Here is a 105,978-nt window from a genome sequence, read left to right on the forward strand (position 1 = left end):
TCTTGCCCTTAGAAAGAAACAAAACTACATAATGTATTATATTTTGGCCCATTATATTAACTTACATATCATACAGTCTTGGATCAGATTTTACTGCTTCTTTGTTCACGTTTTTTTTGTGTATGGTGTTGCTAGACGTTGGAGAGTAGTTATGTTATACAGATATGTTGTCGACTCTATTTCCAAAGGTTGGAATAGCTTATTTGTCATCAATTCTTTCCATGTACTTTCAGACATCGCCACTTTTTCAGCTATATACCCAACTAGTACAAAACATATATTGCAGTATGACCACGTATCTCTGAATGGTGTCGCAGTATCTGAATACTTCAAATTACTGAAATTGAAACGGATTGGTCTCTACGGAAGCTCTACGGAAGCTCTGGAATGCCAAAGTTACAAATCGTGCATGCATTCGAGTTGCTTACTTGAGTGTATTAATAACCTTGTTTACATAATCTGTCAAGTTTACTACTCATTTGTTTGAAGTGAATTTTACAGGCGGAATCTTGTGTGCTAAAAATGAAACTTGTGGGTCGAAGTATCCAAGCTGAAAAGCAATTTTTTCACACATATATATATTGCACTCAAGGGCTTTAGTAGTTCTGATTAGATATTAAATTTTTTTTCATAAAAGTATGCTGGCTTGATGCAGATCGATTTCTTATGGAAACCCTTTAGTGCCAGGTGCTGTTTTATTTTTAAGTCATTATAACAACTTCACAATGTCAAAACCTAGTATAATTAAGCGAATAATTCATTTCCTAATAGCCCCGTGCAGGTCTGGGTGTTAAAAGAATAGGCATGCAGCAGCGCTAAGCTTGTCGTATAAGGCGACTTAATAGTGCTCAGAAACCTAGCTGGGGGCTAGGCGCTCTGCCCACAGAGCAACTGGGATGTGTGCCCCAGACGGTGGAATGGGGTATCCCTGGCGTGTTGCATGCTGGGGTTGTCAGGCTATAATACGGAAAACCTGACCGCAAACCATAGTGGTGCACCGTGTTGGGAAAGATGCCACGTTCCTCGCACGTTAAAGAACCCTGCTGTGGTATTCGATAGGAGTAGGAACCTTTGCGCTCCGCCACAGAAGGCTAAATTGCCCGACCTTACCCATCCCCCCTTTTTCCAGTGGCAATCAAAATTTGTCGACCCTATTATCCTTGTGACCCATCCTTTTTTTTTTCATTTCATATTCATTTTATCATCCATTTCATGTTCATTGTCTGAATATAGCTGAAATATTGCTGCTCGGACGTTAAACCCCAACAAACAAACAAACAAACATTTCTTAATATTAGAAAAATAACTTGCTTAATGTTAGATATTCCTTTCCTTACATTAAAAATCAATTTCTTACAAAAACAAATAAATTATAAAAAGATATTTAAAATACATATTTTAATGATTAATTTTAGTTTTAAAAAATACCTTTAAAAATCACATTTTTGTATTTAAAAATCAGTCAGGAGCTGATTCCTGCATGTAAAAAAAACACGGAATTTACTTATGTTTCTTTTTCAGATTCAGAATCGTTTTCTTGGCATGCTTTAGGCAAAGAAATTGTTTTTGCTCCAAAAACGTCATATTCAGTGCATAGTTCCATTATTTAACAATTCTCATACGTTACAGTCATACAGTCATTTTCTTAATATTTATTTAATTCAATTTTCTATTTTTTCTTTCGTCATTATTTGTTAATATTATTATTTTTCATTGTTCGTCTACCGTGCGTTTAAACGCACGCTGTGAGCGTTCGTTTACCGTGCGTTTAAACGCACTCGGGGAGCGTTCGTTTACCGTGCGTTTAAACGCACTCGGGGAGCGTTCGTTTATCGTGCGTTTAAAAGCACGATATGAGCGTTCGTTTAAACGCACGATAGAAGCGTTCGTTTATCGTGCGTTTGGTGAGCGTTTAGCGTGTGTTTAGGTATCGTGCGTGCTGGAAACCTAAACGTCTCAAGGAGTGTATTAGTTGCTATTATTTAAATATTTATGATTGTTACTGAGCATTTTATGTAATGTTTTAGTTAAGTGTTCCTAGTTTGCATGCGGATATTAGTTCACTTTAGATCACCAGGCTTTAATAGCTGCTGCATATTTGTATGTCTTTGTATTTTTTTTATTTGTGAAACTGTATGTCATGTCTTTACTTGGCATATGCTCATTAATATTAACTAGATAAGATCTTTTGCATATGTGTATGTCATTTCCTGTATGTTGTTATGTGTATAACTACTTCATGTATGTTGTTCATCTGTATATATAGCATTTTGTCGGTTCGAAAGCTCTTCATTTTTTAATTTGAATATAAGAACGTATAAAAATATGTAACAAAACACGTCATATCCGCTCAACTAATCAAAAGACAGAAGACGTCACTGGTGGCCCTTATGGAACATAAATGATTCCCGGGTTGCCAGGTTAACAATATGGAGTGTCTTGTTTACCTTTAACATTACAATTCCGTACGAGATAGGTCTTGTTGTAGACAAAGTAAACTGTCGAAAAACTCGATCACTTCTTACACAATATATACTTAAGTGATAACTGTAAAATAGTCGAGGAGCATGCACGTAGCATTCTCAATATACACTTCTCAGAGGAAAATTCGATGAGCATGCTCATTAGTTAACCTCAAAAGGATCTATGTAACTTGGTCAATAATAGCCAAAACTGTCACACTAGGTATGGCATGAGGATACAACCTTACAATTAGCAGTCAATACCATAAAAGTCGCTAGTGTTATGTTTTAAGGGCCTGGTAGTCCGAAAAAAAAGTTATTTTTTGAAACGAAAGTTACCAACTGGATAAGTACACGTTATCCGCTGGATTAGTCTGATACAATATATACAAGTTTTCCACTGGATAAATCTAGTACTCTCTATACAAGTTTCCACTGGATATCCAGCTTTCTAGTAAACAATGTTTTGAACATTTGTGCTTAGGTCTACGTGCCTCAAAAAATCTCAAATGGAGATGTTCCTCAAATCCTTGTATTTTTTCAAATTTTCAATTTTAAGTAATTTGATTGGTCAAAAAAATGTTGAGGAAGGATTCATATTGAGGAAAATCTCAATTTGAGATTCTTTAATAACCGGGTCCAGTACAATTTAATAGCTTTTTAAACCTACTTTACTACGTCCTGTCGGGTTATATGATCAGGTACGCCTGCAATGAAAAACAGGTCGGCAGAAGTGAGTCCAGTTCGATGAGACAGGAGGTCCTCTAATGCAGTCATTGATGATAGGCACTCGTCATTTAATAGATAGCCCTCTTCTACGATGTCCTTTACTTTCGTCTTCCAATCTATGCTATAAATAATAATTAATATTGTTCAAAGAACTTTATTTTTCTCAATCAGTGAATCTTGAATAAATGATGTGAAGTCTTTAAGAACCAGTTCTTGACTTGAATTCAGCCGAAGACAAACCCAAATGATATTACTATTATAAGGTCAGCTTATTAGACATCTTTACCACTTCACAATTATTTGTTTTCTTTTTTTAAGATTACATATAATGAGGAAAGTGCAAAATAATTAATTTTTTTTAATTTCAATTTGCAAATGAAACTTTCTGGGATGAAGTTGTGAAAACTCTTTCGGTAATTCATTTTTGTTTAATGGAGTAATTTTAGTCCAGTTTGTAGTTAAGTAGCACTCCAGCTAGGAATCATGCAAAATGTGATACATGGTTGGAAAGCCTACATATTTTTATTTTTGATATCTTGTTTAAAATGCTTTAGTAAACAGAAATTAACATTTGGTTTTTCATATAAACCGTGCTCATAGGAGATAAACATTGTATACAATGCACTGTAGAATTCGAACGTAAGGGAGATAACTCTGTAAATGACACTCAAATACAATAGGATCTATTGGATTTTCAATGTTGATTGTCTCCTAAGAACAGGCAGATTTGAATGAATAATTACAGATTAAATAATATAGACCCATAAAACAACTTAATTACAAAAATAAAAATATGTAGCCTTTTTTGGGTGTAACACATTTTTCAGATTTTGCATGATTCTTACTAAGACAGCTACTTAAATAACTAACATAACACCATTCCTTTTCACAGACAACAATAGATAAAAGTCAATTGCAAAAGACTATATAAGTCAATACCTTTATTATGTTTTCAGGTTCAAACAACCAAAAGTCAGAAAGCCGTAACCAAATAAACAGGAAAACACGAAACAAATTAGTTGGTGATGAAACAGCGATTTTTTAAAAAAGATTTGAAAAACCTGTACCCAAGATACCGAACCACAACAACTGAAGAATATTCCAGATACATCACGCCCCCCCCCCCCAAATAAAAAGGGAAAAGAGAATAATTAACCAAATATAGACAAAAGAATAAAATACAATTACACAAAAGTGAAGGTAAGACGACACAATTTAAATAATGGAAACACTCGCAATATATGCTCCGGAAGTGTATATGTGAGCATGCCATGTTTCGGCTACGCCACACGCCACATTACAAGTGAGTAAAATCCAACAAGCACCAGGTCCGTTACTTTATTAATATGGTAAGGTCTCATATGTGAGATAGAAATTTCATATCGGTCAACAAATTTGTGATTGTAGGGGTTTAACGTCCGAGCAGCAACATTTCAGCTATATTCGACGATGAACATGAAATGCATGACAAAATGAACATGAAATGATTATATGAAAAAAATAAGGATGGGGCACACGGATAATAGGGTCGCCACACTTTGTTTGCCACAAGATAAAAGGGAGGGATGGGCAGGGTCGGGCAATTAAGCTTCCTGTGGCGAAGCGCAAAGGTTCCTACTCCAATCGAATACCACAGCAGGGTTCTTTAACGTGCGAGGAACGTGGCATCTTTCCCAACACGGTGCACCACTATGGTTTGCGGTCAGGTTTTCCGTATTATAGCCTGACAACCCCAGCATGCAACACGCCAGGGATACCCCATTCCACCATCTGGGGCACACATCCCAGTTGCTATGGCCAGAGCCCCTAGCCTCCGGCTAGGTTTCTGAGCACTATTAAGTCGCCTTTTACGACAAGCTTAGCGCTGCTGCAGGCCTATTCTTTTGACACACGGACCTGCACGAGGCTTTGTGATGACGAAATAGATTGTTCGTACCCTAGTTATAGAAGTTTTATTTGACATTCTCGTTCTATTACTTCTAAAGAGAACACAAGCTCCGAAATAACGTCTGACGTTCGAAATCCCCTTTAGACGCTGAGGCTATCCCTCTCAGAAAAAGCAATAGTTTTGCAAAGTCGGGAAAATTGAATGATTTACGGGACATTTTCCGATTGTCAAACGACTTATGATTTGAATTACGCCTGAGAATTTCTAAGGGCCTGTCTACAGCGATTAGTAAGAGAGGAAACAAACGACTGCCGCTGTGTTGAGCTTGGAAAGAACAGTGTACAAAACAAGTACGAGATCGACAGTTTTGGATCAACTGTGATTATTTATATATATATATATATATATATATATATATATATATATATATATATATATATATATATATATATATATATATATATATATATATATATATAGAGTGCAATATGGACAAATTCTAAAGTGATGAATGCTGTGGTTCTCTAAGTGTACTATGTAACTAACGTGCGTACAGAATATCCGAAAGTCAGTCTTGCTAGTAGTATTGATGTTTTAGAGATCGAAGCAATGTTCATTAAGGTCGACTTGGTGACATTTGTACGACTTTCGAGATCAGAGTATCCAAATCCTGTTGCGTATCTTTCGTCATTCTTAGAAACTGCTACAGTTAAGCCTGTTAATTAAAACATCACAAAAAAAAAATATTTTATTCTAATTGATAATACCAAGTCACAGTACTGACTAATCTTGTTCAAAATTAATGTAAACAGAAAATATACAAAATCTATAGGTTCTGGTACGGAACAGGAAAACGACATAATTTCATGTCTTGATGACACTTCTTACAGCAAGCAACAGTGTAGGTAGTTAATTTCAAAAAAATAGATTTGGTCTTCTTTTGACAGAACGGCCACTTCTTGGTAATTTCTTTCGGTTGTCCACTTGATAAGTGACAAGGCGATAAAAACGTTATTTAATCTGTGTTTGATAGTAAGTTTAAATCTTCTTGTTTATTATTGTATATTCGACTGCATGTCGACACATATATTTGCACAAAAAATCTTTAACTATCATCTCACCTATAACGTTTCTACAATCTACGGCTGTTCGTATAAAAGATTCGACCTTTTGGGTTTCCTCTGACCCATACCATCCTTCCAAACACAAAACAAATGATAAAAAAGTTGATTCCTAGAAACATCTTGAGAGTCAAGTCTAGTTAACTTATTGTAAGCTGAAAGTTCTGTTTACAATTCTCAAGGTTACGTTTTATTATGATAAAAATACCTTAAATGCACATTTAAGGTGTCAATACACATCCTGTTTAAAATAATGAACTTATAGGCGGAAACTAATAACGTTAAACGGAGAGGCTAAACGTGTTAAATAGAAAATATTGTGTAATATGCTAATCCGCGGTTTTTTGTCTGATTTCAAATTCTTTTAAAATTAATTGAAATACGCACAACCTGTAATCCAGAGAGTCTAGCGAAATCACGCTTGCACAGACTGCGTAATGTAATCATTAATTTCTATCACCGTCGAATCGTCATCGAAAATTTAAGATTGGTCCTTAATTGTTTACTTTTATTCCAAGCGAGTGACTTTAAAGGTCACGACTGCATGCAATATTAATGTAACCCCAAATTTCAGATTCAGCTTATCTTATTCACCCTAATAACCAAAGTTTTGATTTATGGCGATACAAATGGATTGATGTGGCAACAGACAACATGTAATTTCAGATATTAGTAAGAACAACTGCAAGTGCAATACGAATAATTAACGCAAGGTTTACGATAACCAAACGAATTACGTCGAGTGTTTTACAGGTTTTTTTTTAATGGGATTGCATTTTGTCATATAGATTCAAGCCATACAGTCTCATGCTATCTTCGACCACAGACACAACAACCTAACTCCTGGGCAAAGTATTCGTATATATTGACGAAGAGAATGCTCGCTTCGATCAGTGTTCACCCGTTTATCTATCAAAAACTCGCAATGAATCATAACACAATCGTAGATAATAGCAAACCAATCAGGTCTTACGATTGCTTTACGAGTTTTTGCGATCGGTTAACAAGATCTTAATCACAATGTCACGATTCGACGTGCAGTTTTTATTACGTTTATAAATGCTATGTTTTTTTTTTTGTCATTTTTTACGGTCTTTACGTTTTACTAAGTTTATGTCACATTTTGGTACGGTCTTCTACGTATTGATGGTTTGTTAGATTTTCGATACATAAACGGGCCACGTTCTACTAGGTTTTAATACGTCTCCTTACGTGTGAACTATGTGTCATTATGTATTACAAGTGTTCAGTACGTTTCCAATTCCGTTTACTACCGTAACGGTTGAAGTACTTTTTCGCACGTTTCGCTATGTCTTTGCACATTTATTCAATACAGAATCACGTTGTTCTACGATGTGAATATTGGCCTATGAAACAGCGTCATTGATTGATAAAATTAAGGGAGAAAACAGAGATGCAGTGAAGGATCAATGTAACTAAAAAAAAGGGCTTCAACAGAGGTACACTTTATTAATATTTTAAAAATAAGAGACCAATTGAGAGCTTCTACGACTGAAACAATCCACAAGTAGATCACGGTACAACACATAAGACACCTATAACACAATATCAACAAAACGCAAAACTTTAGTCGAAAATTAGTCAATTACCCTGAATTTAAAAAGTAAATACCTTACAAGAAAAGCGCTTGACCGCCATAACGTGGCTGATTGTTTACTTCAGATCTAGACGAACCATCCACTGAAAAATCCAAAAGTACCTATTTGAGTTAATTGTCAGCTCTATATATAAAGTAAATACAAAAAGGATCGGATCACGTTCGAATAATTTTAGAGAGAACTGTGTCCTTGATCAATGCCATTTACTGTCTTTTTTATAATACATAAGGGAATCAAACGGAAAAATGGAAAAAGGTTCCCGTACGCTGACTCGTCCACTCCAATTAAAAAAAAACAACTCCTCCAGAAAACTCTAGTTGACTTAGATACATGAAATGACAAAATGGAAAGATTGTATGATCAAGTCTGAATTTATTCAAGCTCAGGGTAACAAACACAAAAATTAGTTGAAAAAATATTACTAGAATAAAATATCCCTGAATTACTCAGTTTCGTACGCAAGATTGACAATATCAAAAACTTCCGAACAAGAAGAAACTAACGAAAAAGATAGTTGTTGGCAACAAGTTAAACAGTCTAGCTCATAACAATTGCCTTACATACGTAATACTAGTCAAACACACCAGCACAGTGACCACAACAATAACTGTAGTGTTGATAAGACAGACATTCATAGTCTTGAACACTCTATGCGTCAATCAGTCATTCAGGTTGATAAAAGCTGTACAAACAACACCGACAAAATGATTGATACAAAAATGTACCATTCAGGTTGTAGATACCGAAATACAATGCCTCAGTGCCATAACTTCAACAGAAAAGACCAACACAGTAACTAAGGGTACTATTCGAAATATCGGGAATAACAAAATACCGAAGCGTCGAAATTTGGACAATTCAAATATATCAAAATCCCAAAGCATGCCGTGAAGGAGGGAACAGGAAACCAAGACGATATATATACCCAATGGACCGAACTAAATAAAACAAAATACACATTAAACTGAATACAACACACACATAAAACACATAAAAAATGAAGCACTTGCAATATGAACTCTTACAAAAACAAAACAAAACAAAACCTAACAAAAACAAACAAAAACAAAAAAAAGAATGGGAGTGATATCAGGTGCTCCGGAAGGATAAGCATGTCCTGTTCCGCCAATATGGCACGCCATAATACAACTGAAGATGATCATGTAATAGTCTAGCAACAGTAATGTAGATGCTCGAAATTAATTACAAAGAGGTATCGTCAAATATAATCACATTTGGGCGATATTTACATAATGATTGAAATAAAGTAAATTATTTGGAAATAGTACAAATGTAGCAGATATCCAAAATAGACATATCAGCAACAAAAATAAATATACGATTTGAAACGCGTGACATTATTAGCTCGATATCTGAGAACCCGAGGATTTGCATTAAAAACTATGATTTTTCAACACTGTACACTTCTATTCCCCATACTCAGTTAAAACCCTAACTTAAATACATTATACATCGTTGTTTTTCCTAAAAAGATAGTACACATAGATACAAATATATAGTTCTTGGTAGAGATCCCCCATAAGTACACACTAGTAAAGCTGTTCAAAGTAATGCGTAGTTAGTACGCATCGATACGTAATAATGCCTAGAATAAAGTAATAAAACCTAGTAAGTACAAAAATCTAATGAAACATGGCAGATACGTACCAAACGTAATAACACCTAGTGATTAGAATCAAATACGTTAAACATGACAGGATAGAAATTATAACCCAAGCACTGCCTTTATAGAAATCATATTGTAGTCCCCGTATTGATTTCTTTCGCTTGAGAGTAATATTGAGTCCATCCCATCAGAAAACAATATATAATTTTGAATTCAAATTTAAAAACAAATCAGTGCGTTATAACTGCATTTATGCTGTTAAATAAGAAGTAGAAAGGAATGAGTGTAGTTTTCTTTATTACTTTTCACTTTTCGCCATTCATAAATACTTTCTATTGTTAGCCTCTAATTCAACCATCCATTCCTCAAATTATGTTTGTGAAAAAGTTTTTTCTATAAAAGATGTTATAAAATCATAAGTATTTCATGGAATGATAATGCCACTATACAGAGTACATGCATCTTCAGCTTTACATTGCTTATTTTTAATGTCTTTGTAATGATTTAAAATTAAATTGAAGATTTTCTAATATCTTCGCATGTTCTAAAAACAGTGAAATGGCTGTGAACAAAAAGTGGTGATTATATTATCAATAATATATTGCTTCTCTGTTACAACAATGAAATTGAATTTTAATTAGTATACTCAAACAAAACAAGATTACAGATTGTTATTTCTTTTATGAGGAATACCATTTCCATATTTTCCTTTGGTGACTGATTTTAATGTCCTATTCTCATCATCCGTAGTACTACCACAATTTGAACTGTACTTGATGTAAAAGAATAATGATAAAAAAAATTGAATTCTGTAATTCTGAATCAATTGTAAATTTTGTGTACGTGGAGTTTAAGTTGAAAGGAAATCAATTTCAGTCTTATAAAAATCTTATACCTAAAATCAACTATGATTAAATAACACTATTACAATAAAGTTTAAAAAGAAAGCACTTTCTGTATATCCGTTACACCCTTCATTCCATGCATTATAAAGCTAGGTCATCGTTGCTTCTAGCAGATAGTTTAACTGTTTTGTGGATATAAACCACTAAAATCCCGAACAACCTAACACAGTGTTAGCGAATCAGTTGCATGATATGAGTGTCGCTGACCATCAGCTGACTGTTTTACCGGTTTAATTGTCGTTTTCGTGCGAACACATATACTCGATACTGATAGACCCAGTTTGCACTCGTAAAAGCGGTTCTGTAATCGAATATTTTTAATTGTTATTTTTGCTCACAAAGTTGTCCAGGATGTAGGTACTGTAGATTCTCCAAACTGCGTTTTATTAAAAACGCAATTCAATATGGTCCATATTTCTTCACGATTTGCTGGAGGAAAAAGTTTGGGTCCAAGGTTAAATAGGACCTTCCCTTTACATATCTTTTAACGATTTATAGTTCAGCTATATATACATATATCAAACTGCATGTACTAACAACTCTTTATATGGTTTTTAATTTAAACGCTTTTTTGTTGATACCTTTGTGCCAATATAGTAAAGTTTGTGCATGTACATAAAAATATAACTTTAGCCACCTTCATACTTATACATCGTACGTGTTTTTTTATTGTAAAATAATATTAAGATTGCCAAACCTCTGGGGTTCTGTAAGTATGTTTTTATATCAGCAGTCCATTCGTTAAAGCCCAGAAACAAATTTCTTATGATCAGACACTTAGACAATAAGATAGTGATAACAATAATTAACAATTTATGTTGGACCCTGTAATACGATTAATGGTGTCTTTTAATGAAAGATAAATCAATAGACTTTGATGACAACTCCTGGCAATCTTGAACAAAAAAAATTATAAATACAAGTGTAGTATTTCAAATCTTCAAGAAACATTCTTAGACCATTTTTTTTCACACAACTTAAATTTCTCTTGAAAGTTACTTGTATTGATGTTTTCAATGTATTAACATAAGCAATTGATAACTACCAGATAATAGTTCAGCTAACTTCTAGATCATAAGCAGGGTTTAAAATAGCAGGGGTCCATTCGCCAGTGACCCTTGAAATTTGATGTGAGCTACAAAACTTTCTACTATAATTGAAAAGAAATATAAATATATTGGATATCAAAATTTAAGCTAGGGTCTACTAAGCGAAAATTTTATGTTGAAATCCTGCAAATACGTGTACTAGTCATGAGCTAATATTTAGAGACCCACATAACAACATTATGTGAAATCTATGAGAGTGATTAAGAAATTGTCAAATAAAATAGTTAAAATAGTTTGGTTTGAAAGTGAAATGATTTTTTTTCGATTTTTAAATTGATCAGTTTAAAAGAAAAAAAATCAATTGCAATGTGATTTTGTAAATGGTGCCACCTTTGAAACCCTTATGAAGATTAAGACAAATACTGATATGTAATCTACATGTGGTACTAGGCATTTATTGTACAGTGTTTCATGTAGACATGATGACATAATTCTTTTTATGTATAGTTGTATGATATTATATTTTTTATGTTGTATATATTCTCTCTAGCAGCATCTGGTTTATGCAATTAAAGTGGAACTTTTGTTTATTTATGTCTTTAAAGACATAATTTGAAAAGTAACTAATTATATTTTCAAAAAGTATTTGAAAAAAAACTCAAATACATTTTAAACATAATAGTAATTTCAAAAGGGAACGGTGGCTAAAGGGGCGAGGTGAAAAATACGGGAAGCGAGGATTATGGTTGGAAACAATAACCCATGGTAAAATGCAAAGCGTCGGAAACTTGTTTAGGAGGGTATATAGGAGGCAAAGAAGCATGGGTGAAATACCCCAGGTCTACCCTCTCATACTTGTCATGAGATGTATTTGTTTATTTGCAAACAATTTGACACTCAATCAAATAAAGTAATGATATGTGACAAATATTTACGAATGTATGTATGAAATCCTTATAGATGAATTTGGCTACTCACTTTAATTATATTACAGTAACGTAAGTTACCCGCACTTGTTGACTACATTATGGATACATTTGCCTGATCATATACAACATCATATTGATTGATTGATCGGTGGTGTTTAACGCCTAAGCAGCAATGTCTCAGCTTTATCCGGGCGATGAACATGAAAGAGTAATCAAGGGAACCAAGGTTATAGCGGTAATCAAAAGAATGCAATCCAGGGACAAAGACCAGACATGGAAAACAGACATACACAACAGAGAACATAAAGTCACTAAAATCATACATACAAGGTAACAAAAGCAAATGAGCAACTCGGACTCCACTAAAAACTGGGAGCATGGACCAGGTGCACCGGTAGTGTAAGCGTCCTCTGCTTTTTTAGAAACACCCGCCGAGTTGCTCATAAAAAGTCAAATCTGGGGTAGACAAACGAGGAAAGGAAAACTATGACCCGTTGAATAAAACAGTTTTCATGGTGCAGATGGATACACCATAACGATCCACGAGTTCATGATGACGACCATAAAACTTCTGTTGTGATGACTTCAATCATGTAATAACGTAACACTGTTCCAGAAGCCTATTTGTTAGAGTTCTAGCGCGATACAGAAAGTCTGCGTAGTTTCGGCCAGCTCTGGCATGACGTATGAGTTGTGATATGAACACTCCATACGCAGGTGCTGAAGGGATGTTGCCACAGATGAAAGGAAAGTTGACAATCCTGAATGAGAAGTCATCACGTTTGTCGTAAAGTTTGATAAATAGATTTTTTTTTACCGTCGATTTCTAAGTGTAGGTCAAGATATGAGGCTGACTTCACAGTGCCTGTAGTATCCTTTACCTCAAGTTCTTTGGGGTAGATGCGATATATCAAATCCCCGAAATCAGGATTGTTTAAAGATAATACGTCATCTATATAGCGGAAACTGAGATTGAAGGATCTAGCCAAGCGATATTCTTTCTTTCGGATCAAATCAACTATAAAGTCAGCCTCATAAGAGTGAAGGAATAGGTCAGCAAGTAAAGGAGCCCATTTTGCTCAGAATTTGAAATGGATGACAAAAGAAAACATGTGATGAGTCACAAGAAAAAAAGAATCGAGGATTTTCGATTGCCCCTAGAAATTAGGAGAGGTGGGTGGGATCGAGCAATATAACTTCCTGTGGCGAAGCTGGGGCTTGCTATCTTGTAGAATACTACAGCAGGGTTCTTTAATGTACAAAGAACGTAGCATTTCCCAACACGGTGCACCCCTGCGGTTTGTGGTCAGGTTTTCCTTATTATGGTCTGACGACCCAAGCACGTAGCATGCCAAGATTGCCCCAATCCACCACCTGGGGCACACAACCCAGTTGAAGAGCGCCCTAGCCCCGTTCAGGGTTCTGAGCACTATTTAGTCGCCTTAGACATGCTTAATAATACTGCGGGTCTCCTCTTTTGACACTTGGACCTGCACGGGGTCCAGCACATTAAAGGTTTAACTGGATTTCCACTATTTTGATGGAACTCTCGTAAACGAACGTAATTCATCGAATCTCGCCAGAACCTAATGCATCATACCGTACAGAAAGGGAGAAATGATTTATGATTTATATTTGTTTGTTTATTGGGGTTTAACGTGCAAGCAGCAATATTTCAGCTATAATCAGACGATGAACTTGAAATTGATGATAAAATTAACATGATATGATGATGAAATGAAAAATGGATGGGAAACGAGGACAATGGGGTCGACAAATTTTGATTGCCACTGGAAATAGGGAGGGAGGGGTAGGGTCGGGCAATTTAGCCTCCTGTGGCGGAGCCCTATGGTTCCTATTCCGGGAGAATACCACAGTAGGATTCTTTAACGTGCGAGGAACGTGGCATCTTTCCCAACACGGTGCACCACTATGGTTTGCGGTCAGGTTTTCCGTATTATAGCCTGACAACCCCAGCATGTAACACGCCAGGGGTACCCTATACCACCACCTGGGAAACACATCCCAGTTGCTCTGTGGGCAGAGCACCCTAGCCCCCGGCTAGGGTTCTGAGCACTATTTAGTCGCCTTTTACGACAAGCTTAGCGCTGCTGCATGCCTATTCTTTTAACACCCGAACCTGCACGGGGCTTATGATTTATAATTTGGGCAGATGAAAATCATGGAATATAGTTCACGGGTCATAATTATCTTCACTGGATATCAGCTTTATTTACACAACATTTCTACCATGTCTTGGATATTAAATACAAACATTATATTTTGCTCAGTACTTACGACAAAAAGGGCGGATCCAAAGATTGTAGGAGAAAATTGGACCGGGAAAAATGGGGAATCTGAGGCTACTTTTAACTCGTTTTTGACTTAATTATGCATTGAATCAACCAACTTTTCCATGAAAAGGGATTTCAAAATCCGGTAATTCCCGGGTCCGCCATCCCGTTTTAAATTAATGATACATTGATAAGTCAAACTTTGATACAATGATTGTCCAGAGTGATAGAATTATCACCGGAAGTTCGTTCGCATGCCTTTAGGCTTCTATGCGTTTAATATCAATATAGTTTTCTAATTTTTTCCAGTATTCAAGAGAACAGTTGGATAGGTTTCATACTTTGAAAGGATGTGTAGTTTTTGTTTTTGTTTTTTTCATGAAGCACGGGACATTTTCCCCATTTAGTGACCACCTGCAGAATCTACAATACCACTAAAAAGTCGAATAAATGACAGGGCGATGGCCGCCCGACAGTATATCTCGCGACTTGAAATATTGTATTGAAAATAAATGTCACTCCGGTATGCCCCTGTACATCTTATGATGATCTTGGAATATATTTGAAGTCACATGTAAATATGGTCTAGTGTTTATATCTATGCAAAATAACTGGATCATTTTCCTGTATGTTAAAAAAAATAGAAAATTACAATTTGAAGTACAACCAAGTAATATGATTGATTGATGGTGTTCAACACACAAACAGCAATATTTCAGCAGTATCCGGGCGGTGAACATAAAATGGACGATAAAGTGAACATGAAACGATGATGAAATGACAAAATAGGATGCTATAAAAAGATAATAGGGTCGACATTTTTTTATGGCCACTGGAAAAGGGAGAGGGGTATGATAGGCCATTTCGCCTCCTGTGGCGGAGCGCAAAGGTTCCAATTCCTATCGAATACCACAGCGGAGGAATGTGGTATCTTTCCCAATACTTTGCACCACTACGGTTTGCTGTCAGTTGGATACACCGTAACGATCCAAAAATTAATTATCACCACCAATTTTCAATTTTGTAGCAACATAACCCTGTTCCAGAAGTCTAGCGTGGTGCAAAAAATTTGCGTAGTTACGCAAAGCTCTGGCATAACATGTGAGTTGTGATACAAAAACTCTATGCAAAAGTGCTGAAGGGATGTTGTCACAGATGAAAGCAAAATTGACAAGACTGAATGAAAAGTAATTGTGTTTGTCGTTTCTTTTACCATCGATTTCAAAGTATAGGTCATAATATGAGACGGACGTCACAATATTTTCATCTCAAGTCCTTTGCTATGTATAAAATCCCCGAAACTAGGAATGTCATCTATATAGCGGAAACTGAGAATAAAGGATCCGGCTTAACGATTTTCTTTCCTTTGGATCAGATCAGCTATATATAAAATCAGCCTCATAAGAGTGAAGGAATAACAAGTAGAGGAGCACAATTTGTTCCCATTGTAATGCCGACCTTTTTAAAGCGTCTTCCACACTGGATAATTATGTCGTCGATAACGGATTTCAACATCTTAAAAACATCTTCGGTGTAAGAAACTAAGCATTTACTAAATAACCATTGATTCTCATATATTTTTTTGAACAAATTTCCTTCTTTATCGTCCTGGTTTTGGACAAGTAATTTTGGTGGTTAAAATGTCTCACTTGGTTCTATGTACTATTGTTTAAACGTTTTTCGTTTAAAAAACTAATAATGGTCAGAAATTTAATTTAATTTATGAAATGTCCAAACAAACGATAAAACGTATAGTCAATCGTTTATGCATCTGCCTGTTAAAGGCACATAATTAAAGGCATTTGTTTTCAACGAATTCATGGCTTATTTTAAACTAAAAGTAATTGAGGATATACATTGGTTTTTAATTATATTAATGTACACATTGTCATAGATTTCCATCATGGTAAAAACAATTATATGCTTGAACAATTTCTAATTATATACCAAGAGCATTATAATAAGAAATAATTATGACCAGAAGTACATAGAAAAACAAAATAATATGAAATTTGACGCTTTAAAGGCCAACAAAACGCTCGTACTATAAATTCAACTATGAGAAATAAATCAATGAAATATATTCAAACTGAGAACCACTGTTTTTAAATTCAGTATTTATTATTCAATTCTTTATCGAAAATCATTAAACCTTTGCTTTTGGGTATTGAAACTTTATATGTATACCAATTTGTCATTTGACGAGTGCGATAATTTAAATTTATTGTTTAAGGGAAGTCTTTAAAGAAATTCTGTTTAGACATATGTATCAAGATTGCTACTGTACAAAAATCATTGTCAAGTTTTAAAGGAGAATGACTTGAGTATTTTAGGTTTGTTTTGGTTTTATACCAAAGTTTACTCCGTCTACCGTTTTCTCGGTCGTAAGAGATTAGACTTGATCGTACATCGGTAAGTACAAATTTCTGTTACATGTCTGTATTTTTTTTTAATATAATTTGGTTTTTGTCTCGTGTATACTGTTTATTTGGTTACACTACGATTTGTTTTTGTGTTTTTTTTTAAATATGATTTATCATTTTATTCTTTAGCATTTTTGCATTACAAATGTACAAATTTCAAAAAGACAATTACTTTACATTATATTTGTATAATACATTATTTTTAAAATTATACATAATGACGAGTAGTGTTTTTTTACTGATAATAAAACATTGGTATGTGGATTTGTTGAGCAGATCAGTTTGTCTCTTTTAAACAGCTCAATTATATGATTTACTAAAATATCTCCTGAATGCATTGTTCACAAATATTAGCTACCAATGTGTCAAGTTTGATAACGAAAAATTAAATGTATGACTCACAAATGCAAAATTTCGTAAACACAAACCCTCTTACTTAAGATAGTCAATACTGAAAAAAGATAAATAAAACTTATTAAAATTATCATACATAAAAGCTGTTATAGATAACACCATTACGTAAATTGTACCGATGTGAAGCATGCAATATTTTTTGTTAATTGAAATGATTAACATTTTCAAGTGTCAAATCTACTTTGATAGCAAATATTTTTTTATCCTCTCAGAATCGCCAAACTAAACATATCCATTTTACTGTTTTATTTTATTTTCACAAATCAAAAATATGTCAAAGTAAAAAGGCAGTACACATGCATTAATTGTTTATATCAGTCACTGATAAGACACCATGTGAATGGTTTACTTCATGGGTCACAAGTTGGACATTTAAAAGTTAAAATTCTTTTGAAATCCTACACCTAATGCATTTGTGTGGCGAACCAACGTTGTTTTAGAGATAACCGATATGGAACACGTCAATCAATAAAGAAATGTGGTAATGGTTTGTTATGAATATTCATAAATTCATTACGATATGGATTATAAATATGCTTGTTCATACTTATTATACTTCTTTCTTTATTTTTTTTTGCAAGGATTTACTTATGACAAGTAGAATGTGGGTCTCCTCAAGCCTTTTCAATAAAATAAATTTGGATGCGCGTTTTCCTGCATTTTGTTTTCTGTCAACTTCAAAAAAGTTAAAACTTATGCAAATTTTAACAATTTGCGAATTCATTTGCGAATCTCTTGTTCTACACCAATGCCGTTATTCACGGTAAAAGGGCAAATTAATATGAAAGGGACTTATTAACAACTTCATTTCTATGTAAGTGAGTATATACATAAGTGTTAACAGTTTGTAAATGGAATTGTTTTAATTTCAAAGCACGAATGGTATGTTGTTTACACAAACAAAATATATGACACGCATAGTCTTTTGATTGTTTTTGTATTCGTATATGTCGAACACTCCCTGATTTAATCAATAACTATACACTAAACAATAGTGTCTACAGGGGGTCTACAAGTTAAAGGTATTGAATTTATACATTTGTATCTTCACTTCCATATATGTATATGTACATTGTATATAAATTAAAATTGTATGCATTTGTCCTCATCCTCCATAGAGTGAACGGAAATAAGTTTGAACAGAATGGATGTTGTTTGCCCAGGATCTACACTTTTAGTTATAGACGTATCATGTAAGAAGTTGTGTATACTTGTATATTCTCTTGAACACTTGCAGACTAAACGGTAAGTTCAATGAATATTATGGAGTTTACAAATGTGACTTAATATTCGTTTTATTTTTAGAGATGCATGAACGGCCAACATCTACACCGTTTGGTTTCACTATCAACAAAGGTATGACAGGGAATCATTTACCTCTTGGACGATACCATTTTTTGAGTAGGTAAAAGTCTACTTCAAGACTTCTAGATCAGCGAATGTACTTTAATGATTTGACAGATAATAATGAATACACTTTTTGATGATTTTTCAATCCACTTCTTTTACTGACATATTTTCTACTGATTTTATCCATACACCCATTCTGCCCAGTGTTAAAAATTTCAGCAATCGGAGCTGAGGCCGCACAAGTAACTTGAGTTTTGTGAGTTTGATTTAACTTTCATGTTTTATCTAAGTTGCTTTTCTTATCACTGAGTGGTTTGAAAATTTGATTTTGAACTCTGAAATTCACTAATTCACGACTGTTCCTTGCTGTAACGCTCAAATTATTTTTCTAATTAGTTTCGATTGCGTTAAATAATTATATTTGAATTAATATAGAAACAGCGGAGATACGTCAAGCATGGATGAAGTCATTTTCCAATGAAAGGGTTGGGAAAAGGCTTTCAGTACGACAACTGCCAATATGTTGCCTAAGGTCACAGTTGAGCGATAGAAACCAGAAATGTAAGAGCGCAGAACCATACTACTGGATGTCGGAAGATGACAAAAAGAAATTAGTTGAAAGAAAGCGCTGTTTTGATCGGCAATGGAGTGCGGAAATAACAAAGAGGTACGTAACTACGCCTTATGTATCCCAAAATTAAACAAAAAATACCTTTCATATTAACAAGATGGTTAAATACCTGTCATATATACTCAATGAATAAAGTAAAATAAATATTAAAATTGACAACAAAACATAATTTATCGATTTATCTTGATTTTATGTAATTTCGCTTGCTATGTAAATGTTATTATTGTTTGTTTGTGTGTTGAGCTGTTGATTCGAGATTAAGGGTGTTTCATTGAATTTATATTTGTATTGTTTCATTGCTGTTTTTAGAACAATCTATTTAAGGTAATAATGAATTGTATTCCGCACAAAGATCTATCTACGGGTGATTACCATTTAGGATACCTTTTGTTTTTAAACGTTGCCATGTTTCCTGTTTTCTAGAAATAAGACCTCAAGACCAGCTTATACAGTGCAGTGCCGACCACCAACTCCGCCTATGAAGAAGTACATGACAGCTCCATATGTTCGGACCGATTCATTTTTTCGACAAGCCGATACACATCGTCCATTGACTCATGAGGAAAGGGCTAAATCTTCAAGACATTTCGTTTCACCAGAATGGAACTCCGAGGTAATTTCGTGGAAAAGGTTCAATAAAACATCGCTAGATATACACAGATATAGTTTGTTTTAACACAACACCAACAGTTCAAGTTTTGTAGGAAAGTAAGATGGTTGCAACAATTGAATTATTATGAACCTAGGATAAAAAAAAATACATAACGACCACTACATAGATTATTCCGTTAGATATCACCTGTTTAATTAATTATACTAAGTTCATGTCGTGAGTGTTATATTGGTCATTGATCGCCGCGTCGTTTCTTGACTATGTAAGAAAGTTTTTGTTAACTGGTGCTGTTAACAGAAAACCGACGTCAATACTAATTACGACATCTTTTAACAAAGTTCGCATTTCTGGAGTGACTTATTTTACCAAACTGGATTGGACGATAGCGATAAAACGTTTATGTGATATTTATGAACACACAGACACAGTCTAGATATATGGTAAAATGGGCATATAAACGATTGTGAAAGTATTTGAAAGCTGGTAAAGTGTTTGTTTCTTATATAATTACACTAATTTTACTTTAATAAACATCAAATAATGCTGCATTGTTAGATTTTATTTGCGAATCAAGATGATTGTCATATTGAATATAAACAGGAATTTATGAGTTCAAGCATCATAGAAATAATAGAGTGAAAAATGGAGAAAAAAAAATTATACAAGATACACGTTATAAAATTACCTCTCGAGTATAGACATATGCATACATTAGATAACACTTAGGCATTGAACTAATATCAAGACATGCAAAACAATCAATCACACACTCAAATACGATTATGTAAGTGTAAGACCACAAGTACGTATAAAAACAAATAAAAAGGCTGGTTTCGTCGTCCACTGCTAACATTAGATGATAATCGTTCAAATGATGGATTTTTGTTTAAACGAACTTTCAAAAACTGATTATCAATGAAATTTTCAAAGCTGACAGTAAAACTGTCTGGGTCGAAAACCTCAGATAATGGTTCAAATAAAGTTAAATTAAAGGTAAAATCTGAGAAATGTGAAAGTTTACCATGCATTAACTTTCCGAACTTCACGTTCAGTGTTCCATTTTCCTCCGACACATTGAACCTTCCATACAAAAGGTCACTGTAATTTCCGATAAATCGGTCCATGTTGTCAATATTAATTTGAGTATCATTTTGTGTTGTTTCTGAAGTTTCCCCTTTTTGTTTCCATGGAGATGGGAATGAACATATAGTTGTTTCATTCAGCCAAGGTTCGTCTCCATTTAAGGTGTCGAAAATATTATACATAATTGGTCCAAGGATTTCGGCTGCACTTGTTTCTCCGTTTGAATTAAGAAAAACGCTTACATTTTTGCTTGGTATGTATCCTAATAAGGCAGTAAAACCATAAAGACCTCCAGAGTGAAAGAAATAGTCAATACCTAAAATCCAAACGTTAAATGTTGATATTAGAAACACGGGGAACATTTGTTGAATAGAAATATTGTGAAAATGAATCGAAACACACATGGTAACATCTATTAGTTAAACTTTCACATCAAATCATTTTGTGTATTTAGGGTAAATTGCAGATACTAAATTAATGTATGCAATCTAACATTCAAAGGCTGGTGATATGCCTACAATTACTAGTTTCAAGAAGTTTCATTCAAATTCATTCAAGAAATGTTACTCACACATAAAATTTACTACTAGTGGGTGAAGTTAGTAATACCTGAAATAATATTCAAGGTAAGAGTTGCATATACTTACTAAAATGATCTTCGTCTTTGGTGTAAGATAATTCATCTATTGCCATTGAATACATGACAGAAAAAAATTATATATATCAATATACCTACTTTAAAGCACTCACCACGATATCTCGAAACAAACCAAGCCATTCCGTATCCGTAACTATCTAACGTAACCGGAAACGGTGGCGATCGCATGCTATACACGTCTGCTGTTTTCTTTGACAACATGCTTTTCGGTTTGAGCATCGCTGTAAATATATCTTCGTCAATGTTAAGTTCCTCTTGGTAGTTATTTGATGTCATGATCTGTAGCAGTTTCGACATATCATCAGCAGTGGAACAGACACTACCAGCTGGTCCAAATGCATCTAATCTGTATAGATAATTTGCTTACTTTAGGTTGAAACGTTAAAGGCTCTGTTCAAACACTAAATACAAAAATGACAAGGGTAAGTTCGAAAGAGAGATTAACTCTTAAATGGACAATCTCTCCAGTATTTCCCTTTTTTCATCCAAACTTTACAAGCCCCCTCCCCACCTTTCTCATGGGTATAACTATGATGTAACAAGTCTTTCGACGGGGTGCTACGTGACGTCACGTATGTTGTGCAGCCATACGATAATTTTCATTCTCACCCGACTGGTGTGAGATTGAAAATTATCATATAGCAAGATCAAAAGGGTTTCTAAAACAAAACAGCGATAAAAAATGTTCTGAACAGAAAGTAGAATAAAGTGCAGGGACTAAATCTAGAAGTGGTGCATGTGCATTTTAAATACTGTGAAAGTACTTATATTCGTGGGTTATCGAGTTCGTGGATTCCGTGGTTGACTCAAACTACGAAATTAAATTTCAAACGAAATTCATATTTTCCCTTGATTACTCTTCCATTTATTTGTACTGTGGAAAATATCAAAATTACGAGTTTATGAATCCGCGAACCGACGATTAGTCTGCAGTTCACGAAAATTGATATACTTGAATAAAAGTACTTTCACATTATTGTGTTAGAAAAGGAAAAAAAAGGAAAAATACGGAAAAAAGAAGAACGCAAAAACTCTGTTAAATTGAGAGTTCTTTTGGTGCCATTATAGAAGTATTGGAACCGCTTTGCTTACTGTTTCAGGTATAGTAATTATACAAAATTGTAAATTGTGATTATTACCAAACGTAAGGTATTTACATAAAAAGAAAGGTAACTCTGATGTGAAAGAAAAACGTCCAGTAAGGTATTTGAGTTTCTAAAACTTACATGTCGTACAATCTTAAATCTGACTTGATTGTTTCTTTCTTCTTGTTTTTAGTGTATGGAGTGGCTACCTCTAGTAGAGTCTGGTCATTTAAAAATGTTGTTGATGTCATATTTAATGGTAAAAATACTTCATCTCTCATGAGCTCCTCCCATGTTCGTTTGCCCCATTTTTCAGCTATGTATCCGGCCAGGACGTAACATATATTGCAATATGACCACATGTCTCTGAATGGGATGACACTTTCTAGATACTTTAAATTACTAAAAACAAAGACGATTGTTTAAATAATTTTCGATTTGATTTTACACTCTTTTCATTATTGTTCATGATATTGCTTGCATGTAAATACATATTTCTTACATGGTTTAATGCGTATTTATGAAATATATCTCCCCTCCCCCGAAGTTAAACGTTTGGGTATACAGTATAGATTTGATTTGAAACAAATCTTAACTGTTATGTTTAATAAATCATTAAACAAATGTGCAATACTTTTATGTTCATGGTTATACAATAAAGAGAAATGTCTTTTTGGTTAAGTACAGTGTACACTATGTACTTGCAGAAATATACTTCGTGACATTCAACGAGACACTGCAAATATAATTTTTACTTTTCATCTATGAATAGCACTTTAAATTATATTGAAACTACAGTACTTTAGCTGCATTCCTTGTATGTTCCTTTTTTAAATGTTAATTAATGCATAGTGAAATAGTGAAAAAATGAAATTTATCAACAACAAACAAAAAAAAAAACAAAAAACAAAAAAAAAGAAAAGAAAAATTTGCGAAACTGTTCAGGTGTTTTTTTTTCATTGTCTGAGACTAATAAAACGAAATTGCTATGACTGCAGATAATGTTTTTTTTTCTTGTACCAAAAGGACCTAACTCTACTATATCGTGTCGAGTGATATGCTTGGGGACCCCAGCCTGGAGGAACAAGTCAGCAGAACCCAGACCGGTTCTATGGGACATGATATCCTCTAACGTTGTCATGGATGACATGCATTCACCATTTAGTTGGTACTTGTGTCCAAATATATCTTGCAGGTTCGACTTCCAGTCCATGCTATGAAAAATAACATTAATAGACATTAGTACGGACGGAACGTCAGCAACGGCCAATATACAGACATTCTGACGGAAGTGACGAAATTTATCGACACGGAAGTAGACGATTGCGCAAGTGCAGAGGCGCAAACTCCGTCCATCATAGGCATAGCTAGGCTAAACTCATATTATTTTATCAATATTGTAAATCGTTATTACAATTCATTGCAAGCCTTTGTAAGGATAAGACAATATTCTCGAAATGGCAAACTTTCGTTAGAAACATTACACACAAACCAAATCATTCAAACCAGATTTTATCATTGCATTGTTTATTTAACTGTTATATCACTAGCTAAACGCGTGAAAAAAATTCTAAGACCCTCTCATAAAAGCTTAATTAATGCATAATCATTATCATTTTCCGGGAGAAAGAATAGTGACGAAAGTTACCTAGTGTCGTTTCTACTTTTGGCTTTTGATATAAGTTTAGCTAGAAGAATTGCCGTTAGAGTCTTCGATACTGAACCAATATTCATCAGAGTCGACTTTGTGACTTTTATATTGTTTTCTAAATCCGAGTAACCAAATCCTGCTGTATATGTCTCACCATTCTTCGAGACTGCTACAGTTAAACCTGTTTAACATTTTATATCATATTACTATTGGAAAGTTTCGAGGAATCAAAATACTTAATCCATGATTTAAAAAAAATAAATATATACACTGTCAATTGAAAAGACAAACATTTTGCATGTCCAGGTTAAGATGTTCGTTTTCCATAGTCTCCCTGAAGAACATACTAGATTTATTATGCTGTATTAAATTATTTAATCAAAACAAGCCCCAAAAGGAATTAAACAGCAACACTCACCTAACAGAAACCAAATAAAAATGATACAGAAAGCTTAATTTAAGGAGGTAGACCTAGGGTAAGGAACATAACTCTTGAAATCAGTTGAATGTTTGTACAGCTACTGTATCGTATTCAATTTTACCAAAGTCCTTCAAGCTTTCCTTTGAAACAGAATGAAATCTGTCCAAGTTACTTTGATGCTTATATGAGCTTGATGTAAAATGGTAAAAATAAACGTTCCAATGTTACCCTAGGTCTACCTCCTTAAATGAGTTATCTTTATTCTACCATATACTAAAGCAAACAAGATACAAACTTTATAAAGAATCAAGCAATCAACAAACGTTCAAGTAATATAATAAAACGTACAAAACAAAACAAGAAAACAAAGCTTAGAAGGATTCGCTAAATATAAAGGTTTATCATCTTTTCTCATCATCCGAATACATTGCGTAATTTACTCAACATAAACTTCTAAATGTTTCTTTAATCGAATAATCAGAATAAGCCTTTTTGACATATTCAAATAATTTATTTGTAGAGGTAACACTCTTTCTGATTTGTTAAAAAAATGACAAATCTTTAGCATGTTGCTGTGACGTCATCAACCTTTTAATATACTAAAATATAGTGAATGACTGTTATACGTTTTCGGTCTATGAAGAAATAACCTCAACGCCCGTGGTGCACACTTAGAAAAATAACTATTCAGTATGTACCACTTGATTGCGGATATTTCGCAAAAACCGAAAAAAAAAATAATACAGTCATTCATTAAATTGAATTGTATAATATTCCTTATTTTGTTCAAGGCAAACAAGGGGAAGTTTTTTTTACAGCACACCAATCTGAATGCATTCGTTCATCATACTAAGTTAAATTATTCTCCCAAAATGATTTTTTTATTCAAACCCTAATTAAATAACACTATAACAAAAAAGTTGAAAATGATAGCACTTTCCGTATATCCGTTACTCCCTTCATTTCGTGCAATATAAAGCTAGGACATCGTTGGTTCTAGCAGATAATTGAGTTGACAATTCCACTGTCTTATCAACCACTAAAATCCACTAAAATCACCAAAAATCTTTCGTAATACAGTTTTAGTCAATCATTTGCACGATCTGAGAGACGCTGACCATCAGCTATACTTTGTTGAATTTTTCTGTTTGTGCTAACATATATACTCAATACCGTTAGACCCGGTTTGCCCTCATATGTGGTATTTGTAATTCATGCCGGACTGAGGGGTTTCTTATTAAACACCCTAGCTATCATTCGAGGTCTCTTACGGACGGTGAAAAGCATCGAATCGTTTACACAATCCCCGAGCATAGTCATACCCGTGAATGTGGGTCATGTTGTATTCGGGGAAATTATAGTAGTCATGTGACCACGTTCATTCATTCAATTCATTAAAGACTTGATCCGTGACCTAGTAATCCAATTTGTGATCTGCACGCTTATATTGTACAGCTTACAGCATTTGCTGACCCAGCAAAATACTTTTCGGGATAAAATCAACAGTTTCAAGTGCATGTAAGACAGATAGGTAAGTCAACTTATTGGTGCATGCCAGTCAAATGATGAGAAATCTCGAAGGCCGAAAAAAAAATAAAGCTATGCTTCCCGATCACCATTCTGAGATTTTGTAGGGTCGGTAGGTAGGGATTTATTTTTATTTAAACCTTTTGAAATGAAATAAGTCATTATAGTGACATCGAAAACCTAATATGCAAAGACTTAACAACTACATTGTAATAATTTTAGACTTCATCCACGGCCAAATCTCTTTTGGGATTCGGCGCTTGAGATATTTTCTGTTTTGATGGCGGTGGTCTGACCGCATTTTATTATGACATTGTACACATATGTGCATGCAAGATAAAATACATTGCACATGCAATGTTCTTTAAAAATGTTTTATAGCCATAGTGATGTCAGATTATGTTTTTCTTAGAATATTCAATAGACATTTATTTTGAATCGCACAGTTAGATTTACTGGATATGATTATAGATGTAGAGTAACACCATCCACTCAATCAACAAATGCAGGCATTGATATATGCAACTACATTTATGTTAAAAAAACATTTTTGATGTTTTTGTTAAGTATCAAAAATAAATGTCTACTCTTTTTTCTTTTTTTATTTGCAGATAGACAAATATAGATCAATGGCTTGTCTGTTTAAAGGGTGAGGGTTTTGTTTAGTAGCAAGACATTAATACTACACACCTAAAAATAACTAAGTTTTATTAAATTGTGAAGATTTACAGGATTTAATGAAATAGAGATTCTAAAGAAAAGTCTATGACAGTATTTTGAAATGTTGAATGTACATACATGTTACGTTGCTTTTGAAACCACACGATACTAGCATTGCCTCTGGATATATTGTATACAGCTTCAAAACAAGTACTATAGTATACAGTTTTTGTCCAAGGAAACATTCTTCAGGCTACAAATGTATATAACTATTTAGAAGTTGATTAAAATTGTTTGATACAAAATTTACTTGGAATTTTGGTTTTAAAGTGTTAACTGTGAGCCAGTACCGATGGATTTAGTCTTAAAGTCCTTCATATAACGGTATTGTAATTTTGTTTCATAAGAATTTCGATTGTTATACAGTTAATATAATAGTGTCACCACAAAACATTGTATATTGGTATGGTGCTGACAGCGGCGTCCGTGTCGTCGTCCATATTCTTTTGGTTTTCGTGCGATGACTTTATACTTATGGTTGATCAATTGTTATGAAATTTTGATATGATTTTACTAACTACTAAAGAAATGCTCGTATTTGATTTTGAGTTTATGGCCCCTACCATTTTAAATGTACCACACTGTAGGTTTCTGTTAATCTAAAAAAATGAGAGTCCAGAATTTTATCAAGCTAACCTGTATAAAGTGAAATGGCCAATCCTTAACATGACATAGCAAGTTCAACACATCCATGCAAGTACATGTTCAAGGAAGAAGCATTGTAATATGTATATGACTTGTCTTATGACAATCCATAGTGGATTTGTTCCCCATTTTAATGTTTAGTAACACATTTAAATGAATATTTATCAACATGTATATCATTCAATTGTTGATATCAATAAATGGAGAAGTTTTCTAGACAATGCAAATGCATTCAAGACATACAAATCTTATGTATGTTCAAATTTGCTTTTCGGGCAATACCAGTCTGCGTCCATACTTGCCCCTCGGGCAGTGCCAGTCTGTGTCCACACTTGTATATATATGAACAATATATCTGAAAAAGACTTATTTACCACGAATCATCAATTCAAGCTGTAAAATCCATCTTTAACTGAAAGGGAAAAAAAAACGCCTTTCTGTAATTAGAGAAAATTCAACCAAAAAAATGTACGGATACCTTTGATAACGTATATTACTGTATCGTAAAATATTCACGTGTAACTTGCACAGAAACAACATGAGATTACGCCCTCCTATATATTGTATTTCTTACCTGTAACGTTTTTACAATCCACGGTTGTTTGAATGAATGATTCTATATTTTGTCTTTCTTGTTCATTAAAAACAGCCGAATCACCATACTTCACCATCCATCCAAAGACAAGAAAAAACAAGATTCCTGAGAGCATCATAGAATTCAATAACTAACTAAATTTCGTCCGAGTTGTTTTAAAACTACACTCTCACAATTCAAGGCGAAAATTAACATAACGCTGGTTAAATGAGACTATCGAAGTCCATTATCTGCTAACCTTTAATACTAAGATGTGTAAATCATAGCCGTTACACTTTGAGTTGTCGGCCTTGCTGAGATAGTCTCGACTATCAATTTTATAAAAATCATATTTGAATGTGCCTTGCTGAAAGTACCGACTATTAATTTCATAAAAATCATATTTGAAGGTCATTTTGAAAGCATCACGTGGATAAGAATTTTAGCTTTCACTGATTATTTTATTCATAATTTAAAAGGTTAATATGAATTTTCTAGCTGGGTCTTTTTACATTGAGTATTTGCTGGTTGTATTTGAACATACATGTATTCATGATACCGGAAAACAACACGTAAACCAAGGTATTATTGAACTCCGAGTTTTTACTTTTTAATAATGAGTTAGAGTGTAAAATTTATAGCAGAGTTTCCTATTTAGAGGGGTATCAGTACTGCTTGAGGCATTATCAACGTTTCAGTCAATACTATAGTATTATTGCGTAAAGTTTTCCATATTGGCTTAATTATTGGTCCGAAGCTAGCCATATTGGACTAAGGCGTAGCCGAAGTTCAATATTTCTAGCCGATGACCAATAACTCAGTCAATATGGAAAACCTTACGCAATTATACCTTTATTGACTTACTAGTGCAATACGCCAGGCCAATATGGATTTTAACCAGTCCAGTATGACGTATTGGACGGGTAAAAGCGGTATTTGACGGCTAAATCCCGTAGTGGAGGCCATATCCCGTCATAACAAGAGATTTAATCATCATAGAAAACATATCTGTCAGTAAGGTCCTTTTTAAAGGTCCCAAGTACCGTGAACCACGCTCCATAAATTGGAATTCTTATGGATGTTGTGGAGGACTATACAAGAAAATGGAATACAACGAGAACAAGAAGACATTGATTCATTGTCAGAGTGGGTAGAGGCTGTTAGGTTTTTAATTTTGAAATTTATGGAAGTTTTGAATTGGTCATTGAGTGTCAATGCTACATTAGTTTTCAAAAAGACCCCGATGTGACGAAAACATGACAATTATGAAGTCGTACCAGCAGACAAAGCCAAAAACAGCTTTGTTTTTGTCTGCAAAACGCATCACTAGACCTCTTTCAAAACGTTTAACTTCGATACTCACAACTGTCAAAGAGGGTCTCCAGTCCTACCACGACACCTGTTACTCCCGTAGTGGTATTAATTCAATGTGGGCCCTGAAAAATTCGAAAGATCCTCTGGAAACCCTCATTTTAAGATTATTATCAGAATATAACAACATTAAAACCTATGATTTTTCAACCTTCTGTTCCCATATTCAATTAAAATTCCGACTCAAAATTTAATGTACATCATTGTTAATCAAGGAAAGACGGTACACCTTGATACAGATACGTAGTACTTGGTATTTGTAAAAAAAAACGATTCCAAATCATGCACCTTTCATACCAAATGAACACATATTCAAAATGCATTGTTAATCAAGGTAAGACGGTATACCTTGATACAGATACGTAGTACTTGGTATTTGTAAAAAAAAAAAAAAAACGATTCCAAATCATGCACCTTTCATACCAAATGAACACATATTCAAAATGTTTGAAATTGTGATCGACAACATATTTGTCCATTGTGGTGGACGCGTCTGTTAACAAACGGTCAGCATTCCAATGCACGGGAACAAATAGTGCTCCTCTGCTCGCACGCTTATGAGGTAACAACTTTATAGCTGATCTGATCCAAATAAAGGCACATCGTTTTGCCAGATCCTTTGATATCAGTGTATGCTATATAGATCTTCCATACCAAATAAACACATATATTCAAAATGTTTGAAATTTCAATTGATCGACGACCTATTTGTCCAGTGTGGTCGACGCGTCTTTTAACAAACAGTCAGCATTCCAATGCATGGGAACAAATAGTGCTCCTCTGCTTGCATGCTTGTGAGGTTAACTTTATAGCTGATCTGATCCAAAGAAAGGCACATCGTTTAGCCAGATCATTTATTCTCAGTGTCTGCTCTATTGATGAAGTCATCACTGCAGAAGTTTAATGGTCATTATCAATATCTCGTGGATCGTTACGGTCATCCATCTGCACCATAAGAATGGATTTAATTAACGCGTCATAGTTTTCCCCTCCACTTTCATCTACCCGGGGCTTGAATTTTTTATGAACAACTCGGCGGGTGTTTCTAGAACAGCAGAGGACGCTTACTCGACAGGTGCACCTGGTTCATGTTCCCAGATTTTACTGGAGTCCGAGTTGCTCATTTCCACAAGTTTCTTTGTATGTATTATTTTGGTTATTGTGTTGAATTCTTTGTTGTGTGTGTCTGTTTTCCTTGTCCGTTCTTTGTCCTTGGATTATATTCTTTCAGTTTTGTTATCAAGTCGGTTTTCTTAACTTAATTGATACATACTGGTTTATATTGGAATTCACCTTCAAGAACATGCAGTCAGTTAACTTCAAGTCAAGAAGGCCATATTTTATGTAAAACTAACTTAAAATGTTCTGTAATAGGATGATTATGAGGACACTTCAAGTAATCAAACAAAAAGAAATGCAATAAATGGTAATAGAACAGTCTAATATAAATTATGCGTGATTTAGATGTTTGTAGATGTATTGAGAGAAGGTATAGGGTGTACATGTACTAGTAAAATTGCATATACATAGATTATACAAATACAAAAGAGAGAAAATTAAAACAACAACGCTTAAGGAGGTAGACCTAGGGTAAGGGACACAACTCTTAAAAATCATTGGAACGTTTGTATTCAGAATTTTACATCAATCTTATAGAAGCATCTAATTAACTTGGATTCATTTTATTCTGCTTCAAACGAAAGCTTGGGAGGCTTTGGTGAAATTGAATGCATGTATATCACTGATTTCATGAGTTATGTCACTTACTCCAGGTCTACCTCCTTAAGTACCAACCGTATGAAATTCAGATTCCGCCTATATAGTAGAGGTGATCATGACTCATGGTGTAAAAAAAAAAACGCAGACAAAATGATGTCTTTCTACACATGCTACAATATATTTGCCATGTAACATTCTATATTTATCTCCTCGAGTTAATTATAACCATATAGGCCTGTAATTTAATTTATTAATAGGCCTCTGATTTTACACATGAAAATGACAAATTTCCAATAAAAAAAGGGTGCCAACCCCATGCACCCCAACCCACCCCTCCTGGATCCCTAAGTGGTACTTGATGATTATGATGTATAGCGGGAATAGCCGAGTAGTTCCGATTGTATCCTCAGACCGGAACATCACTCGGCCTTTTCCGATAGAAAATGTTCTTTGTTTTATCGATTTAGATCGAAGATCAGAATTGATATAGCATTCGCCAGAGCCTTTAGATTTGTAAAGCCTGTTAGCATCTACGATTACCTTACACTACCGCAGGAAATTAGTCCCATTGGCATACCCCATTAAGGATCAAAATGTAGATAGTTAGGTCCACTTTATATGTATGTCTAATATATCATACTTCATTCTATGCCAATAAACACCCCCCCCCACAAAAAAACAAAACAAAAAACAAACAAACAAAATTAAAAACAACTTTGTTGATTTGATTTGTATGAATAACATTCCATTAAAATAGTTTAACTCTAACCTCTTATCAGTACCTGATTATTTCTATGCACTTACCCGTATAAACCTATCGTTCGCTTTATAATATTCAATAAGTCGAAATATTCAAGTTGCCTTCATATGCTTTATTCTTAGATGCACAATAAAGCATTTGATGTTTATCTAGAAATGAAAACCCTGCGAGATTATAAATAGGTAGTCATCGTTCATGGAAATGAAATATTAAGAGGAATGCTGATGAGTATCAATTGGAAAAGCTGTTTTCAGATATTTCATACAGGCCGTGGCGGATCCATGTATTTATGAAAAGGGGAAGTGGTTTCGATCATGAAACTGATATAAAGAAAGAGGTTTCAGACTGGGACTATACTCTCTAATCCATGCTATTGTTTGTCGCTCATGTTTGCCAAACTTTTATCAAAAGGGTAACATAACTCCAAAACCATTCTGATACAATATATCATTTTTTTACGTTTACCGCATAGCGACATCGGAAGCCCAGATTGATAAATAATATTGAAAGTTTGCTTATATGCGATGAAATAGGAATTTCGAAAATGCATTTCTCGGGATCAGTTGTCAGTCTGTGATCTCGTGATACTTTTTGTAATACCAGTTATTATTCTATTTGGTTATTTGACCATCTGTTACATGTATTACCATAGAGCTTTCCAGGGCCTTAAAAGTGTATGGCTAGCGTTTCCTTCACTAGACATAATTGTTGAAATTTTATTCCAAGACTTTGGCGTTCATGTTAATGTATATGTCTGGAACTAGGTGCCCAGAAACTAAGCGCTTTTACATGTCACATAGGTGTCTAAGCGATAACTTGTAGGATATATTTGAGCTCTGTAGCTTATCAACTGAGAAATGTAACTATTTAAGAGGGACATTTATAGCAGGATATGCTTTTTCAATAAAAGTGACTTCGGTTTGAATGATTTTACCGACAGTTTTGAGCTTGAGATCTTTAAATTGAATTTCGACTTAAAAATTTAGAAACAAGATTAGGCCAACTAGTACTTTGTAGTTCAATTATGCAGCATATTGGAGTTTTGTGTTCATTCAATTAGGTGTTCCATGTAAAGCAACATCAAACCTGAATATTATGCAACTGGCGCATCATGAATTTTGTTGTGTGTATATGAAATGTCCTTCATAATCAGAATGGTGAATTTAGGAAATAAATCAAAGATTTCAAAATTAACCATTCACAAAAATAAGCTTGTGTTAAGATACGTTTGAATTCGGTCCCGTACTTTTCTTTTCTCCAATATTTTTGCAATTTGACGATTATTCGAGACGTAAAAATTCAAACGATCGATATAAATTGATACAGCACATGCGAGCTTTGATTATCGTTATAGATCGAAGATCAGGATTGATATAGCAGTCACCAGAACTTTCAGGTCTGTAAAAACTGTTAGCTTCGGAAATTATTTTTCACTACCGCTGGAAAATAGTCCCACTGACATACCCCATTAAAATTTAAATGCAGAGAGTTAGGTCTAATTCATACGTGTTTAATATATCATATTTAATTCTATGCCATTTACGCCGATAAACAAATCCATTAAACAACTTTTAATATACTAATTAATTTGGTTTGTATTGACAACGATCCAATTAAAAATAGTTGACTTCTACTCTCTTATCAGTACCTGTTTATTTCTATGCATTTACTCGAATAAACCAATCGTTCATTATATTATATTCAATATGTCGATATAATTAAGATGCCTACAAATGCAACATTCTTAGACGCATAATAAATCATTTGATGTTTAGTTAGAAATGAAAAGCCTTATAGATTATAAATAGCCATCGTTCATAGAAACGACAAAGAGCAATGCTGACTGCCAATTGGAAGAGTTGTCTTCAGATATTTCATGGAGGGCCTGGTGAATCCATATATTTACAAAAATTAAAGGGGCAGTGTCAGTCTGTGGTCTGGTAATATTGCTTTTTGTAATAATAATTATATTTGGCTATTTTGGCTATTTAGCCATGTGCTATATAATGATAGAGCTGTAGGTGTTTAATGGCCTTAAAATACATTGCCAGTGTTCGCTGCACCAGTCATAATTGTAGAAATTTTATTCTAAGACTTTGGCGTTTATTTAAATGTACGCGTCTCTGGAACTAGGTGCCCTGAAACTAAACGATTTTACATGACCGGCTGTGCAGCGTGATAACATGTAGGACTTGAGCTACATAGCCTTTAAACTGAAAGATGTAGCTTGTTGAGATTGACGTGTATGTAAGGGCATGCTTTATTTCAATGATTGAGGCTAAAATTTGAATGATTTCACAGACAGTTTTGACCTGGAGATCTTTAAATGGAATTCCGACTAGAAAATTTAGAAACTGGGAAAGGTCGACCAGTAGTTTGTAGTTCAATTATGCAGTATGTTGGATGTTTTGTCACGATTAATTCAGCTAGTTGCTCCATTTAAACTAATATCGAACCTGAATATTTCACACTGGCGCACTGCCTGCTTCGATGCATCGCGAATTTTGTTGTGCGTTTATTAAATGCCTTTCATATTCAGAACAAGGATTTATCTATATTTAACTTCTTGATCAGAATGATGAATTTAAAAATAAAACCAGAGTTCAATATTAACCATTTACAACAATAAGTTTGTGTTTAGATGTGTTTAAACTCGATCCCCATTCTTTCCTTTTATCCCATATTTTTGCAATTTAACGATTATTTAAGGCGTAAAAATTCAAACGTTGGCTATAAATTGATTCAGTACATGAGTACTACTTTGATTTCTTTGTGTAGCGGAAATAGTCGAGTAGTTCCGAGTTTATTGAATTGCTACACACCGAAACCGAAAGTAGGTCGTACTGGTTTACGAGCTGGTCCTGTTTGGAAAAAATAGGGGAATTCCAAAACAGTTGGAAAAGGTGTAACTTTACATATTTCTGTGACTTTCTAGACAAGTGCTAGAGTAACAGACGATATCCTTGTTTTGATTGTAATATTTTAACAGGTAATATTGATTCATTTCTGCAAACAATTTATACATGTTGGTGCGCATGGCCATAATTTCCTGTCGCCTAACTTAGAGTCTCAGTCCTTGTATCCCATTATAAATCATTATACTCAAGTATAGTCTGCATTTCTCGAAACTGTGCAACCTTTTTGTTTTTGTTTGGATACTGACATGTTTTTGTTATCAGAATACACATAGACGACAATCGGTTGGTCATTGGAAATTGTGAGGTTAGCTTTGACCAGGAAGAAAAACATTGTCTATTGATCACAGGTCTGAAGAAAAAATATTTGTAGTTTTTTAGGTCAATATACAAATCACTAGACCATGAAAATAAACAAACTAGCTGCAGTCACTCCTGTTTACCTGGAAAAAGTAACAGTAAGAAAATTATTTTTTTACTCAAGGGGCTAATTGTCACTAATTACCTGTTGTGGACCTGATAAATTTGAAGTAATAATTTTAATTTCTTTATTATTACTTTGTGTTATTATTACTCAATTTTTTTTTAAATTTTCAAACCATGTAAGTGAAAGACTAATAGATTAAAAATGAATGTCATGGAATGAGAAAATAAACACTCGATTATAAAGTGTTCTGTCCATAAATGAAACTAGTTTTGGTTGTGTTTCTAAAAGGAATGGAGGAATACAAAGCACCCACATAATAGAATGCCTTAATAGAACTTGCTTTCTTCTTTTTTCTTTGTTAGTCGTTTTAAAAAAGGCAGTATACTCTTCATCATGTGTGGCATATTTGCCAGTCACTGTGGTCTGCCCCCTTTGGTCTATCCCTTCATACCATTTTAGGCAGAAATTTAGTTAATACATCAGGAATGAGAGGTATTTCATCTGAAGAAAATCTATTTTCTTTATCTCTACAACGATTGACAGTAACAACAATACGTAAGTTTATTACAAAAAAAAACTTCCACAATTGTGTATATAGCAATATAATTTCAGAAGGAAACAACCCTGCTCTGCCTGCTGCATCCCTCCAAACTATCAATGAGAGTTGTACATGTATTTCGTATGTATGTTGTTGTCACATTCACATTTACTCAATATGCCTTTGTTTTCTATAACTGTGAGCATGATATGGTCAATCCGAGCTTATCTGAGGTGCATTTTCCTTTATTCATTTATAATATTCAGTATCAATAAATAAATGAAGAATAACAGATATGAATTGTTTCTATACAATGTCAAATAACAATACAGCCATGAAACAACAAGAAAATTAATTATTTTTACTTCGATTAAAACGTGTCCGTAACCAGTAACCGGTCTGAATATCAGACTCTAATAGTCTCTCAAGTAACAGTAATTTTTTTTTATTGTTACTTTGCCGACAAACAATTTATTGTGCATTGATCAACATCAAGTGTATGAAAGCCATTACCAATCTCCTTTAGGAATACGGTGCTGGGATACGTACAGTCTCAAAGGCTATACATATTTTCTGATTTAGTTTTGCCTTAGTGGTGGCCAGATTAGAAAATAAAGCTTTTGACACTGATTCTCAAAACAGATTAGCCAGAACCTTTAAATTTTGGCATAATTAAGCAAACATAAATTTGAGAATTTACATGTGAATACACATACATGTACCTCAAGCCCTCGACATGGTAAATTGATAGCTCTAGGTAGTCACTAGTGGTCAGATTTATTCAGCCCCCTTTTCTTACATTAATTTTAGAAATGTTTAACTTTTTATATGCAAAAGAATTGTGTAAAACAATCAAGTAATGATGTTATTGGCCTTTGAATCAAATTTTTACTTATTAGCAGTAAATTAAAAATGCCTTCTTTGATGGTCCAGATGATTTTGTCATTGGTGTTGATATTCATGACAAGTAAGATATAATAGGTGTCAATCCCTGTAAGAATCAGGCAGTGGGTGAAACATGATCTGAAAAAATCCCATCATTTTGATAGTTTAATTTGACAATTTGCACCATTAGAATCAAGAAAAACAGACAAGAGTTCCCATATCATGCTGGACCATTGAGTTATAATTTCATTGAAATGCACTGAAAATGCACATTTCAAGGGCAGATAACTTTGTCAAAAATCTAATTTTTGAAGTAAAACCACTATTAAAAGTCCCATTACTTTCTATGTTGAATTCAGCAATTTTCAAGGTCCCAATCTTTTTAAAGTTTGTTAAAATGAACTTTAACAGGTTTTATCATAGAGGGGACCCTTTAAAGACTCTCTCATAAAATTTGCAGCATACCTTTAATGGCTTTTTAGAAAGAACAGTGAAGTGAAAGTAGACAGGTACTAAAAATACTACTTTCCTTTTGGAAATTTGACAAATCAGTGGGCTGAAGATCTACACTCTAACAAATTATTCTCTATATCAGAGTCCAAAACTGTTGTATTCAGCGTGTACCTGACACGATAAGCTTTCAGATGATACCAAGTTTGCATATACTGGCTAAATCACAAAAAATATACAATGCATCCTAGGAACTACTTGTTTTTTTACAGACTACTTTCTGGTATGTGCAAGCGACTGGTTCCCCTTAATAGTGTATTATACCTTTTCTAAGATTCTGTTGATAAATTTCTGAGCAAAGCCAGTGATGCACATATCAAACAATGGTCTTTTCAAATAGAGAAAGTATTCTTGAGTGATATTACATTGTCAGGTCGATGGGGTTTTGACATGCATGTTTCTGATTTTTCCCGTTTTGCTTAATTCTTACAAATACTTGCATTTAGGACCTGAGAAAAAGTCTCATTTCGCTGATTATTTTCCACATCCTATTCCTGAGTAGACGTACAATGAACTCAATTTTCTTTCACCAAAAACCTACAAAGCGAATTACTGTACATAATTAACACTGGATAAAAAATCCATTTTTTATACTTTTTATCTCCTTCGACCCAAAATCTGCATGATTCTTTGGATAAACCAACTATCAAAATTTTGTTTCAAAAACAAGAAACTTATTATTGAAAATACATAGAAATTGATTTGAATATCCAAACAACGTTGTTAAAAAAATTAATGACTTTACTGAATTTGGCTATGAAGAATAGTATTATCCTTTAAAACTTGTGGTTATATTGAGGTGCAGAAGTGTGAGTGTCCTGTTATTTCAAAGCAGATGACCATCCAAGAAAGGCTTAAAACATATTATTTTATCAATTGATTCATTTGAAGACTTTAGTGCCCATGAAAAATCAAAGTTACTTCATTTTGTCAAAAACTGTTTCAGTAACAATTATGTTGATGATGGCACCACCTTCTTGCTGTGGGTGATGACTTGACCAGTCAGGTTTGAATACCAGTAGTCCATTTCACAAAATGTTGTAAGTGTATAATGATGTCACATTGCTTTTTTTCTATTATGACGTCATACATGTAACTTACAACCAATTTTACATTTACTATATTTTGTGAAATTGATTTCAAAATAAAATGCTTTCATGTACAATATATCCTATCTTCTAACACACTCTTGAATTCTGCTGTTATTTTTACATGCGCATGTGTGATGTAATATTGTTATTTCATATCTATCTTTAAACATATGGTTTACAGTTATAAAAATATTTTTTTCTGTGTACTGTACTTTTTTACTTTTTGTCTTTTCTGTCATATTTGATAATTTTGCAACTGCTGATTTTGTACTTAACATTAGTATGTAAATTGCTCTTGGTGACACCACTTAATTGACGAAACATGCCAATCTGATTGAAGATTCAACTTGCGGCATGTGTAGGAGTTGTTTTCTTTTTTAAAATTAAAAAAAATAAAAAAGATTTGGAATTTGTGATATACTGATCCAAAGTATGTATTTAGATTTTAGAATTACCATGAGAGGTAAAAAGTTAAAGGAGAATAGGCATTGAGGGCTGTTTAAATGGCATGAGATACAACCAAAATTAATCTGCAAATGTTGAAAGTGTTAATTGTGAATTAGGAGAATTGAATTCATAATAACTATTAAAACTTAAGAATTCCTAAAAATTCTTTCATTAAAAAGACAAAAGAATTTCCTTGGAAATAATCAAAATTAAAAAATTATATTAATCCTGTGTTATTTTGGTCATTTCCTGTCATCTTTCAGGTGAGGAATTAGCACACCACAGTGACTTCATATTTACATGATTTAGTGCATACATTTGTAGTTTATCATATGTGAAAAATATAAAGTAGTTTCTTGGGTGTTGGACATAGTCTTCTAGATGTTAATGTTCCCTAATTTTTCAAGGTTTTGTTTAGACAGGTTCCCTTTTATTCAGGGTTTTGGTTTACATTCATGGCTTGGGATAGACATATTTCAATACATATTCTATTTTTGTGGAAACTAAATACTGATATAATGGATCAGAAACATAGAAGCTTCAGACTAGTTATGTTTTTTCTGAGACAGGTTCTCATTTATCAAAGGTTTGGTTTAGAAAAGTTCTCATTTACCGAAGGTTTGGTTTAGAAAGGTTCTCATTTATCAAAGGTTTGGTTTAGAAATGTTCTCATTTATCAAAGGTTTGGTTTAGAAAAGTTCTCATTTACCGAATGTTTGGTTTAGAAAGGTTCTCATTTATCAAAGATTTCACTACACATCCTAATCTTTGCAGAAACCTGATATAATGGATGAGAAACATAGACACATACTTCAGACTAGTTATGTTTTTTCTGAGACAGGTTCTCATTTATCAAAGGTTTGGTTTAGAAAAGTTCTCATTTACCGAAGGTTTGGTTTAGAAAGGTTCTCATTTATCAATGATTTCACTACACATCCTAATCTTTGCAGAAACCTGATATAATGGATGAGAAACATAGACACATACTTCAGACTAGTTATGTTTTTTCTGAGACAGGTTCTCATTTATCAAAAGTTTGGTTTAGAAAGGTTCTCATTTACCAAAGGTTTGGTTTAGAAAGGTTCTCATTTATCAAAGGTTTGGTTTAGAAAGGTTCTCATTTATCAAAAGTTTGGTTTAGAAAAGTTCTCTTTACCGAAGGTTTGGTTTAGAAAGGTTCTCATTTATCAAAGGTTTGGTTTAGAAAGGTTCTCATTTATCAAAGGTTTGGTTTAGAAAAGTTCTCATTTACCGAAGATTTGGTTTAGAAAGGTTCTCATTTATCAAAGGTTTGGTTTAGAAAGGTTCTCATTTATCAAAGGTTTGGTTTAGAAAAGTTCTCATTTACCGAAGGTTTGGTTTAGAAAGGTTCTCATTTATCAAAGATTTCACTACACATCCTAATCTTTGCAGAAACCTGATATAATGGATGAGAAACATAGACACATACTTCAGAAAAGTTATGTTTTTTTGAAGAAGAACATCCATAATATTGATGACGTGTGTGATCACTTGGAAGTAGATGGGATACTGACATCAGGCATGGTTGACTCAATTAAGGTACTGTAAATGCTGTAGTTGTAAAATTTTAATGCTTTTTAATTCTTCTAATTAATACTGAATAAACATTGGCGTAGCAGCAGATATGGCCATACCAATAATTTTTGTTGGTACAGCATGCCGTATCTAAAATTCTTGTCAAAAATTAAAAAATGGCTAATTTTACTACAGGTACATTTGTAACTATTTAAAATTATGATATTAAAATGAGTTTAAACATATGTGCTTGTAGTTTCTTCCATATTTACAGAATAGTTAATGATTGTTGTGTATAGGGCAATATAAAAAAATGCAGACTGCCCAAGGGTAGTGATATGGTCCAAGAAAACTGATGTTGCCCAAGCCGTATAAGTAGCAGTCCGAACTTTTGGTATTGTCTTTCAATTCTATGGATTTTTAAACATCAACTGATCAATGTTTAACTGATAGAATGTTAGAATTTATTACTGATGTGCAATAACAATGATGATAAAAGTTGTTTGAGTTCTTTCCTAGGCTTGCCAAAAGTCTCTCTCTTGAAATATTCAATTTTCACAATAAACGTTTTGAAATCTTCAAATTATGACATTCTTCTCTATATATACATTCTGTTATTGGTTTTATTGCACCACCATAGCTTGGAAAAATTCACAAGCCTTTTACTTGCCTGAGCTACCAGGCTTGAGGCTTTATTTAAAGACTTCAGTATTTAGAATTGAAAATCAATCTCAAATATTTTATGCAAAGGCCTCGAATAACATTTCTACTTAATACAGTTGCAGAATACATGTAGTTGTAATATTGTTACAGTAATCAGTCTCAACTCTGTTAGAGAGTTGACTAATTACATGTTGCATCTGTACATCTGTCATTCATATTTGTATCAATAACTCAACAATGCTGATCCTGATTTTTCGATTTTGAGTTATGGGACTTAAATATTGGCACAAAAGATGGGTGTATCTAACTGTGCTCAGTGAAGCATTTTGTTTATGGAAAAATTCAAATAAGATAAGTACATGTATCACAATTAAGAATTACGTAAATGTCACAACAATGTTGAGGAAATTTCTATAAAACAACGAAATGAGTGGTTTAAGGAGGTAGTCCTAGGGTAAGGGGCATAACTCTTACAAATCAATTGTATGTTTGTATAAACCATTTAACATAGATATCTATGTAACTTGGAGTGATTTCATTCTGTTTCAATGAAAGCTTGATAGGCTTTGGATAAATTGAATATAATTCAAAAGTATCACTGATTTCAAGAGTTATGTCTCTTACCCTAGGTCTACCTCCTTAAGACGTTGGAACTAAACAGATTGCAGTAAACCAATATGTCTCAGAAATATAATGTGTCTGTTTAATAAACTTTTTCAATGTATTAAACAGGTAAAAACTCCAAAACCAACAGCTCAGGTTGGAGAACTATTGAATATTTTACCAAGAAGAGGAAAGAAAGCATACAATAGTTTCAAAGAAGCATTACTTGAGACAGAGAACAAAGACACTGCTGATTATCTTTCAAAGAAAGATGGAAGCCTCAAGGATCAAGAGGAGGACCCAAATTCTGAGGGAATGGGAAAAGAAAAGCAAGAGAAAACTAAGGAGTCAACAATAAAGTATTCTGAAAACAAAGAAAAAGACAGAGAATTACAGGCATCTCAACCTAATGAGAATGAAGGTAAGGTTGATAAATACATGTATGGGCTTTGTTTAGCTTTATACATACAGATCACCTGGACTAAATGATATGTCAGTAAATTCTGTCAAGTAGTACATACAGAATTTGTAGTTGAAAGAAAGTTTCTTAGCAAGCAGAGCAAAGAAAACAAATTGGAGAGGAATCCTTGATCATTTGTCTGACAAAGTAAAAAATTGATTGTAATTATTAATCCTACAGATTTAAGGAGGTAGACCTAAGGTAAGGGACACAACTCTCACAAATCATTAGAACGTTTGTATTTTGCATTTTATATCAGCATCTTGTAAGCATCAAAGTAACTCAAATGAAAGCTTGATAGGCTTTAGTGATATTGAGTATGATACAAATATATCACTGATTTCATGAGTTTTGTCCCTTACCCTAGGTCTACCTCCTTAAGGTCATTTTTTGGTTTAATATATGCAGGTAGATCAAGGCACTGAATCAGTCACTGTCTAATTCAAAAGTAACATTGTTTTTTAGTCTAATTTGTTTTAAGTCATCAAGGGAACCAAGGTTCTAGCAGAAATCAAAAGAATGTAATCCAGGAACAAGGATCACACAGGGAAAACAGACATACGCAACAGAGAACATAAGCATCCTCTGCTTTTCTAGGTTACAGACCACCAATTCAACCAATGAGCATTTGGAACGTACGCAAAAATAGTCCTACGCAGAAATTACCCCTGTTCCTCATAGTGCTGAGAAAAAAGTTCTCATCTTATTTAAAAAATTTAAACAGTTTCTGAAAGGAAAAACATTTCTGTACATTTTATAGGTGCATTTTGCTTCTCCATAATGATTTTTAAATGTACCCCTATCTTGTGAAAACACTGGGATTTCCCATGCTATTTATAGACACTTCACTTCTGGCGACCAGTACTGCACTGCAAGTCTGCTAACCCCACATGCCATTCTGAGGATTGTGAGCTGACATATGTAGAATCATGCTGATATATAGTCATCTGCAGGTTAAAGTTAAGGTAAAGTCCAGAGAAGCCATTGAATATTGTGAAATTAGCATAGAAGCCTATGGGAAGTGGAATTAGTGGTTTTTAGCCTTCTAGAAACACCCACCTAGTTGTTCATAAAAAATCAAGTCCAGGGTAGACGAAAAAGGAAAGGAAAACTATGACACGTTGAACAAATCAGTTTTCATGTTGCAGATTGATAAACCCTAACGATCTACGAGTTCATGATGACGACCATAAATTATGAATTATTTTTGACTTGTTATAATATAACACAAATGGATATGGTGAATAAGTCAAAAGGCAAAAACCCCATTGGGATAAAAAATGTCAGTTCAAGGGCATTCATAGGTCTTCAATGAAAAGCGAGGAAACCCTCACACCTCATGGCAGGCTGCAGCTGGTCCTAAAATAACACCATACATAGGTACAGCAAAATAGAAGCCCTATATACTCCAGCAACATTAAAGTTAACTGAAAGTGAAAACAAATTTATACAAACAGAGGCCAGAAATTCCTGAATAGGGACAGGTGCAAAAAATGTGACAGGGTTAAAGTACTTGGGCACCCCCTTTTAAATCTGGCCGCTGTGGTAAAAATATTACACAATAAAACACACCTGTAAATCAGTTCAAAAAGGTCTAAGTCCCTTGTTCAAACAGAAATGAAGAAACTGAGTATGAGTTACACAAAAGCACAAACAAAGGACACCTAGCAGTTGACTGACGTACCAGCTCCAGACCAGTTTTAACCTACAAAAATTTATGTCCATATTGTATGTAATATAAATCCCAATTCCTTCCATGTGGGGTTGAGAACCACGGTACATCATAGGTCATACCATAAAGACACCACTCATGTCATGCCGAAAATTGCTTTTATAGAGTGTGTTAGTTTCTATGAAAAGACTAATAGTGAATCAGTATAATTACATTTGATGATGACATAACGTTTTGTAGGTTTAAACTGGTCTGGAGCTGGCATGTCAGTTAACTGCTAGTAGTCCTGTGTTTGTACATTTGTGTAATTTTTATTCAGTTTCTTTTTTTTTTCCATTGTTACACTGTAACAAGGGACCCAGACCTTTTAGAACTGATTTTTAGGTTTGTTTAATTGTGTAATATTTTTTTTTATGATTTTAAAAGGGGGAGGGTTGTAATCACACCAATGTACTTAACCCATCACATTTTTGTGCCTTTCCCAAGTCTAGTAATTTCTTGCCACTGTATGTTTTGTTTCGTTTTCATCTATAGTTTATTTTTATGTTACTTGAGTATATAGGGGCAACTATTTGGTCGTACCTGTTTATAATGATGTTTTGGGGCCGGCTACAGCCTGTCCTATGGTATGAGGATTTCCTGGCCATTCATTGATGACCTGAATGCATGGCCTTGGGCTGACATTTTCATCCAGGTGTGGTTGTTGTCTCTTGGACGTATACATGATACCTATTCTCTGATTATTATAAAACAAAAAAATGCCATCTCTAACGATTTGACAATAATATCATTACTATATCCGTTACAACCTAGCCTTTTGATTGGTGAGTTTCTTTTGGGTAAGATAGATTATTTTGTATAGTCGAACTTGGTAGTGTGACATAATTAACTTTGATTGGTCCACAGTTCTTTATTCAAATAATTCCAAAATAGATAAGGCTTTGATGAAGAAGCCAATCACTGGAATTGATTAGAAATTAAGCTATAATAATCATTATAATTTTCGACCATGTTATGCTTGCAGTAAACCAACTTTGGGATAGTTTATGCTTGTTCATAAACTGCTTTACAGTTTAAAAAGGGTGAACTGCCCCAAAGTTAGTTATTTTGCATAACTTGTTCTAAAATTTAAAAGAAATAGTCTTTAAGTAATAACATTTAATTTCATTTTCTTTTTGTTAGATCACAGGAAATGGCCGAATTTGAACAAGAATTTAGCAACTTTGCAAAAAAGAGAAATAGTAATGAGCACAAAGGAGACTGCTTTGCAAATATGTGAAAAAAGAGGGGTAATTTAGTTAGAACTTACTGACAATTAATTGTTATAACATATTTTGTACAGTTATTTTTATACAACCACAGACGATTTTGTTCAGTCCTATAATGGTATCACGTAGTTGGCGTCTTTGTTATCGTCGTCATCATCGGTGTTTGTTAACTTTACTTTATTTACAAAAACTTGAGTAAAGCTTTTCCAATAATATTTAAAATTTAACCGCATTGTTCATAGAAACATGTTGGAGGGCCCTATAGTTCTGGAGGTTTTCATCCCACCTGTTTTGGAAATAAGGGCTAAAAGGGGGAAAATAGGTATCACCACTTATAATCATCAGAATTGATAAATGAAAGCTTATTGTTGATCTGATTTTTATGATTCAGATGTCAATCATCTCCGTTTAAAATTTATTGGATTCCTTTTGCATGCCTTTTTCAATCAGATTTCAGATATCTCTTAAGGTTTTTGAGTTCTAAGGGGCCAAGGGAGGTCTACACCTCAAAATATCAACTTTTTTATTTTAGGTCCAATATTTAAATTTTTAATTACTCGGTTATTTTCAAATTTTTATGCTATACTATGTCCAAACCAGTTGTTGTGTCTATAATGAACTATTAGTCCCTGTGCTAAATAATATTGAGTCCACACTTGCTCCAACTGTTCAGGGTTCAACCCATTGCAAAACTTGCAAATGTTGCACTCTACGATTAGCTCTTTATTTATTAATCGTCCTAATTTTTTTAGAAAATAACTGCTCTTGAAAGGTAAAAAATGGCCATTTTTGCAGCTTGTGGCATATATTTTAGGAACTAGCTGTACATAGTAAATAGAGAATAAATTTTGATTGGTAGAATAGTTTTTTTTATATTTCTGACATCAAATATATACACACTGCAAAGAAATTAATTTCGAGGTTAGCCAATCAAGTCCCCTAAGACCCTGGTTTATAATTTTTACATCCAGTCGAATTAAAAAGAACTCCGCACTTAATGGCTGTAGTATTTATATTGATGGTTTACACATATCACTAGTAAACTGGAACTACATGTACCATTTGATATCAATGCTATAATGATATTTGAAATAAATATTAAAGTAGGATCAATTTTCCTGAAATATTTTGGCAGGACAGACCATAAGGGAAAAATACAGCAGGAACTCTTCTTGCCCCAGTGCTTAAGTACCAGTCTATATAAAATTCAGGCACTAGGTATGGTATAGGTGATTTATTTTGTCACTCCACGGAACAAAAGTTTTTTCCAATCCTCTGAATTGCTATATTTTTAGGAAATATAAGTCCTTTTAAGTTGCTAATAGTGCTAGCAACTTCTTGCACTTGTGATTTGCGTAGTTATACCCCACATAATCCTGCAGATCTACGCTGTGCTACCACAACAGTATCATAGTTCTAGCTTCATATTAGATAAAAATGTACCTCTTTAAAAATATCATACACATGTGTTCTATGTGTGCTTCATGCTTATAAGAGAACTGGAACTTTATATGAAATGATCGGTTTGCTTTGAAAATTACCCAGTTTCTGATTCAGGCAATGAGGCTCGTTACAAAACTATATAGGTCATATACATTAGCAGGCCCCGATATTTATGAATATTCATTGCCTCCTGCATAATCAGGTTCTTTGTAGTGTCGTAGTACTTAAGTATCAGTCTATATATAATTTAGGCACTAGCTATGGTATAGGTGATTTTATTTTGTCACACCACGGAACAAACGTTTTTTTTCGATCCTCAGCTGCTATATTTTTAGGAAATATAAGTCCTTTTAAGTCGCTAGTAGTGTTAGCAGGCCACCTGCTTCATCGTAATCTGGATCACTGGTCAGTATCATAAACAACCCAAAGATCACCACAATGCATCTTTTCAAACATATCATACATATATGTCTATGCATGTTTTTTTTTTTTTTTAGCTTGTATTAGAACGGGAAGTTTACATTAAAAGATAATGATAGATTAGCATTGAATTTATGCAATATTACCCAGTTTCCTATTCAAACACAAGCATTCGTTACAATTGATTATGTAAAGATCATATATGTTATCAGGACACCGATAGCTATATATAGCCATTCAGGTCATAATGGTTACGAAAAAGTTTGCAATAATATCAAGGGTACCAAGATTTTAGTGGAAGTCACCCGATTTTAGAGCATATTGCATTTGTACCATTTTGGATGTTGGAAGAATGCCAAAATCAGTGAGACTGAACATTTGACAATTAGTGATTTTGAAGACTTCAGTCTTTGATTTTGTTTTCTACTTTTGTGGAAATCATACATTTATCTCCCACTGAAACCAACAAAATAAAAGCAGATCAGAAATGATAACTCTTGCAAAGTGCTAATTTCATGTACAATCTGTATAAATTTTATCTCAAAAGCACAACACCCAAATGTAAAACTAAGACTCAGGTTATGTGGTATGTATCTAATTCTGAACAATAATTAAAAGTGAATTTGGTGGGTTTTTGACATGAAGGAGTCACCTCCTGTCTGATTTTTGTAAAGACTGATACTTAATTGTGTATATATTTTAAAGGAGTATTTCAACCTATTTTTATAAGATGGAAAAATATTAGCAATCGTAAAATGGTATGGTGCTATCATTTGTGTGAAGTCCTTGAAATCATCTGTTTCTGTAGACACATGGTTTTCATTAAAAAATTCAAATATTAATTTATCTTTTATAAATTTTATAACAAGGTCCCAAACCACAAAAGAAAGGTTGGTAAAGTTGTTTTTGGGGATTTTGACCCAAACTGCTTTGAAATTAGAGATTAAAAGGGGCCAGCCTGCCGAAATAAGCATTTCATAAAATTTAAATGTATAACTTCGGTAAAATGATATTTTTCTTTGATATCCTAATTGTGTTGGTTGACTTTAACTGATGGGGAATGAGGAACCAAAAAAGTGGCAAGAAACAAATATTTCGTTATGTCAAGATAGTAACTTTACTATTAGTACATGGATCTCGTTGAAATTTTACAAGGCACCATACTACAAAAAGAAGCCTGGTATTGATTTGGGGTGTTACGACTTTAATCAATTAGGAGTAATGGGTAAAAAATGTGGCTCAAAACAGGCATTTTCCTGTTGTCTGGACAGTTACTTGTGTAAAAGTGAATGATCTCTTTTGAATTCTTTTATAAGGTGCCATTCCACAAAAGGAAAACTGATTGATTTAGTTGGTTTTGACTAGATCCGAATAAGAAATTAAGACCAGAAACAAGCATTTTTCTTATTTCTACTTTGAAGTTCAGTATAGGAAATGGATAACTGTGAATTGTATCTCAAGGTGGCATTTCGCCTATTGGCAGGTTAATTTGTTTGCTGTAGATTTTTTTTCTCATCTTTATTTTATTTAATAAATTTATCTGGATAAAATAATAAAACAAAGTCCTGAAAATTATTATGATAAGTTGAGTTGATCCAAGCTATAAAATTTCAATATTTTATGACAAAGTTTTCCTGACTTTTTAAAACAAGAGCTTTTCTTGTGCATGCCAATGAATGCTTATATTGTGAATTAAAGAAAGAATGCAATCAATGTATATAGGCACAAAAAATGCTCACAAACACACACGAAAATATGCATATATTTAAAATGTACACTTAAAATGGAAACATGAACATTTCAAAGTGTTTATTATCATTTGTGTGAGATGCCAATTCACATTCAACCCCTCTGAAAAAGAACTGTTGGGCTTATTTCTTTGCAAACAGGTAAAGTTTTCCTATATAGAGAATGAGAAGATCTTTACTTGATGCCTATGGTCTATGAAATATAAAATACTTCTTCGGTTTTCAAAAGGCAAAATGGAATTCAAAAAGAAGAAGAACTGTTGAGGATAGGTCTCTGCAATTTATTGAATTTCTTATTTCAGGTCTATGATTTGAGTGGAAAGAAAAAAGGCTGTTTTGTCAAATTTTCCAATCTTGTGAGATCAAACAAAGATGAGTCTTCTCAAAGTTCAAATAAAGAAAGGGATGATGTACAGGATCTGAATCGGAAACGTGTAGACTTTGACTTGACTTCAACAGATCAGTTATTTAATTACATGAAATTTGATCGTAAAATAAAATCTGATTTCAAAAAAGAGGTATGTTATGAATGTATACGTCTCATAATGTAAAATTTTAAAGAGGGTTCATTTAAAAATTACAAATACAATTTAGATAGTTAATATGAGACAGGGGAAACCTGAAACACTCTCAGAGAAATATACGTTTATATCACCTTTAGCTGCTTCATCTAATAAAATCTTGGTTTGACTTTCACATGTTCTGATTGTGATGTCATGATATTACAGAGTTTTTTAAGGAACCTAATTATTTTGATTTTATCATTTTTGTATTTCTCTCCTATTTAACTCCATATAATTTATTTTCTACTTTTAAGACCAATATATTGTAATATTAACACAGCAGCATTTTGAAGAATCATGGTATGTTTCATCTGTCAATGGTTCATAAAAACTTCACTTCCTTCTGTCTATTACTTTTAATCAAAATCGTATTGATGACATACAAAGTCTGGACCAGTGCCAATTTGTTATGCCTCAACTCTGAAGGAGGGGATGTACTATTTTACTCTGGTCCTTCCATATGTTCTTCAGTGTGTCCCTCTGTTCCTCAGCAGGTTTCTGTTAGCATAACTTGATTTCCATATACTGTGGAAGTACTATTATTCGTGGGGTACCAATTGTTGTGGTTTTCGTGGGTTGACCAAACCACGAAATTTGGTTCCCAGCAAATGCGAGATTCTCATTAAGGAGTATACTGAAAACATTCAAACCATGAATTTAAGAATCCAGGAACTTGTGTTTCTTCCCTGATCCACGAAAATTTGTATCCACGAATAAAAGTACTTTCACAGTAAATCAGATAGATGATAGGGGATGCTCATGTATACACTGCTGCTCCTTAATCACAGGTCTGGTTTAAATTGATCTGGAGTGACAGTTTTAGCTTTGAAACCACTTCTTATTGTTTTCAATGTACATTTGATATGTGTAGACTACTTTATGTTTGAAGTTGATCAATTTAAGTCATTGTCAGCATCATAAAATGAGTTTTCATATCTGTACCCCTATACATGGTCTAAAAGTGCATTGACCATGGCCGCATGTATAAAAACCCAATTTTTGGCCTTAAAGCAGCTGGAACTTGAGTAAACTGAACTTCATTGCATCAAATACACATAATATGATGCAACCAATGTAAAAAATCACAAAAATATTGCATTTTGTAAACTTTTGGGAAATGACAATTCAGTAATAACATTATGCTTCATTGTGACTTTAACCCTGAATAAAAGTCTTGCATTTAGCACTTATTTCCCCTTCACCATGACTAAAATATCATGAATTTGTGGAACCAGTTCTGAGTCTCGCAAAATATGATGCTATTGATTGTGTATCTCAATTAAATCTTTTGATTTGAATAAGTTTTTTTATTTTCAATTTTTTTTTGTCACATTAATGATTTGATAAAACCCTACAATCAGCATTTGATCAGGATGTAATGTGGTATCTTCAAAGTTTACAAAGTGGAGATTAATACTGATTATTTGACACAATTTTAAATACTAAAAAATGTCTCAATATAATTTGAAAACATTATGGGTTTTATATCAAAACTTTCAATCAGCTTTACACTGGTATGTTCATAAAGAGATACCCATTAATGATTTAGTTATCTATCCTGAACTTCTGAACTTTTGTTGGGGTGATTTGATTGGATAATTTTAAGGGTGTCATCATTAATAAGATCCTGGTAGGTTAGAGTTCAGTGTTCTAATTTAAGCAGACATACATGTATTAATGTTTCAATATACATGTACAATGCAGTGTTCATTCAATAAACAAAAATGTGATCAATCCAATCAAGATTGTTTAACCAGTAAACTCTGTGATATGGACAGATTGTCATGCCTGTCTGTTTATCCATCACACTATCATTAATTCTTGCCCAAGCCCCGTAAACGTGATAAAACTTGAAAAATTTCTTAAGTCTGAGATAATTCTCAACTGTTTGTGATGTCATCTATTTCAATGCTTTGATTAGAGTTACCATAGAAGTTAAGAATATTCTCAGTCTTACATGTACATGTAAATATTTTTGAACATTTTGTGGCACTGAAGCCTGAACTTTAAATATAAATTTGAATTAATTGTTAATTGTTTGTTTTCTTTAACTGCAGGATATAGCCAAAACATTTTCTGATGTGACAGATGACTATGGTTGTCTTTTTGTTCTTTTCTCTTCTGGTGGTAATGGCTTTGAATCTGATGAAATTTATGATGTAAACAGTGAAAAAATTGATAGAGGTGAAATAGTCAAATTGATTGGAGACTTAAAACAATTTAGAGGAAAACCTAAAGTTGTCATCATCAGGTCATATAATTTAGCTGATACAGCAGGTAACTCTGGAGGTAAGTAAATAATTCAAAGTACAATGAAAATTATCAAAACCAAACCCTGATTAATCCTAAATCCCATCTAAACCTAAACCAAACCCTGATTAATCCTAAATCCCATCTACACCTAAACCAAACCCTGATTAATCCTAAATCCCATCTAAACCTAAACCAAACCCTGATTAATCCTAAATCCCATCTAAACCTAAACCAAACCCTGATTAATTCTAAATCCCATCTAGACCTAAACCAAACCCTGATTAATTCTAAATCCCATCTAAACCTAAACCAAACCCTGATTAATCCTAAATCCCATCTAAACCTAAACCAAACCCTGATTAATCCTAAATCCCATCTAAACCTAAACCAAATCCTGATTAATCCTAAATCCCATCTAAACCTAAACTAAACCCTGATTAATCCTAAATCCCATCTAAACCTAAACTAAACCCTGATTAATCCTAAAACTGTCTAAACTTAAACCAAATCGTAATTTTTTTTAAGTCTTGTTTTATCAATTCAAATGTATTTTGAACCTTAGTAAGCTGAACATTTGAATTGATAAAGCAAGACTTAAAAAAATTCGGGTTTAATCTTAACTCATATAAGAACCTATTAATCTTGCAATCATGCAGGTGTTAGATTCTTTATACACTCCTTGAAATGTTTACAAATTTTTCATTTTAGCATTTTTGTATCATTTATCATGTGTTTACACAACATTTTGCTTACAAGTCTTTAAACTCACAATACAAGCTTTCATTTCAACACACACTGGGAGCATTTGTTTAAACACTCGAGTAGAGCATTCATTTATTTTTGTACATTCATTATGTTCTTTATTCAACTGGTATTTTTATAACTTTTGCCATTGTTGTTTTTTGTATTTTCATTAATTATTTTTTCCGACACACTCAGTATAGTTTCGCTTTTTACCCTTTGACCTTAATGACGCTCTTCCATGGAAACGCAAGTCATCCGATCGCAATTCTTTTTCTGATTGGCAAAATACTGATAACTTAGTGGCACTTGAAAAAACTGTACCAAAAATTTTAATTGCGTGCCATTTATTATTTCCTGAAAAAATGTAGAAAATTGTAACTAAAAATACCAAAATTATACTGCAGTGGCTATATTTTTTTAAGATAGATTTTGTTTTCTGTCTCATTTATATTTGTCAATATTATTATTTTTCATTTTTCATCTATCATGCATTTAAACGCACACCATGAGCATTTGTCTCATCATGTGTTTAAATGCATGCTAACAGCATTTGCTTATAGTGCACTTAAACACACCCTAGGAGCATTTGTTTATTGTGTGTTTAAAGGCATGATAGGAGTGTAATCCTTTAAATGCATGATAGAAGCATTGGTTTTATCGAGTGAGCGTTTTATGTGTGTCTAGGTATTGTGTGTTGGAAACCTAAATATCTCAAGGTTTATTTTTTCTGGAGTTGATCCTGGAATAGACATGGATACTGGAGTGGTGCTGCTTTGCTCACATTTTTTTTCTAGTGATGTTTGGAATCAAAACATATAGAAAAAACAACCCTTGCATGTGAAGTATTATCAAATGCCAATGTCCATGTAATTACAATCCATATGTACATGTATAGTTTGGATCTTTGAGTACTCACTATGCATCTTTGGAATGACAATGTATTTCTTTCTTCATGGAACAACTTAAAATTTAAACATGTAAGAAAATTCTTATTTTATGCCCAAAAACTGAATATTTGACACACTGATGACTTACTTTTATCTATAGTCCAAGACAGTTTAGATGCTGCTGTTGAGCCAGATCTTACATACACTGAGAAAGAGTCAAACCAGGATGACTTGTTTGTAATATCCTCAAGACCTAGATTAGGTAAGACAGTATTGTTACAGCAGTTACAATAGTAATGTTCACATAAAAGTATTAAAGTGATAGCAATCATCTATTTGATATACCACTAGTTTAATGTGTTTTACACATTATATTTGCAGTGCTTTCTTTGTAGATACATATGAATTATTTCCCTTTGGAACATTTTCTCTAGTGGTTTATAAAAAAAATGTTGAAAGATCAGCAGAGTGTTAGTCTGAATATCAAAGCATTTAATCAATTCGAACTAAACCAAAATCTGCAATACTTGATGTTTGTTTTGCAAAGGCTTTTCCCCTAGAATGAAAGTATTCACAAATTATTGTTCTGACACAAGTTGTCTCCTCAATTATTCAATATGCTTTTTAAGTAAAAAAAATATCTCCAAATGGAAAATGCCAAAATAAGAATAAATACAAAAACAGACAATAATAGTGAATCAATCCTATCATGTGTCACTTTGTTTGATTACCACATGCGGAGGCTTCCCTGCTCAAGCAGCCAACTGTTGGGCTACCGCAGGGGAGGCTTGCCTGCCTGAGCAGTTGAAAATTTGGATGGCACTTAAATATTATAAAACAGCTCAAGACCACTAGAACTATAACATACTAAAGAATGTCACGCCTCTTAGACAATGATATGGAACAAAACAATAGATTCTGTTTCACATGTTACCAAACAACCTGTCGTTATACCCCCACCACATGCAAAGTTGGGGTACATATATATAGTGATATGGTTGTCCTCCTGTCCTTCCTTCAGTCCATCCGTCCGTACTTCCTGCCTTCATTCTGAATCACAGGGGGACCCATCTCTTATCTATTACTCTTCCTACACCACTGAATGGAATTGAGTGAAACTTTCACAAAATCTTTATTAAATGTTCCCAATAATTATTGATTTTAAATCCAAATTGATACGGAAGTCAAAAGGTATATGTTATCAAATTAGGAAGTGGGGAGTATCAAGATCTTTAGTGAGAATTGCTCATAGTTTTTCTAGTTTCAATATTACTTTTGTTTACTACTACAACTGTATTGACAGTTACACTCCTTGAACTGATCCGCACAAGGATTTGATGGATCCATGACTGTTGACTGATTGATTGTGACGGATTGATGACTGATAACCGGTGACCGATTTGATTGCAGTTTTGTTATGTAAAATGATGTAAGATCTGTTTTAGATAAAAAGAAATGTAAAATAAAATAAAATAAATTGATGTTTAAATCTATTACATTATGTAAATATTTGTATAAAATTGACAAAGAAAACAACAAAAACTGTAAAATACATTGACCGCTCTGTGGTCACGTGATGCGATCACCAGTTAAATGGATCGGTTTAAAGGATCGATGACTGACTGGAAACTGATCGGTGATCCATGACCGTTCACATTTTTTGTTGCACGGTTCAGTTCAGGTACTGTAACCATATTTTTAAAAATTTTTATTGTTTTAGTTCAAATCCACTTTATTTAAAAAAATATTGGGTACATGATTTTCAATTGATTCCATACTCACATAAGAAAAACATTTAGATTGTTCTCACCATATTAAAGGATTTAATGACCTCATTTATATTTTTCCCCTTATCCTGCAGCATCTATTGAGTTTAACCAAGCAGTTTACACTTTATGAACTCTAAAGTATCAATGCCCAAAATTTTGTTATACTGCATGACTTGCTAAAACAGTTTGAAACATCCTTATGATTTAATTTCCAATCACTTTCTATCCAAATTAAGATGTGATCCTTTACCTTATTGGAATTTAGTTAGGGTTTTTTTTTTTAGTTGTGGACTGCAGATCTATTGATTTACACACCCATGTTTTCTAAAGAGAACCAACCTGTCAGAAAGCTGATTACAAATAATATCAATTTAATAAAAATGATTGTGAAAATGGAAAATGAGTCATTCAGTCCCTAGTTTTGTTATGTCTTAGTACAAAACATGAGATAAAGATGTATATTTTGCAATTAAAATAGATCATTCTTTCAATTCTATGATATGTGATGCAGTCATGCAATTTGTAAATAGAAAAAAATAATTCAACCTTTACAACTTTCTAGAAAAGCAGATGATGCTTATTTACTTTTGTTACCTTGTATGTATGTATTTTGGTTATTTCATGTTCTTTGTTGTGTTTATCTGTTTTCCATGACTGGTCTCTGTCCCTGGATTACATTCTTTTGATATCTACTAGAATCTTGGTCCCCTTGATTACTCTTACACTTAGTATGTGAGGACAACTGCACTTAAACTTTAAATTGCAAAATAATAAGTCATCACAAATTCGTGTAGTACCTTAAAGGCACAACAATAATCAACAAAATAAATACTTTGTGTTAATTTTATTTTTTAGAGAAAGGTCCGTGGATTCAGGGTGACAACATGAATGGCTCTTACTTCATCCAAGCATTAATACATGTTTTCAAAAACCATGCACATGAGAAATCTTTCCTTGAAATGTTACATGAGGTAATCTTACTGATGGAAATTTGTTATATGAATAAAGTGGCTCCTAAAAGGCGGGAATAGGTATTTGGTAAATATAATTGGAAGTATTAATATTGCATCATGATTAAAATGGGCCAATTTAAGGTCATGTGAGCAATGTCAATTCCAGAGATTTGCGATTGTTTGTTTGGTCATACTACTGGCCAAACATTTTTCACATAACCAAATATACCTAATTTGACTTCTCTATCATATTTTTCTGCTTCTCTGGCTAATCATATTTTGAAATGCTTTTAAACACCCGTCTAAGATAGGACGTATTATGGTGTACTGTTGTCTGTTTGTCTGTCCATCCGTCGTCCACACTTCGGACAAATACTCAAAAACACTTTCACTAACTTTTATGAAACTTTGGTGAATTGTTCATATCCATTGATGTAAGCTCCCTTTTGATTTGTATAAATATCAAATTTTACTTTTCAGTGTTATGAAGTGTTACTCTTTAAAAAAGGGGGGAAATGGCTAAGGAAATTTTATTCCTTGAAAAATCATTGAAAACGGACCATTTGTTATAATGATAATAAATATAAAAGGTACTTGGTAACCTTGTCAGAAAAGTGTGTTTTGAACAAGATAGAAATGTATGGGTGAAAAATCAAGACTACAAACTTAGTTAAACTTGAGGTAGCCTTGATAGTGCCAAATTTTTTGTGCATTTTTATTTACTTTTTATTTATTTTTTTTTTGGGTGGAGGGAGGTAGTTGACGGGGCTCACAGTATTTCTAGTTGATTATATAAATTCCTTAAAAGCATTAGAACTATTTAAAAGGACACAGGCATATCATGTGCATTAAGTGCAGCACTTTATTAATATGTAAGTTTCTGTAAAACACTTAGGTTTGGCATTTATCAATTAGAATGTATATTGATTGATGTCACATAAAATTTTTCAATTCCAATATGAGCCCTGTGCAGATTTGAGTGTCAAAAGTATAAGCCCGCGCGCTAGCCTTAGCTTGTCGTAAAAGTCAACTTAATAGTATTCAAAGTGTTCTGCCCACAGAGCAACTTGGTTGTGAGCCCCAGGTGGTGAAATGGGGTTCATTGAAATCATTTTTTACTTATGATAGACAGTTATGCCCGTGTCATGATTTGTTTGAATTAATTTTTCAGTTTACTGAAATGTCAACATTTTGTAGGTTAACAAGTGTTTAGCCAATGCTTTAGTACCTATGGAGGATGGGAAGAAAACCATTAGGAAAGCTGTGGCAGAAGTCCTGATCTACAAATTCTGTAACAGAAAAGAACTTTTTATATTTCCTGGCTTACAAGAAGTACCAACTCCTGGCTTACAAGAAGTACCAAAAATGCAATCTAAATGTACTGTGCTTAAGACAGGTTTGTGCAATTAAATATTAATGGGATGCTAAGGTGGATCAAGGCCCAGCACCAGGGAGAAAACCCTACTGTTTTTCAGAAAAAAATGTTGGCGGTGCCATCCTTTCTTTGGTCAGTCAGCATGCCCTTCTGTTCTTCATTTCCGATATCCCTTGGTGTTCTTTTCGGACACTTCTTTTCTATGCATTAACTTGAGTTGTGATTGACCAATTGTTCTGAAATTTTTATTTGATTTTACTTATCACTGAAGGAAGGTTACTTTTAATTTTATTTTGACATTGTGGTCACAACCGTTTCAGAAAAAGGGGCCAAAAAGGTGTTTTATTAAAACCGAAGTAGAATTTTATTTCAATTTGAATTATTCCTCTTTTATTGTATTTCTTTATTTAGTTCTGGTTAAGGAATGTATGGCAGATTTGATTTTTTTGGACTGTTTTCAAGCTACTGGAGATCAAAGTTGGGCATACCCAAATAATTCCACTTTACAATTTCTGGTAATAATTGGAAAATTATTTTTTTATGGTAATTTGATTCATCATAAAAATTCTTGCCTGTGTGTTTCAATCAGATTTCAGATATATCTCTTAATGTTTTAGAATAATAAGGAGTCAAAAGGCCACACTGGAAAAAATCTACTTTTTAAATTTTTTGTCCGATTTAATTTTTTTTTATTGGTTTCCTTATAAAAATCATGTTTTGAATTTCAATCAGTTATAAGATATCTCTTATGGTTTTCAAGTTATAAGGGGTCAAAGGGGCTGCACTGGAAAAAATTTACCTTTTAATTTTTGGTCCAATTTAAAACAAAAAATTAGATTCTCGGCAGGTGTTTCTGTTCGGGATTTGAACTGGTTCCACTTTATCGACTCTATCAGTGTAAATCTTAGTTTAGGAAGGCGCAATTTGTGTCCATCTGCAAGCAGTGTGACTGTGCTTTAAGATGAGGCTATCTGATATAGAGTTTGTTAATAAATAATGACTTGAAAGCTAAAGGAAGAGATCACAAGTTTCCGCTGTCGACAAAATGAGATTTTTTTGTGGGTTAGGGTTCATTTCTCAGGCCCTCACTAGAGCAGATTTAATCTGTAGTACTCTATTTTGTCTGGAAACTAAATAAGAATGATTTTTGTCACCGCCATTTCAATGTCAACCCATTGTATTGACTACTTCTTGTTTTAGGGGAAACAGGGGAAACCTGACCCCCCACTTGTGACTGTAACACACTTTATTTTGGCTTCAGTAGCCTTCACTGTGTACAGGTTGTAGGATGAATGTGCTTTGGTTCCTAATTTGTTCTCGTAGTACCCCGCATGTGGCAAATAATGACAAGAAATGGACAAAAATGTCCATTTTCGAGTGACAGACCCATTTTTACTCATTGGCCCACCCAGCCTCCCACCATCTCCACACCCCATCCACCCCACGGCACCCCACCCTGTGATCACCCATCTTTAATTTATATATAACAAGCAGCATCACTACCATTGTGCAACTAATTTGAATATACTTTGCATAAGTTTGCAAAATATCGAAATCTAGACTTTCATTCAGAAATGCTCAGCACGACAAGGGTTAATAAAATTTTACAACTTGATTTAAAATCATTATACAAAGTTTTGCATTGATCTTGAGGGTTATGGTCCCAACTATTTTGAAATTAGATGCCAAAAAAGGTCCGAAAGCTAGCATTTTATAAATACCCAACTCTAGTAAAAAAAGATATGGATTAAATTAATTGCACAATGGTACTGATGCTGAGATATTAATTAAATGAAAGATGAAAAACATTTGTCACTCTAATTAAGCAATTGAACAATAATAATTAAAAGAGAGTAACTTTAAGCCATCTGTGACATTTGACATATTAATCTCAGGTCTAATTCCTTAATTGCTTACCAAAATAATATAGACAAGAGGAATGAGAATTGTTTCATAAAATTTCTACAAAAATGTTAAAAATTTGTGCAATGAGTTTTGCATCTATGACAGATCTCTAAGAAACTGTACTGCTAGATCCATATTACAAAAGAAATGTTTTGATGAATTAAGAAGTAATGACCATTTACTTTATAAGTAATGTCAGGCTCCAAAATAATTAGTTTCTTCAACTTTGTATAAACCAATTATTTCTAATGTTTAATGTTGTGACCTAAGATGTTTGATCTGACTTTTCAGTGTTCAACCTTTGCGTTTTGTCAATTAGCTTTGGTATGCAATGTATTTTATAATAAAATATATTGTCAAAAATTCATTTGACCAAAAGTACATTTAATGTAAGTAAATGTACATTTTTGCACACCTGTAAATAGATACAATAACATATTCATTTACTTACATGAAATTTAAATGTTTACCTTAAAATCTTATCACTCTACACCCATTCTCCATTAAAAGAAATACATATATTATGCATTTTCCATACCACCTTTCTCAGGTAACATCTATTGAATTACTGTATGACTTTAAGTACTCTCCAAGGGTGACTGCTCAGTACCAAAGGACAAATGTTCTGGTCTATTGCATCCATCCCATTTAATAACTGTTTTATTACCTAATTTGTCAATGAGATATAATAAAGAATGGAAATGGGGAATATGTCAAAGAGACAACCATTCGACCAGGAATAGGAAATTGACCGCTCCATGTTTACGAATTGGCAGACGAGAGTCACATCTACTTTTACACACAAGATTTTTGTGTGTAAATTCCAATTCAATGAAGCGCTTAAAAAAAGTTCAACCAATCAAAAGGCTTAGATAAAGGTCATTATGGGGTCAGTGCAATAGACTCCTCAAGGAGACTACTGCACCGTGCAATATTACATCGACAGTGCAATAGATGGCCCTGTCCTGAATAAATTTTGAAAATAGAGGAAAGTATGTGTATATTTAATAAACAAGATAAAACCTTATGATTAGGTAATAACATGTTTTACAGTACACTAAAAAGAGGTATTGATCAAGGCCCCATAGCCAAGGTCAACATCTCTTTAGAGTGCTTCATAAAACAAAAAGTTGCATACACTGAGCTGCCTTTATTGTTTTATTACATTTCTTTGTAGAAATGTTCAGAAATTTCCACTCATTTAATGAATTAAGTAGCAATCCAGCTAAGGATCATGCAAAATGTGATTCATGGGTAAAAAGCCTACATAATTTTATTTTTGATATTTTGTTTGAAATGTTATAGTAAACACAAATAAACGTGGTTTTCCATATAACCTGTGCTCTTAGGAGATAAATATTATATAGAATGCACTGTAGATTTCAAAATTAAGGGAGCTAACTCTGTAAATGGCGCTCAAATACAATAGAATCTACTGTATTTTCAATGTCGATTATCTCTTAAGGGCAGGCAGATTTGAATGAATAAGTACACATTTCATAGTATAGACCCATAAAACAACTTAATTACAAAAATAAAAATATGTGGCCTTTTTTGGGGTGTATCACATTGTTTCAGATTTTGCATGATTCTTACAAAGACAGCTACTTTATTACTCTTCATGTTGATTTTTAAAACAAATATTTTGGTATACTTAATGTGGTTGAGTCAGGTATACAAGATTTTATATATATTATTAATGTCTTTTTTAAAAGGTGAACAAATTATGGTAAATATCTAATAGATATATGACCAATTAATATCTACTGTGTTTGATTATTTTGCCACAGAAAAGAATATTATAGCAAATATAAACAGCAGAAGTCAGCAGTGCAATATTGCTTTTAATTAAAATGCCAAGCATGTAGTATTATACAGTTATTAAATGGGTTGGATGCAATAGACCAGAATATTTGTCCTGAGGTACTGAGAACACTTGGTCATTCTCAGTACCAAAGGACAAATGTTCTGGTCTATTGCATCCAACCCATTTAATAACTGTTTTATTACCTAATTTGTCTATGAGATATAATAAAGAATGGAAATGGGGAATATGTCAAAGAGACAACCATTCGACCAGGAATAGGAAATTGACCGCTCCATGTTTACGAATTGGCAGATGAGAGTCACATCTACTTTTACACACAAGATTTTTGTGTGTAAATTCCAATTCAATGAAGCGCTTAAAAAAAGTTCAACCAATCAAAAGGCTTAGATAAAGGTCATTATGGGGTCAGTACAATAGACTCCTCAAGGAGACTATTGCACTGTGCAATAGTACATCGACAGTGCAATAGATGATGTCCTGAATAAATTTTGAAAATAGAGAAAAATATGTGTATATTTAATAAACAAGATAAAACTGTATTATTAGGTAGTAAAAAAAAATATCATGAATATGGATGTGTCAGAGATACAATATGTAAATTGTTTTTTAAAAATGGAATTTTTTATGATAAATTATGAAAATAGAATAATATAATGTCATCAACAGCTTCAGTGGAAGAAAAATGGCCAGATGTAGTTAATGGTACATCCAATGTAAAGAGAGCAGATATTAAACCAGCCGAAGAAAGTTTCTATCAAGAATTAGTCGAAAATGGAAAGGTTTGATATCAATGTATACTATTTCCATCTCTTTAAATGGAGAGGGCAAGAAAATGAAAAAGAAAGGTTGCTAATTCTTGACAAAGAAAACACAACCAATATTGACATTGTATGGCTTTCTATATTGCTGCTTTGAATCATCTAAAGTTTTGTTTCATATTTAGCTATGACTATTCTGTAATAGTCATAGTTTACCTTTCCTCGTTTGTCTACCCCGGACTTGACTTTTTATGAGCAACTTGACGGGTGTGTGTAGAAAAGCAGAGGACGCTTACCCTACCGGTGCACCTGGTCCATGCTCCCAGTTTTTAGTGGAGTCCGAGTTGCTCATTTACTTTTGTTACTTTGTATGTATGATTTTAGTTACTTTATGTTCTTTGTTATGTGTGTCTGTTTTCCATGTCTGGTCTTTGTCCCTGGATTATATTCTTTTGATTACCGCTATAACCTTGGTTCCCTTGATTACTCTGTAACAAAAACAATATCTTTGCAATGTAGTTAAGAGTATGATCTGGTTTCATTTTATATCACCGCAAAAAATTTACAGACATATCTTGGTATGTTGTTTTTGTTGTTTGTTTTCATGTATTAATTTGAGTATTAGTTGGTTGGTCTTTATATAATTTTATAACAAGATTTTCAAACCACAAAAGAAAGGTTTGTATTGATTATGGGGGTTATGGCCCCAAATGTTTAAGAATTTGGGGTCAAAAATGAGGCACAAAACAAGCATTTCATGGAATTTAACTATACAACTCTAGTAAAAGTATAGGAATGTCTATGATATTGTTCCTTAATAGTCAGACTTGGATTGATTTTTGGGGTAAAGAATTTAATATTTCAGAATTTAATGGCAAAAAAGGGGGCTAGAAACATGCATTTTCCTGATGTCCAGAAGATAACTTGACTATTAGTAAATGAATCTTTTTGAAGTTGTATTACAAGGTGCCATACTACAAAAAAGATTGATATTTGGGGTTGTGACTAGAACCAAGTTATAATAAGGGGCCACAAAGAGGCTAAAAACAAGTTTTTTTTCTAATTTCTTGACCATAGCTTGTTTATCTCTGGTCTTATTTTGATATTTTTCTTTTTTAAACCTCCTTGTCTACGTTTTTGATCTGATTTCAGAATCTTTTACAGTTTTCAAATCATTAGGGCCAAAGTGGGTCTCCCCCAAAATATCGTCTTTTCTATTTTTTGTGTGATTTTGAAGATTTTTGTTTATTAGATTCCCTATGAAGATCCCCCTCCCTGAATTACTCAGTCAGATTTCAGATATTTTTTTCTTTTTTTGAGGTTCAAAGGGGACCATGCCCAAAAAATTAGACTGTTTTAAATTTTGATATGATATTGCAATTTTTCTTTTATTGGATTTCATATGAAATCTCAACCTGAATACAAGAGCTTTAAGAAGTACACTTACCAAATTAACCCTATCATTTACTAATTTTAGATAATGAGGTACAAAGTGATTCATGAACCCACCTAGATGGGCACCTTTATACTTGAATTGAATTTCAAAACATTGTGCAATATTTTGTCCAAATGAGTTGTCGTGTTCATAATGAACTGTAAGTCCCTGTGTTTTGTGTGTCAAAAATTGATGATGTGTTCACCCTTGCCTCAAGTAATTATAGTTTAACTGGCTGCTTTCATATCATACTGCGCTCGACAAAGCTTTTAATACTATTGAGTATTTCCTGAAAAATTCATTTCAATTAAGGAATATTAAATAATGTGAGGTCTGGAAATTGAATTATTTTATGCAACTGCAAAATTTTTGGATGTATATTTGTATCATGCTGTCGTTATTGGCTGCACCATCTTGATAGTCTGTAGACACTTCATGTGTGGACAATAACTTGAGCATAAGTTTAAAGATCTCTTTGAAGTTATACCACAAGGTGCCATAAAAAAGAAGGTTGTATGGGATTGATTTTAGTATTTTTACTTGCCCAGTTTAGGAATTGGGGCAAAAAAAGGGACCAGAAACAAGCATTTTTATGATGTCCAGACTATGAATTGAGTAAAATTCAATGGATTTCTTTGAAATTGTATCACAGAGTGTTGATCATAACACCAAAGGAAGACTGTAATTGATTTTGGAGGTTATGACCTGCACCATTTAAGAGTGAGGAGTCAAAAACTATGGCAATTCTTGTCAAATTCTTTTCCTGTGTCAAGTATTTAATTGCAATCGAATTTCAGAGCTTCATCAAGCTTGAATGGTGTGTCCGTACTTGACCACAGTGTTCAACCTCTGTGGTTGATTAAGCTGTACACTGTGAAGCATTTTATTAATTTTTTTATGAAGACCAAGGAGACATTCCAAGTATCAGATATACATGTAGCACTGAATGTGTATACAATACCAGGTTTTTAAATGTCTTTAAACTTGTAAAACAAGAATTTGTTATTTTTTTTTTGTCAATTTAAAATGAAGATTCACTATAAAAAACAAAATCAAGACGATCACCATATAAAGGGGCTAGCAAACTTCAACTTATTTTTTACACATGCAGATATTGTCATTAAACACTTGGCCAATTGAAAAGAAACGCCCTTTAATTCTAGAGGAGTGTCATTCATACATTAATGCAGTAATACCCAGTTTGCACATATGTTGCCAATTTCTCAATTCACACATTGTTCTGCTTAAAAAACCCATGGCAACTTCCATGAGTTGATAGGCCATGCCTATGAAGTGATAGAAATTTCTTTAAAAATCTTTGTTTCTTGTTCAGTTTGCTATTGATCAGACTTCAGCAGTTTTTTTTATACTCTGGAAAAGAATTCCATAAAGGTATAGTATAATTTCATCTTATATATTTCAGCCATTTTATCAAATGAAAGGTGCAAAGAAGGGAAAGTTAATTGTTATATTAAATGTACATTGCCCATGTAACCAGAACCTGGAAACCGAGAACAAAAGACGTGAGAAGTGCAGGGAGCATGTAGATTTTGATAGCGCAAATATTACCAACTTTTTTAAAGTTGTAAAGTTTGAATTCAAAGGGAATGACTTATTGAAAAATGAATCAAAACAGGTATGCTATTCATTTAGAAACACTTGTAAGCAATTACTCTTACCCGTATTCTTGATTTATATGTGAATGGATTGACTTGATTAGATGTCTGAAAAATATTTTTTGCTTCTATTTTGACTTGAATAATGAATTTAATTAGGTCTATAAAGCTTTTTTAGTCTACTATAATGATTTTTAGGATTTTTATAATTTCTATTAAAGGGAATTAGTGATTGTTTTGCCATCCATGTTAGAGTTATTGCCCTTGAAAGGCAAAAAATGATGGTTTTTGCAGTTTTCAGCCAATGTCTTGAAAACTTTAATAGATAGAAAAAAAATTTCAGTTGATGAAATGATCCTTATGATAAGGCCTACAAACGTCTTTTTTTGTATTGGACCAATCCTTGTTAGAGATATTGCCATTGAAAGCCGAAAAAATGACAGTTGAATACTAAAATTGTAATGTAATGCAACTAATAATAATGGGCCATTAATATTAAAGTTTTATTTACTTAATTAGAGTAGTAAGTTACATGTTTTGTTCTATCAAATTTTATGTATTTTTTAGCTCAGGTGGCTGAAAGGCAATGTGAGCTATTGCCATCACCATGTGTCTGTCATCCATCTACGTTGTCGATATCTCTTGATGTTGTTTTCGATTATTTTTTTCAAATATCTTTTCCTCAGAAACTACTTGATAGAATGTAACCAAACTTTACATGAATATTCCGAAGGGAATTTTAACATCACTATGTGTCTATTGTCGTTGTCAATGTCTGTTGTCCTCTTTGTCTATTAGCTTTTTCGAATATTTTCTCCTTTAAAACTACTTGATACAATGTAACCAAACTTTGCATGAATATTCCTTAGAGAATTTTAAGAATCCATGTGTGGGGATTTTTGATCTGGCAAAAACATGGCTGCTGTTACTAAAAATAGACTATAGGGTTTAACATGCAGAATTTTAGAAATAACAATAAGAGTTGCGTTATGCTAAAATCTGGCCAAGGAAAATTGTTCAGCATGATTGGATTACCTAAGCCAAAATTTTCAGAAAGATCTGTTGATGAATAAATGAGTTAGGGGTCCTGAAATGGATTTTTTTCCCCCCAATTTTACATTTCTAAATTTGAAAATCTTCTACTCTAAAATTACTGGATGGATTGAAACAAAACTTAGCATAAAAGTTTCATAGAAAAACATGGCCAACATTACTAAAAATAGACCATAGGGGTCAAATTGCATAATTTTGCATATAACTCCAATACAGTTGGTTTAGCTAAAACTGTCAGGGTGTAAAATATTGTTCAACATGATGAGTTGGACCATGTCAAAATTTTCAGAAAGAACCATTGATGGATGAATGAGTTATGGGTCTTGAAATGGATTTTTTTCCAGAATTTTTGTTTCCAACTTTGAAAATTTTTTTCTCCTAAACTTCACAATGGATTGTAACCAAACTTGGCATGAATAAACTTTACAATATCCTGATTAGTATATGTGTGGGGATTACTGATATGGCAAAAAACATGGTTAATGATATTAAAAATAGACCATAGGGGGTCAAATTGAAGAGTTTTGGAAATAACTTATAAACAAATTCGTACAAGGTAAAATTGATCAGCATTGTGAGACCCACCTTTGCCAAAATTTTCCTAAAGGTCTGTTGTGACCAATGTCGGAGTCATTGCCCTTGAAGAGTAAAAAAATGATAATGAATGATTTTTGTTATGATATGAAAACCAGGAAGACAACTAAGTTGCTCTCTATTGATTAAATGACTCTTGTGACAATAGTACAGTAAGGTCAAGAGTCCAGCTTTAGAAAGCTAAAGACTTTTTTGACTAGGTGAGCCATTCAGGCTCTCTAGAGCCTCTAGTTTTATGCTGGCAACTCTTTTTTTTTTAAATCTCTTCTGAGTAAGGATTAGGCATTAAAACTGCTCAAACATTGGTAATGTGCATATGTCCAGGACCTGAAATGAATATATGGATAAAATAGAAATGTCTGCATTATTTTATGCGGGCTCCTTGAAACGTAACATGCTGATTAAAAAATTAAAACAATGTGTAACAATCTTTATCAAGGTGATTCTTTAATCAGATAAATAATCATTTGTTAATTACTTTTATAGTAAATTAAATTGAATTCAAATCTAATTAACGGTAGTTGAATTATACTTAAAAAAGTCATTAATTTATTCATAACATTTACTTCATTTAAACTGGTTTGAAAGATGGGCAGATTGTGTCCTTTTGAAAATTCTTGAAGTATCAAGTTTTACTCTATTACAGTCCCTGAACCGATCCGTGCAACGGTTTGATGGATCGAGGACCGTTGACTGATTGAACGCTGACTGATCGATGACTGATGACCAGTGACCGATCTGATCGCAGTTTTGTTATGTAAAATGACAAATGATTTGTTAAAATAAAACAATAAAACAAATGTAAAATAAAAGTATAGATTGGTGTTCAAATTTATTGCATAATATTTTGTATTTGCTTATAATGATCATGACTTCTTAATGTTTGTAGAAGGTCCTGCAGTATTTAAAGGATAAAATGTCTGCCATTGATGGTGATACAGCTAATAGCTATGACAGTTTAGCAGTGATGGTGCTCTCTGGGAAGTTTGACAGTGAAGCAATGAAAATATATGATAAGGATGGAGTAGAGGTGCCAAGGGAGGAAATTCAGGAAATTATCTGTAGCTCAAATCAATTGAAAGGAAAACCAAAAATGTTGATAATTCAGACCTATAATTTTAAAGGTATAATCAGTGCATGTTGTCTTAATAAATTGGTCAATACACTGGTGCAACTATGACAAATCAGTCTTGATTATGATGTTCAGTCTGTATGCTCATTCTGTAGGTGTTAACCTTGCCAATTCTAAAGAGAAAAATATTCTGTTTGAAATTTTTCCAAGGCAGGAGATTTCTTGTTGCATGTTTTTTTTTTTTTTTTTTTAACTTTTTTAGCTCAAAATTCATATAAGACAGGATGCAAATGTTTTAGGTAAGGTTTAGAGAAAATTGAAGATATTTCCACTAAAAATTGTGCATAATAGAGGTGCAGTTCTGCGAGATCCTCAAGGATAGTCAAGTTTATAAAAACCTAAATTATTATATCTAAATTCTAAAGTATGTGGGTGTCAGGGACATTAATTTTTGTTAGATGTTGATATACATTTTTATACATGTAAATAATTGAAGCTTCTATTTCCTGTTTAAGCCATAGTTTTATATATTTTTTTTTTTTTTTTATAAAAACCATAGATAGAGAGATGAAAGAAAAATCAACTGCAGTTGCTTTATTGATTTATTTTCAAGACCACCCTTGACAAGAACAAAAAATATTGTTTTTTTTTTTTTTTTTTTTATTTTAATAGGATGTCTAACAATTGACATATGTAACCATTGTAACAAATCAGGTTTTTTTTTTACCAGTTTTGAATTTGGAAAACAATGTATAACAATTTACCATATCAGAAATATCATAAGCCCAGATTATTTAATGCAGTTAGAAACTATAAATACCAATTTTTTTTTCTACAAATGCACTGGGTTGGGGAAAAAATCAATTTCATTTTTTTTGTTCAATGAGGCAAAATTTAGGGTAGGAGGGTTTGTGAAAAAAAAACATTTAAAAATGCCATACTATACATCTATTTGTTTCTATTGTATAGCCTTGGTAGAAATAATTTTGAGTCAGCATGCTGATGATACTGTATGTGTCACTTTATTTTCCATCAGGAATTAACTTTCTGTTTACTGACAATTTCATTTGAATGTCAGGAAAAGGTTGGACATTGGAGAAGATTTTTTTTATGGATATCTTAAAATTTCTAAATTTATCTGAATGATTAAAAATAAGACTTGAAATTTGTGAAAATTTACAGAGGTCAATGATTAATAATTAGTACTTGTATTAGAGGACATTTTAAATCTTAGTAATGGAATTATCATACAATTAAGGAATGTCTCTAATTTATGAACAGGTTATAGGAAAAAAAAAACCTGGTTTGCCGCAGTTTACATTTATAAACAGTGAAACAGTTTATAAAAAGTGTAAACTGGCCCGTGCCAGGATATCAAGTATTACTTGTTCAAAATTTAAAAACATTCCTTACAATTTAAATTCTACTGAATTAAAATCAAAATATTGAGATTTAGTAGGTTATTAAAATGTTTTCTTTTGCTTTGGGATTATTTTAATTGCAGAGTGCAGACCAATCGTTTTAAATAATGCCACAGTACCAAAGCAAGTTATACAAAATAACTTGCATTGCACAGAGATGAAGAATAACCAATCAGGAAGCTTGTTACAGATCAAATTAAATTTTATGATTATAATATATGAGTTTAGGCTTTGCCTTTCAGGCGCAGAGCTATTTATAGCATGTGTCAAGAACAGCTGTAATTGGTTGAGGTCATCACCAAGGTCCACAACAAATATTTGAGGTCCAAATTGGCTTGTCTGAGGATATAATACAGAGCCAATATAAAAAACAACCTCATTCAACTAAACCCTTAGAAACCAGTTTTAAACAAAGAAAAAAACAAAATTAATATGTTATTCCATGTTAAAACTGCTAGAATTTCCAATTCCTTACATAAAACTCTAGCAATTATACATCTCTATATATAATTCCTAGGTAAATCAAAATTGTCAAAATAGTCAAATTTTGTAGTTAAACAACAGAATCAAAAGTCACTGGCAGTGAAAAATCTTTGTTGAACCTTGTCTTATTGGGTCTGTTTTTCTGTATTGATACTAGCTGTAGTAGGCCTTTTTTCTGTATGGGTCCTGTTTTTCTGTAGTAGGCCTTTTTTCTGTATGGGTCCTGTTTTTCTGTATTAAACCTAATCTGTATTTGTCCAGTTATATATATATATATAACTCTTCTCGACCACATTCCATTGACTGGTTTATTAATTTTGAACATGCTCTATTGTCCACTTATTTAATATTTTACTGCATAATGCACCAATATGTACCCTTCCAGTATACCATGCAGTTCACAGGTCCAAGATGTTGGTCAAGTCATAGTTGCTTTTTTAAAAATACCTTTTCATCTCCGGTATTCAAAATTTAAGGCAGGGCTGCCACTAAATTAGTCAGCATCTGAAAAGTAAGCAGAAGGTTATTTCTTCCTGCACTATATTTTTGCCCTTTTCCATTGTCTGTCACATGTTGTAAGTGCAACTTCTAAAAAGCTACTGTACCAAATTTCATGCAACTTTGTAAGTGATTAGGTGGTGATAGGTAGATGTGAATATTACTGGATATTTATGATCCACATAATGTTTTAGGAGTTACACCCTTTTGAACTTTGGAAAAAGGAGGAGGAGGAAACATTTGGTTTTTTTAGGCTAAAATAAACTTTAATTTTTTCTTATATGATTAGTTTCGAATGATGTGTTGTAACAATTTCAGTATTCTTAGCAATGCACTTTATGCAACCTTTATATTCTAATGCTATTGATTTTACAGAAAAAGTAGTTGTTGACAGTGTGGATTCCAGAGATGCAAATGACACAATTCAAATAAGAGGAGAATCCAATTCTAAGGATCTCTTTGTGGTCTCAAGTTTTCTAACAAATGGTTTGTATTTTGTATTGGTAGAATAAAGTGATACATTTTAGTTGAAATCGTATCATTAAAGAAAAATGAATTAAAAATATATCAACCGTTATATCACTATCTTCCATTGTTGCAATGAAGATATTCAGGTCGCCTTATAAAATTCGTAAAATTGTTTTTCACTTAAGTTTGCATTGTTCGAATTAATTTACATAGTCATAATTTTTTTGTCGTCAAATCTACGATTGCTTCTATTCAAACCTATATATCATCTTTGGTATTCATTATTCCTTCCCCACCTGCCCTTGGAACATAGAAATTTTTTTACCCAATGTTTTTATCTTGAATTTCCGAGGAAAAAACGTGATTACCACTTAACAAAAAAAAAATAGTTTAATGAGATTTTGTGAAATATATGATGCTATGAAATCGTGATGGAGGGATTAGTATAGGATTTTTCCTGTAGGAATAAAAAAAATAAATTTTCAGTCTTTTGAATATTTGCTTTGATCAACTTCAGACATATCACAAGAAAGACAACTCTTCTTTGAAAATTTAAATACTAAAATAACCACTGTGATCCCTTCTACCCTTATGTTTGAAAAGTTAGGTTGTTTATGTAGAAAAAAATAAAAATCATTTGAGTGCTTTACAAAAGTTAGAGGCCCTTTTTTGGAATATCTTGATCCACCACTAACATTTTTATCAACATTTGGATCATGCATTCATTGTGAAAAGTATGCCTGCTGACAGTGAAAACAAGGGTACATGATTGTACTTCAGTACAGCTCTGCCTTAAACCGGGCAGATGCTTATAATGGTAAATTCATGCATTTCTTAATCCCAAATATTTTTTTATTGAAAATCCTTCTGTAGGCCCCATAGAAACTGTATTAGGAAATATAAGTGCAAATTAAAGTAGTCCACTGGAGATATTAAAACTTAAAAATTTAGTTATGTTCTACTACAGATAAACTACGGGAAATTTTCCCGCCAGAATTTTCTCCACTTTGACCAGTCAAAAAATATTTCAAGATAAATAGGAAATCCCAAATATTTATGATTGGAAATCTTTCAGCAGGCCTTATAGAAATTGTATTGAAAATAAAAGTTGCCCACAGAAGATATTAACAGTTAAATTGTGGTTGTGTTGTACTACAGTAAAACTACGGGAATGCTTCCTGTCAGAATTTTTGCACTATAATCAGTCAAAAAATATTTCACGAGAAGTAGCAGATCCAAGGGAATGACCATACGAGAGGTTGTTTTTTCGACATAACAAATGAATTTATACAGTTATATTGATTTTCTCAAGATGTTATAAATCACCCCTTGCCTGGTTTTTAGGCAGAACCATACTTAAATCATATTAAAGCAGAGTCCAAAATTGAATATTCAAATACAAACACTAAGCCTAGACACACAGACAGAAAAGCAGTTATTTTACTTAAGTAAAATGAAAGCACAAAAAGAGTGAGAGTAATTGAATTATTTGGAATGGACTTGTACTATCTTTATGTCAAGATAATCCATGTAACATTCCAGATGTCAACATAATTCTATTCTCATTTTCTGTGTGATGTCATAGTTCAATAAGATTGGATAGTAAAGAAATTTAAATGGCACAGAAGTGGAACTACCAAGTCCATCTGTTGAGATGGAAAAATCATTATTTAGAATGCTCTGGATTATCTACTCTAAAGACCATTAAAAAGGGGATTTTTTTTTATTACCTATAATATGTCACCTCGCTACACCTTCTAGACCTTCGGATGTTCGGAAAGGAGAATTCTTTTATTATGTAAAATGACTACCAATAAGGTATTTTGTGGAGCAAAAGTGTAGTATCGAGTTAAATTTATATTGTTTAAAAACTTTATTTGTAGAGGATGGTCCTTGGATGGTTGGAAAGAATACTCATGGATCATATTTCATTCAAGGCCTTATACATATTATGAAGAAGTCAGCATGTAAAGCCTCCTTTATTGAACTCATGAGAGAGGTAGGTTATATTTGTAATCCATCTATCCTTAATTTGTAAGTAAGATTTTCATTTCCTGCTAGAGTTGAGGGCAAAGGTGAATATATATTGATATTTTAAAACTAAACACTACCATTACAGTTATACTTCAAGTAGGATTTTTTTTCATCATAATTTAACAAAACTTTAATGTGAGTTATTAATAAATAAACATTTCTTGTCAAACTGGTAAAAATCAATTCTAGATATTACAGGTTATTATAAACTTATTGTCAGACTGAATTTGGGCTCTCAGGGTTACTACATGTACTAAGGTCAAAGGTTAAACTTGTATTGATTACTATTATGAGGACTTTGTCCTCTATAATTTGCCTACTTCTTGATTCATGGACTTATGTTCTGTATCTTTGATTATCCACCCGTCTGTTAGCACATTCATCATCAATTTTTAAAAACTTCAAAGGGATTGTAAATTTTTGTAGAACGTTTTTGTTAGGAGAGATACTGGCTTTCATTTTGGTCATATATAGATACTGGATTATTTAATTTTACCAAAAAGGGGGAAGAGATGTATTACATTCTTTAGTTCATGTTTTAACAGACTAAAATAATGAACTTCCTCATTTATTTTTATGTTGTCAAGTAGGCAAGACCCTGAACTGTTAAAAGTCAATTAGTCCACTTATAAAAATAGTGATTTAAGGAAATTCAAAATTTAAGATTCAAAATTTAACAGTTAAGTACATTGTATTTTTCTAGTAAAGGTAAACTGATAGCCAATAATGTAATGTTTACAAACACAATGTTATCATGATATCGCTTTGGCACAAATCAGTTATAGCTTGGTTGTTAATTGCTCATGCTTACAAGACGTCATTCGATTTGAAAGTTTTTTTCTACATTGAAATATTTTTAAACAATGCATTAATATACATAGTTTTGTCAGCAGCCATTTCTTCTGCAGTAAATCAGATGTCTTTGATTATCATTACAGCTGAACAACCTTCTTGCAAAAGTATGTCTTGTAAACAAACAAGGAGAAGAAACAAGGCAAAAGGTGGCTGAAGTTGCCATTTTAGAACATTCTGAGAAGGAGCTGTATTTGTTTCCATTACTAGAGTCAACAAAGACTACAGAAATAGAACTGCCTGGGGGCAAGGCACTAGAATTGCCAAGCAATATGTCATTCTCATCTTCCTTAACAGGCAAACCAGTCAGCCAACCATCCATAGACAATTGATATTCAACCTGTACAAGTAGATTGTGTTCCATACATTGATTTTGAAAGATTGACTGTAAAGTTGTAATAGTAGACAAATTACAGAAAAAATATGAAATTCCTTATATTAGGACAAGATTTCACATTCAATGGAAGTTTTTTCTTTCAGAAGAATTGTTATTTATTGTTAAATGTATTGAGCAAAGCTATAAAATGTAAATATTCATAGTAGATCTTCTGAAATTAGCAATAATCATATACCTGTTTGTTTTTCTCTGTTGTCATATTTAATACACCTGTAAACTCTGTGTATTAAACTAGTATACAGGGGAGCAATAAAACTTATTGTTGACACATATTTATGATTGAGATTGAGAGTCTGTGATTTCAATGTACATTGTATTTGTATGCTTGTGAAATGTTTACTCATTTACTTTTTAATTTCTTTTATATGTATTTACTAGTAAAATGAGTAAGTTAGAACTAGGTTCATTGACATGACATAAATTTAATTTCCACTAGAATCTTGGTTCCTTACATTACTCTTTAGAAGACCACATACTGTTCCTTCAAATGATTTAATGAAGTTGTTATTGTTGTCTTTAGACATTGCCTGAGTATAAGTAAATTGATCTCTTAGAAATTGTACTTCCTGGTTTCGAAAAACACTGGAAAGTCATGTTTAATTTAATGACTAATGTTCTAAACCATTTAGGAAATACAGGGCCAGAAAAGTAGCCCCTAATACATTTACAGTTTTCAGGCAGTAAGATATTTATCAGTGAATAGATGTTTTGGAATGTTGCCACAAAATTTCACTCCTGAAGAAAGGATGGAATGGCCCTTTAGAGGGAGCGCTTTAGAGGGGTTTTTAAATATGGTGGTTTTGACATACAATTTTGATTTTTGACCGGTTTATAAATAATTATCGTTCACCTGTTGTTTTTTAAAAGAAAAGATGTTGGTATTTATACAGAATTTACTCGTCTTAATGTGGCTTTTAATTGGTCTTTGTACAGAATATCAACTTCCAGTAGAACAAAAGCCATACTAAGATCAGTAACTTCTGTATAAAGACCAGTATCTTTTGAAAGATGATTCTCTATACAGTATTTAAACACATAAGTTACATTTATAAAGGAGTCATAAAATGGATACATTCATATTTATCCTGTATAAAGTCCTCTGACAGTCAAATTATCGATTTGTTAGTAAAGTTTCTGGTTCTCTTGTCTTAATTTACAATACACTATGTTCTGTAAGCTTCTGTACTTCTTTAGTATTCTGTACTAATTAAGTATTAAGTAAGAATTGCGATCAATTGTCTTGACATTATTGTTTTTCAATAATACATTTTTTTCTGATTGGCTTCTGACAATAATTGATTCCGTTTGTGGATAAATGTTGATGTCTTTTTGTTCACAAGAAACCATATTTGAATCACTTTTCGCGTATTTGAGTAATGCAAACTTAGATGAAGTCAGCGAAGAGTAGAATTGCAGATAATCCATGTCGTTGTTCCGAAGTGGGACGTACGGGCTTAAGTATGTTTTATATTTTGGGGTCTTACCAAAGGCTATTCTTGAACCGTTTTCTAGCGTTCTGTTGGCTTGCAACAAATTCACGTCGTCTTTGCATCGTTGTTTCGGTTGACAAAATGTTTTCTTTTCACCCTCCGTTAACCACGCCCTTGTAGAGTAACACAGTCCATCTTCGTCATACCTTTTTGGATGAACTTTAGATACATGTTGCTGATCTTCTTCGCTGTTTGAAATACTTGGTATTGTGACTGTTTTATTACTACATTTTTTTTTACGCGACCGATCAGCGGTCATTGATGTATTGGATTATGTGATGTAACATTCCCTTTAATTAAATGGCGAACTATTGTTTCTGGAGCTAGGTTTTCTGTATCATTTTCACTTGCATAGTCATTATGTATCATTTCTGTTTCGTCTATTAAGTCATTGGACATTTATTACTAAGTGTTATTTAAGAAAGCCACGCCAATTTTTATTTACTCATTACTGCATATAATATCCTCAAGCATTCCCGTCGTTCTCATATCATAGTGCTGTTATATTTTCTGATTACGTGGAAAACTAAATTCAAATAAAAGATCAGACCCACTTAAGCGAAAGGTATCTGGCTGGAGATGCCTGCATATTCAATGGAAATTGCACGTCTGTTGAAGCAAGCTCACGAGCTAACTTACATAGACCACGTCAACTCCATTGAAATAAGTAAGCAATAAATCACTCTCTTACTCTATGAAGTTGCATCATTTGATATATTTTGCATCTAGAAGATGTATACAAATATAGAAAAGAAACAAATCAAAATTGTTAGCCGCTAATTTGCTTTGTAAATGTAATCAAGGCATATGTAGACTTTTAGGCCTCGTGAGAAGAGTTGTGTTACTACAAGATGAAAGTCATCACTACAACAGCTTTATTGTCGTCTTTAAGAACATGTGGATCATTATGGTGTATTCATATGGACAATGGGAAGCGGTTTGTTCACCTTGTCATAGATATCCTTTCCTCTTTCATCTTCCGAAAAGGTAATATTTTATGATCTTCTCGGCAGGTATTTCTAAAAAAGTAGAGGACGCTTACACTACTGATATACTGGTCAATGCTCCCAATTATCAATGGAGTCTCAGGGGCTTTTTTCCTTTGTTCTTTCTTAGTAAGTCGCTAATATTGTTAGCGACTACCTGCACTCATAATTCGTAATTTCAGTACTTGATATTCGCATATGAGTTGCATAATTATATATTTATACTCCACTTAATGCAGCAGATCTATGCCGCATTTATCGCCATAGCGTCATAGTTCTTGCTTCAAACGAGATAAAAATGTACCTCTTAAATATCATACCCGTGTGTTCTGCGTGTGTTTCTTGCTTGTATGAGAACGGGAAGTTAACATGAAATGGTCGGTTAGCGTTGAACATTACCCAGTTTCTGATTGAAGCACAGGGGTTCGTTACAAACTATTATAAGTCATATACATTAGCACGACCTCGATATCTATGAATATTCATTATCAGTTATTTAATTTGGTTCTTAATCTGAATCCCTGGTCAATATCAGAAGCGACCCAAAGGTCGATACAACGTACCTCTTTTAAAACAATATCGTACACATGTTTGTGTGCGTGTTTTTGCTTGTGAACGGGAACGGGAAATTTACATTAAAAGATGAAATGATCAGTTAGCATTGATTTTATGTAGTATTACACAGGTTCTGATTCAAAGAGTAATCAAGGGATGCAAGATTCTAGCGGACATTGAAAACAGGCAAACACAACAAAGAACATAACGTAACTAAAATAATACTAGTACATACATATACAAATTGGCTCGTTACAATTGACTATATATATGTCATATACATATTACCAGGACCCGGTATCTGTAAAATTCATTGCTTGTTGTTTAATCTTGTCCTAGGTAATAGAAAACATTTGGGCCGTAACGGTTACGAAAGAGAACGCAATCATATCAAGGGAACCAAGATCTATGTCCGCTGGACTATATTCTTTTGAACAACGCTCAAATCATGGAACCGTTTATTACTCTTTTAAGAACTACATTGTGGACTTGAAGCAACGCAATAAATTAACTTAATCATACGGCTGTTTGATTGAAAATCTTATTTATTTTCATATTTGAGCACTGACCATTCAAATGTACATTTTTCGTATTTTAAATTTAAGTAATTTCTACTACAATATGATTAGTACATGTATGTCACTTGGGGTCTATACAAAGCTAAATAACAATATGGATACGCACCGTTATTGTCTGCTTTGTCACCTGGACTTTTATCATCTGAAAATATAGCACAAAGTAATGCATAAGGATACAAAACAAATTCTTGATTGTAAGTTGGCTTATTTAAATCCATAATTGATATGTACAGCATATTCTTCTTATACACTATCTTCTGAATTAATTCCGATTGCTAAAATAAAAAAAAAAAAGAATGACTGTATCTGCCACTGTTTTCATCCTTTCTCCTATTGTATTTTGTGACATTAATCGAAGTTTGTGAAAACAAATTGTTTGTATGAATGAACATTAAAACTACTAGTATATGAATTATACTAATATTTAAAGAAGATTATGTAAGAAATTAAATCACCATTTCAGTGTACTCAAAATGCACAAAAGTATGTAAATTATTTTTTAGAATAAAACGTAAGTTTGCTTTACTGTATGTTGTTGTGCTGATTTTACCCAGTGTTGATTGTGTGGATTCTGTTTTCAGTATATTTGTATCATCTGTCAAATCTGTTAAATCTACAAACCAATCTATTCAATGATAAGGCCATAATGATTGAATATAGAAACTTTATAGATCAAACGGAGATATGCTAACGTCAGTATGACAGTAAATTGTTGAAATCAAAAGTTACTATCTATTTGATCCAGGTAACAAGAACCGTATGCAGTCTTACACATTGTCCCTACAATCATTGCACAAGGGCTTTTAACGGGTAATTTTCCCATTTAAAGCATCTGATAACCAACTGATATCCTACAAATCTATATATGACAACTATACATAATCATCAAAGTACATTGACCGCTTTACAACGCATTGCGTTTGTTTGTAATACTAGTTAACACACACATATATATAAACAGACAGCAATTATAAACATTTCAACATTTCCTCCTAAAAGTTGTTTGTTTTACCCTTAATGAGATTCTAAGAGAAAATACATAGTTTAGGTCTAACAGAACTGGAAGAAAATTCAGAAGCAATGGTGTTGAGTTAAAACACTTAGCTTTTATTGAGACTGAGGTGTATTTTTAATCCAACAAGACAAACATTGGATTTCACATTCAAACATAATTGAATGTAATGACGCGATAATCTTTTATAAAATAAATATTTAAGTACAACGTAAAATATAACTTTCATAACACTAATTTGAATTTACTAACTTTGTTTCAGAACATGAAACGGTATGTCATATATAATATGCAGGTTTGCTGAACGGACTTTCTATCGTAGGTCATCATAAATCAGTTGAAGGTTTGCTCGTGTTATTGTGTGATATATCCTATACCATTATATATACAGTGTATGCAAGTACAATTCATTTCAGTTTAGTTTGTGCTGAAATCGTTTAGAATTGAAATAAATGACATAATAACTGATTACTTTTTACTGAATTACTCACACGAACTCATCCATTTACGAATCTTTGTACTCATGCTCGTGGTTTGCATTATGGACAAAATCCCTAGGATAAATAAAAAATTATTATTTGTCCCATGTCACATTCAATAGTCACATAGGTATAAGCATAATAAGCATAACCTGTCATATATCACACGTTACCTAGTTTTGTTGTTTGCATTTCAACAGAACCATTAACCTGCATGTCACAAATGAAAGTAACATTGTCCGTTGCCATCGCATTGGAAATCAAAAGATGTATATACATCTATTACATTTTTCAAATCACTCAGAATGCGTATGATTGTGGTTAAAAAAAGTAAAAGCATGTTATTAGTGCCACAATAAAATTACCATACTTTTACTGCTTGAAAACAAAATAAATATCGGCTTGTCAACAAATTGTTTGGAAAAATTTAACAATTAGAGCTTCAATCATTACAATTTGAAATGTCGGTACGTTTTTGGTCAGCCAATTGCCCTTGAAAAAACATAGACGCACTTTTACTTTACATTTACACAAGTCATACGATACAGATTTTTTATCACGATATTGCTTTTAAATAGTACAGTCTTTTACATATAAAATGTAAATAAAATAAACTAAACTATCTTTTAAATGCAATATATTTGAGAAAAAAATCACTCCATTTTGTCTTCATTCTGAATAGAGAATTTGACATTCAAAGTGACAGTGCCTCCATTGGAAGATATTAAGAAAGGTAGGAATTTAAAAAAAAGTATTGTTATAGTTATACTCTTACTTATTCCAAAAAGTACCATTTTATTAAGTATACATTGAAGCAACTTGATTTCAACTTTGTGAATAAAAGGATTGTTAGTGTAGTGATACCAACAGTTACATGGAAATTTAAGGATTATTTTTATTGATAAAATGATATAAGAGTATACATACTAGTACATAAAGTGTACATTGTTTTAATTTTCATTCAGGATTGTGTATACTTTTTGTCTTAATACAGTTCACTAAAATATGAATATACATTAACGCCATTTATAGCTGGAAGAGAATTTGCGAAAGTATTTTCTGTTTTAGATGATGAAAAATTGAAAGAAGCAGAGAAAGGTAAGAAAAACATTGCTTTGATTTACCTCTTGCTCAAACGACTTTAGTGCATATTGTTTTATAATTTCGATTATAATGAATCATTAGAGCCATGGAAAGGTTAACAACTGAAGCATGCCGTCAACAAAAAGATCATATATAAATATTATACATTTGTACGGGGTATCTGAATCATAGTAAGAACTTTATTCTAAGCTGCTTAACAGAAAACATATCCATTCACCCTTTTTCGCAAAAATCACAGGTTCTTCGGAATGTACGACACACCATAATCGTATAGCCACCGACAAGTTTTACTTTATTCACTTCAGTATTGCCCTTAAAATCGGGAAGTCCAACTGGTGAAATGACTAGGTGCACAAGTAGGGTAAAAAGTATCTGCTTATCTAGGAACTCCCGTTGATTCCCTGTTACGATTTCAAGTTCGGGTTATAACTTAAGAGATTGCGAAAACTTAAATAAATACGTTATTTTGGTGCGGATGACCATATACGATTAAACTAACGGTAATCCTTTTATACTTTGGTTTAGTTTATTAACTGTTTCGTCAACCTCTTATGGTGGAACAAGATACAAGGCAGATCGTTTGATATCTGTTCCATAATTTAGAGTCATATTTTTGTGCAAAATGAAAGGTAAGAACAATCAACAAATAAGGTATATGCAATGTTAAAACATCATTTATGTAGTATATAGATGAAAACTATGCATAGTATAAATAGCAATAAATAGCAAGTGGACATGTTAGAGAACACGCATAATAACTCCAATATGGAAACAATATGATTTAATGATATTTTTGAGGGAAATTAAAGAAAAAAAACCTGGTCCCAAGTGTCTGTGATTCGTATCCGTAGAGAACAATTCGTCTATGAAAGATGCACAATTATAGTCATATATCATTTGACTTTCGAATCTTTATTTGTTATTTTTTTTAGTATATTACAGTTTATACAATGATATGGTCACTGCAATTTTCTTCTACACTTAATCACAAAAAGTACAATCTTTCCAAGTTTAAATAATGCATCAAAGCTAGGTGGATATAAAAATTAATGGACAATCCAGTGTTTTCTGTGTCAAGTGTACGCATGATTCTTTTTGACGTTTTAAATTTAAGAAAAAGCCTTCGGTTTGTTTTAATAATCATAGGGTAGACAGTACTTTAAATGAGTTGGAGTCAAATTCTATTAAGTTTTATAATGGAAGTTGGTGTCATGTATCTAAAAGTACAGGATTATTCGGCTGCATCTGCAGTATATATGTACCCATCTATATAAAATATATGTATCTGAAAAATAAACAAATAAGTGATTTGCTCTGTAACATTGTCGATTAAAATGGAAATGCCGACTATTTCTCAAGACAATCAAACCTTGATGTCAGATTCAGATTAATAGGTACTTAGGAATACAGTTTATCTTAATATATTCAGATGGCAAAGAGTAATCAAGGGAACCAAGGTTATAGCGGTAATCAAAAGAATGCAATCCAGGGACAAAGACCAGACATGGAAAACAGACATACACAACAAAGAACATAAAGTAACTAAAATCATAATGGAAAGTAATACAGGAATATATGATAAATAATGGAAAACAAGTACTATCTTTTAAATTTTGTTCCATTTACTTATATTTTTCTACATTTCATACAAGGATATGGCACTTGTCAGTTTCAATTTTCTGTACAGTTTTTTCGAACGCCATTGAGTAATCAGTATTTGGCCAATCGGAAAACAGAATTGCGATTAGGTGACTTGCGTCTCCACAGCGGAGCGTCTTTAAGGTCAAAGGGTAAAAAGCGAAACTATACCGATTTCGTCGGAAAATACAAAGTGTCCATCATAAGACAAATAAAATGTGGCTTAATTCAAGTCTACCACCGTAACCTGAAAAATGGAAACAGGAAACAGAGATCTATATACCCAATTTAAAACCAAAGATAAGGAAAACAAAACAGCAAACAAAAAATTAGACCACTAGCAATATCAATTGTCACCCAAACCGGGAGAGAAACAAGGTGCTCCGGAAATGTAATAATGTTCTGCGACCCCTATCTCATAGTGAGTAAAATTCGGTCAGTGTCTATATACAGTGTAGTTTCTAAACCCGCTATCAGGGCGGAGTCACCACGAGGTCCTGCTAGTTACAATGGAGCAACTACACATGCCACTCGCACGTGGGCAATTTTATTCAGGTGATCTATTGCTTGGCAATTTTTCCTCTACCTTTGACAAACATTTTGCTAACACGAATAAACCATAATGTTACAATAAATTATATTAATACTGCAAATACATATTGATGTATTATAAAAGTGATCGAAGAACGAAAGTAATTGGCAAGAAAAAGGTTATCAAAGATCTTTGAAAAGAAAAAAGTTATTCAAAACATAATGTGCTGCAGTCAACTCTATACATTTCTTAGTTTACACAGTCAAGCTAGTAACATATGCTTACCCAGCACATATAATAGTTATTTAGAGAAAGTAGCAGGTGTTTATACGTCATACCTTGGTATCAGTATTCTGTGTCTAGAATGTATGCGGCGAAACATTATCGTTAAGGGAAGGGATAATACATCGAATTAACTGAGTTGTGAAAGAAGTGCTATATTAGTCTATGTTAAACTAGTACAAAATTACATACATTGACCTTAGACCCGTATATGCGCGTTATCTTCACATTTTGAATTGAGATGCAATGCAAAATTTTGTTGGTGAACATCGTTGACTTTCGGATGATTACATTCACATTTTCGGAATTGTACTTACCACTAAATTTTGTATTTGATGTATTTAGCCCCTTGTGTTTTTTAATTACGAATACGTAGTTATATTCGTTATCAAGAATCTAAAATGATATATTCTTTATTTGATTTCACATCTATTACTGTCAAGGCGTAGGCAAGACGTTTGCAATATTCCTTAGATTTAAAGAATTGTAGTTATGCGTTATATATATCAGTTTTGGTTTACTCAGGAATAGAAGCTGATGCCTGTAGACATCTTAGATTTTTTTCTGCTTATTGTATGTAGTGGTGCATATGTTATTCTGTATTTTTATATTTCATATTTTAAGAAAGCACATGTTCCTAGGTTTATATTTGTAAATTAAAGTATAATGAATAACTTCCATTAATATTGATATATATAATAATGACCAGAATGACAGAGATTTCAATGGGTTTGTTTACTCATTTTATTCAGAAATTTCAATGAAACGAGATTGATTTATTTCAATTTTATGTCTTTGAATTTAACTGTTATATAGAATTGAACATAGGTACTGTTCAAGTTTATTGCTCTTGCTGCTCCCACAGGATGTCTACAGTAATTAAGTCTAATGCAATCAGATCAATTGTAAGTATACTGAAAACAAGTTATATCTTTATTCGATTATTTTACTACTAACCAGTAACTTTTACGTCTGAATTATATCCTTTATTATTACATAAACATGGGGAATCACGGGTAAATAAGTGGCTCACAGGAGCCTGAATCTCTCACCTGGTTAATGTTTTGCCTTTCAAGGACAATAACTCCAATAAGGAGGTGTCATAATGTATTCTGAGACGTTTGTTTAATATTGATTTGTTTTGACATATATCATTAATTTGATCTTCTATCCTACAAAATAACACCTAGATGAACTGTCCTGTGCTACCATACACCGTGTACTAAGTTACAGCCCTAGATTAATCCAAAGAGGAGAAACGACCCGGCCAGCGAAAGCTATATTATATATAGCCTAACTGGCCGAGTGGTCTAGGGCTGGACTTTGTGCAGGCGGTGTTGCTATAGATGTCACCGCAGTCCGAGTTCGAGTCCCGCGGAGGGAACGACCAAAATTTTACATAGCAACTTTGATAGTTCTAGCATAGTTGGGAATTTTTCAGACTCTTCTTTAAGTTTACATTATCTTTTCTGTATCAATTTGATCCGATGGAGCAGTGTAGCGAGTCGTCACATTTTGAGACGCATCTGTTAAACTCTTCTTTCTGTATTTACATGTTTATCTTTTAAACGCAGTGGCAGATTCAACGATTTAATTTGCATATGTATAGAATAATTTTGTGTTTGAAACTCCAGTACGTTTTCTGTAAATGTTTCAGAATTGACAACCTGTTAGTCTGATAGTTTCACATTGAATTGAATTTACTACCTTCGTCCCTTTACAAATATTATGAACAAGCATTTTGCACTCGGATTGGCTTGTATACATGTACTTTTGCACTCGACCCACCACAATATGCACTATGTGTTGTATGGTAAGAGATAGTTTAACACTTCAGAGTTCAAATATGATTTTTTAAAGCTTATGTACACAGGGATTTATTAAAAGTTTATTTGATCTATAAAGCATTTGAAATGACATTCTGATTTTTAACATCAGTTTTTTTTCTCTTTAGCTTAACAATTTGATTAGGCAACTGACAATATGTTCTATGCCGTCAACTTCTATATTATCTACATTTGTTTTATCATTTAGTTAGATTTCAGTTTGGTTCTTGTTTTCATTTTCAATTTGCGAAAGTGTATCTGACATGCATCTTTGCCATTTTGTTATACAATGTGCATATGACTGACCTGTACACACATTTCGAGACTTTATATTGTTTTTATGACCTGCAAGCTTCATGTTGTCTGTCTGTTTAAAACCAGCTACACGCAAAAAGTGGTTTTGCGTCCAGAATAGGGACTTTTTCTTCCGAAAAATTAGTTTGTTCTCCATCTGTGCGGTATGTGTTCCATAATGATGCATAAACTATATACTCATAAACTTTGAAGCTTTAAAGTATTAAAAGTAGCCTTCAACAAGTTGTGAAAAAAACAGATCTAGACAATGCCTTAAGCAAATTTGTGCAAATAGATGATCTAGAAACAATAGTAACATCAATTGTTACCAAATTGGTCAATGACATGAAGAAAGAAATAGGTGAAAATATAAGAGAGAAAACAAATAAACAAACTAAGGCAATTGAAGAACTCAGAACTGAGAATGAACAATTTAGAGAATTAATTGCAAACCAAAGCAAAGTTATTAGAGAGCTTGAACAAAAATCAGTAGCTATCAGTCACTGAAACTTAAGAGGACTGTTTAACATGAGGAAATCCAAGCCTTTCATAGGATTCCAGGTAAGAACAGGGAACAACGTCCTGTCCTTGTAAAACAAATTAACTGTGAGGTCAAATACAGAGTAATGAAGGAAAAAAAACCTTTCCCCTGAATGCACATTCAAGTTTGTAGGTGATGTGACGAAACACATTCTGGACTTGATCAGCAAACTTACAAAAAATAGCAACATTGAGAGTTCATGGTATTAGAACTGCGTTGTTTATGGGAAAACGGATACTGGTAAAAGGATGAAATTTGACGTGTTTGATGAAATAGACAAGCGATAAGCAAACTCTTCAGGAATCTGTCCTAAAAGTCATGTTATTGCCATGATATGCTTTTGTAATATATGTATTTGACAACTTATACAATGTACGATTTATAATTATCAATAAGTATATTTTTGATTTTTTTTCGTGTGAATTAGGTCGATCCATTATATGCATCCTTAATTTTGTGTATCCTACTTCTACTTTAATTAATCCCCACCATCTTACATGTATTTTTGTCCTTGATCATTTGAGTTACCTCCCCTTAAATACTATTTAAGTTTTTAATCATTATCTTTTGTCTACTAAGATTTTTCAAAAATGTTATCTAGTATAAAGAATGTATTTTCTCTATATATGTGAAAAGTTAAAGGCACATATCCTTTCACATTGACGAAAATAACATTTTGGTTTTATTTTATATGTTTAGTTTTACTGCAATCAAATCAAGAGAGATACTGTTAGTTAATTTAGGAATTAACGTTTTATAAAAAAAAAAAAGAATAATCCATTGATGACTGGATTCATCCAAAATATGAATACTTTATCAAGCACTTTAAGGTTCCTTGATGTCCCCCCTCAGAACTTTATTTGATTTAGTTGGAACTACCTGATGTTTTTAACTGGGTTTAATCTAAAAAAAACATCCATTGTTTGTTTTCAAGAAACCCACAGTACCCAACAAGTAGACAAAAGATGGCAAGATGATTGGGGACATCAATATTTCTTTAGTCATGGTGATAGTAAAAAGTGCTGGAGTTTGTGTCATGATTTCACCAAAATTACAATATACTTAGACCCTAATGGGAGATATGTTATATTAGATATCACACTTTATGACTAGCGTGTAACATTTGTTTGTGTATATGGTCATAATTCTGACGAGCCAGATGTTTTGATAACATTTTGCAGATTGTATGCATGTTGAAAAATTCAAGTTATGTGTTTTGTGGTGATTGGAATGTGGTGCAGGAAAGGGTACCAAGATACCTTAAATGTATTACATGACAGAAACCCTAATGCTCATAAGAAAATTTGAGGACATCAAAAATTTACTTTTATGGCATCAGCCAATTCCTCTAAAACAAAGCAGTATTGATTATTTCCTTGTCTCTGAAAACATGTTTTCATTGATGAAATCAGTGAAAATTTTTCCTGGATATAGATCTGATCATTCGGCAATTTCATTTAAATTTACAGCATCTCTATCCAAACGCGGTAAGTGATACTGGAAGTTTAATGCTTTACTACTGAAAGACATTGAATATTTTGAGATGGCGAAAACCATTATAAAGAACACCATATCTGAATATTGTTTTGATGGGGACATGAATGATTACCTTGATGTTGAATCATCTACTAATAACCAGCTATTTTTTTAATTACTTAAGATGGGAATCAGGAGTGAAACCATTAACTATGGTATTCAGAAGTCAAAACAAGACAAAGAAACTTTCAGTAAGTTAGAGGCTGACATACAGCCATTAGAAAATGTCATAGTCATAGACCAAAAGACAACACTTGATTGATTGCCTTATTTTCCGCTCTTGAGTCAACTGGCATGAGAATGGTGAGAAGTGTAGTGAATATTTCTGTATTCTTACATTCATAAATCCATGGCTGAGGTCATAGATGACAATGGTAATCATACATCAGACCAATCCAGCATATTAATTCAACAAACGAGATTCTATGAAATTTTGTATTCATCAAAAACTGACAGTGCTTCAAATGATACTAGTTTTTTTAACATGATAGTAGGTTATATAATGAAGAAAAGTCTTCAAGTGAAGGAGAACTCACTTTCAAGAAATGTGCTGATGCTTTGAAACAGATGCAAAATGGAAAGAGCCCTGGCTCTGATGGTTTTACTGTAGATTTTTATAAATCTTTTTGGAAAAATTTAGGAGCCTTCTTATTTAGATCTTTATGTTATGGGTACTCTTCTGGGCGTTTTTTTTTTTTTTTTTTGGTTTTCAATGCCGAAGCATTGTCACCTGTAAAAGAAGAAAAAGATACATTAAAAAACTGGAGGCCAATAAGTTTAAGGAATACAGACATTAAGATTGCATTATCTGCTATTGCATTTAGGCTCAAAGGGTTCTTTCGTTTTATATTAGTGACTCTCAGAAAGGTTGTATGCCAAATCGTTTCATTGGTGAAAATACTCGACTTCTCTATGACTTGATGCATTTTCTGGAGGAAAATAATGAGGAGGGCTTACTATCACTTATTGACTTTGAGAAGGCTTTTGATTCTATTGATTGGGAGTTTCTTAAATCTGCTTTACAGTTTTAATCTATTTGTCGATGGTTTGATACATTGTATAATGGATTTAAGAGCTGTGTGATTTAGTTTTGGGAATTTTTCGATTATTTTCACTGGATTTTTCACTTCTCGAAAACATTCCTGATAATTTACAAAACTCATTACTACCATTACTATGACCCAAATTATCGTCTAGCATTGTTAGATAAAAGTTATGTGACGAAGATGATTTTTGTCTTCACGAAGACCTTGAACAGTTCTTCTTGCAACTATAGTTTCTACTTCATTCTCACTTGGATAGTCATAATGCGCCATTTGGGTATCGTCGATTTCGTCGCAATGATCAAAAGTGTCCTGCACTTTGCCAAAAATTTCATCATCATCATCATCATCATCATCATCATCATCATCATCATCATCAACATCAATGTTTTGCTCAATCCTATCACGGTTCCTGTTTTTTGTAACTTCTTTTAAATAATACTTCTTGGATTTACAATGCCTGATATGGCAATAAACAGAAAAAAACACAAAAGAAGCAATAAACCAGCTGCCATGGCCAGTAAATAATTGTTCTCTCGGAAAAACAAACCTGAAATGAAAAAGAACATTTGGGTCATGGGTAGTATCAAAGTAATTTTGTTTTTATTTCAAAACATCTGTACTCTTATAAAACTTCTTACAGCGTTTATAGAATAAAACAGTGTTATATATATTATAACACAAATTAAACATTGACAGATAAAATATGTTTCTTTCCAGTTTACCCTAATGATACACGTTGTTCCTGTATGATCTTAATAGCCTTTGTTTGACTCTCTTCTATCTTTATTTTACCATTTTTCATGATAATGATTATTAAGCTTGTAGAAAATGGTATTTTATTACGTTTTGTCTGCCAATGTAATTTTTTTGTTTTTTGTTTTCAGTCAATTCATAACCTTAAATTATTATGACAACCGTTTTTAATATAATTCATTCGAAACGTGCAAAAAATTGGATATAAAGTCCTTATTTATCGGACGGAATTTGTGGACCTTTAGCAATGTTTCTATATCGCTGTTGGAAAACATTCTTGCCTATTTCAGTTGTACTCTTTGTAACAACTGTTGCTTCTTCGTTTTCTTGGGTGACACTTACAGAGCTCTGTGTGTAAGCTATTATTATATGTATCAAGTGATAAAACAACATATGTAACAGTACGATGTATTATAATAACTAATTCAAAAACATAATTTAAACAAAAGCAATAATTAAGCAACCAAGCGAAATTGCATGCTAAGACACAAGTCTGATGCAGTTGATATCTTAATTTATCGGTTAAGGTTTCAAGACACCTTCTCTAGATAAGTAATCTGCCTAAAAATAACATTAAATTTATATGTTTAAAAATAACATTTCTTCAGTAAAAATGTTTTTACAAACTTCCGCTACACGTTTTGACTAATTTTGCTACGTTGCACATGTTGACTTTAAATTTCAAACAGGATTTTTTCCAAAAAAAGGTGAGATGTTCTATACCTCGCCCCACAATAAAACTTTTCGCTATATAGAATATGCTAATTAGCCAGGCAAATGATTTGATTCCATTATTACTTTCATGCAGATGTGATAGAGAAAGAAATTAGAAGAGTATGGCGACAATTGTATTTTTTAGTCTTTCTACATTGGCAATGTCGAATAAGCCAGAGTAATACATGTTTGTTTATCTGTGAAAACACGATGGGTGTACCTAATGTTTTTTTTTGTCATAATCTTACGCTTCTGCAATACGTACTTGTTTAATTTGTTGCATTTTGTCTTTCTTGCAACTGTAATATTTATCACAGCGTATTAAGACCAACAAAGTAGGTCCAAATTAAAAAAATATATCAAATAATAAATTTTGTCTAGATTAATTATCATTCTTTTTAGAATGGAATTTGAATATGGCATGGTAGTGGTTGCAATAATTAATAATTGTCATTTGAATGTAATATCTTATATTAAATAGGTATTTTGTTTTTATTTAAATGCAATGTTTTGTTCTTTAACTGCAGACATTTTTGTTTTAATGATTTATTACCAAATTAAATGACAAATTATTGCATTTGAAGGGGAAAATATACATTTAAATATCAACTATTTCATTCAAATTTAAAAATTAAAATGTTTGCAACCAATACAATATCATAATTGAACATAGAAAATCTTATGAATGTAAATTACAATTTGGTCAACTGACAGACCATTCACTATGCAATATAAACCGTAAGTATGTTATACTTACCTTAATAATAACTAGTGTATTCCAGGAGCGAATTATCAAGCTTACTTGTGGTTTCCAGCAAAAAGTGTGCTACATCTCATCTTTGAACAAAAAAAAATAATAATAAAAATCAAAGAATACAAAGATACATAGATAAGGCATAGCGCAAAATATATTGTTAATTGTATTTAGAAAAAAAAGTGTTCTAAAACTCTTTCGATATGTACCGTTATAATTGACGGACTTTTAAAAAGATATGTTCATGGTGTACAGTGTTAAATTTTGTATATTGTACAAATGTTGAACCTTTAATCTGCATATCACAAATAAATATACCCATGTCAGACCTCGTTACATTTGAAATCAAAAGATAAAAAAGTCTGTCATTGTGGTCTTTCTTGATAAAATATCTTCTGTATTCAGGATTTACTTTATTTCCGGATACCAAGTCACCAGTTTGTCCATATTTATGCCACGTTAAGGTTCCTTTGTCCACATGTAGAGGTATTTCACATTTCAAGGTTGCATTGCCACCTATTTCGGTATATATTTGTGAATAGTTTGAATTGTGTCCAAGAGAATTGCTCTCTGCAAATAATAGAAAATGACATTTACTTAGATTATAATTCACACAGAGTAACAAAACTTAATATATATACATATAGGACTGAGAAGCATGCCTGGTGTCACAATGTGGCCGATTCCACATACAGGTTTGATTATATTGTGACGTCAATTAAAGTGTTTGAAATAGGAAAAACATCTTGAGTCCTACTGTAACTAAAATAAACATATCCAATTCCGTCCCACACATGACAAATGTGCCATAACTTCAAAGACCCATAAAAATCCATTCATGTCAACGAATTCGATGGGACTTCCATGTATTTTACTTGTAAATTCCACGATGCAGGATTTACATTTAAAATTGTTCTATCCAGAGGAGAGGTAATTATATTAACCCGCCAAGTCATCCAAAGACAAATGGTTTAATTCATCTTAAGTCGTTAAACCAAAGATCTGTTATTGGTGAAATGTAACATTTTGACATTGAAAACGGGCAGTTTATAAAAACTAAAATAGTAAATTAACATAATTACTTTCTAGTTGGTTTTGCAGTCGTGTAAGTTTTTTTTATGAGAACAAGATTTATGTTTTCCAATTTTTCTCACAATAAGAAAACATTGCAGACTCTTAAATGTTCGTAGCACTCAGAACCGTGCCAATTGTCACAAACATGAGCCATTAGTATATGTTGATCCACTCATGCATGTAGGTAACGCTGCACAACTCTGATATTTTGTTTTCAAATATGACGAATATTTATACATAATCAGTGTAATCAAATACGAAGGACATGAGAGAAGCGTTTCATAGTTATTCTATATAACTTTCCATGTGAAGTAGATTATTTAAGCAGATTCTTTTTCGGTACTTTGTAGTTTGATCGGTATTTTTTATCATAAGCATGAAATGTTTATTTGCGGAAAAATACATAATAATAATAATAATAATGCATATTAATATAATATTGTCTCTGTTACTTTTTGTTGTTTCTATGACGACATATATATATATACACTTGCTTATATCTTAATAAACACCTAATCAACATGAAGTGTTTGTACTTATATTATCAGCGCACTTTATTTGATTAATACACCATTACGTAGTAGTATCCCACATAAATCAGTATTTTTGTATAGAACAGTATAAAACAATATTTACGATGGGGCGACTATAAAATTAAAAATTTTGATTATTTCATTTACTAATCTGTTTCTTTAAATGATTTTTCGACAAAGGTTTGATCAATTTGCTTTGCCCAAAATGGGTACAAGTTTTATGGAGATACTTGTAAAATTGAAATGGTCAGGCGTGAGAAGGTTATATATATATTTATATAAGGGTCTAACGATGTTAGAACATTTAAATTTGCAAATTATATATAATTTTTGGTTGTTTCGTCCGCGGGAGTCGAACTCGTAACGCTGTGACATGTGTGGCAACATTGCCTGCACAAAGTCCAGCGCCCTAGACTATTCGACTATTCGACCAGCTAGGCTATATAAAAAATGTAGCTTTCGCTGGCCAATTCATTCCTTTTTGTAGGACTATAACGCAGTACACAATGTATTGTAGTACGGGGCTGTTCATCTAGTTGTTATCATATAGAAAGAGGATCAAATTAACGATACATGTCACAACAAGTCAATATTTCACAACGTCTCAGAATATGACAAATCTATTCGCTAGACTATTCCAGTGGATCAAATTGATACAGAGAAGATAATGTAAGTAAAAAAAGGGTCTGACAAATTTCAAACGATATTAGAATTGTCAAAAATGTTTTTGTCGTTCCCTCGCTGTGACATCTGTGGCAACACCGCCTGCACAAAATTCAGCGCCCTCCACAACTTGGCCAGCTAGGCTATATAAACATATAGCTTTCCCTGGCCGGGTAATTCCACTTCTTCTAACTTATCTAGGGCTGTAACTTAGTACACGATGTATGGTAGTACGGAACAGTACATTTAGGTATTATTATGTAGGATAGAGGACCAAATTAACGATATATGTCACAACAAATCATATTATACAACATCTCTGAATGTGAGGATTTACTACTCTGCTCCATTGGATCAAATTGATACAAGGAAGAGAATGCAAACATTGAAAATTCTCAACGATGTTAGAACTTTCAAATTTGCGAGTAAATGTTTGGTCATTCCCTTCTTGGGACTCAAACTCGTACCATTGTGAAATCTATGGCAACACCGTAGAATGTGGGGACTCTATTCGCAACACTGCTCCATCCGGTCAAATCAAATTTATACGGTGAAGATAATGTTCGAACACTAGATTAATCCTACGATGAGACCCACCCAGCGAAAACTATATTTAATATATTTGGTCCTTGTGTAGGCGGTTTTACCATAGTTGTCATTGTGAGGCTAGTTTAATGTTGGAGTATAACTATTGAATTCCTTTGTTATAATTTTGTTTAGGAAAATGGCAAAACGAATAGATTCACGTTGTTACATTATTTGAATATCATCTGTTTATAAATCATTATTTGAAAATTATGAATTAAAAAAATGACAACAAGATTAAAGCCATCAGATAAATGAATTATGAACAATTGTCTAAAAATTAAACTTGAATTTACTAATAATCAAAATGATTTTACAGAATTATTGTCAGCAAATTGTAGTGGTTTTCAAAAACATTCAAATAATACAGAGTAAAGATTTTCAAGATTTCATTCTGCAATCATTATCATATTTTTTATACAAAAAGAAGAAACATTATATGTAAATGAGTGGTTCATAAACGTCTTTTCTTTTCATTACATTTTGCACATTGAAATATGGTCTCTAACATATATCATGTGTATTAAAGTATTCATGAACATTCGATTACATCAAAATAAGAAAGTGTTGTTACAAAAAAAAAAAAAAAAGAAAACGAAAATCTTTATTCAGAGTCCTTGACGAACTGGTTGTTAAACCAGGTAAGGGAAATTGAACTCTTAAAAAAAGAAAATAAAATAAAATAAAAAATAAAAAAATAAAATTCCTTTCCTCGTTTGTCAACCCCGGACTTGACTTTTTATGAGCAACTCGGTGGGTGTTTCTAGAATAGCAGGGGACACTTACCCTTCCGGAGCGCCTCGTCCCTGCTCCCAGTTTTTAGTGGAGTACGAGTTGCTCATTTACTAGTGTTACTTTGTATGTATTATTTTAGTTGCTTGATGTTCTTTGTTGTGTATGTTTGTTTTCCATGTTTGGTCTTTGTCCCTGAATTGCTTACTTTTGATTTTCGCTAGAACATTGGTTCCCTTGATTACCCTTTGTAACAAAAGGGAGTTGCTCATTTGCTTTTGTTATCTTGTATGTATGATTTTAGTTTATGTCCTTTGTTGTGTATGTCTGTTTTCCATGTCTGGTCTTTGTGTCTGGATTACATTGTTTTGATTACCGCTATAACCTCGGTTCCTTTGATTACTCTTTTAAAAACATTCTACTGCTATATCGTTAAGATTCGCAAGATTTCATTGCGCAATAATTTTCAAAATATTTTGCAAAAAAGAAGAACATATAATATGAATCATCATGTGTATTAAATTTTTAATGAACTTTTAATTACATTTGATATAAGGAAATATTGTTATAATTATTAAAAAAACACAAAACATATCATTTTTCAAAGTCATTGATGAGCTGGCGATAACAAAAGGTAAGGGAGATTGAATTCTTTAAAAAACTAAAAGTGTATATGTTTGGCCTCTTTTTGTTATAGAAATATTGGATCTTTTGATATCTTAGGCTATTTGTACTTCAAAATACCGGGAAAAAAGAAGTGAATGGTACATGTTTTTTTCACAATGATACATACTGTGAAATGTTGATCAATTTGTGGCTTAAAAATATGTAACCACTTCTGTCAATATGTGTATAAAGACAGTAAACAATAAAGATATGCTAAATGCATGAATCAAATCTATTGAACAAACATTTTCGACTCGGTTTGAAAATCAGCAAAAAAGTATAATCATATAAGAGACCAGAAATAATTTTCTGTCATTTTAAGGTAACAGGGAAAATGCAGATTTTTGTTCTCAACCTATTGGTTATCGCTGTTCTTTTGAATGGTAAGTGACTTACAATGTAAACAATGTAATTTGTAAACTTTGAAACGAAAAGGACTTTAATGCATGTATTGAATAATAATACAACTTCTTTTAGTATACAACAGTTAGATGCAATTATCTTATCTTAAGCATTTAGGATATTTGAGAGAAATTGGTATGCAGCCAAAGACATGCTTTATTCTAAGTTTCCATGGGTATAATATAGTCACATATCGATTCGCTCTACATTTGTACAGATATAGATATGTAGTTCTTGAATTCTTCAAATGAACGACAATTTCAAATGACACATTTTCGGTTGTATTTATCTGACCATGCAGACATTCCAAGCCGTGAAAACAGTTACATTAAACAGTTACATCTCCAGAAATACCTAGGAACATTTGTGACCAGAGCGAACACGAAAATACTGTAAAACAACACGCGACGAAAAAGCCTCACAGAACATTAAAACTTCAGAATAAACAAAGAGCAAACGATATGAGACTTTTTTATCACCTCTAGGTGAGCGAGCAATGCTCATAAGAATATTTATCCCTTAACATTTCCCTTGTTAGTGTAAAGAAACAAACATAATATAACATAAGGCCATGATATTTACATAATCTTCCGTTATGAAACTAGTCATCGTGGCGTCAAAGCACTTGACATTAATCAAATAACAGGGATTGAATTTGTCGCATTCGCTTAATTAGTGCTATAGAAATCCTTTTATGGCATTGACAAGTCTGGAAAATAGCGTGATGACACAAACAAACCCAAGGCTATAAGCTTTTTTTCTAGTCAAATATAGTTTATTGAAATACCGCTTATAACTTTTTGTATGTAACGACTTTTAATTGGCAATTTGTACTAAAAAAGATAGCGAGCTGGGTCAATAAAGTGCTATGCAAAATGAAATTGCCCGATGTTTTAAATTTAAAGTTTTTTTTTTCTTAAAACCCAAATAAGTGGAAGTTTTAATGAATGTTCTTAATAACTAAACTAACATGCATGTAGGATTTTCCTGCTATAGTTAGTAAAAACAATGCAAGTTTCTTATTATATTGCAGTTAAAAGAGGTACTTCAAAGATAGTAATAACAAAATGTTGGATCAGATTAAAAAAAATGGGATTAAAAAAAAACAAAACAAAAATGACCAAATCAAGAACCAGAAAGCACGTTGTAAGTGACGTCAATCCAGTGAGATCTTCAAAACATATCAGCGACTCACTGTTAGGGAATAACTAAGCCAAATATATACCTAATTTTTTACGTAAATGGTAAAAAAAAAGAACGGGTACAAGATATAAAAACATTTTAGGGGTTTCACTAGTAGATACATGCAAGGGGAAATTAACCGTTTGATACATGTACACTTCATAGATTCCAATCTTTACAATTTGTTCGTAGTTTGTACGAATTTCGGTAAAATTAACATTCGGTTTTTTTTCTTCTTTTTTTTCATTTTCACTGTCAATATACGTTGTATAGAGATATTTCCGCAGAAATAAACATAAGCACGATAAGCGCTGTTTTTTCGTACGTTAAAGGTACTGAGCCAAAAAAGAAATGGTGTAAATTTGTGTATACTATTTTCAAGGTCAACAATTGCATGCAAAAACTATTTGAAATTGTTTGTTGCTAACAGATACTGTTCAACAGTTCGTTTCTTACTAAACATCGTCAGGATGATGTTAAATCCCAGGACATTTGAAACACATCGAATCGAAATGCAGGGTAGAACGTGCAAACAGGAAACAGAGACGATATATTTACACATTGTAGACAGATATATTAAAAGATGGTGAAAAAAAACAGCCCACAAAACAGACAAGGAATACCTGAACAAATAGACACATGAGTAACATTTTGTAATCCGGAAGGGTAAAATGCCCTGCCAGCGGCATCGGTCACGAAAAAAAGGAAAGCAATACGCGTCATGACTGGGATGTTGTCATTCCGACAAGACGTGAAATTTAACTTAAGATCTAGATATACAGTTTCATCTACGAGATAAACATTTTGTATCGGTTAAGGAAGTTGTGATGACAAAAATAAAACGTCTGTAGGGTTGTTGTCACTAAGGTTTAATGAAACCCAGTCCACGTCTTTCCTCGAATAATGCAGTAACGTTCAATGTTAATGGTCGCACTTTTCCTTTGAAATTAAATTCTGATATTACCTGAAAGATTAATCATTTGATATACTTACTTACATAAAGCAAACTTGGATGTACATTCATATGTAGGTAAAACCAGTCCATACCTATCTAAACGAACACAGCAACATCTGTATCGTTTCAACATGTCAAAAGAGTTCAAAAGTGTCATTTACAAGCAATGTAAAAATCACAATTATGTCACTAAATATTTAACTGTTTACCCTCCGGCAAAAAGTCAATAAACCGTCAGAATAAACTCATTCCAAATTCTGCCATTCCCGTAGATTGGTTGAATTTGAATGGATACGGAAGTTACAAAACGTTTACCCTTTCGGTCTTAACGACACTATCATGGGAATTGGAAACATCTCAAGAACAGATTTGGTAAACATTTTCGATATGATATAGTTTCTAAACCAATGCATAAAAAGATGTATCATGACCGCAGAGTAAATAGCAACATACAGGAGTATCGAAATCGCAATACTACGACTTCAAATATCATTACAATTTCTAAAACCAATGGGCGGAATCATCCACTAACCAAACTATGTTCATACCAATCACTAGATTACAATATTCTAGAGTATTGTTATAACAATGTAAATTTTGTTCACCTGTCTTAAATATGAAAGAATTCAAATCATAATTGCTTACTGTTATTCTAAACAATTATCGTCACGAAAATCACAGAGAGCATTTTCTAAAACTTGAATATACCAATAAAGGCTTTGATTTCATCAACATTGCAGATATTGTAAATGATTACACAGTTAAGGAAATTATCCCTGCTTATTGTGATGATACTGAACTCCATTCTATTTGCCATATTTGCAAAATGCCAACCCGTAAATATGTCTTTAATTATAGTGATTTATGCAAAAATGTGAAAATTGAGGGAAATATTGAAATTGCAGTAATCTGTTTATGAATTTTTGTAACAAGTAATGACATTAACTATTTTTGGAATGTAAACAACTCGCTTGAAGTGCTTGAATAATTATATGCCCAAGTGGAATCTAATTTGTTCAAAGTTTTGGTTGTTCAGCTTTGAACACTACAGTTCTATAAAATCTTCATATAACAACAATTCACGTATCTTATCAAATAGTTATTAAAAATCGGGATGTGAATTTATTTGTTCGAATTCTTTTAGATCATTTTAAATAGCGAAAAACATACAAAATGAGCTAATTGGAGTTCTTTTGATATGCTTACAGCACTCGAATTCAAGTATATAAACATATTGTCCTTCAATCTTAACGTCCAGACATGACACTTTACGGTAATCATGGGATATATCTATCGAAGTAAGGGCATCATATTTCTGTTTGTTTATATACGCTATGTTGTTCTTTTTTTAATTATCCGTTTATTATCTGTGCATTTTTGTCTGTTTCCCTGTTGCTGTTCAGTTTTGATTATACTTTATTTATGTCGCATGACTTCGAATGTTTAGGGAAAAGCGTAGATGCTGATAAACTGCTAGTTGTAATCATGTTTTCGATTGCATGTACATATCCTATATATCCTATTTACAATCAATTTAGGTAAAACTGGAAAACATTTAACACATTGGAAATAAATATCAATTGTGATGAATGTGTAAATCTTATATATCTTTTGTATATCAGAACTTTCATGTTTTATTGCTGTGTCTTCAGTCACTATATGAGACCTGTCAACACCCAGTCAAAGTAAACTATTATACATGTCTTATATATTATCATCATTCTTAGTACTTTCATGCACTTTAATTTTTGTGTAACCTCCTTTAATTTTACAGAAACTTTCAACAGTTCAAGTGCGCAAATTGAATGTGTAAGCATTTATACTGAACACGTGTTGAATTGTTCATGTGTATATAATGATGCTATGATCTGGACGTCTTTAAAACACCCAGATATTACAGCCCTGACAATGTTTCAAGGTGGCTTTACCAAGAAATTCCAATTGAGAAATGAATCTGAGGAAAGTTGCTTGAACTTGGTCATTTTAAATATGACTGAAACTACAGAAGATACATACATTTGCTCCTCCACTGACTACACGCATATGTCAAGCCAAAGTTTTGAAGTTTATTTAGAAAGTTAGTAATGCTTTGACTTAATTCTTTTATCCATCTGTAGTTCAATTGTTAAAGAGGACAAAGTCATCTTAAATTTGATATCCTTTAGAAAGATAAAAGAAATCTGACAGAGTATCAAACTAAATATTTTTGGTAAACAAATTACATGCAAAACTAAAAAAAATCATATTATTTTGAGACAAATATATAATTGACTTCGTGCTCTTACAGGTTACATCTGTACTATTATAATTCATTTTAGATAACACTATGTGTCAAAATATACAACATGAAGACTCTTCTTCATATTTCTCTGGAATAGGTAAGACGTTAAATCAAAGCTATATGTAATGAAGAGCTTTCTGAATACAATCGATAATCTTTTGTCCTAAGATGTACTTGTATTATTATTTATAGATGTAAATTTAAAGACAGAAAGGCAAAAACGTTAAAGACTAATCTAGGGAACCACGGTTATAGCGGTAATCAAAGGAATGCAACCCAGGGACAAAGACGAGACATGAAAAACAGACATACACAAAGCAAATTACTGACATTTTTTTCAATTCTAATTTATATTTAACGAACTAAAAAAATAAATAACTTATTAAATACAATTGAAATCCAAATTTATCAGTTTGATAATTTTTATAACTCTACATTAAAAATAAATGTTATGTTTTTTCGCACCATATGTTTGCTGTGAAAACCATTTGAAGCCTCAATATTAAAACTTATTATGTACATTTTAGATACCCAAAACACATCTACCGTTGAACCATCAGCAGATCATTTTCGTGTTGATACAATGCAGCTTCATCTCATCATATGCTCTGGGGTAGTGCTTGTAATGGTTATAATGGTTCGATTGGTATCTTGTTGGACAGCTGGTGAAATATTAATTATGATACATTGTACACTGAAACATTGCCTTACAAACCTACCAAATGAGCCTCATTCAATATTTTTAACAGTCTTGCATTTTCAAGATTTACCCTTAAGTTATGAGATATCGCATATATATAAGGGTCTTAAAAGTTCCCAACGATGTTAGAACTGTCAAAATTGCGATGCAAATTTTGGTCGTTCCTCCGCAGGACTCGAACTCGTACCGCTGTGACATCTATGGCAGCACCGCCTGCGCAAAGTCTAGCGCCCTAAACTACTCGACCAGCTCGTTGGGGATTTTCAGACCTTTCTACAAAAAATACATTATCTTCCCTGTATCAATTTGATCCGATGGAGCAGTGTAGCGAATGGAGTCGTCACATTCTGAGATGTTTGTATAATATTGATTTGTTTTACAATTTGTATAATAACAAAATGTTTACAATATGCTATTTTTTCTGAATAAAGGACGTTGCAGAGGTTCAAAGCGTGTTCAGATTAGAAGGTCAACTATACAGGAAAGTGGCGATGTTACAGTCGAACTCCAGGTGATATTAATTTCTACATCGTACAAAAAGCAAGAATTTAATTACACACACTATAGCAGATGAACCATTATCGCCTTCTGAGACACGTTTATGTTTTATTTAGAGTGCGTCAAGAGATTTTGAGCTACAACGCTGGAGGTTTTTATTCGATAAATTGTCATGCAATAATAAAATCCTCACATTCGGGAACAATATAGAGAGCAACTAATAGAATGGACCATTTTGCTTTCATTTTGCAGATAATTAATGATATAGTTAAAATTTCATTATTCTTAGGAGTCTTTTAAAGTTGAAAGACCAAAGGATTGAAAACTAGAAATTGATAACACTGAAGTTGTGTTTTGACTTTTTTTTTCTAAACTTACTTCTATATTAGTTGAAATACAACAAACAAAATTCAGTCTGAACAGTAGCTACACAGGCAAGATCTGATTTCATATATTTTAAAACATATGAAAACATATGTTTAGGACTGATATGGTAAATATATATTTTTTTGTGTATTTAAAGATACATAAAATTACGTTTTTTAAAAAATTAAACGAAAACCTATTGAAAATATATAGTTACCATGTGATTTTTATTTATTAGCTCTTCGTGAATTAGTTTGTTAGTCAGAAAAAATACATTTTTCATTTGTTTTCATAGTGGTTTGAAACAAATGTTTTGAGGTGCTTTCAAAACACATCCATATTACATGTTTCAATCGTTCCTGTAAAGCTCACTCACAACATCGGCATTATCTTACGATTGGCATACCAAACTGCACATTTCATACAACCTTGGTTATCTTAACACACTCATTCTGTTTATCATTTAAAGGATGTAATGAACACAGACGAGGATGAAATCCATTATTCAGCAATAGGCTGATAAGGCACTGATTTATTATAGATGCTGTCCAATGAAAACTTGAGAACTAGAATATTAACTAAAACATGAGTACAGTTTACTTGCCACTTTTAAAACATAATTGAATGTGTTTAATATACAAACTTGAAACAATGTCATTACTTATAAAATGCTACTTCGCAAAATTAATTCAATAAATTAAATTATGTGAACCAATGAAGTATTCGTTTTATGCTCTTAATTACATTTTGATTTGCTTTAATCTAAAACTTTTGGGTAATGTAGGTACAACCGTAAGACCAATAAACAAAATACCAAACGAATTTATATTTTACCTAACGTTTCATTTTCTTGAAATAAACAGTTTGCATTTCTTGTATCATGTTTTTTTTGTTTTTGTTTTTTGTTTTTGTTGTTTGTTTGTTTGTTTTTTTTTTGTTTCTTTTATGTCACTTTAAAAATCAATATTCCTTATAACACAAGACGAAAGGTCCAACTTTGTGTACACAATACCGACTACAGAGAGAAGACATTTGAATTCAAGGTATTGGGGCCGCAATACCATACGACTACTAAGGCAAGATTAAGGATGTCAGAAATTATTCTCGTCCCGGCTATAGTTATTTGGATTTGATGGTTTTTACCAACTACATTCAACGTCGCCAACGTATTAATGACTTTAAGATGTTAAGACTGTTATTCCTTTTATCTCTGGAGACTGTCTACTACCGTACATGAAGCAATTACTAAGTGTCATCACATTCACACTATACGTCTTGCCTCCATCTAAATGATACCAAATAATTGGCCGCCATATTTGCTAATGACATACATCGCTTGATATACATTGTACCGTACTGAATGTTGGCAAGCACAGGGTATTGAGACATATTTGCATTACCGAAAATGAACAAGATCGACGTTCATTCTTAAAAATCAATTTTGCTTACAAAGATTTAGATGTTAGTAAACAAACTTGCCATATTTCATACTTCCCTCAATATCTAAAGATCATATTAGTTCTACGCATATCTCACACCTACATCAAACTTATAGCTACCACTATTTTAGTTTTTCAAGTAAATTGTGTTACTTATTTGTTGTTTATAAACACTATCACCAAGAAGACATAGTTAAAAATCACATATCAGTGCTAATTTCCTTGGTGTTAGTTTTGGTGGAAGTAATATGGTTCTCTCTTCTTTAATTGTAGAGCGAAATGTACAATTGTGCTTACAAACACACGTTTATTTTTAGGCTAAGCCAAGTGCCCAAGTTATCCCTTTTAAAGCTCATCACACCTTTACTAACGGTAGTTTAAGATGGACTTAAGGGCTTATGTAATAAGGCCTAAAAGATGCAATGACTTTATTGAAGAACAGTGGAACAACATACAAAAAACAAAAGCTTTTAAACAAAGAAAAAAAAACAAAGAATGGTAGACTGAAAATACATGGCAGAAATAGAGGAAAGAAAAGTCATCAAACAAAAAATGCTTAATACAAAGTCACAAGGATTTCAATACCAAATGCAAACAAATTATAAGGTAAAAAAGAAAGTGGTTAGGAAAAATGCAAAGTCAGACGACAGAAAATTCATTGGTGACCTTGCTAAAGAAGCAGAAACAACAGCCAACCATAATGAGTGGAGCAATGTTTATAAGATCACTAAATAGAAAATTGGAAACACGAATATAAAAACAAGCCAAGTTAAGATAAATAAGACAAATAAGGTAGAACACTTCAAGGAAGTTCTTAACATCCCCGATCCAACAGAAAATCTTGTCATTATGCCATCTGAGGAAAGCATTGATATTGATACCAACCCAGCAACATTGCAAGAGATATAATGATAAATGAAAACTTAGAAAAACAAGGAAAAAAAACAACAATAACAAAACACCAAATACAAAACAAAAATGGCTTCAGGAGATCATACCATCAGATTGGAATAATGGCCTTATTGTCAGGCTTCCAAAAAGGACGATTTACTGTGTTGTGATAACAGGTGGGAAATTCATTATTATTCATTATAGAACTTTCGTCGTTTGTTATGAAGTTTTCTTTAACATTCATATCTATGAATGTCAAAGGAAACACGCAATGTAATCAATGCTTTGAGACAAAGATTTTTATTTCGATGGTGTCTCTAAAGGTAACTTCTTTTGGTAACTTCTGTCGTGTTGGTAGGTCTCTTAAATGTACAAGGAATCTGTTTATGTTGAAAGGGACATGCAGCATAAACTTTTCTCATTTTGATAAGTAGTTGTTTTTTTTATTTTCAAAGTTCCTTGCTATGTTCAAATGACATTAAAATGACATGTTGCCTTCAAAAGAAGCTATTGATGTACCTATCATTGCCAGTGAAACGTGACAACACGAAAATACTTAAAGCTTATTCCCCAGAATTTGTTTATTGAAAAGCCAGATGAACAAGTCCAAAAAAGATTATTTTGTTTAAATTAGTATTGAATATCAAGGTCAGATACCTGCTTAATCCACAAAAATATAGCTTTTGAACGAATTCATTATGCTTCTTTGCATAGCTGTAAGGCCTACACATTTGCCTGTCATCTAGGGGAGTTCTGTCCCCTTTAACTCCTATGCTGAAGGGGGCATATTCCCCCTCTGGAACTGCTAGGAGAAAGTCTTACTGGACCTCGACTGCGCCGATTTCTCCGCATTGTTTGCTGTTAGCCTTTCAAGTCTAATTTTGCCAAAAAGTGCACAAAATTCATGGCTCAACAACATACAAGCCCTATAAAATGGAAGGAGTAAAAGAAGAGAAGTCAGAAGGCGTCTTTATGAGGTTAAGGGGTAATCGAGAATCAGGGATATTGCAGTGTTATATTCATCGCTATGCTTAATATAAAAAAAATATATAAGAATATAACGTATATCACATATTTTTATATTGCCCTGAGTGTATATTTCATCTAATATATTTAATACGCTTACAAAAGAATATTGAATTTTCATTTTAAAGTACATGCATGAACAACATGAGAAATACAGCCAATTCAGTGGGTGATTTAAGTGATCTGTGTGCTAATATGCCAGTTCATCTCTTTAAACATATGATCAGCATACCGAAAGGAAAAGAAGCGATAAAAGGTCTCATTTAAAAAAAAAGAGAAAAAAAAAACAGTCGTCACTATTTCCCCTTGAATATGGCTTGACGTGGAGAAACAGCAACTGTCAATTTTAAAGTATTTGTGGTAGCTCCGCCGGGGTAATTACCAAAGGCCTCCAGCACTCGAGGAATCACCCTGATACCACCGACTGGTTTCAAACTTGTATATACTAACTACCCATACACCTCAAGAACAACACGTTCGCTCTATCTATTTTATATTATGAGTAAAGAAGTGTACAAATATACAATAAAATGCTTCGCAGAACGTAACTTGATACGACCGCAGTGGTCAACCCTGAACATTTTTGGCAAATTTTGACATCACATTCAAGCATAGTACAATTCCGAGTTTAGAGTGTGATGAAATGTTTGACACAGAAAAAATATTTGGCTATAGAATGAACTTTGAAATCTCCTAAAATTGGCCCGATTTCCATAACTTATAATCATTAAAGAAGAGGTTACACACTATGTCATGCTAAGAATAACATCACACTCAACTTGAAAAGACACAGAGGCGATCGGAAAACAGGACGTAGATGAGGTAGGAACGTGAAAAGAGGAGACATGGTACAAATCATCATTGAAAAAAAAATCAAATTGATTAGAGGCGGGCTAATGCCAAGTCCCCCTTCCCCTGTATGAAAATATACCTAATAATAAAATGAGAATAGCAAATAGAGAAGTGCCTAAAATATAACTGAGAACCTTTCTTATTTATATGAATTTGTTACTCAGCTGGTTGTAGAAATTGATAAATCATTTAATTCCTTGCTACATAGAAAACAATGATTACATTAGTGCAATGCACTTACATTCAATTTAATGGATTCTATTATATTATGTTTATTTCACTACACCTATTTAACCTCAATAATTTTCTTAAATTAGAATACACATAACATAAACAATATCTACAAATTTCTTTTGAGAGCATTAATAGGGCATTAATACACTTAATACAGTTACTGCAATTTGTTTTCCTTCTCCATCTTAAAAATTTAATCCTTTCTGTCTTTCGTGGTCTTTTTGTATCAATCAAACAAATCATTTTGAAAATAATTTTGCTGGCGAAGTACCAATTCTGATATACTTCGTTTTTTTTTATTTTATCTAATTTTGCAGTTCCAAAAATAGTATTTCCCTATTGATAACATAGACATCCAAAAAGCATGATACAATTAATGACATTTCTCAAAACACAGTCAACTATGACCTAAAATTAAACAGAAATAATGTAAATAATTTGACATTAGTTGTTTACATTACTAAGTTATATAAGTCTGAATTGGGTACATTTTGTTCTTACTTGTGCTAACTCTGTCTTAACTTCTCTAAATATGTCTGAAAAATACTTGGATTGTCTCGACTGAGTCTCACCTTGTCCAATCAAGTCTCAAAAATTATTGACTGTGTCTCGTCTAGTCTTATCTTGTCTTGACCAGTCTCGACCAAGTTTTCACCAGTCTCAACCTGTCTCGACGAGGCTTGAATAGTCTTAAAGTCTCATATTTTTTTATGGAGACTGTTACTTAATTTTTCAGGTTATAGAAAAAAAGAACATTCATGGTGATACTATGATATGGAAAACACCAAAGTTTGGATGGAAGAAGTTGAAAAGAAAGTCAAATAAAAATAGTTAAATTGAAAAAAAATGATGTTTCACCGCTGTCTGTGAAATAAATAAATATTAAATACAATTTACTCTGCCCAATTTAAATCAATGCATGCATAC

At 32.7% G+C, this 105,978-nt stretch overlaps 4 protein-coding genes across 18 annotated transcripts; 3 read left to right on the top strand and 1 right to left on the bottom strand.

The window, feature by feature from the left end:
* The first annotated feature begins 16,800 nt into the window (after window positions 1-16,800).
* On the top strand, window positions 16,801-20,600 carry LOC148621353 (uncharacterized). Of its 4 annotated transcripts, none has more exons than XM_088575561.1 (4): window positions 16,801-17,035; window positions 18,766-18,861; window positions 19,246-19,477; window positions 19,865-20,600. In XM_088575561.1, exons 2-4 carry the CDS (start codon window positions 18,768-18,770, stop codon window positions 20,115-20,117), a joined length of 579 nt encoding a protein of 192 aa, XP_088431687.1. In that variant the 5' UTR covers window positions 16,801-17,035; window positions 18,766-18,767; the 3' UTR covers window positions 20,118-20,600. The 4 variants fall into 4 exon arrangements, with proteins under 4 accessions (XP_088431687.1, XP_088431690.1, XP_088431689.1 ...); XM_088575564.1 differs by lacking the exon at window positions 16,801-17,035 and adding an exon at window positions 18,047-18,274; XM_088575563.1 differs by lacking the exon at window positions 16,801-17,035 and adding an exon at window positions 18,428-18,482.
* Window positions 20,593-28,710, bottom strand: LOC148621354 (gigasin-6-like). 5 transcript variants are annotated; one of them, XM_088575557.1, is made up of 8 exons: window positions 28,419-28,708; window positions 28,219-28,256; window positions 27,278-27,392; window positions 24,529-24,712; window positions 23,915-24,094; window positions 23,022-23,282; window positions 21,888-22,141; window positions 20,593-21,453 (listed from the first exon to the last, which is right to left on the bottom strand). In XM_088575557.1, exons 3-8 carry the CDS (start codon window positions 27,312-27,314, stop codon window positions 20,825-20,827), a joined length of 1,545 nt encoding a protein of 514 aa, XP_088431683.1. In that variant the 5' UTR covers window positions 27,315-27,392; window positions 28,219-28,256; window positions 28,419-28,708; the 3' UTR covers window positions 20,593-20,824. The 5 variants fall into 5 exon arrangements, with proteins under 5 accessions (XP_088431683.1, XP_088431682.1, XP_088431684.1 ...); XM_088575556.1 differs by lacking the exon at window positions 28,219-28,256; XM_088575558.1 differs by lacking the exon at window positions 27,278-27,392.
* A 6,374-nt stretch (window positions 28,711-35,084) lies between these two features.
* Window positions 35,085-75,033, top strand: LOC148621355 (uncharacterized). Of its 4 annotated transcripts, none has more exons than XM_088575566.1 (15): window positions 35,085-35,257; window positions 40,495-40,641; window positions 42,013-42,304; window positions 45,198-45,304; window positions 49,197-49,412; window positions 51,515-51,746; window positions 53,502-53,603; window positions 55,966-56,081; window positions 57,261-57,459; window positions 61,838-61,950; window positions 64,788-65,000; window positions 67,517-67,751; window positions 70,477-70,587; window positions 72,453-72,568; window positions 73,542-75,033. In XM_088575566.1, exons 2-15 carry the CDS (start codon window positions 40,507-40,509, stop codon window positions 73,785-73,787), a joined length of 2,433 nt encoding a protein of 810 aa, XP_088431692.1. In that variant the 5' UTR covers window positions 35,085-35,257; window positions 40,495-40,506; the 3' UTR covers window positions 73,788-75,033. The 4 variants fall into 4 exon arrangements, with proteins under 4 accessions (XP_088431692.1, XP_088431694.1, XP_088431691.1 ...); XM_088575568.1 differs by lacking the exon at window positions 35,085-35,257 and adding an exon at window positions 35,516-35,533; XM_088575565.1 differs by lacking the exon at window positions 35,085-35,257 and adding an exon at window positions 35,540-35,641.
* Window positions 75,034-79,886: 4,853 nt separating this feature from the next.
* LOC148621356 (uncharacterized) lies at window positions 79,887-101,758 on the top strand. 5 transcript variants are annotated; one of them, XM_088575576.1, is made up of 7 exons: window positions 93,951-94,193; window positions 94,548-94,608; window positions 98,539-98,841; window positions 99,083-99,142; window positions 99,573-99,710; window positions 100,177-100,256; window positions 101,079-101,758. In XM_088575576.1, the coding sequence occupies exons 2-7, from the start codon at window positions 94,560-94,562 to the stop codon at window positions 101,127-101,129; spliced, it is 681 nt and encodes a 226-aa protein (XP_088431702.1). In that variant the 5' UTR covers window positions 93,951-94,193; window positions 94,548-94,559; the 3' UTR covers window positions 101,130-101,758. The 5 variants fall into 5 exon arrangements, with proteins under 5 accessions (XP_088431701.1, XP_088431703.1, XP_088431698.1 ...); XM_088575575.1 differs by lacking the exons at window positions 93,951-94,193; window positions 100,177-100,256; window positions 101,079-101,758 and adding an exon at window positions 79,887-80,050 and having other exon boundaries at window positions 99,573-100,170; XM_088575572.1 differs by lacking the exons at window positions 93,951-94,193; window positions 100,177-100,256; window positions 101,079-101,758 and adding an exon at window positions 92,071-92,248 and having other exon boundaries at window positions 99,573-100,170.
* The last annotated feature ends 4,220 nt before the right edge of the window (window positions 101,759-105,978 follow it).

The sequence above is a fragment of the Perna viridis genome, chromosome 3, assembly GCF_037379345.1.
Source record: "Perna viridis isolate PV_CMFRI_1.1 ecotype Kerala chromosome 3, ASM3737934v1, whole genome shotgun sequence".
NCBI lineage: Eukaryota > Metazoa > Mollusca > Bivalvia > Mytilida > Mytilidae > Perna > Perna viridis.

What these genes read in the sequence shown, in the direction of transcription:
- LOC148621353 (XM_088575561.1), top strand. Translation starts at nt 18,768, where the DNA reads ATGCATGAACGGCCAACATCTACACCGTTTGGTTTCACTATCAACAAA. An exon ending in TGGACGATACCATTTTTTGA is followed by an intron (nt 18,862 to 19,245) that starts GTAGGTAAAAGT and finishes GAATTAATATAG; the next exon opens with AAACAGCGGAGATACGTCAA. An exon ending in AGTGCGGAAATAACAAAGAG is followed by an intron (nt 19,478 to 19,864) that starts GTACGTAACTAC and finishes CCTGTTTTCTAG; the next exon opens with AAATAAGACCTCAAGACCAG.
- LOC148621355 (XM_088575565.1), top strand. Translation starts at nt 35,588, where the DNA reads ATGAAAATAAACAAACTAGCTGCAGTCACTCCTGTTTACCTGGAAAAA. An exon ending in TTTACCTGGAAAAAGTAACA is followed by an intron (nt 35,642 to 40,494) that starts GTAAGAAAATTA and finishes TAATCTTTGCAG; the next exon opens with AAACCTGATATAATGGATGA. An exon ending in AATCTGATTTCAAAAAAGAG is followed by an intron (nt 49,413 to 51,514) that starts GTATGTTATGAA and finishes CTTTAACTGCAG; the next exon opens with GATATAGCCAAAACATTTTC.
- LOC148621356 (XM_088575575.1), top strand. Translation starts at nt 94,560, where the DNA reads ATGCAGATTTTTGTTCTCAACCTATTGGTTATCGCTGTTCTTTTGAAT. An exon ending in TTTTGAAGTTTATTTAGAAA is followed by an intron (nt 98,842 to 99,082) that starts GTTAGTAATGCT and finishes AATTCATTTTAG; the next exon opens with ATAACACTATGTGTCAAAAT. An exon ending in TTCATATTTCTCTGGAATAG is followed by an intron (nt 99,143 to 99,572) that starts GTAAGACGTTAA and finishes TGTACATTTTAG; the next exon opens with ATACCCAAAACACATCTACC.
- LOC148621354 (XM_088575555.1), bottom strand. Translation starts at nt 28,557, where the DNA reads ATGATGCTCTCAGGAATCTTGTTTTTTCTTGTCTTTGGATGGATGGTG. An exon ending in ACTCGACACGATATAGTAGA is followed by an intron (nt 23,283 to 23,914) that starts GTTAGGTCCTTT and finishes CTTTGTTTTTAG; the next exon opens with TAATTTAAAGTATCTAGAAA. An exon ending in GATTTAAGATTGTACGACAT is followed by an intron (nt 22,142 to 23,021) that starts GTAAGTTTTAGA and finishes TTATCTATACAG; the next exon opens with ATTAGATGCATTTGGACCAG.